The following is a 144,179-nucleotide window of genomic DNA, read 5'->3' on the forward strand; positions in this document are numbered from 1 at the left end:
TAGGCTATTAATGTTTATTATTAAAATCCTATAATTATTATGGTGGTATTATTTTCTAACCTGTTACCAAACAGTAAAAGACACAGATATGGATTTTGGATAAGCCTTATTTCACATGAGGCTGGGCAGATATAAATAACCCCCTAAGTTCCCTTGTTACCACCCAGCCCCACAGCCCATGCTTTAATCATTTCTATTTGGGTCACCTCCCAGACAAATAATATAAATACTTGCACGTGCTTTCCATCCGTGCTGCTCCTCTCCACACCACTCTCAGAGTTAACTCCTGGCCATGTGTTTCTCTCCATGCTAACCCACAGTGGTCCCCCTGTCTCCTCTCTCCTGTCCTCTGTCTTCCTCCTCTGTCTACTTCCTCCAAGCCTGAGGATCTTTGCTAAGCCTACCTAACCTCTGCCGGCCCAGATGTGTAGGCAACTTTATTTAGTCAATCAGGGATACTTTTGGAGGCAGGGCGACACAGTATCATTTGGAGTACTTGATAGTCTGTGAGAGAGAGCAAGCAGACCATGGGAAGCAAAATCATTAGCAATCAAACACAAAGCAGCAGATGTGCTGTTACATGTACTACTTTATTTTTTTTTTTGGTTTTTTGAGATAGGGTTTCTCTGTGTAGCCTTGGCTGTCCTAGACTCACTTTGTAGACCAGACTGGCCTTGAACTCACAGCGATCTGCCTGCCTCTGCCTCCCGAGTGCTGGGATTGAAGGGATTATTATTTTGAATACAAACTCCATGATATCACCACCACAACAAACAGGATACCACATTCAATGCCTCCTCCAAATAGTTGTGTCACCTGAATTGACTTGGGTCACCTTGCCACATATGTATTTTTTGTGCAACCAATATCACAACCACAGATTTTCCTGCCACCAGAGACCATTGAGTTCTTTTCCTTGTCCCCAACTCTCACACCCTGATTCTGTTCTAAATGGAATTTCACAGTACCAGTGTGACCTTTGGGGACTAGCGTTTTTGGTCAGTGTAACAGCCTATCCTCAAGGGCCATCCAAGAAATTGTGCAATAATTATTCTCTTTTTGATGTTCGGTTGTTTCTAGATTTGGGCAATGATAAGGTATCATATTCATATGTGATTTAAGCCATAGCCCTCCTTACTCTTGGGCAAAGAGAACAATTGCTGGGTCCTATGGTGAGAGTGTGTTTAAATCTTTATTAAAGAAACTGCCACGGCATTTTGCAGGCAGTTCTGCATTCGCTCTGCATTCTCAATAGAATGAGAGGCCTGTTTCCATGGCGTCCTTACAGTCTGTGGTAACCACTCGTCATCTGGTTAGTAGGAACCTATGTGTCCTACCTCCTCCATGGCCTTTTAGTCACTAAATATTTATTCAAATGCTATTTGGAGGCCCTTTTACTTAGTGCTGTTGCCAGTACATCAGTAAGCTTGAGGCTGGTAACATGCTTCAGTGGTAACATGTTTCAGAGGTAACATGCTTCAGTGGTAACATGCTTCAGTGGTAACATGCTTCAGTAGTAACATGCTTCAGTGGTAACATGCTTCAGTGGTAACATGCTTCCGAGGTGACATGCTTTAGTGGTAACATGCTTCAGTGGTAACATGCTTCAGTAGTAACATGCTTCAGAGGTAACATGCTTCAGAGGTAACATGCTTCAGAGGTAACATGCTTCAGTGGTAACATGCTTCAGTGGTAACATGCTTCAGTGGTAACATGCTTCAGTGGTAACATGCTTCAGAGGGAACATGCTTCAGAGGTAACATGCTTCAGAGGTAACATGCTTCAGTGGTAACATGCTCCAGTGGTAACATGCTTCAGAGGTGACATGCTTCAGTGGTAACATGCTTCAGTGGTAACATGCTTCAGTGGTAACATGCTTCAGAGGTAACATGCTTCAGTGGTAACATGCTTCAGTGGTAACATGCTTCAGTGGTAACATGCTTCAGAGGTAACATGCTTCAGTGGTAACATGCTTCAGTGGTAACATGCTTCAGTGGTAACATGCTTCAGAGGTAACATGCTTCAGAGGTAACATGCTTCAGTGGTAACATGCTTCAGAGGTAACATGCTTCAGTGGTAACATGCTTCAGTGGTAACATGCTTCAGTGGTAACATGCTTCAGAGGTGACATGCTTCAGAGGTGACATGCTTCAGTGGTAACATGCTTCAGAGGTAACATGCTTCAGAGGTAACATGCTTCAGTGGTGACATGCTTCAGAGGTGACATGCTTCTGTGGTAACATGCTTCAGAGGTAACATGCTTCAGTGGTAACATGCTTCAGTGGTAACATGCTTCAGAGGTAACATGCTTCAGTGGTAACATGCTTCAGTGGTAACATGCTTCAGAGGGAACATGCTTCAGAGGTAACATGCTTCAGTGGTAACATGCTTCAGTGGTAACATGCTTCAGTGGTAACATGCTTCAGAGGTAACATGCTTCAGAGGTAACATGCTTCAGTGGTAACATGCTTCAGAGGTAACATGCTTCAGTGGTAACATGCTTCAGAGGTAACATGCTTCAGAGGTGACATGCTTCAGTGGTAACATGCTTCAGAGGTAACATGCTTCAGAGGTAACATGCTTCAGAGGTAACATGCTTCAGAGGTGACATGCTTCAGTGGTAACATGCTTCAGTGGTAACATGCTTCAGTGGTAACATGCTTCAGAGGTAACATGCTTCAGTGGTAACATGCTTCAGAGGTAACATGCTTCAGTGGTAACATGCTTCAGTGGTAACATGCTTCAGTGGTAACATGCTTCAGTGGTAACATGCTTCAGAGGTGACATGCTTCAGAGGTGACATGCTTCAGTGGTAACATGCTTCAGAGGTAACATGCTTCAGAGGTAACATGCTTCAGTGGTGACATGCTTCAGAGGTGACATGCTTCTGTGGTAACATGCTTCAGAGGTAACATGCTTCAGTGGTAACATGCTTCAGTGGTAACATGCTTCAGAGGTAACATGCTTCAGTGGTAACATGCTTCAGTGGTAACATGCTTCAGAGGGAACATGCTTCAGAGGTAACATGCTTCAGTGGTAACATGCTTCAGTGGTAACATGCTTCAGTGGTAACATGCTTCAGAGGTAACATGCTTCAGAGGTAACATGCTTCAGTGGTAACATGCTTCAGAGGTAACATGCTTCAGTGGTAACATGCTTCAGAGGTAACATGCTTCAGAGGTGACATGCTTCAGTGGTAACATGCTTCAGAGGTAACATGCTTCAGAGGTAACATGCTTCAGAGGTAACATGCTTCAGTGGTAACATGCTTCAGTGGTAACATGCTTCAGTGGTAACATGCTTCAGTGGTAACATGCTTCAGAGGTAACATGCTTCAGAGGTAACATGCTTCAGTGGTAACATGCTTCAGAGGTAACATGCTTCAGTGGTAACATGCTTCAGTGGTAACATGCTTCAGTGGTAACATGCTTCAGAGGTAACATGCTTCAGAGGTGACATGCTTCAGTGGTAACATGCTTCAGAGGTAACATGCTTCAGAGGTGACATGCTTCAGTGGTGACATGCTTCAGAGGTGACATGCTTCTGTGGTAACATGCTTCAGAGGTAACATGCTTCAGTGGTAACATGCTTCAGTGGTAACATGCTTCAGAGGTAACATGCTTCAGTGGTAACATGCTTCAGTGGTAACATGCTTCAGTGGTAACATGCTTCAGAGGTAACATGCTTCAGAGGTAACATGCTTCAGTGGTAACATGCTTCAGTGGTAACATGCTTCAGTGGTAACATGCTTCAGAGGTAACATGCTTCAGAGGTAACATGCTTCAGTGGTAACATGCTTCAGAGGTAACATGCTTCAGTGGTAACATGCTTCAGTGGTAACATGCTTCAGTGGTAACATGCTTCAGAGGTAACATGCTTCAGAGGTGACATGCTTCAGTGGTAACATGCTTCAGAGGTAACATGCTTCAGAGGTAACATGCTTCAGAGGTGACATGCTTCAGTGGTGACATGCTTCAGTGGTAACATGCTTTAGTGGTAAAAATGCATGGCATCAAGCCTGATGACTTGAATCCACATGGTAGTAGTAATAGAGGGAAGACTCTTGCAAGTGGTCCTCGGGTGCGCGCGCGCACGCGCGCACACACACAGAGAGAGAGAGAGAGAGAGAGAGAGAGAGAGAGAGAGAGAGAGAGAGAGAGAGAGAGCTGTCAAAATGATTCAGCAGGTGAAAGGTAAGGTACTGGCTACTTAACTACCAAACCTGATAACTCAAGTTTGACTCCTGCACATCTTTAATTCCAATGCTTGGAGGCAGCGGACACAGGAACTCTGTGAGGTCCTGGCCAGTTAGGGCTGTACAGCGAGACCTTATTTCAAAACAAGGTGGAGACTGGCGGGGGTGGGGTGGGGACTGGAGAGATGGCTCAGCGGTTAAGCACACCGACTGCTCTTCCAGAGTACCCGGGTTCAATTTCCAGCACCCACATGGCAGTTCACAACAGTCTATAACTACAAGATATGACACCCTTACACAGACATACATGTAGGCAAAACACCAATGCATTAAAAATAAATTATTTAAAAAAAAAACCAAGGTGGAGACATGGCTCATCAGTTAAGAGTGCTTGTTGCAAAGGACCTGGGTTTGTCTCCCAGCACAGGAGATCCAATGCTCCCTTCTGGCACCAAGCGCACACACACACATGTGATGCACAGACACACATGCATGCAAAACATTCATACACGTAACATAAATAAAAATGTAATGTTCCTAATCATGTGCACATGGCATACACATGTATATGAGATATATTTATGTATGTATATATAAAATATATATTTGTCATTTATATACAATGCACATTATATAGGTGTATATAATATATATTTGTTATTTATACAGAACACACATTACATTTGTATGTACATAGAGCATGATATACACACTACACATGTATAGGACATATATGTAGATATATTTATGTCATGTATGCCGTGGTATATATTCATGCATTTGTATGTTTATCAAATTCTATATATATGCTTATTGTTTTATATTTATGTGTATTTGTATATTATATATACATGTGTACATGATATATATTTATGTTGCTTTGTATGACATATATGTATGTGTATATGGTGTAGATTCATCTATATTGCTTTGTGTATATGTATATGTAATAGTGTGTGATGTTTTTATACACGGGCATACATATATTAGACGTATATAAATGCAGGGATATATGTTAGGGTATATTTGTGTGTTCTGTATGTATCTATGATGCATTTATACATTTTACATGCATTTATGTATATTAGATATTCATATATATAGTTATTGACTTTCGTATGTTGGTGTGCATTTGAGTATTTGTACAGAACTAGGATATCTTAAACGTGTTTACGTTTGTATTAGCTATATATTCATACATATGTGGTGTGGTATAACTTTCGTGTGATTGTGTGCATTTGCGTATCTGTATGTGTATGGAGTACATTTATAAGTCAGGTGTGTGTTCAGGAATATCTCTGTATGTCATATATTACTCTGAGTCATGGTGCAGTTTCTGTTAATAACCTGTTCCCGCACCTAGGTGGAGGGGGGGGTGCGGCCTCCTGCGCCGGGCTTCCGGTCTCCTGTAGGGAGCGTGACCCCTTCGGAGTCGCGGGGACCGGGGTGGGGTCGGTTGGCCGCAGGACGCACGCGCGGAAGGGTGGTGGACCCCGCGGAGCCGCGCACGCAGGCAAGCCCAGAGGCTGCCGGGAGGAGCGCCGCGCTATCGATGGCAGGCGCCGGTGCTCGCGGGGACTGCCGGGAGGAGCGCCACGCCGTCGATGACCCGGCCGCGCACGTCCTCGGGGCCGCGCACGCAAGTGCGGGCTGTCACCATCTTGGTTCCGACGGCAGCGCGGTGCAGGCGCGAGTCGGGGCTCCTTTCTCTAGGCGGCGGCGCGCCGTGGATGAAAGCAGCGCGGGCAGGCGGGCCTCCAGCGTCGCCGCGCTCGCGCCCGTGTGCTGGGCGGAGAGCGCAGAGCCGCAGGCGGGGCGGCGCGGGACAGCGAGGCCCCGACCCTGCCGGGCCCCGCCCAGCCCGCCGGGCCCGCCCCCGGCCGCTCCGCCGCCCGCCGGGCCGCGCAGATGGGATAGGCGGCGAAAATGTTCAGCTTCGAAGGCGACTTCAAGACAAGGCCCAAGGTGTCCCTCGGTGGCGCGAGCAAGAAGGTGAGTCGGTGCGGCCCGAGGTGTTAACCGAACCCGAGCCCGAGGCGAACGCCGGCCTGTCAGCGCCCGGGCGGTGCTGCTAAGGCAGTCCGGTGCGGAGCGAGCTTCGGCCGGGCGCGGCTGGGGTGCAGCCCTGCCGGGTGTGCCGGGTCTGGTAGGAGGCTCCCGTGGAGCGCTGTCGAGAGTTGCGGAGTGAGCGGCTGGGTCATCCATCGCGACCTCGCCGCTCCTGCCCAAGGGCCGCAGTTTTGACCTGGAAACACACGTGCACCGGCAGTCTGTGGCTAGGGCGTTACACCGTTAGCTCTCCAGCTGTGCGAGAAGGGGGGGGGCCTCCCGCCTCCCGCCACCCCTACCCCGCGTCCTTTAAGAAAGAACTCTTTACAAGCTATAAACTTGATATACCCTCCCTTCACAAGCTTGGAGTGACCTGTCCCCCAGAACAGCTTAGGGCAGAGTCGTCCCCCCCCCCCGCCCCCCCGTGCCTGTGAAGTGGGAGCGGGGCAGGTAGGACAAGGTCTAAATAGCCGGCGTCTAGCCTGTACCACTCAGCATTACAGAGTTGTGCCTGTCTGACGCCTGGGCCAGGTTGCATGTAGACCTATCCCCTGCTGGAGGTTGAATGACACTGCCCGGCATCCTGCAGCAGGCTGAAGGAAGGAGGGCAGTTGGGATGCCCCAGGCCTAGTCCGGAATCGAGACAGGATCCCTAGAGTTAAGTTAAAAGAATTTTTTTTTTCCAAAACAAAAATTTAAAGTTTTAAACTAAATTATATGTATATGAGTGTTTGCCTGCATGTATGTATGTGCACCACATGCTTGCTTAGTTCTAGCAGAGGTCGGAAGAGGGCTTTGGATCTTCTGGAACTAGAGTTTAAGGACAATTGTTGGGCTCCTGTGTGGGTACTAGGAACCAAACCAAATTCCACGGCAAGAGCAGTAAGTGATCTTAACTGCTCAACAATCTCCTCAGCCCTTTAATGTAAATTCTTTTGCCCCCCCCCCCAATTTTGTTTTAATTATTGTGTGTGCAAGAGCAGTGCTGCTGGGCCATTGCTCTTGCCCCAGCTCAAAGGATTTTCATCTGGACACATTCATATGTAAATGATCACTTCTTGGTTTTTTGAGACAGGGTTTCTCTATGTAGCTTTGGCTGTCCTGGCCTCCCTTTGTAGAGCAGACTGATCTCGAACTCACAGAGATCCGCCTGCCTCTGCCTTCCTGAGTCCTGGGATTAACTCCTTACTTTTGATAAGGAGTGTTCCTGGCATTCCTGTCTGTAGTTGTTCTTCCTGAAGGTGACTGCTTTTCTGATCTTTTATCACAGGTCAGTTTTAACTATTGTTGAACTTCCTGCAAATGGCTGGGCGTGGTGGCACACGCCTGTAATCCCAGCGCTCTGGAGGCAGAGACAGGTGGATCTCTGAGTTAGTTCAAGGCCAGCCTGGTCTACAAAGGGAGTCCAGGACAGCCATGGCTACACACAGAAACTCTGTCTGGAAAACAAAACAGAACTTGGTGCTAATGAAGTCAGATGCAGGGGATGCAGCTTGATGAGCCTTCTGTCTTCCTTCTTCAGCTAGCCATTGTCTTAGATAGATTCTCCCATCACACTGTGTCCCTGTTGGTCCAGGACATGAGTACAACACAGTTATTAACCCATTCTGGTTTTGCTGGGTGCCTGTTGTATGTGTCTTGGTAGATGTTGCTGGTGCACATTGCCCGTTGCTTCCCAGCCCATCACCCTACAGCCCGCAGAGTCTGAGGGCGCCATTGACTCACATCATTGCCACCATGTGCTACTAATACTTTTTGGAAGTTTGACCATTCTAGTGGATGTACTTTCTTGGTGTCTTAAATTATAACTTGAAATCTTCTCCTTTTGAGCTTTTTTTTTTTTTTAATTGACTAGGTTTTTCCTTTTTAAAAGTTAAATGAATACTTTTATGCTTATTATCTGTAAAGGCTATATGCTGGAAAAGTCCAAGACTTAACACCTTGAAAAAAAGAATGGGCTACTAATGATGTTCTTCATTTCCCTCAGGCTAATACAGACACACAGATTGTTTGCTTTTGTCTAGAAAGATGGGAAGAAGTAGGATGGGTTTGAAGGGACAGTGTGTAAAGTTTGAGTTAAGTGTGAGCTGTGTCCCACTGCTTCAGTTCTGCCATCTTCTACTTGCATTTTGTTATATGTGAGACAGGCCTTATTCTGTCCCGAAGTCCAGCTCTGGGAAGAGGAAGAGGAAGTCTTGGTGGTTCCGAGGTAGGGAGAATTGAGCAGGCAGGGCACAGCTGGTTGAGGGAAACCTATTGTTGGTTGAACAACTAGCTAGAGGAACTAGATGTTGAGAGATTTAGGAACAGGAGAAAAGTGTTAGTCCAGGCATAAATGTGGTGCAAACTGAAAGATTTTCTAGTCCAGAACTTTTTCTTCTGCTTTTTCCTTGTCTCCTTGGGCCAACTCCCCCCTTCCCCCCCAGACAAGGTTTCTCTATGTAGCCTTGGTTGGTCTGGACTCTCTTTGTAGACCAGGCTGGCCTCCAGAGATCTGCCTACCTCTGCCTCCAAAGGTGTGCACCACCACACCCAACAACCCCAGTATTTAAAGTGAAATTCAGTTTTTTCATTACAGATTACATCATGATTTTCTCATCTTTTACAATCAATACAGCTTCTAGAAATCCAGCAGAACAAGAGAACAATCTAACAAAGAAATTCAAACAGTTCTGTATAACCTACAATAAAGCAATCAGCCAAAACCAATCAATTTCCAAGCAATGGTCAACATGACTTGATTATTATTTCTTAAACAATATTTGAGAAAATTTAATCATAATTTTCTCTGGGGCTAATGCCATTGTGTTTGCATGATTGTTATAGCAACATAGCTTGAAACTAAATGTCCTTAACACAGAAAAAACTTGACAGTCCCAAACCAGCAGGTGTGCTGTCTAAGCCTAGGCTAACTGCCAAGGGGTCCTTTATTGTACAATAAAGGTATAGCATCCCAAGCCCACCTTCTATTGCTCTCAAAACAGATTCTAAAGAAACAAGTTTACTTTTCTACAACTAGCAGTATCTAGCCAGGTACTGTTATGTCAAGGTCCTGACTTTCTTTCAGGCAGTTTGTGTCTGTCTGGGTTGCTCACAGTGGTCAGAGCTAAGGCTCTCATTGTCTCAAGCCTTTGGCTAGATGCCTTCTTACAGCATTCTCTGTGGGAAAAGTTTTCCAGTGTGAATTTTGTTATGGCTCATAATCAAAGTGAGAGATAGAGGGAAAGACAGTTTTAGGAGAAAAAGCAGATTTCAATCTAGTTTTTAGGCAAAATTACACCTGGACCATACATAATATTTAAGGGTAGTGGTGATCAGCCATAGATCTTTGGGACTTTGTCAAGCAAAGCCTCTATGTCTTGTCCTCATGTCTGTGACAGTTCTGTATTCCTGGCTGGCTTGGATCTCACTGTGTAGTCCAGGCTGGCCTCAAACTTATGTGCAACCCTGCCTCTGCCTTCCAAGTGCTGGAATCACAGACAAGAGTGTAACAACACGCCCCGCTGTGAGTCAGTTCTGAAACCAGGATACATCCTGATGGCACAATTTATTTGGCCCCTCCCCTCCCCCCCCCCCCCCCCCGTGTGTGTATGTGTGTGTGTGTGTAAACTGCCTTAGCAGTTATTTGATTACAGGTACAAAAGTCCACTGAAACTACCTGCAGAAAAGCAAGTAAACAAAAAGCCCAAGAGAGGCATGATGATATTTCATAGAATGTACAAGTCAAAATTGTCTAGTTTCCATGCTACCAGTACCAAGGTAGTTTAGCTCAGCTGTTCTCTTTAAACTGCAAATCTTTCTCTTTCTCGTTTTATTTTGGAGACAGAATTTCTCCTTTGTAGTCTTGGCTGTCCTGGAACTGTTCTGTAGACCAGGCCTCGAACTCAGAGATCTGCTTGCCTCTGTCTCCCAAGTGCTGAGATTAAAGGAATGTGCTACCACCATCCAGCTAAGCTGCATTCTTGACTTTCTTTCTGTATATAGGTCCAGCCCATTTATTTCATTCTAACCAAGCAGTGACCATGCATGATTTCCTGCTTGAGTGCCTTGATCTCCATTCCCGAGTCTCTGGAGAGGAATCTGATTGGGTCATAGTTTCCACCTTGAACTGAGTCCCAACCTCTGAGGGGTGAGGAGAGGGAGTTTTTGAGCACAGATCGTTCTAGGGTGTGCTTAAGTTAGGAGAAGACTCCAGGGAAATGGGGACTGATGTCTGGGGAATGAGTTTATAGAAGGAAGGAGTGGGCCAGACGTGTTGACTGCTGAATGGGTGCCTCCAGATAACACCATGATCTCGGCCTAGCCACTGCCCTCCCTCTCTTTACCCTGGCAGCTTCTTTTCTTGTCTAATAGTATTGCTTTTTCCAGAATGTCACTGTTGGAATCATATAAAACACAACTTTTCAGAATGACTTCTTTCACTTTTATATGTGTTTTAAGGTTCCCCCTTATCTTTTTGTTTGTTTGTTTGTTTTGTTTTTTGAGACAGGGTTTCTCTTTGTAGCCTTGGCTGTTCTGGATTCACTTTGTAGACCAGGATGGCCTCGAACTCAAAAAGATCCACTTGCCTCTGCCTCCTGAGTGCTTGGATTAAAGGCGTGCACTACCACTGTCCGGCCCCTCCTTATCTTTTCATGCTTTGCTATTTTAATTTTTAAATTATATTTATTTGTATAAGTGCATTTGTGTGGGCGTGTGAGTGCCACAGAACTCTTGTGGACTTTTGTGGAGGTCAGTTCTTTACACTGTGCAGGTCCCAGAGATCAAATTCAGGGTGTCAGATTTGGCAGCAAGTACCTTTACCCACTAAACCATTCCACCAGCCTGCATTTTATTTTGTATTAATAGTATTCTATATATATTAAGAGTGGTTTAAGGTTTATAGAAAAATGGGTAGGAACATAAAGTTCTCAAATATCCTTTCTCCCTTACTGTTTACTACAGGTTTGTTTTGTTTCTGTTATTGATGGTAACATTTTCTGTGGTTTGACATTTGCATTTTTATTTACCTTTTAAAATTAAGACAAGCTTTCCTGATGTTATCCAGGCTGGCCTAAAACTTGTAGCAATTCTCCTGCTTTATGCTTCTCATGTGAGCCACCACACCCTGAAAGTTGACTTCTTGCATTTAGCAGTCTGCTTGTTTTTTGTGGCTTGGTAGCACTTCTTCGTTTAATAATGATTTATGGTATGTGCCAGTTTCTCTTAAGCTATATTGAGAGATTCATGATTGCTTCCAAATTTGAAGCAATTATGAATAAAGCCACTATAAACATTTGTGTGTATATAAGTTTTCAATCTAGGTAAATACCAATGAGTATCCTTTTTATTCTTAATATTTTTTGCAATGTTGGAAACTGAAAGACCTAGTGCATGGTAGACTGTTCTCCGCAGTATCTTCAGTCCCTGATTTTTTAAAAACAGTTATAGCCCAGACTGGCCTTGAACTCCTGATTCTTCTGTGCTGGGATTACAAGCAAGTGCTAGGATTGTAAGTGTGCTAAGTATGCACCACCCCACGTAGCTGTATGTTTTTGATGAGTTGTCTGAGTTGTTTGGTTTCTTACTCGAACTCACAGCGATCTGCCTGCCTCTGCCTCCCGAGTGCTGGGATTAAAGGCGTGCGCCACCACGCCCGGCTCCCAGGTATTTCTTTTACTTCTGTGTGAAATGGCACATAATTGGAGGGTCAAAGGCAGTTTCTGGGCATCAGTTCTGCTCTTCTGCCATGTGGATTTCAAGGTTGGAACTCAGGCTCTGAGGCTTGGCAGCAAGTAATCTTAGCACCTGAGCCTTCTCACTGGCCCCTCATCATTTCCTTATATTTGGAGCCTGTGAGCCCTTATCTTCATGAAGTCTATCAGAGTTATAATTTATTGTCAATACTCACTATACTTTGGTGTACTAGGCTTGTTCTTTTACCTGTTTTCTCGTTCCCTCTCTCCCAACCTGTACTAATTATAACTATTCTTCTATATTCAGATTGACTTTTTGAAAATGGAAATATTTATTTGTTGGGTTGGAGAGATGGCTCAGGGTAAGAGCGCTTGTTCTTGCAATAGACCCAGGTATGATTCCCGGTGCCCACCTGGCAGCCTGCAACCATCCATAATTTGACACTTTCTGTGTGCACTTGTCATGTATGTGGTATACATACATACGTACATACATTAAAGCAAAACACCCATGCACATAAATACACCTAAATTTACATACTTATTTTCTCTGTGTTCACCTGAGTATATATGTGTATAATATAAGCTTGCAGGAGTCTGTGGAAGTCAAAAGAGGCCTCCCCTCCCTACACAAAGATAGTTGTGAGCCTCCATGTGGGTGCTGGGACTGGAACTATAAAGAGCAATAAGTCCTCATAACTTCAAAAACGCTTCTCTAGCCTGTACTCTGGACTTTAAAAAAATGTGTTTTTTTTTTTATGTATATGAGTACTCTATCAGCATGTATGCCTGCAGTCCAGAAGAGGGTATCAGATCCCTATATAAATGGTTGTGAGCCACCATGTGGTTGCTAGGAATTGAACTCAGGACTTTTGGAAGAGCAGACAGTACTCTTAACCACTGAGCCATCTTTCCAGCCCTCTCTGGACTTTTTAAAAAATATTAATATTTGTCTTTCTGTGTCTATTTCATTAACATGTCTTCTAGTTCCACCCATGATTTCATTGCTTTTGCTGGAATAATGCTCCTTGCGTATATGTACCACATTTTCTTCATCTGTTCACCTGGGATAGGCACCTAGATTGATTTCCTTCCTGGTCCTTGTGAATAATGCTGTAATAAGAGGACTTAAAGACCTTTTTTTGTTGTTGTTTTGTTTTTTCGAGACAGGATTTCTCTGTGTAGCCTTGGCTGCCCTGGACTCACTTTGTAGACCAGGCTAGCCTCGAACTCACAGAGATTGGCCTGCCTCTGCCTCCCGAGTGCTGGGATTGAAGGCATGCGCCACCACTGCCCGGCTAGACATTTTTAACATGCTGATTTCATTTCCTTTTGCAAAATGGGGTAGGTGGTAGTATGTCTTGTAGAGGGATTTTAATTCAGAATATGGCTGCTCTGGCAAGTGATCACATCCAAAGACCTTACAGGTTTGTGTGATCTGAATGCAATACAAACCAACCTTAATCCAAAAGACAGAGTTAAGCAGATCTGAATTCAAGGCCAACCTGGTATAGAGGAAGTTTCAGGTAAAGAAAAGCTTAGGCCCAGGTGCGGTGGTACATGCCTTTAATCCCAAACCATGGTCAAGTTTGTTTGAAAAAGGAAGTACCCATTTTTGAAAGTGATATTTAGTTGAGTGTCAGAAAAAGTAATGAATCAGAGAAAGATTTGACCAAATAGCATATGCCCAACTCTCACATGTGTTTTCTCTGCAGATGAAATAAGCCAATTAAAGCCAGATTAAGAGTATATAACATAAGGTTTATTGGGTGCAGCTCTGGGTCAGATTCATAGGAAGAGGTCGGGAAAGTCACCATGCAGTCAGGGAGACTGAAACCTTGGTGGGGGGTTGGGGGGTGGAGAAGAAAGGGCGCCAGAGAGAGGGGGCATGGCTCTGGGCTGGAAAGTTCAAGGTTGAAGGCAGAGTGTGCCCGCCATGCCCCATAACAGGTAGGGACTGAGGAATGCTGAAAGAACCTGGAGGCCAGGTCCACGCTGGTATGTTAAATAGGCACCTCACTTTGCTGAACCCCAGCAAGCTCTACTGGACTTAAGGCACAATAGAAAAGGTGCATTTGGCTCTAAATCTTTCCTTATGATGTAGCTTTAAAATTAATTCTTTTAGACATGCTAGTAAGTGCTAGTGTTCTAGTAAACAGCTTGGTCTGTATGTCACTTGTGTATTGTGAAACCATTTACTATAAAGGATGAAGCTGTCAAAAGCACCCTGGGAACTGAGTTTGGCTTTTGTTTTGTTTCTTTGTTTCTTTTTTTTTTTAGATTTATTTATTATTTATACAGTATTCTGCCTGCATGTGCATTGGATCTCATTACAGATGGCTGTGAGCCTCCATGTAGTTGCTGGGAATTGAACTCAGGACCTCTGGAAGAACAGACGGTGCTCTTAACCTCTGAGCCATCTCTCTAGCCCCTTGTTTGTTTCAAACCAGGGTTCACTATGTATCTCTGACTGATCTGGAACTTGATACATACCAGGCCTGCCTCTGTCTCCCAAATGCTGGATCTAAAGATATGAATCGCCGTTCATGGCATGAAGCTATACTTTTCACATCTTATTTTATTTTATTTTATATTTTATTTTATTTTATATGACTGCATGTTTTGCCTGCGTATGTTTGTTCATTTTGTGTGTGTCTGGTGCCAAGAAGAGACTGTCAGATTCCCTGAAACTGCAGTTATGGATTCTTGTGGGAGATGCCCTGGAAGAGCAGCCAGTGCTCTTAACCACTGAGTCTTTTCTCCAGTGCGTGAAACTATAATTCTTGATAATGAGGAAGCCATACTGTCATGAACCTAGCCAAATCAGGGCGCTCCTGGTTCTTCTGGGAGATCTTGAATATACAGAGGCAGATGGATAACTGTGAACTCAGGGTTATCCTTTTTTTAAAAATTTATTATTAATTCTTTCATACCACATCTCATTGTTATCCCATCCCTTCTATCCTCCCATTCCTCCCTCCCTCCCACTTTCACCCTATTTCCTTCCCCTATGACTGTGACTGAGGGGGACTTCCTCCTCCTGTATATGATCATAGGGTATAAAGTCTCTTCTTGGTAGCCTGCTATCCTTCCCCTGAGTGCCACCCGGCCTCCCCATCAAGGTCAGATATGGGGCACCAGAGTTCATGTGAAAGTCAGTCCCCACTCTCCACTCATCTGTGGAGAATGTCCTGTCCTGAAATCAGGACACACAGCCATAGTAGTGTGATCTGAGACCTAAGGTTATCCTTGATAGGTATTCTTCACCTACAAAATGAGCTAATTCAAGCCAAATTTAAGCATAAAGGCAGGTTTATTGGGGGCAGGTCATGGGTGGGTTCACTGGTCACAAGGAACAGGGCCAGGGACGTTGCCATGCAGAAGGAGACAGAAAAGTAAGGGCCAGAAAGAGAAAGTGCACACACAGAGAGAACCAAACTGGATTAAATAGAGCCCCTTGGAGAAAGGAAGCCCAGACCCTGAGCTTGAAAGTTCAGGTAGGGACTGAAGCACGCTGGAAGAACCTGGAGGACAGGTCCCCTTTGGTATGTTAAATAGGCACCTCAGCCACCTGTCCTGGATCTGAATTCCAATATCCCAGTCCCCCCCTCCCCACCCCTTTCTCCCCCAGTTTTCAAGACTGGGATTTTCTCTGTGTCGCTGGGATCACAGGGGCGCACCACTGCAGGGGGTGGGGAGGTGGGGGTGTGGGGGAGGGGGTGCTCCATTCCCAGCCTTTTGTTAATGTAGGTAGTAGCACCTGTAGGTAGTCACTTCAGAGCTGTCTTGGGTGCAGGTTTTGAGGAAACACCTGGACTTGGCAAGATACTGTAACACATTTATATGCTGGGACCAGAAGATAAGGAGTTTAGGGAGAACATTTTTTCTTGGTTATATATTTGAAACTTTAGGCACATGTCTTGGTCGTTCCAGTTAGACCAGCACCATTTGTTGAAGATGCTATTCTTTTTCCATTGTATAGATTTGGCTTCTTTGTCAAAAATCAAGTGTCCATAGGTGTGTGGATTTATTTCTGGGTCTTTGATTTATTCCATTGATCAATTAGCCTATTGCTGTGCCAGTACCATGCTGTTTTAATTACTGTTGCTCTGTAGTGCAGCTTGAGATCAGGGATAGAGATTCCTCTGGAGGGAGGATCTTTTATTATACAGGATTGTCTTAGCTATTCTGGGATTTTTGTTTTTCCATATGAAATTGAGAATTGATTTTTTTTTCAAGGTCTTCAAAAAATTGTGTGGGTATTTTGATGGGGTTTGCATTGAATCTGTAAATTGCTTTTGGTAAGATGGCCATTTTTACTATGTTAATTCTCCCTATCCACGAACAAGGGAAATCTATCTTCTGATGTCATTTTCAATTTCCTTCTTTTGAGACTTGAAATTTTTTACTTGAGTGGTTAGTTATACCTAGATACTTTTATATTACTTCTGGCTATTAGGAAGGGTGTAGTTTCCCTAATTTCTTTCTCAGCACGATTGTCATTTGTATACAGCAGGGCTACTGACTTTTTAAAGTTAGTTTTGTATCCAGTCAACTTTGCTGAAGGTGTCTATCAGCTGTAGGAGTTCTCTGGTGGAATTTTGGGGATCACTTATGTATACTATCATATCTGAATAGGGATAATTTGACTTCCTCCTTTCCCATTTGGATCCCCTTGATCTCCTTTTGTTGTCTTATTTCTCTAGGTACAACTTCAGGAACTATATTGTAGAGACACGGAGAGAATGAGCAGCCTTGTCTAGTCCCTGATTTTAGTGGAATTTCTTTGAGTTTCTCTCCATTTAATTTGATGGAGCCTATTTGGCTATAGGCTTGCTGTGTATTGCCTTTATTATGTTGAGGTGTGTGCCTTGTATCCCTGATCTCTCCAAGACTTTAAACATGAATGGGTTTGAGATTTTGTCAAATGCTTTTTCGGCATCTAAGGAGATCATCATGGGGTTTTTTCCTTCTGGTTTGTTTATATATATGGTGGGTTACATTGATGGATTTCTATACATTGCCCCATCCCTGCATGCCTGGAATGAAACCTACTTGCTCATGGTAAGTGGTATCTTTGATGTGTTCTTGGATACAGTTTGCAAATATTTTATTGAGTATTTTTGCATCAATGTTCATAAGAGATATTGGTCTGAAATTTTCTTTCTTTGTTGAGTCTTTGTGAAGTTTAGGTATCAAGGTGGCTGTTACCTCATGGAATGAGTTTGGTGATGTTCCATTTCTATTTTGTGGAGTAGTTTGAAGAGTATCGGTATTAGCTCTTCTTTGAAGGTCTGGTAGAATTCTGTGCTGAAACCATCTGGCCCTGGGCTTTTTATTTGGTTGGGAGACTTTTGATGACTGCTTCTGTTCAATCTTCTTGTATCTGTTGAGGCTTGCTTTGTGACCTACTATATGGTCAGTTTTGGAGAAGATTCCATAAGATGCTGAGAAGAAGGTATAGTCTTTTGTGTTTGGGTGGAAGGTTCTGTAGATATCGGTTAGATCCATTTGATTCATGACATTGGTTAGTGTCATTATTTTTCAGTTTAGCTTCTGTTTCATTGACCTATCCTTTGGTGAAAGTGGAGTGTTGATGTGTGGGAACTGATGTGTGGTTTAAGCTTTGTTAATATTTCTTTTACAAATGTGGGTGCCCTTTTATTGGGGACGTTGATGTTCAGAATTGTGATGTCATCTTGGTTGGATTTTCTTTTGATGAGCATGAAGTGTCCGTCCTCATCTCTTTTGATTAATTTTGATTGAAAGTCTATTTTACTAGACATTAGAATGGCTACACCAGCTTGCTTCTTGTGTCTGTTTGCTTGGAATACCTTTTTCCAGCCTTTTACCTTGAGGTAATGTCTATTATTGTGGCTGAGATGTGTTTCTTTCTTTCTTTCTTTTTTTTTTTAAGATTTATTTATTATGTATACAGTGTTTTGCCTGCATATATGCCTGCACATCAGAAGAGGGCACCAGATCACATTATAAGTGGTGTGAGCCACCATGTTGTTGCTGGGAATTGACCTCATAACTTGGAAGAGCAGACAATGCTCTTAATCGCTGAGCCATTGCTCCAGCCCGAGATGTGTTTCTTGAATGCAGAAGAATGTTGGGTCTTGTTTATGCATCCATTCTGTTAGTCTGTGTCTTTTTATTGGAGAATTGAGACCATTGATGTTGAGAGATATTAATAACCAGGGACTGTTAAGTGCCTTGATGTTGGTTGTGGTAGAGTGTTTGTGTGGTTATGTTTTGCTACAGTGAAGTTATCTATTTCCTGTGTTATCTTGGCTATAGTTTGTCACTTTAGATTGGAGTTTTCCTTTTAGTACCTTCTGTAGGGCCGGATTTGTGGATAGGTCTTGTATGAATTTGATTTTGTTGTGGAATATCTTATTTTCTCCATCAATGGTTATTGAAATTTTCACTGGTTATAGTATTCTGGACTGGCATCTGTGGTCTCTTAGGGTTTGCAGGACCTCTACCCAGGCCCTTCTGGCTTTTATGGTCTCTGCTGAGAAGTTGGGTGTAATTCTGATAGGTTTGCCACTATATGTTTTTCTTGCTGTCTTTAATACTTGTTCTTTGTTCTGTATATTTTGTGTTTTGATTATTATGTAGCAGGAGGATTTTCTTTTCTGGTCTATTCTACTTGGTGTTCTGTAGGTTTCTTGTATGTTTATATGCATCTCTTTCTTTAAATTGGGAAAATTTTCTCCTATGATTTTGTTGAAGATATTTTCTGGGCCTTGGAGACAAGCATCTTTTTTCCCCCTCGATTCCTATTATCCTTAGGTTTCATCTTTTCATGGTGTCCTTGATTTCTTGGATGTTTTGTGTCAGGAATTTTTCAGACTTAACATTTTCTTTGATGGATGCATCAAATTCTTCTATTGTACCTTCTACACCTGAGATTCTTTCCTCTATCTCTTGAATTATGTTAGTGAAGCTTACCTCTGCATTTCCTGTTTTCTTCTCTAACGTCTCGTTCCCGGCTTTCTTCTGTCTGTGCTTTTATCATTGTTTCTATTTTTATCTTCAGCTCTTGGACTGTTTTATTGATTTCATTCATCTGATTGTTTGCATTTTCCTTAATTTCTTTCAGTGATGTTTTCATTTCCTCTCTGTAGGCTTCTGTCATGGCCTTTCTGAGGTCCTCAATCTGGCTGCATTTTCCTGCATTTATTTACGGGTTTTATTCGTTTCCTTCTTTATCATTACCATGACTAAGGATTCAAGGTCATTTTCTTGTGCTTCAGTTGTGTTTGGGTTCCCAGAGTTGAATTCTTTGGGATAAATGGATTCTGCAGATGCCATATTGTTTTTGGCTTTTGTTGTTTGTGTTTTTATGCTGGTTTTTAGTCATCTTGCTGTTTTTGAGGTAGTTTCTGGTGTCCTTCACTGGTCGTTGTGAGTAGGTCGTTAGTGTCTATAAGTTGAGACCCCTCACCTGTGGAGATCAGGGAACCCTTCCCTAGATCAGTCAGGTGACCTGGTTTCAGCCCTGGGGGATTAGCTGCACACCCGGGGCTCCCCTCTGGGCCTGCGAAGGTTGGTGCTGGTGTTCTGCAGCCCAAGATTCAGTCCAAGATAGTGGAAGTATTATCTGCCTTTGGCTGGACTTTGAATACCCTGTCCTTGGCCACTATAGCCCTGAGACCTCGGATCAGTCTGCCAGAAAGTGCAGGAGCCACTTGCTGTCTTAGGCTTCAGCCCATTCTTGCTCGGGCAGTCGGATCTAGGTTGAGTCCGGCAGATAGTGAGGGAGCCTCCCGCTGGCTTAGGCTTCTGCAGCCTATTCTTGACTGTTCAGACAGACATAGCAGGGACCAGGCACCGCGCCGTAGTGGAGAACGTGTCCGCAGCCGCCTGCAAGCACCCCACCCTCACCCCGTGGGCCCTGGGTCCCTCTGTGGATTGGCAGGGTGATCTGATGTCAGATCTATTCCAGATCCACCCTCTGGGCTTCTTTCTGGGCCAGCAGACACTGAGGTTGGTAGTCTGTAACCCACAGTTCAGCCAGATAGAGTGCAGGAACTGCTTGATATGCTGCACTGGGCTTTGGAGACCCAGCCCTCGACCACAGCACCGTGGGGCTTTCTGTGGACTGGAGGGGGTGGTCTGGGTTCAGATCCACCCGTTCTTCTGGGTTTTCTCCTGGGCCAGCAGATCCAGATGCTGGCACTTCAGTGACCACAGTTCAGTCCCAGATCCAGAGCCTGAGATATAGAGCACAGGTGCAGCTCTCATGCAGTATGCAGCCAGTCTCTGGGGACTGGGTACCCGTCCTCTGTGGATTGGTTGGGTGGCTGAAGGACACACCCACCTGTTCTCTGCACTGTGTGGACTCCTCTCACCTAGGGCTCTCCAGGTCTTGTGGTCTGTAGCTCTCAGCCCAGTCCCTAGGCTCTGTCCTGCCACTCAGACACTGTGTATAGTTGGCGCTGCCATCTTGGATCCCCTAATTACATTAATTCTTAGCATGACTACAAATACATTTCTGAACACATTACAAGACATGATCATTTTTAATGTGGCTGACTACCAACTTGCATTTCTTTCTTTTTAAAGATTTATTTATTTATTTTATGTATATGAGTGCTCTACCAGCATGAACACCTGTATGGCAGAAGAGGGCATCAAATCTCAGTATAGATGAGCAGACAGTGCTCTTAACCACTGAGCCATCTCTCCAGTCCCAACTTGCATTTCTTAATTATTAACAGTTTCCAGTAATTTAGTAGCTTTCATGAGACTAAGACTTTAGGTTCTATCCCTGCTATGTTTGAACCTTTATGAATTTGAATTGAAGCTCTTCTAGTATCAAAATAAAACTTTTGTAGATACGGTTCATAGAGAGACTGGCAACTTTGCTGAACCTACTGTATTGCATCATTACAGGCCATTGTAGTTTTCTGGATGGTTTAGTTTATCCAAACAGCTAAAACTTAAAAGACAGAGAAGTTAGATAAAAATTATTTTAAAAAGCCAGGCATGGTGGCCCATGCCTTTAATCCCAGCGCTGGAGAGGCAAAGGTAGGTGGATCTATGTAAGTTCAATGCTAACCTGGTTCAAGACAGCCAGTGCTACACAGAGAAACCTGTGTCTTGGAAAAACAAAGAAAAACATTTTTTTTTTCTTTTAAGCCTTTAGCTTAATATAAGTTGGCATATTGGCATCCCTTACTTAAGATAGTGGTGAAACCATATCTATTTCCCATAAATGAGATGGCTGCCAGCCTTGGGCCTGCTCTTAATCAAGATGGCTGTGAAGCCCATCGTTAAGATGGCAGTCAGCCACATATTTGTATCCCAGAACAGAACCATACCACATGGTTTAAGATTATCTAAGCAGAGACTTTCAATTAGTAACCCTGTGTTACGAGTTTTAAGTTAGTCTTTTGTTACAAGTTTAAAGCCAGGGGGCTGAAGAGGTGGCTCAGTGGTTAAGAGCACTGACTGCTCTTCCAGAGGTTCTGAGTTCAATTCCCAGCAACCACATGGTGGCTCACAACCATCTATAATGTGATCTGATGCCCTCCAGGGGTACAAGCAGGCAGAGCAATGTATATGAAATAAATAAATAAATCTTTTAAAAAAAAAAGTTTAAAGCCAAATGTTGCAGATTTTAAGCCATACCTAATGAGCATCTTATAAGTCCTTACATAAGAGTTTAGAGCATAATTTTAAGATATGTGTATATATGTGTGTGTGTGTGTGTGTGTGTGTGTGTGTGTGTGTGTATAGATATGATCTACTTATATAAATATATTGAGTCAGAATGCAAAGAAATCAGAGATAAAGGATTAAGAGTGGAGCTGGGTGTGGTAGCACATGCCTTTAATCCCAGCAGAGAAAGGTGGATCTCTGTGGGTTCAAGGCCAGGCTGGTGTACAGAGTGAGTTCAGGACAGCCAAGGCTACACAGAGAAACCCTGTCTGGAAAAACAAAAACAAAAAAGATTAAGAGTGGAGAAGTAGAGCAGAGCAAGTTTAGATATAAGGTATTTTGGAACCATTTGTCCATGGTAGTAAGAATTTGGGATTCAGGTGTGTCAATTTGTAATAAAATCTGAGTCCATGAAAGAACAGAGAGAGTGCTTAGCTTAGTGCAGGCCAGCTGCAGATAGCTAGAGGGGGTAAGGGCCTGTGGTCACGTGGGCAGGCTGAGAGCCAGATCTAGTGTGGAGGACAGAACTGACTGAAGAATTAGACTTTAGAATTTGTAATTGAATTCACAGACTAATGATGCATACATACCTTAGGGCACTCAGATCAACAGTTTGGTTCAAGCAACCATTGAGCGATGAAGTAGGGGGAGGGGCTTTCCCCAAAAACCTGAGCTCATAGAGATTGAAGTTGTCAGAGAAAGGTCTGAGTCAAACCCAATGTGCCTGGCAATTGAGGTTTAGAACGAGCGGTTTTCATTTTCCTAGCCTTTGCCAGTAATCTGAAGACTCAGTGGGCAGTATTCTGCCCGAAAGTCTGAGGGGTCGTATAGTAAGTAGAGCGTCGGAGGGAATGAGGTAGCCTTGGGTCAAACATCTCTGAATCCAAAGATTCCTAGGCTGAAGAAGAACCTGGAGTCCAAAGTTGATGCTATCAGCCTGAGAGGAGAGGGGAAAGGAAAGGCCTCATGTGGCTGGGGCCCAACACCTCCCGAGTCTTGGCACCAGATAGGTATTCTTGTCTACAAAATGAGCCAATTCACGCCTAATTAAAATATAAAGGCAGGTTCATTGGGGGCAACTCTTGGGTAGGTTCACTACTTTCCAAGGAATGGGGGCAGGAAAGTTGCCATGAAGAGGGAGACAGAAAAGGGGCCGGGGGTGGGGGGGTGGGGAGGGTTGGGTGGACCGCATAGAGAGAATGAATGAGTCTGTGAGAGAACCAAAATGTCTGGAGAGCCTCTGGAGGAGAGGAAGCCCAGCCCCTGGGCTGCAAACTTCAGGTAGGGACTGAGGGGTGCTGGGAAAACCTAGAGGTCAGGTCTGCTTTGCTGTATTAAATAAACACCTCAGCTGCTTGACCTGGATCTGAATCCCAACAATTCTGATCTATATAATGAGACCCTGTCTCAAAACAAAAAACAAGCAAACAAAAAACTCAAGGTGGACAACTCGTGCAGAATGATACCTCATACAACCCTTATTTAAATTAAATTAAAAATTATTTTATTTTGCCAGGCGTGGTGGTGTGTACCTTTGATCCCAGCACTCAGGAGGCAGAGGCAGGCGGGTCACTGTGAGTTGGAGGCCAGCCTGGTCTACAAATCGAGTCCAGGAAAGCAAAAACTACACAAAGAAACCCTGTCTCGAACCCCCCCCCCCCAAAAAAAAAAAAACCAAAACAACAACAACAACAAAACCCAGACTGTCAGAAGAGTCTTATCAGAATTGTGTTCTGGGTTGTACTAAGCTGGAGGTGATAGCCCCTGAGGTTTTATTTTTGTAGTGTTTCTGCAATCCCTGAGTTGGTGTCCACAAGGTTTCTTCATTGTGATTTGCTATCTTTCAATTGGTAATTGATAATATCATGAGGAGATTGAGGCAAGGGAAATCCTTATTCTTAAACTTTGGGCCACTGGTATTAGCATGGTTCAGTGGGTCTTATCTGTAGCAATTACTGCCTGGTACTTAAAGACTGTTCTGTCTATTGACTAGTTGAAGTGAAGACCAGACCCCCCCTTTATTTATTCACTTATTTGTCTCAAATATGGCATCATGGAGATAGACTTGGCCTTATGGATTAAAATACAATAACTCTCGTTATTTTGTAATGTTACCTGAATCATGAGAGAGTGTGGAAACCAAAGCTGTAGACAAGGTCAAGACATAAATTCAAGACAGGAACTGTTATGGATGAGTGTTGGTGGGGGGACAGCTAAGTGCTGTGTGGGGTGCTGAGTGGGCCTTAGGAGTGGGTAAAGTCCACTAATAGAAAGCTTGTGTAATGTTGAACCTGTATTAGTTTCCTGTTGATAGTCTGGTTCTGTAGGAAAGTGGAGAGGATGTATTCAGATTAGGGAGCTCAATTTGAAAAAAGGACAGTTTTTGACAGATACTGTTTTTGTAGCTTTTCTTTGACTAAAGAGTTTAAAAAGCCAATTTCAAGAGCAATTTTTAGTATCAATGGGTAATTATTTAATACATTTAAAGCAAATTGTGTGGCCTTTGGACATGTGATAGATAAAGGCTTTAATTTGAAGTTTTCTATGATGAAATACAGTTTTATTTAGCTTTGTAAATTGCTGGAGAATCTTAGCTCTATATATTATGTGTTTGTATATCAACATATATGCTTATTTTACAGTGCTCATATGCATATGTGATTCTCATATGCCAGAAAAAAATAGGGGGTGTTAACCTTAAATAGATCTTTGGTAATCCTTTCTGGACCAGAACATTCCGTAATCTTTGTATGGTGATGGTTTTAGGCTTAAAAATGATAATCCTAATCTTATCTCTCTTTGGATTTAGGAAGAAAAGGCTTCTCTTTTACATCGTACTCAGGAAGAAAGACGGAAGAGAGAGGTAATGGTTTTGATTATTCTATATTATTCCTTCTAGGCCCTTTTCTGCAGTGGTTTTTAAAGCTTTGCTTTACATGTACATGTGTGTATGTTATATGTCTTTATCTTTTGCAACAGTTTTGGATGTGTTCAATTTTTCCTGTAAGTTTTTCATTCCAGAACTACTGTAGGAAAATAATGGGCTTAAGGCTGAGTTCTGATTAGAGATGAATGTGAGGTTTTGGTTGCCATTTTTGCTTATAAGAAGGTTTCCAGAAGATCGAGAAGGCTTAATATGCAGTGTTTATTTCTCCATATAAGGAGAAAACCCAACTTTAAGGTTCTTGTCTTAGCTATTTATAAAAAAGCTAAAAGGGGCTAATGACATTCTTTTCTTGTTGTTGTTGTTGTTGTTGTTGTTGTTTTTTCAGATGGGGCTTCTCTGTAGCCTTGGCTGTCCTGGAACTCTCTTTGTAGACCAGGCCGGCCTCAAACTCACAGTGATCTGCCTGCCTCTGCTTCCTGAGTGCTGGGATTAAAGGCACGTGCCAACACACCCAGCTAGAAATAAATCTAAAACTGTTTGGTTGGTTGTTGGGTTTTTTTTGTTTTTGTTTTCCAGGACAGGATTTCTTTGTGTAACAGTCCTGGCTGTCCTGGACATGCTTTTGTAGATCAGGGTGGCCTCTAACTCACAGGGATCTGCCTCCCGAACATTGAGATTAAAGGCGTGCACCACCGCACCACCAAAGCCTGGTATAGTTTGCTTGTTACTTATTAGTGCACGCCTTTAATCCCAGCACTTGGGAGGCAGAGACAGGTAAACCACTGTGAGTTCAAGGCCAGCCTGGTCTACACAGCAAGTGCAGGACAGCCCAAGGCTAAATAGAGAAACCCTGTCTTGAAAAAACAAACAAACAAACAAACAAACAACCCAGCTTATTTTTATTTTATGTACATTGATGTTTTGCCTGCATGTATGTCTGTGTGAGGTGTCAGATCCCTGGAACTGGAGTTATGGAGTTGGAAGCTGCCATTTAGGTGCTGGGAATTGAACCCAGGTCCTCTGGAAGAGCAGACAGTGCTCTTAACCACTGAGCCATCTCTTGAGGCCCCCCACCCCCCACCCCCGGCAAAAAGTTTGATTCTTTTCTGTTTTTTAATACTTTGTTTTTATTTTCTGTGCACTGGTGTTTTACCTGTATGTGTGTTTGTATAAGGATGGCCAACCCCCTTGGAGCTGGATGTATAGACAGTTGTGAGCTGCTATGTAGGTGCTAAGAATTGAACCTGGGTTCTCTGGAAGAACAGCCAGTGCTGAGTCATCTCTGAGTTAACTCTCCAGTTCCTGTCTCTTTAAAACCTGCTTCCTGCCCTTCCTGCTAGCCTACCCGTGTAACCTGTTTTCCTATTCCTGGATTGTTGGAATTGCAGTTGTGTGTCATTGTGTCCAACTTTGATGTTATATCTTTTGGGGATAGTTACTTCAAATAACTGTAATGGTTAACCATAACTTATATTGTAAGGCTTGCTTTTCTTTTCTTTTTTAATATGTATTTATTTATTATGTATACAGTGTTTTGATTGCATGTACCTCCGCATGCCAGAAGAGGGCACCAGATCTTATTATAGATGGTTGTGAGCCACTATGTGGTTGCTGGGAATTGAACTCAGGACCTTTGGAAGAACAAATAGTGCTTTTAACCACTGAGCCATCTCTCCAGCCCCCAAGGCTTACTTTTCTAGATAAGAGCTTTGGGCATTGTTATTTTACTCATTTGTTTGTTTATTATTTGGTTTTTTGAGGCATGATCTCTCTAGTCCTGGCATGGGATCTTGTTATTTCTGTGTAGCCCTGCCTGTCCTGGAACTGGCTCTGTGTACCAGGCGGACTTCTAACTCCTAGGTCTGCCTGCCTCTGTCACCACCCTAGGTCTTGTTATTTCAACAATTCATTCTTGCCTTTACTAGATGTCTGGGAGCCTGTGGTTTGTCTGGTACTGTTGTGCTTGCTGGAGATAAGACAGTGAACAAGACAGTTAAAGAACCTGCTCTGCAGTGCTCGCTTGTAGGTAACAGCCGAGGACTCTAATGCTATTGAAAGCAGTTAAGACAGTAGAGTCATGGCTGTTCACCAAGGAGGCTGAGACAGATGGGCACAGATGGTAGCGTCCTGAGAGAAGGCCAGAGTGGGTGACAATGAAGGCCTAAAGGTTACTGCTGTGCAAACTGAAGGAAGAACATTCCTAGTAAAGAGACATAATAGAAGAAACTAATTTCTAGCCTTATCCTTATCACTGGTGACATTTTTTGGATAGAACTTTCATCTGTGAGGACTGTCTTCACAGCAGCATTTCTTCCCTCCACTTAGACCAATCACCAGTTGTACAGGTAAAATTGCCCTCAGTTGAGATTCAAATGCTGTACCAGGAAAGGTATACATGTTGGTGTTTTCCACTATTTGAGGAAGTTCTGTAGTGTGTCTGGCATTCTTTTTGGTTTTTCAAGACAGGGCTTCTCTTGTAGTCCTGGCTTTCCTGGACTCACAAAGATCCACCTGCCTCTGCCTCCCAAGTCCTGAGATTAAAGGCGTACGCCAACATGCCCAGTCTGGGTCTGGCATTCTTGGCTTCTTACGTCCTTTTCTCTGTGTCTTTTTGTTTGTTTGTTTGTTTTATCTATGGTGGGATTGTAAAATGGCGGTAGCCATCTTGCAAAACATTGTTGTAGAAATGTTAATTCCATTCCTAGGTTTGTATTCAAGAAATGCAAGCCTATATCCTTCAAAAAATGGTGGACATAAGTGTTTATAGCATGGTTGTTCATAATAGCCCACAGCGGAAACAGGGCAATTGCCTACCAGTTGATGAACAGATAAACAGAATAGTGTGTGTGTGTGTGTGTGTGTGTGTGTGTGTGTGTGTGTGTGTATTATGAAATATGATTTGGCCATAAAAAGGAACGATGCTAAAGAGTGTATGAACACTGAAAGCACCATGCCAAGTGAAAAGAGCCAGAGAGAAGACTACAGATTGAGCGATCTATTGTATGAGGTACATAGGCTAGGAAATATGTATTTCCATTTCCACTGAGAAATGTATATGCACTGAGAAGTGGCTTGGAGGTTTGGGCAAGGAATGAGGGGTGATTGCTAAAATTGGTAAGGGGTCTCTTGGGGAATGATGAAATGCTCTGAAATAAATTGGTGGTGATATACCAAGAGATGGTGGCATATCCCTTTAATCACAGCACTTAGGAGGCAGTGGCAGGCAAATCTGAATTTAAGGCCAGCCTGATCTACAGAGTTTTAGAATAGCCAGGGCTACACAGAGAAACCCTTATCTTACAAAACAAAACAAACACGATGGTGGTAATTCTCAGCACATTAGAAACATGCTTAGTGATGGGATTGGAGAGATGGCTCAGTGTTAAAGAATGCATATTCCTTGTACTCACATTGGACACTTGTAACCATAGCTCCAGAGGATATAATGCTTCTGGCCTCCAAAGATCCCTGCATTCCCCTGTACATATCCATACACAGGCACAGACATGTAATTAAAAAAAAGCCAAAAACAAAGATGCTGGATGTAGTGACACATGGCCTTTTATCCCAACTCTTGGGAGGCAAAAGCAGGAGGATCTTTGTGAGTCTGAGGACAGCCAGGGCTATAGAGAGATACCCTATGTACAAACAAAGAACCATTAAAACATTGTTTAAGAGTGGTGCACTTAAAAGAATGAATTTTATGGTTTCTGGATCATATAGCTAATTACCCAAAAAAACCTTTGCTAAATGTCACTTTTACTGATTCTAACTAATTGTTCCTTCTTTCTTTCTTCCATTATTCAGGAAGAAAGGCGAAGATTGAAAAATGCAGTAATAATCCAGTCATTTATTCGAGGCTATAGAGACAGAAAACAACAAGTAAGTTTGTTCTTGAATGAGAGGTGGAGTCGTGCGTGGTGGTGCACACCTTTAATCCCAGCGCCCAGGAACACCGAGGCAGGCAGATCATTGTGAGTTTGAGGCCAGGACAGCCAACTGTAGTGGAATTTTAATTAAGAATATGGCTGCTCTGACAAGAGATCACATCCAAAGACCTATGCAAGCAGATCTAAGTTCAAGGCCAGCCTGGAATAGAGCAAGTTTCAGGTAAAAAAAAAAAAAAAAGCTTAGGTCCAGGCATGGTGGTACATGCCTTTAATCCTAAACAATGAAGGTCAAGTTAGTTTGAAGAAGGAAGCACCCATGTTTGTAAGTGATTTTTGAGTGGCAGAAAAAGTGATGAATCAGAGAAAGATTTGACAAACTAGGATATGCCCAACTTTCACAAGGAGAGGAAAGGGAAACTACTTAAAGAGGCAGATGGGGGGTGGGAATGGGAGAGAGGGAGAAAAGAGGAGAGGTAGTTTTACTGGGAGAGTTTTACAGAGACAGGTTGCAGAAAGAAAACTCAGGTGAAGATCAAATGAACCGGAGAATGAGAAGCCAGAAGATTAGAAAAGAATTCTGGAGTTAAGTTTGAGGCCAAGCAGAGCAATTCAGAGGCTGAGAGAAAAACCAGATAGAATAAGTCAGCTGCGAGAGGAGTTAGAGCCAGAACAACTGAGTTGAACCAGTCAGCCCAGAGCTCAGTAATAACAAGAAAAGGTGAGCTTATTAAGGAGTAAGTCCAAGAGGATGAATGCATTCTAGGCCTAGGTTAGATTGTATGGAGGCTAGAAGCTTCCAGGACTAGGTTTAGGTTAGCAGACAGGCAGTAAGCCTCTGAGACAAAAATTAAAACAGGCAGATAAAAGTTCCTTTTACAGCCAAGGCTACGCAGAGAAACCCTGTCTTGAAAAAATAAAAAACAAAACAAAAACCCCTGAGACGTGGCTCCTAGATAAAGGCACTTGTGACTAAGCTTGTTATCCTGAGTTAAGTCTCCATGACTCACATGGTAGAAGGAGACAATCAGCTCCTCCAGTGTCCACATAACATGTCATAAGAATAGTAAACCAGCATTGGGGAGGCAGAGACATGCAGATCTCTGTGAATTCAAGGCTAGTCTGGTATATATAGTGAGTTTCATGACAGCCAGGGCTATGTAGAGAGACCCAGTCTCAAAAACAACAAAACAAGGAGGAAGAGGAAAGAAAAATAAAAGAAGACTTATTTCAAAGGTGGAGGAGAAGAAACTGAGAGGGAATTAGAACTTATTTTAGATATAATATTATTTTATATAAATAGCACTATCTTATGAATTTCACATGCCTGCTTTATAAAACCTGGTGTTAAAAGTAGTATTTTTTCCTAATAAATAATCGTTTTTCTTTTCTTTCTTTCTTTCTTTCTTTCTTTCTTTTTTTTTTTTTTTTGGTTTTTTTGGTTTTTCAAGACAGGGTTTCTCTGTGTAGCCAATAATTATTTTTATTTCTTTCTTTCTTTCTTTCTTTTTAAAATATTTTATTTATTTATTTTATGCATGAGTGCTCCATTTGTATGTACACCTGCAGGCCAGAAGAGGGCATTAGATCACATATAGATGGTTGTGAGCCACCATGTGGTTGCTGGGAATTGAACTCAGGACTTCTGGAAGAACAGCCGGTACTTTTAACCTCTGAGCCACCTCTCCAGCCCATAATTGTTTTTTTTAATGATTTATGAATAGGTAAGTTTTAAGGAAATTTTAAATAAGACAACTAGTAATTACACAGAAGAAAGGAGTGACTGGTTCTTTTTTGGTTTTTCCAGACAGGGTCTCTCTGTGTAGCCTTGGCTGTTCTGGACTCTCTTTGTAGACCAGGCTGGCCTCAAACTCATATATCCGCCTGCCTCTGCCTCCCGAGTGCTGGGATTAAAGGTGTGCGCCACCATGCCAGGCCATGTGGCTGGTTCTGATATTAGACATTTTGGATATTTGTGGCATCTTAAATTAGGGTTTTTTGTTACTGGCTTGTTTTTTAATCTTTAACTAGTGAACCAGTAACTAATTCTTAGTTTTTGGTCATCATACCTGTAAAACACTCAGTGCTTATCCACCATGACAACTATGGATAGGTGAGTTTTTAGAAAACTATGGAACAGTATGTTGACAAATGGTTTCCTCTGATTCTAGTACTCCATCCAAAGAAGTGCATTTGACCAGTGTGCTGACTTAGCTCAACCTGGTGGCACCTTCTCCCTTGCTGATGGCTCCAACCTTACCCTCTTGGTAAGGCAGCTTTTGTTCTTTTACAAACAGAGTGAAGACTCCAAACGTTTGGTGAGTATAAACACATTTTCACTTAGTTTTATTTACCCATTTTCCATCTACTTGGAGTGGGGGGAGCAGTGGAAGTAGATCAGTAAGGCAGATAACCCTTTCCAGAGAGTAAGCATTTGTGAGTTTTTTAAACCAGCTGTAACAGGTGATCTCTGTGTTGATGTGTTTTACTTTTAAAAGTCAATGTACATTTTTAATTGATTTCTTTATTATTCAGCTTTTAAGTGTTATATGGGTATAATGTTATAAGGCACACTCTGTCAGTGTGCCCACTTTCTTTTATTTATTTAAGTAGTTTATTCAGATCACATCTTATTTGTTATCCCCTCACTTATTATTTCCATCCCCGCCCACCCTCTTTCATCCTATCCGCCTCCCCTAGGTCTGTGACAGAAAGGGACCTTGTCCCCCACTATAAGAGCACAGCCTACCAGGTGTCTTCCTGGTAGCCTGCTTATTCTTCCTCTGAGTGTCACCAGGTCTCCCCACCAAGGAGAAGTGGTCTAATAGGTGCTCCAGAGCTCACCTCTGAGTCAGCCCACTTTCTTTTGTACATCAAACTTTTTGTCTTTGTCCAGTTGTTGTGAGGTACACCCTCAGTATTGATTATGTGCACACATTTTTACTATCTATCTTTAAATATAGGCTCTCTTTTAAAACATTGTAACTCATTTCTTTAAAATATCTTAGGCTTTTGTTACTGCTAATGAGGGATAGGAGCATTGTGTTAGTGAACTGTGGTTTTTGTTTTTGTTTTAAACTGTGTTCTTATAAAGTAGAATTTGTAGTTAGGTGTGGTGGCTCATACCTCTAATCCCAACATTTGGGCCATGGAAACAGAAGGATCAGGGTCTTGAGGCTAGCCTGGACCACAACAACAGCAAAAAAAAAAAAAAGAGGAGGAGGAGAAGGGAGGAAAACCCCTTATGCTCCATGTGCCCTAGGAAATATTATGAGATTTACATATAATTGTTAGGTTAGACATTTTTGTTTGTCTGTAAGAACTGTGTGCTAAACAGAGTTCCTACATGGAGCAAGCACAATGCAAAAGATTGCTTTACGACAAATCTAGAGCTTGCCTCTAGACCTACCTCTGTTGTCTGAACTTGATCTAGGCTGGGCCTTGAAAGAATGTTGTATAACTGAAACTGATCAAGAAAGGAACAACGGGCTGGAGAGATGGCGTAGTGCTTGAGCGCACTGGATGCTCTCCAGAGAACCCAGATTCAATTCCCAACATCCACATGTTGACTCAAAAATGTCTGTAACCCTGGTCCCAGGAGATCCAAGGGCGGAGGTCACCCATCTCGTGCATAGATACACATGTAGACAGAAGCCCCATACACACCAGGCGTGGTGGTGCACGCCTTTAATCCTAGCGCTTGGGAGGTGGAGGTCAGCCTCTGTGAGTTTGAGGCTAGCCAGGTCTATAGCATGGGGCCAGGGCTAGGAGAAAAACCCTGTCTTGAAAAACTGTTTAAAAAAAATAAGGTGGGGGGGCATGCACTTTAAATAAATAAAATTTTAAAAATGTCTTTTTTAAACATATATTTGTATTATTGCACATAAATAAAACAAACTACATATAGCAGGAAGAACCACGAAACAATCAGGAATTTTGTGTGTGTGTGTTAGTGTACATTCACAGTGATTTGACTGTATTTGGCAAACTTGAAGTAAACATCTTTCCTATTTTGTTGAGTCTAAAATTCTGAATGAAAATAATCTATCATATCTCATCTCTATTAACTTAAAACATCTATCTAGATCTAAAAACATCTAATAAATACTTTTTTAAAAAGAGGGAGAGAGAAGTACAGCAATAATTAATCTACCCACTGTCTAGCCTTTGCTTCTGTGCAGCTCTCTGGACTCCTGAAGTCCCAGAAGCACAATAGCAGGCCATCTAACGTTCTCTCTGAGTAGACTGGCCTTGACCTTAGGGCTCTCTATTCCTGCGCATGGAAAGATTGCCAAGGAGCATAAAACAGGTAGGTGTTGGGAGTCTCTCCAGAGCACCTCAGTGTAGGAGAGCTCTTCTGGGATCTAGGTCTAAAGAGGCATGTGTAGACCTGTTTCAGAAGCTTGCAGTGAAATGGAGGCACAGGTAAAGTAAAAAGTTCATGTGCAGATTGTGAAATCCGAAATAGAGAAAAATGTTGTGAAACACAGTTCACATAAGAAAAGTGAGTTTAGGGCTGGAAGAGATGGCTCAGAGGTTAAGAGCACTGCCTGCTCTTCCAAAGGTTCTGAGTTCAATTCCCAGCAACCACATGGTGGCTCACAACCATCTGTAATGAGATCTGGTGCCCTCTTCTGGCCTGCAGGCATACATGCAGGCAGAGCACTGTAAAGAGTGAGTGAATAAAAGAAAGAAAAAGAAAGGAAAGGAAAGAAAGAAAAGTGAGTGTGTCAGGTGGTGGTGGTGCATGCCTTTAATCCTAGCACTCAGGAGGCAAAGGCAATTGGATCTCTGTGTTCGAGGCCAGGACAGCCAGGACTACACAGAAACCCTCTTTCAAGAAAAAAAAAGAAAGAAAAAAGAAAAGTGAGTTTAAGTCACATGTGATGGTGAAAGCCTATGATCTCAGCACCAGGGATTGTGGTAAGTTCCAACTAACTGAGCTACAAGTGAGCCCTGTTCTGAAATAAGTAAGGAAGATTAGAAGAGATTGTGAATATTTTCAATTTGCTAACAAATATGCAAGAAGAGTTTTCCTGTGGCAAAAGTCACCTAATTAGTTCCCCAGTTCCCACTTGGAAACAAGCAGATTGCCATTTTGTATATTTTTAGTGATAATAAATGCAGAGTTAAATGTTTATGTCTACCCTTGTCTCTCTCTCTCTCTCTCTCTCTCTCTCTCTCTCTCTCTCTCTCTCTCTCTCTCTCTCTCTCTCTCACACACACACACACACACACACACACACACACACACACACACACACACCTGTCTTATCTGTCATCAGTTTATTTGGTTTTTCGAGACAGGGTTTCTCTGCTTAGTCCTGGCTGTCCCTAGAATTAATGCTCTGCTTCCTGAGTGCTGGGATTAAAGGTGTGTGCCACCATGCCCGGCTCTTGGTTGACTCTTAAGAAATGTTAGAACTGTCTGGGGCTCTGGAGATAGAGCTTTATGGTAGGTAGAGTGTTCACCCCATGTGTGAGGCCATCTGGTCTGATAAAATATGAAGAATAACGTGGGAGGAAAGAGTTTATTTCAATTACACTTCTATATCACAGTTTATCATTAAAGGCAGTTAGGTCAGGCACTCAACCAGGGCAGAAACCTGGAGGCAGAAGCTGGGGTAGAGGCCCCGAAGGGATGCTGCTAATTGGTTTACTCTTTGTGGTTTGCTCAGCCTGCTTTCTTATTGAACCCAGGAGCACCAGCCCAGGGTGACCCCCAGTTTGTCTAGCTCCTGTCTACAGTAGAGGCAAGGGTAGTTCTTGTCCAATGGCTGGACACATATGAAGCTCATCTTCTTCAAAGTCGAAAGGGGGTGTTGCTAGGAGCTTACATGTCTCACTGTCAAAATTCTCAAATTAATGAAATGTCTTTAAATGTCATATTCTGTAGATCTCTGAGGTTTTGAAGACTGTCTCTAGTATATCTGAATTACTTGTTTCTAGCTATATACTGAGTGATTAATGAGAGACTGGGTTGCATTAAAATTAATAAAGATTCTATCCAAATAAGAGAAATTTCCAAAGCCAGGTGTGGTGGTGCATACCTTTAACCCAACACTCAGGGAGGCAGGGCAGGTAGATCTCTGTGAGTTCAAGGCCAGCTTGGTCTACAAAGCAAGTCCAGGATAACCAAGGTTACACAGAGAAACCTTCTCAAAAAAAAAAGAGAGAGAAGTTTCCAAATGAAAGTCACAACTCAAGAGATGCAGAAAGACAGCAATGCAGATGGTGCAGAAAGCAGAAACCTCTACATGGGGACAGCTTAGCAAACCAGCCGAAGAGGGACAGATAGTTCATCAGACTGGCAGGCTAAAAAACCTTGATGCTGAAATAAATTCGTGCTAAAGGACAGATGATGTGGACAGCAATTATGAAGGACTATCCCAAGAATGGATTTTCATAAGGACATTTGGACTGTTAAGTGTATGTGATTGATAATTGTTTTTATTGTAAAAGTTGAACTCTGTACAAATTGTAGCTTAAACAGAAACAGCAAAGATGCAGAGAAATCTTAATTTAGAACATGGCTGCTTTGGCAAGAGATCACATCCAAAGACTTTCTAAGTCTGTATGATCTGGCTGGAATATAAGCATACCTTTAATCTGGGAGGCAGAGGCAAGCAGATCTGAGTTCAAGGACAGCCTGGTATAGAACAAGTTTCAGGTAAAGAAAAGCTTAGGTCAAGACATGGTGGTGCATGCCTTTAATCCCAAACAAGGAAGGTAAAGATAGTCTGTAGAAGGAAGCAACCATGTTTGGAATGTGGTGTCTAATTGAGTAATAGTAAAATTAAGTAAATAGTAAAGGATCAGAGAAAGATTTGCCAGACTAGGACACGCCCAAGTCTCAGGAGAAGTGAGAGGAAAGGGAAGCTACTTAAGAGGCAATTGGGGGGGGGGGGAAGAGAGGAGGGGAGGAGAGAGAAAGGAGGCAGTTTTACAGGGCGAGTTTTACAGAGACAGGTTGAATGAGAGAACAAACTAGACCCAAGCTTGTGAAGACATAAGGAGCCAGAAGATTAGAGCAGATTGCTCAAGTTAGTTTGAGACCAAGCAAAGCAATTCAGGGGCCGAGAGAAAAGCCAGATTGTGTAAGTCAGCAGAGAGAGGAGTTTGAGCTACAACAGCTGAGTTGAACCAGCCAGCTATGAGCTCAGAAGGAGCAAGCACTAAGTCTCAGAGGCTGAAAATTTTCTCCTAGTCCTAGGTTAGATTGTATGGAGGCTGGAAGCTAGGCCTAGGTTAGCAGACACAGGCAGTAAGTATCCAAGACAACAATTACCTCAGGAGAGTAAATACTTTTACAATTTCCTATTATTTTCAGTGTTTTAAAAATATACTAAGGAAATGTTCATATCTAGGAGAAACTTCTTAAACATAATAGTCAAAGAAAAGCTCATTTGACACATAATCGCCTACATTTCAGAGTAACCTACTTTCACGAGGTAGAAGTAGGTCTTATGATGTGAAAACAATATAAATCTATCTTACAAAAATATAGTTGAGAAAATAGAAGAGAGTCCTTGTTAGATATTGACAGACTCTAACATTCTACTTTACCAAATTTCCAGACCAGTAATAGTGTCTAAAAAGAGTGGATATGTCTGACCAGCCCAGTTATGTGATTGCCCTTGGATTAAGGGCCATGTGATTGGTTGCCTTCCTATGGCAATTATGTGGGATAAATTTCCCTTTAGTAAATCTGTGTGTGTGAATAATATTAAAACAACAACAGACCTTTAAGTAAGGTATTGAGTTAGGGAAAGGAAACAGAAAGAAAGGATGTTGAGACTCTGCAAGCCTGCACACAGGGAGGGCAAAGAGTTCATGCAGCTTCAGGTTAGTCCTGGATTTCCCATGTATTCTTCTGGTGCAATCCTTCCTTTTGTATAGGAATTCCTGTTGTTTCAAGTAGAATAAGCTTTATGTATTCTTTGTTTAGAGACTAATGTAGTAATTTAATTTAACAATGGTATGCTAAGGGTATCCTGACATAGAGCCAGGTGTGGTGGCACACACCTGTTATCTCAGCACTCAGGAGGCAGAGGCAGGTGGATCCCTGCGAAGTCAAGGCCAGCCTGGTCTACAGAGCGAGTCCAGGACAGCCAAGGCTACACAGAGAAACTCTGTCTTGGGGGGGGGGGGGCGGAGAGAAAAGAAGAATATACTGACTTAGAGACCTTATTATTAAGTTTTGATTAGATTTAAGTGTGGAAATATGCAAAGACATTTTTAGTATTACCTAAATAAGTAAGCATATGTTTATGGGTTAAATATTGTATTTTTATGTTTTACTCTTACAGATATGGATGTATCAGAACTTAATTAAACACAGCTCTCTGTTTGTCAAACAATTGGATGGATCAGAGAGACTTACATGTTTATTTCAACTAAAGAGGTTGATGAGCCTCTGTTGCAGGTAACTTTTATCATAGTTGGAAACTTAGAGATTGTGTCAGGTGTCTTTAGGGTTTAAGAGCTTTGGAAAGCAGCTTTATTTTATTGTTTTGGTTTTTCTGATTTTTAAAAAAAAAATGTGTGTGTGTGTGTGTGTGTGTGTGTGTGTGTGTGTGTGTGTGTGTGTGTGTGTATTTTGCTGTCTATATGTCTGCACACCAAAGATATACACAGAAGAGGGCAGAGGCCAGAAAAGAATGTAAGCTCCCTTGGAACTAGACTTACAGAGCTGAGCCACTCTGTGTGTTCCTACTGCACCCCAGGTCTCTGGAAGAGCAGCCAGTGCCCTTAACCAGTGAGCCATCCCTCTATAGCCTGTGGTTTTCTGGTTTATTATTTATTTATTTTTGAGATAGCATCTAGTTTTTCAGCCCAGGCTGGCATTGAATCCAAAGCCATCTTTCTTGCCTTGACCTTTCAAGTACTGTAGTAAAATGTAGTTGCTTACTGTAGCTGACAGTTGTCTGCTTTTCTTCCTGAATGAAACCGTTGCTTTCTATAGCTTGTTTGGTGCTTGGTGGGAGCAGTGACACTGCTCTCAGGCATTTGCTTTCAGTAGCCTGTTTGGAGCTGTCTCAGTTATTTATTTTTCCCTCAGCAGCACTGATTATGGAGGGCAGGAACATTTACAGAGAGAAGTAGATGGGAACAGATTGAGGGTAGTAGTTGGAAAAAAAAGTTATACCTGACCTTATGAGGAGTTAGCCTTGATGGTACAAAAGGAAGAATTGCTGAGTTGAGGAGAAAGAATAAGATGTAGCTCCTGGGCTATGACATGTGGCCTTGGAAAGGTGAAAAGACAATTTCTCCATACTGTCAAGAGGAGGCAAACAGTGGGGACTGGAGAGATGGCTCAGTGGTTAAGAGCACTGTTTGCTCTTCCAGAGGTCTTGAGTTCAATTCCCAGCAACCACATGGTGGCTCACAACCATCTACAGTGAGATCTGATGCCCTCTTCTGGCATGCAGGTGTACATGCAGACAGCATTCACATACATTTTAAAATTTTTGATTAGTTTAAAAAAAAAAAAAGAGGCAGTGAGAAAATGGGCAACAGAAGCGAGCCCATTCTTGAAAACAAAACCTCTGAATTAGACCAGCAAACACTTGAAGAGACTGTATTAGTTAGAGAAGCAGAGATCTATGTTGTGGTAATAACATACTCATGGATTCTTCCTACCAAGGGCTATGATGTGGTGTGATGGGGACTCCCTCTCACAGTCTCTGTGGGAATCGGGTGACTTCATGGTCAAAAAGAAAGGTCTTTTGACTTTTCCAAAGGTGCTGCTGAGGGAAATATAATTAGGATCTAGTAGTTGAGTACATAGAAAATACCCCAAAGAGGTGAAGCTTGGTATGCACTGGGGATTGCCCTTGAGTGCTCGCTCCTACCAGCCTCCTCCCTTTGAGGCACGACTTCCCAACTCTAGATGTAACATTTTCACATGGGAGACCTGAGTTCAGAAGATTGAGATTTGCAGGCGTGTTATATGATGATCCTAAGAGGGACAGTGAACAGGACCAGTACACTGAGAACACTGAACAGCTTCTTCCATGTAAAAAGGCAAGAAGTAAACCTTCTCCGCAGCCATAGAGACAATTGGTAGAGTGAGACATGGTAGGAAGATTGACTAAAGACACCCAAGAACAGCTTCCTTTTTAAGGCTGTGCATGTCTTTTAAGTATTTGGTGTAGAACAATGTATAATGGTGCCTCTATCAAGCCAGTTCTAAGAATGGACATTGAGGAGCTGGAGAGGTGGCTTGGTGGTTAAGGGTGCTTGCTGCCTTTGCAGAGGCCAGGAATTCAGTTCCCAGTGCACAACTACCTGTAACTACAGCTCCAAGGGATCCGACACTCTGGCTTCTCACTGGCACCTGCACTTATGTGCACATACAGACACATACATGTTTAAATTTCGTTTTAAAGGAATAGACCTTATTTCTGTTTTTGGTTTGCTTTTTGAGACTAGGTCTCCATATATAGCCCCAACTAACCTGGAAAATCTATCTGTCTCAGCCTCTGCCTCCTGAATGCTAGGATTAAAAGCTTGTGCCACCACACCTGCACACCTGGCTGTAATCCACTTTAAAATCCATTTAAAATTTAAAATGCAAAAATCTAACAATTACAGTTAGGACTCCTTTTGCCTATAGTCCTCTTAGCAAGAGGGGAGGCTTCCGTCAAAATAATACATGACCAAAAAGAGAATGCTGTAGTCTGTACTTCTGGGCACCTGCAGGCCTAGACAGTCCTGATGTCACCATTGCAGATGTGCAGGCAATTTTCCCAGAAAGCCTTATAAAACAAAACAAAACATCTAAAACCAAAATACCGTAGCTCTCCCTCTCCTAGCAACTGTTAAATAACAGTGTCTATGGCAAGCTTCTCTTGCAACAACTCATGGATTATGATTGTTCTCTCACTGTTTGCGATCTTTGGTTGTCCTTTGCTGTCTCTCCCTCTGAGACTGTGTACTTTTCATGTCTACCCATTAGAAGGATAATGTTGATACGTAATAAAAGACTCAGAAGAAGGCTGGGTGGTGGTGGCACATGCCTTTAATCCCAGCACTTGGGAGGCAGAGACAGGCGGATCACTGTGAGTTTGAGGCCAGCCTGATCTACAAAGCGAGTCTAGGACAGCCAAGGCTACACAGAGAAACCCTGTCTGGAAAAAACAGCAACAACAAATCATAATAAAGGACTCAGAAAGTCTGAACATTGTTACTTGAGCCCTGCCTTTTTTAAAAAGAGACTCTGGCAGTGGTACAGTGGCTCGCATGTTCATCACAGGAACTGGAGGAGCCAGGGAAACTGGCAACCCTGGCTTTCTAGTAAGTGTGTGAATTTGTTTTTACAGATTGCTGCAAAACTGTAGTGATGACAGTTTGAATGTTGCACTTCCAATGCGAATGCTTGAGGTGTTTTCATCTGAGAATACATACTTGACTGTTTTACAAGATTCTAACTATGTGGTGTCAGTAATTGAACAAATTTTGCACTACATGGTTCAAAATGGTAAGTGCGGGGGGCAGACCTGTGGGAGGTGGACATCATTGTAGAGGTATGCCCAGGCTTGTGTGCTGTTGAGGAATGCTCCTGCTCTGAGTAAAAAGCACTGTGCTCTTCAGAACAGGAGTTGTGTGTGCCTCCTGGGAGAGTGATAGCAGCCACGGAGTCTAGCATTGGTCTGAGCCTCTGAGAATGCAAAAAGCCTTTCCACTGTCTGAACTTAATTATTCTTTATTTAGAAAAAATAAACAAGTTCATCTGGTTAATCATAAAAGGAGTTGGTTTTCTTGAAAGCCATCAGTTACTGTTAAAAAGTACAAATAACTTGTTTGTTTTGTTGAAGTACAAGCCTGTAATGATTAACTCCCCGATACAGATTAAAATTACAAAAATCAAGGTCTTATTTATTTTGACTGTTTGTAGGTGTAAAAATCCAAACTGGACTTGTTAAAAATTTCAAAATACTGATAAAATGAAGACCCACAGTGAAATTATGGAGTTTGATCTTCTAGAAAATAGACTCATGGTGGCAGTGAGCTTGAGTGAATGTGTGTGTTGTATATATCCAGCTGAGGTTAAGCATTTGATGAGAATTTCTCTTTTCCTGTTTTCTAAAACTGTTAGGAAGATAACCATGAGCTGTGCTTTCTTTGAAATGTTTCCAAAAATAAAATATGACTGAAAATCTTCCACCAAAATTGCTGCTTCTGTTGTGTGCAGTGGCATGGCTGTTTTTCAGTTGTTTTAATGAATTCTTTGTGACGTTACTCTTCTGTACGTTTTAGTTTTGTACTTAGTGTATACTTTGTACAGTTTAGTACAGAACTTTGCACTCTAGACATACTTGTGGTTACTGTTTTATATACACAAAATTTACTGTTTTCTTAAAAACTAGTCTGTCTTCTCAGTTTTATAATAAAACTTACTTCCCTCCCCAAGACAGTGTCTACCAGACAGAATTGGAGTGGTTCTGAACTCTAATGCTCTTTTTCGGGTTTAATTTTTTTAGACAGAGTCACCCTGTCTGGCCTTAAGACTCCTGCCTCTGCTTGCAAAAGCTTGGATGAAAGACAAGCCCCCTGCCTAGCCGCAACACACTGATAAAAGAGCACTGGATCATTTGACAGTGATAGCTCAGATACAAGGCTTTGTAGGCTTGTTGTCAAAAAGTACTCTTAAGTTGGGATGGAGAAATGGCTCGGGGATTAAAAGCACTTGCTGTTCTTGCAGAGTGTCTGGGTTCAATCCTAGCACCCACCTACATGGCAGCCTTACAACAATCTGGAACTTCAGTCCCAGCAAATCCGATGCCATCTTCTGAACTCTATGCACCAACCATGCATATGGTACACATACATAGATGTTGTCAATACATATAAAATAACCACAAATGTCAAATGAAAAAAAAAATTTTTTTTTTTACAAAAAGGGGTAAATATTTCTAAAAGAAACTTAAGAAAAGCAGCAAAAGTTGTGTGTATAAACCTACCTCTAAGTCACTGAGTTCAGGTTGTGGGTTTTAAGTACACTGTTTCCTCTAAAAGGAACTTGAAAGCTCCTATAGACAAACAGGTCATAGTCGGGCCAGCAAGGTGAGATAGGCATTCAGTCCATCAGAACAAACTGCCACCAGCAGCCAGGTGGTAGCATGGGAGTCTTGAGGGTAACAGCACTGTAGACTGAAGCATATTAGTGTGTTTGGACCCACGAATTCATTGTAACACCAAGGGTGCCCCTAACATTATTAGTTCCATACTCAAGTGCTTAGGAGAGAGATCAAAAGGTCACAATATGGACCCTACTAGAATCACGGGGTTAGGAATCAAGCCTGTTGATTAAATAAAATTAATAACACCAGATAGTTGGCAAATTGATCACTTAGTAGCTATTTATAATATTAAGAAGTACAGTTAATTCACTTTTAGCTATGATAATGATCCCCTTAAAATATTTACTCTCTATCTTTTCATGGTATACTGAAGTAATTATGTCTTTGATTTGTTTCTAAATGAGTGGGTAACAGTGGGTCAAAGCTGGCATTGTACATTGTTGATTTAACTAACCAGTGGACATGGGAGCCTATGAGCCATTCATGTCTTAGCAAAACGAGTGTCGCTGGATGTGGTGGCTCATTCTTGTTACCATAGCACTTGGGAAGCTGAGGAAGGAGGATTGCTGTGAATTTGATGCCAGACTGAACTATAAATTGAGACCTTCTTCCTCCTCTTTCTACCCATGTAGCTTTAAAAATTGATGGTTAGCAGTTGAAATGGCTCAGTGAATAAAGGTACTTTCTGCCCAAAACTTGATGATCTGAATACAATTCCTAGGTTCAATAAGGTGGAAGAATAGACTCCTCCATGTTGCCCTCTGAACCTCCCCAAAATGAGTGTATTTAAATTTTTTAAAGTATTTCTCCATTGTAATAAAACAGGTACTTAATATAAATGTGTTGTCTCCTTTCTTTTAGGATATTATAGATCTCTCTACTTGTTGATTAATAGCAAGCTTCCATCAAGTATTGAATATTCTGATTTGTCTCGAGTTCCTATAGCAAAAATTTTGCTGGAGAATGTCCTAAAACCATTGCACTTTACATACAGCTCCTGTCCTGAAGGTGCAAGGTGGGTAAGCAGAGACTGGGCAGTCACTTTTTTAGTAGTATGTCATGATTGACAGAATGCAGTGCACTTTTCTTTCTTGCTTATGCCTAGCATAATAAATTTGTAATTCTGGTCATCTGATTTATTTCCTATTCTTTAGTACCCATCATGAGGGGAGGGATTGTCTTAATAGAAAAGCTATAAGATCAAATTCTAGTCTCCACTGGATGATTAGTTTTATCAATATATAGTATAGATTATTTGCTTAGACATTTGGGGAAATGATTTGAATTCATGATTTGATGGGTAGGATGTTTTGATTCTTTTGAAATCCCTTTTTCTTTCAGGCATCAAGTTTTCTCAGCCTTCACAGAGGAGTTTCTTGCAGCACCTTTTACCGATCAAATTTTTCATTTCGTCATTCCGGCATTAGCAGATGCACAAACTGTGTTCCCTTATGAGCCCTTTCTGAATGCATTATTGTTACTAGAGAGTCAAAGTTCAAAACGGAGTATTGGAGTGCCATGGCTCTTCTATTTTGTTTTAACTGTTGGCGAGAATTATTTGGGTATGAAATATAAGATGAATCTTTCCTAACTCCTATATAGGTAGCTGAGCAGATAAGTCAGAAGACTGCGGTGACATTTTAGCATCAATTTCACAAATTGTTAGAAATCTTAAAAATCCAGGTTGTTTTCCTATAACCAGGATGCAAGATGTGGTCTTTTTCCTCAACCGTCAGCGCTTTAGTTCTTACATAGGCTACTTGGAGAAAGGGACAGATTCCATAAGTTGGCTCAGTCCCATGAAACTGCCTATACTTCAGACCCTGTTGCACAAAATGGGTTGCCACCTGTGCTTCTGACCAAGCAATAAAAATTGTGATTTCTACAACCCCTTTCTTCAACTAATAGTTTACTAGAGTCTAAGGAACTTGTTGACTATTATATTGTGAAGGTTACAGCTGATAGCCAGCGGGGGTGATATACTAGTCAAGGTCTGTGGGGAGGGTTTAGGACTTGAACACTTAAGTGCAAGGACTCAGAACCTTGTTCTGTTTTCAGTAACCCTGACCACTACTCCATAGAAGCTGGAGTTCAGCTTAAAATTAAAACTCTAGCCTGCTCATCACTTTAACTGTCTAGGTAGTAGCCCCACCTTTGTTTGTTGAAGCCTTTAGTATTGCCTAGCAAGGACTCCAGAAGGTATTTGCAGGAGTGACTAGAGATCCTGCTGGTGCTCTGGTCTTAGGTTTCTAGAGACAAAGATAAAATATATTGTATAGTGTGCAGCAGTTTGAATATAATTAAAGTAGTAAGGCCCATAAAGAAGGACCTCTGGATAAAGTGATGCCCATCTGTCTGAAGTAACTCATGTGCTGATTGTCTTTGAAAGGAGCACTCTCTGAAGATGGCCTGCTGGTTTATCTGCGAGTGCTACAGACCTTCCTCTCTCAGCTACCTGCTTCACCCACTGGTACAGGCTGCCCTGATTCCACCAGTGACTCTGAGGACGATAATGAGGAGACTGACCAGCCCACCGGCCCCGTAAGCTGTCACACCAGAAGTAGCTAGCTTCTCAGCCTTAGCTTTACAGCCAGGGATGCAGCTCTGTTAAGCTAGACCCTTTTATACCCATATTTCTCAATCTAATCCCAATCTCAAAATCAGTTGAGTGGCTCAGATTTCCAACAAAAGTAAGAAGTAAATGCTGTGCTTGCAGCGCAAGTAGCTTCCTCAGCATTATTTATTGCATGACCACCATCAGCTCCCTCAGAGAGGCTGAGGAAGTAACATTGTATTGTTTACAGTCTGTTTTCCTATCTATGCTAAGATGTGGGTATAGACATTATTGCAGGAAGCGCTTCCTCCCTGTGGGTAGAAGCTACAACTTGCTAACAGACACATTTATAAATTTCCTGCCTGACTACTCTTTAATACTTGTAACTTGGGATTTGTTTAATACTTGTAACTTTGAGATAACACAGTACTATACTCCACTTTAGGTCTTCCTTTCCCCCATAGCACACAATAGCTTTAGGGGATCTCTTACACAGTTTTATGCTTTGATTCCTCTTCTTTCTCCTGGAGATTATTATTTCTTCTGTTATACATTTAGGTTGAGAACTAATTGCTCAGTTATAAATAAACCAAGAGCCACTCATTTCTGGACCAGATCTTTTAGCCTGCTTCATTTTCTTTTTTAAACAATTTTTTGCTTTATTTTGTTTTGAGATTTTATTTTTCTTTTATCTACATGGATTGTTTTGACTGCATGTTTGTCTGTGTTCCATGTGTATTCAGTGCCATAAGAGATTAGAAGAGGATATTCCATCCCTTGGGGACTGGAGTTACAGATATTTGTGAACCACCATGTGGATGCTGGGAATCGAACCCAGGTCCTCTGAAAGAGCAGCCTGTGCTCTTAACAACTGAGTTCTCTCTTCAGCCACCCTTTTCAGATTTTTTAATGACAGGATCTCATTGTGAAGCTCTAGTTCACCTAGAACTCACTATATAGCCCAGGCTGACCTTGCTCTTACAGACATCCTCATGTCTCTGCCTCCTAAGTGTTGGGATGACAGGTAGGGGCAAGGCTCATGGTCTCACTGTGTAGCCTTGGTTGTCTCCAAACCTCAGAAATCTTCCTGACTCTGCTTCTCTTGAGTGCTGGGATTAAAGGTATATACTATCATAAGCATGCTGAAGCTAGATTTTGTTTTCTGTTTGAGACAGGGTTTCTCTGTGTAGCTTTAGCTGTCCTGGACTTGCTTTGTAGGCCAGGCTGGCCTTGAACTCACAGAGATCCAAAAAGAAGGTTTTAAAATGTATTCATTTGTTTATTTGTTTTGTAGGGTTAGGGATTAACTTTATGGCTCCGAGTATGCTTGGTAAGTGCTCTTCCTCTGAGCTACATCCCTAGCCAACCTGACTCCTTTTTAACTCTAAAGAATATAAATATAGGGCTGGAGAGATGTCTCAGAAGTTAAGAGCATTGGCTGCTCTTCCAGAGGTCTTGAGTTCAATTCCTAGCAGCCACATGGTAGCTCATAACCATCTATAATGAGACCTGCTGCCCTCTTCTGGTGGGCAGGCACACGTGTAGGCAGGACATTGTGAATACATCTTTAAAAAAAAAAAAAAAAAGAATTTAAATATAGAGCTGGAGAGATGGTTTAGTGGTTAAGAGCGCTGGCTGCTCTTCAGAGGTCCTGAGTTCAATTTTCAGCAACCACATGGTGGCTCACAACCATCTGTAATGAGATATGATGCCTTCTTCTGGCGTGCAGGTGTACATGCAGACAGAGCGCTCATACATAAAAAGAATTTAAAAAAAAAAAAAAAGAATTTAAGTGTATTTTGTTACCTCTTAAAAATTACATGCCTGGGCTGGAGAGATGGCTCAGAGGTTAAGAGCACTGTCTGCTTTTCCAGATTTCCTGAGTTTAATTCCCAGCAACCACATGGTGGCTCACAACCATTTATACTGGGATCTGATGTCCTCTATACATAATCTTAAAAAAAAAAAAAAGAAAAAAGAAAAGAAAAGAATTACATGGCCAGATGGCGGTGGCCCACACCTTTAATCCCAGCACAAGGGAGGCAGAGGTAGGTGGATCTCTGATGTAGAGGCCAGCCTGGTCTACAGAGTGAGTTTCAGGACAGCAGAGCTACATAGAGAAACCCTGTATTGGGTGTGGGGAACTGGGGGAAGAAGTACGTTATGGGTCGGGCCTGGTAGCCAACACCTTTAAGCCTTGCTCTTGGGAGGCAAAGGTAGGCAGATCTCTGAGTTTGAGACTAACCTGGTTTATAAGAATGAGATTCAGGACAGTCAGAGGTACATAGAGAAATCTTGTGTTGAAAAACAAACAAAACAAAAAGATTTACATGATGGCAGTGGTAGTCTATTCTATTGTCTAACATGCTTCAGGTTCTGGGTTTCATTCCTAGCAATGTTCTCTCTTGGGGAAAAAACAAAAGAACTACCTTGGCATAGGATAGATACACTTATCATCATTTTTATGAGTTGATAATTTAGGACAATTTGTCAGTAATTTTGTTGGACCAGAACCTTTATGTTCATGTGTATGTTACTGCCTTTTCTCTTCTTTTGATAATTAATTAGGTAGAACATAATTTGATTGTAGGAGACCTTTCCAAGGTCAAAGTTGGTTTATATGCTGGGCATAGTAGCTCGCTACTATAATCGTGGGAAGCTGAGGTAGGAGAATCTCCAATTTAATACCACCCTGAGCTACCAAGTGGGTTGAAGACAGCGTGAACTGTGTATGTAGCAAGACCATGTCTCACTACGCACCTTCTTCCAAAAGAGTTTACCCTCAACTCTTGACTTTTAGGTTTTAATACAGCCTGTTCACTTTACCCTAAAGGAGTGTTGGAATTGGCAAATGACTATAAATTGAACATTCAAGCTTTCAAACAGTCTAGTTAGCAGTACTGTCAGGTGTTCTTATATATATATATGTCATGCACGTAAATCGGAAAAAAGCACATATCTTTAGTTAATACTAAGTTAGTAAACCACATGGCATAGGTTTTATCCAGTAAATCAGCCCTAGAGAGATTAAGATCAGATACCAAATTTATTAAGTATTATGTACATCCTTTGAATTTTTTATTAACTGTCTCATGCTAAAATAGAAGTATCATCAGATGGTAATTTCACTGGGTTTTCTGTCAGTACAACTCAGATCTATGGTATATGGAATGAATTTTTCTTAAGATGTAAATGCTTTTTTAAAAAAGCTGAATTTTCGGCAAAAACTTGAGCGTTCATAGTTGCTGTATTATGTGGTGGGCAGAGTTGATGCCTGATGGTGACTGTATCTCTAGAGGAGTTAGGTGACCACAGTGGGCAGTTAGGAACTATGTTGGGAGGTCAATGGAATTATTAGGTAAGGCTTTGTGTTTTCTCTTCAGAAAGATGTGTGGTGACAGGTGACTGCTGGGTGGGCAAGTTCCAGCAACATTCCACTTACTCAGACTCATTTCTCTGTTCCATTTAGGAGGATGGCAGGGTCTCAGCCCCATACATTGCCGAAGAGTGTCTGAGAAAGCTAGATACGAAGCAGCAGACCAACACCCTGTTGAACCTGGTGTGGAGGGACTCCGCCAGTGAGGAGGTCTTCACAAGGATGGCTTCTATCTGCCACACGCTGATGGTGCAGCACCGTATGATGGTGCCCAAAGTCAGGCAGGTCTCTTGGGGTTGGTGTGCACAGGTGGGGGAGCTTGCAATTTCTCTGTGATTCACAGTGTGAACTGTGACCTGTTGGTCTATTTTCTTATAGAAGAGGACACAGGATACTGGACTTGCCAAGCCCTTCATGAAAATGAAACTCTGTTTTCCTTTTTGGAACCATTTATGATCCTTCCCAGCCCTGAATGTGATTTACTAGCAGATTAGTTCAGCTATTTTTACGTGCAATAGTGTCTTGCATATGAGTGTTAGACCTCAACATCCACTTTAAAATTTAGACTCATACCTATGCACCAGCATGCTGAATTTCTTTTTAGGTTTTTTTTGTTGTTGTTGTTTTCATAGCGCCTTTTAGTTGTGATACCCTGACAAATAACTGTAGTCAGCTTTAAAAAAAAAAAACAAACAGAAAAACTATGAAGAAGCTTTTAGCCGGCAGTGTTGATGGTAGTAGCACATGCCTTTAATCCCAGCACTTGGGAGACAGGAGTAGGTGGATCTCTGTGAGTTTGAGGCCAGCCTGGTCTACACAGAGAAATCCTGTCTCAAAAAACAAAAGAAAGACAGACAGACAGACTAACTTTTGGTTACGATTAAAAAAAAATGTTGTTGTTGGTGGTTTTTAAATGTAGACTCTCATCTGAGCTCTCTGCTATAATTCACTCCTTGTAGTCAATTGCAGTAAAGCAAGTGTGAGGCCCAAAGGCTGCTAACCTTGTCTAGGACACATGCTGTAGAGCAAGGAGTCCTTGCTTTGGTTAGTAATTGTTGAATATATGCCTTAGTTGTGTTTAATTCCAAAGGTATTTAAAGAATAAAGCAACTTTCTGTGCTGGCTCAATTTCATAAGTACAGCCCTGTTCCTTTGAGCAACTGTTCCAAGACGTTTTCTGTGTTAAGTATAGTAGGTTTTTAAAGTTATACTGCTTTTTCAGAGCTGGGATTGATAGGTTTAATTTTGTTTAGCATGTGTCATCAGAATTATAAAGGGCATGGTTTTTGTTTGTTTGTTTGTTTGTTTGTTTGTTTGTTTTACACTGAGACAAATGGATATGAAGAAAAGAGACAGAGAACTGTATGTAAGGGCTTAGCTGCATAAAATTGGAGAAAAGGATGACAGTGTATTACTCAGGGTTTGTATAGAGATTGGCTGCCCTACAAAAACTCAGGAAAGTGATGGCTGGCTAGAATGTCCTGGACTCACTTTGTAGACCAGACTGGCCTGGAACTCACAAAGATCCATCTACCTCTGCCTCTCGAAGTGCTGGGATTCCAGGTGTGTGCCCCCATGCCTGGGTAGATGCTTATGAGCCACCCTGTAGTTGCTGGGAATTGAACTTAGGACCTCCAGAAGAGCAGCCAGTGCTCTTAACCTCTGAGCCATCTTTCCGGCCCCCAATTTTTTTTAAACTAGTAAGTTTGTTACAAACGTCTTCTTTTTTTTTTTTTTTTTTAATTTTATTTTGGCTTTTTGAGACAGGATTTCTTTGTGTGGTCTTGGCTGCCCTGGACTAGCTTTGTAGACCAGGCTGGCTTTGAACTCACAGAGATCCGACTGCCTCTACTAAATACCATCTAAGCACCATTCTATCCAGGCATCTGAAGTTACTGAGGGAGTATCAGCAGAAATGTGAGGTGCTCCAGCCTTCCACTTCTAACTGCACTGAGATGAGCACAGTTGGCCTTTGTTTGACTATCACTGCCTAACCAGTCTGCACAGCTGCTTTTCTTGACATAACCAGATGGCCAGCCAGGGACCCCTCAGCTCACTCAGGTTTGCCTGCTTCACTCAACAAACTATACAGTTTTTTATAGGCTTAGTGTGTATTTCTTGAGGAGACATATAGGAAGGAAGTATCTATTTCTTAGTCTGGCTGGTGCCCATATACTAGAAAATGACTCCAGCCAGGCCATTTTGATGAGTAAATGAGCTGGTTGGGGTGGGGGGGGGGGAGCTCTACAGCTTTGGATAGCTTTCTGGAAGCTATTTTCACTAGTTAGCAGCCCAACCTATGCTCCTTTATAGAGCCTGACATTTATTCAGCACCCATCAGAGGGCAGAAGCAAACCAGAAGAGCTGCAAACTGTTACGCAGTTATCCTTGTCCTTAGTAAGCTCACAAAGGTCTCAGTGAGTGCTGTCTGGCACTGAGAGGTTTGCTTTTGTTCTGCTGCAGTCTGGCTCAGAGTCTCAGTGTATGGAACAACTGCAAAACAGCATTGCTTTGATTTCAACTCACAAGACTGTTCCTCCTACATTGTCCTGACCTCTTTTATGTGCTCCCCTTTATAGATACTATTATTTTCATTCTTTTTGGTGCTGGGTTGGTGGTAGTTTGTTTTTTAAATACCCATGGGCTTCTCTTGCTTAGTTTTCCTTATGGGTTCTTTTTCTATTTTTACTAAACTTTTTTTATTTTTGTTTACTTTTATAGTTCTCTCTCAGCTGGTACTTTGGCTCTTAAATTTTTGTCTTTCATTTAATAACTTTCTGGAGCTCCAGAATCTTGTTGAACTGTAGAGCCATGTCATGTGGGACTTCCCATGTTGTCCACTAGGAACCCCACATCTCCCAGAAACTTGCTTTCTTCTCATCCCAGTAAAAATAGGCTCATCATTTACTTATGTGTGCCCTAACATTGAAATATTATAATACATAATACTATATTACGTAAGTAAACTCAAATCCTCATTCATACTAGTCAGTGTGGTTAGGGATCACTGCACAGATTAGAACAAGCCCTTCTTGTAGGAAGTCCATTGGACACACTATCATAAGGTTAAAGCTGGTTATGTCTTCCTCAGTGAGCCCTATTCTGGTTGAGTTAACATACTTAGTCAGACCATCATACTTTAGGTCATGTTTTGCCAGAGAGGTGCGTTATCAAAAACCAGAAATAGTTTCATACTCTAATGAAGGCTCACCTGTGGATCTCTTTGCTTTGATGACAGTTTCACATTCTTTGCATTGTTGTCTTACAGGGTCACCTTTTCTTTAGCCATTATCAGTTACCAGTAAGGTTGCCTGTAGTTTTAACATGTAAAGTGTCCATGTAGTTAAAATATTTAAGGTGTCCATGAGGCATCTGAGTCAGTTCTGTCTCAATATAAGCTTGATTTTTTTCCCTCTAAAATCTAATACAATGAGTCAATTTTATTGTATCTTTCATTTATTAATCATTGTATTTCAGACAGCGATGTGCCCTGTGTCTTCTCAGCACTGTTAACATGCAATAGTAATGACTACTCTTTAGCTCTTGAGTTACAGATTACCTTGTCATTTTATAATTCAGGGTAGATAATTATCCTGCTAATACATTTTGTGTTTTGTTGTATATATACCATTAATTATTATATACTGCATATGTGGTTTATAAGTATTTCTATAATGCTTTAAAGAAAAAGTAAGGATGTAACTGGAGACATTTTATTTTTTCAACTATGAATTTGTCTTTTAATATATGTTGTCAGAATAACTAGTAGATTTAGTAAGCTCTCTATTCTGTAAATTTTGCATTCTATTTCATGAGTAAAGATCATATAAAACCAATAAACTTTTAAGCATTGTAACAGCTATTTTGGATTCATATAGTGTTTAAGCTAATTTCACATTTATGAGAATTCTAAAGACATAGTTTACTGCCTGTGTGGTAGCCCATGCATGTAGTGCTAGCACTGATGAGGTAGAAGCAGGAGGATCAAGAATTAAAGACCATTGTTGCCTGTATGAGTCCCTACAGTCAATATAAAAAGAATGGGGGAAAACTTGGAAGTAAACTTGGAAGACATGTGCACCAGAGTCATTTTAGATTCCTTCCTTCCAAGGATGCACCAGCCGTTTAGCTTCTTGCTTCTGCCTCCTGACGCTGAGTGCTGGGATAAAGGCATGTGCCACTACAGCCTGGCTCCTTCCTTTTTTTCTCAAGATATATTTATTGGAACTGGAGAGATGGCTCAGCAGTTAAGAGCACTATCTGCTCTTCCAGAGGTTCTGAGTTCAATTCCCAGCAACTGCATGGGGACTCACAACCATCTATACTGGGATCTTATGCTCTCTTCTGCCCTGTAAGTGTATCTGAAGATAGAGCACTCATAGACGTGAAATCAATCTTCTCAAAAGCAAGTGTGAGTGCCTGTATGAATGTGTGTGCACCACATGTGTGCCTGGTGCGTGTGAAGGGAAGAAAGTATTGGATCACCTGGAACTGGAGTTATAGGTGGTTGTGAGCTGCAGTGTGGAATGGGTTTGTTTTGTTTTGTTTTGTTTTTTAAAGATTTATTATTTATTATTTATACAGTATTCTGCCCGCATGTACACCTGCACACCAGAAGAGGGCACCAGATCTCATTATAGATGGTTGTGAGCCACCATGTGGTTGCTAGCAATTGAACTCAGGACCTTTGGAAGAACACACAGTGCCCTTAACCTCTGAGCCATCTCTCCAGCCCCAGTCAAATGCTGACCAGCTCTCCAGCCCCTCTTAGGGCCATTTTTTCATAGCAAAATATACCTAGTATTCATAGTTCTGATTGTGTATTCAGAAAACATAAATGTGGAATAGTATGTATGAAATACTGGATTAAATGCAGGAAATTAGCTGATATAATTGAGATTTTTAGGTTGAGGTGCCTTGTATATCCAAGCCTTACTATTTATCTTCTCCTATGAGCTTTTTTTAAAAAAAAAGCTTTATTTATTTTATGTATATGGATGTTTTCTCTGCATGTACATCTATCTGCACATAAGAGGTCATCTGATCCCATGAAGCTGTAGTTATAAATGGTTGTGAGTCATCGTGTGAATGCTTGGAATTGAACTCAGGACCTCTGAGAGAGCAGCCAGTGCTCTTAACTGTTGAGCCATCTCTCTAGCCTTCATATGGCCTTTTAAATTAACACTCTTCTTGCAAAATTTAGCCAATTAAATATAATCAATTAAAACATCTTTCTGCTTTCAGTAACATAAATTGTGGAATACACTACCTAGCTATCTATCTACTTATTTATTTATTTTGGTTTTTCGAGATAGAATTTCTCTGTGTAACAGCCCTGGCTGTCCTGGATTCGCTTTGTAGACCAGGCTGGCCTCGACCTCGGAGATCTGCCTGCGTCAGCCTCCAGAGTGCTGGGATTAAAGGCATGTGCCACCACGCCCAGCTCTGCCTAGCTTTTTAAAACACCCTCACAGCTATTTCCATAGGAGGAACAAGAGGCATCTGAAAAGTCTGTAGGCAGGTGATTTGGTTCTGAGACATTCCAAGCAGAATTAACTCGGGGCTTGCTCTGCCAGAAGCTGACTTGTGGTGCTAGTTATTTGGACTGCCTCTTGTTTTTTATGTTAGGCTCAGTGTATGATAGGAACAGAGAGGTCATAAAAAGGGCATGAGATTACTGTGTTGATATTTAAAATATAGTCTTTTCTTGTGATGGAACTGCTTTAAAATGTTTTATCTTCTGATATTTCCTACTTTGTTCTTTTTAAAAAATATATTTATTTATTCATTTATGTGTATGAGTGCTCTGTCTTCATGCACACCAGAAGAGGGCACCAGATCACATTATAGATGGTTGTGAGCCACCATGTGGTTGGTGGGAATTGAACTCAGGACTTCTGTAAGAGCAGTCAGTGCCCCTAATTGCTGAGCCATCTCTCCAGCCCCCTACTTGGTCCTAAAATGCTTATAGTAAATCACATTTCTGTTTTACAGACATGTTTTTCTTACCATCTTAAGTCTGTGTTTTTGTTTGTTTGTTTCTGAGACAAAGTCTGATGTAGCTTAGACTGGCCTTGAACATCTGGTCTTTCTTCTTCCATCTCCCAACTGCTGGGATTAAAATTATATGCCACTGCACAAAGCAAATTTGAATTATTGTTATTATTATTGTTTTCAGTAAGCCATATAGTGGAGAGGGCAGCCTAAGCTTGAGTGAAGCAGCCCTGAGTCCTCAGGGCTGCTGGATCGCGACTCATCTCAGGACAGTGACAGTAGATGAGAGCCAGGCCTGCCTACCTGCAGCTGTGGTACATGGCTCTTTTCAGTTTCCTTACCAAGGGGCCTGTGTCAGATGTGAGCTTTTGTGGTATTAATGTGAGTTCTTTAAGTTGTATACTGTTTTCACTGTATAGTTGTATAGCTTTGTTTTTAAGTAATGATTCAAGTAAATAATAGCTTACTTCTCCCGTTTTTCTGTTTTCAGGCTTCTCTACAGTTTAGCCTTCAACGCCAGGTTTTTGAGGCACCTTTGGTTTCTCATCTCTTCCATGACAACACAGATGATCACAGGGTATGTGCTATACAGGCTTACAGATTGAGCCTAAGGGCATGGAAAGTGGCAGCTTAAAGGAAGTGTTATAAGGGCATTTTTAATTATTGCTTAAACTTGTTCTGTCATGTTAGGAGATTGTATTCCAAATGGCCTTAATTTCACACGTACACTCCCCCCTCCCCCGCCAAAAAAAGAAAAATTAGTGCCTAGTTTTACATTTAACTTACCTATAAACTTGGTTAGAATGTGGCTTTTATCTGAAGGGACATTTGTTTTTAAAATTTGAGGCATTGGGGTTTTTTTCTTTTTGAAAAATTTACTTCATTTTATGTGTATAGGTGGTTTTGCTTTTGTTTGTTGTTGTTGTTTTGTTTTTTGTTTTTCGAGACAGGGTTTCTCTTTGTAACCTTGGCTGCCCTGGACTGGCTTTGTAGACCAGGCTGGCCTCGAACTCACAGTGATCTGCCTGCCTCTGCCTCCTTGAGTGCTGGGATTAAAGGCGTGCGCCACCACACCAGGCACGTGCAGGTGCTTTTACCTACATGTATGTTTGTGTACCACATGTATGGATTGTATTTATAGAGGTCAGAAGCTGGAGCTGCTGGTGGTTGTGAGAGTCAAGCGCCAGTGCTCTTCACTGCTGAACTGTCTCTCCAGTTCTTGTTCCCCTGCTCTTGGTTTTAGTTTTGTTGTTGTTTTGGTTATTGTTTGTTTCTTTGTTTTTAATAAAGCAAAAACCACAGTTTCACTTTGCAGCCAGTGGCTTGGAAGTCCTGCCTCAGCTTCTGGAGTAGTAGCACCCGTCATATCCGAAAATCTAATGCGAAGGGAGTTTTTCTGAATTACTTTTATGTTTCTCATTGAATCTTACTGATTCTTACTTGAATTAGAGTTTTTCTCAGCCCACTGTGTCTAGCAGAGAGATTAGAGACACCTAGATTAGATTCATACTTAGAAATTTTAAAATAAAAGGTTTTGGTGCATTTAAATCCTTCTGACATGACCTTGACTTTCATGAACAACAGTTTACTTAGGGCAAGAGGAGATTGGAGATCATTAGAACAGGAAATTATCATCGACCTATGCGTACCTCAGCTTAGCAACAGAGATACTAGTATGCTCAACTTGATAATTGCCTGTTTGTTTACGACATTTGTCTTTTGGTGAGGAAATGGAGTCATGATGTGTGAAAGAAAAATGACACTGTTAATTATATTAAATTATTAATGCTGTTTTACAATGGGTAAAGTTATATAGGCTTTTAAAGGTACTTGAGAATTTTGAGTTTCTTGTTACTTATTTAGTTTATTAAATTCCTTCCAGGAACATAAACAATGTAATAATATATTCCTAGTTAGCATCTCATCATACCACTTTTGGGAGTAAAATTAAAAACAAAACACCTGATTTTCTGAAAATGACAGTGAATTTAGTCAGAGGATAGTTTCACAGCAAGACTAGTTTAGCTGGGAGACCTGGATGAGACCTGGGAGGCTGCCTCGTTGTCTTATCAGGTAGCCAGGAGGTGCCAGGCCCAACTGAAATGCAGCCTGTTCCTCACCCTAGGCCTTTCAAGTGCTGAGATTAAAAGCACCACTGACTGTGCCCACGGACAGATGTTTTGCAAGACCTATTTTTATTCAAGTGTGTTATTTCCAATATTTCCTGTTGAAATAAGACAGATTTACTGAAGCTGAAGCTACTGACAGCCAGCAAACAGGCAACTCTTTACCAAAGGTAGCAACAGGCTACTCTGCTTGTTGTCACTGTACTGTCTGCAGAGGGGCCCCCTCAGGATGTCTGTAAACAAGAGTCCATTCAGCAGGAAAAACTAAAAACCCTTCAGTAGGGGGAGGGAGTAGTCACCACACACAGGTACAAATCCTTATTCTGAGGGTGGATTCATGTGATGGCTCATTGTTATCTGTAATTCACCTGGTTTTTGGTGTCTTGCCTATCACATTAAATTGTAGATGTTTTATTTGCTTCCAAGTTTGTTGAGATTGACCTGATTTCAGAAGGATGTTTGAGTTGGTGGTTTTAACAGGAAGAATGGCCTTTGTTTCATTTGTCCCTGGCTGTAGAGTCCACTAGTGCACTGGTGACTCTTCTTCCAAGTTCCATTTTCCATCATTCAAGTGAGAATGATTAACTTCTTTTGCCCACCTCCTGGAATTAAAAGAACAAGTAAATTAATGTTGGTTAACAGCCTTATTTGCCTGCCTGCGCGATTCTGCCATGGCTTATGGTAGTGTAAGGAACATGATTCACAGCAGGAGCGATCCTTAAGTGCTGATTCAGCACTGCTTACTGTAGAAAACACTGGCCACCCAACAAGTGTGTAACACCTGTTCCCTTAACTAGTATATGCTCCTTGGTTTTATGTGATCTTTGTGGGCGGCCTGGTGGCACAGTGAAGACTCATTCAGGAAATATATGCAGCATCCTGTTATGGCAGTACACCAGTGAAGAAACAACTGTGCATTCTGTCAGCTCTCAGCTTTCCTGGCTTTGGTAATAAAATTGGACAGTATGTATGTCTGCATGGATGCAGTACCCAAGGAGGCTAGAAGAGGCCATCAGATCCTCTGAGACTAGAGTTACAGACTGTTGTGAGCGGCACAGAGCTCTTGTTCTCATTCTAGAGATTTCCTCGGAGGCAGCACCATGCATATTCAAAGTCCCATCTGCATCTACCTCACTCAGCAACCCAACCCCCAGCCCTCCTGAGTCCTCCTCCTCCCACCACCCAACCCCCAGCCCTCCTGAGTCCTCCTCCTCCCACCACCCAACCCCCAGCCCTCCTGAGTCCTCCTCCCCCCACCACTTACAAACATGGACAGGAGAAACAAGTTTCTCCCCACAAGAAGTAAAAGCTGAAGGTTCTAACTTGGCTTCAATGTAGAACTGTTACAGACCTTCCTGAAAGCAAGGGGCTAGGTAAAATGTTCTGCCTGCCATAGATGTTGGCCTTTTTAAAAATGTAAGTCCAGGAAGAGGGGATAATTTTCCATGCAGGAACCAAGTCTTCATCTAAAACTCTGCAGGGCTTTGGCATGGGACTATGTCCACTCTCAGTAGCTGCCCATTGCTGCAGGGGGCAGGAACAGGAACACACCAAAAAGGTTGATCTGGTAGGCTCTCTTGTCTTTTCTGGTGCCAGTTACTAACATGTCTTTTCTTGAGGGAAACGTTTCCTTCCTTTAAGTTAATTTTATTTTTAATGTAAATTTGTTCTTTACTAAATATATTTATCTGATGTCTTAATTCCTAAGCTAAAACTCCTTTACTCCCTACTTTAGGTCTATGGTGCCATTGCTTCAGGTGATATCAAGGGGTTCACCCATGTCTTTTGAAGATTCTAGTCGAATCATCCCACTCTTTTACCTCTTCAGCTCCTTGTTCAGTCATTCGTTGATTTCCATACATGACAATGAATTTTTTGGTGATCCTATAGAAGGTGAGAATTTTGAAAAATGGGTTTGAAAGGCTGGCACTCAGGTGTGCGCGCTCTCTCCTCTCTCTCCCTCTCTCCCTCTCTCTCCCAGCCCCCGCCCCCTCCTTACCTCTCCTTCTCTAAGTTTTCATGTGTATATTGGAAAAAAAAACTGGTGGAAAATTGGGTTGTTTTAGTTGTAGGTCAGAGACAATCATCCATGATGCCTTTCACTCTGGAGGAGTTAATCCTGCTGTCTCGCTGCCTTCGAGATGCCTGCTTGGGGATTATCAAGCTAGCATACCCAGAAACAAAGCCAGAAGTTCGAGAGGAATATGTTACTGCTTTTCAGAGTATTGGGGTCACTACTAATTCTGAGATGCAACAGTGCATACAAATGGAACAGAAGCGATGGGTTCAGTTGTTCAAGGTATGTGGCATGTTGGAGAATGAATCAAGCTCATGTTTCTGCTTAGTTCCTTTCAGAAAAATAGGAATGTGATGGTTGATTTCAGACATAACTTTTAATTTGAAAAACTTTTAAAGCCTTGTTTTTATTTTATATCTGCTTTCATTTTAAATCATTGCTTTTGTGTTGATGAAATGGGTCAGTATAGGTAAAGGTTCTTTCTACCAAGCCTGGAGACATGTATCACACACAGTGAAAGGAGAGAACTGACTCCCAAACACTGTCTTCTTTCACATAAATGTTACTGCACAAAAGGAAAAATAAAAATCTTGCTTTCACATTTAATACATATGTAAAATGTCCTTGACCAGCTGAAGTAATATAAAACGTGTTAAATATTTTCATTTTTAAGTCAGAGATCTTTTCTTGGTAGTAAAAATCATTTTTTAATCTTTTATAGGGTGGAATTATAGAGGTAAAATTAGTCATAGTTTTTGATTCGTGCTGTATATAAATTACTCCAGAATGTGTTTATTTCTAACCATAGAGAAAAAGAAGTTATGGGGTACCATGCCTGGAGTGCTGGCAGGAGTGGGGTGACTTGGGGTGGGAAAAAAAAGAGCAGGGAAATGGTGCTTGACTCTGACCCCCATGCAATTTCTGCTGCAAACACATCTAGTCAGCTAAAATTGCTCATTAAAGGAGTGAGTGCAGAAGAAATGCATCTTCCAAATTGGATGCTAGATTTACAGGCCGTTTAGTACCAGCGACCTCTCGAACACTAATGTTCCATGAGAGTCATCAGCTGTCCCTTCAGGTCTTTTATCACTGCTTTTGTCAAGCTATCTATTTAATTGAAAGAAGTTAATTGAATGAAAATGATCAACTAAGCTTGTATTAATATTGCTAATGGAACTTTCTTCTTGGCCATGTTTGGAGAAAGATGTCAAACTAGACTTTAGGAAAGACCCATTAATGCTTGCACTTAACCTGATGGGCTAATTAAGGACTGCTTATTCATCCTACAAGTCTATGAGAGTCTCTCTGCAGCCCATTCTGCCTGATGTTACAACACATTTCACTTAGAAGCATGAGCATTAGCAGCAGTGAAAGTAACTGATAATGTTTTGATTGTGTGAATACAGGACTAATGCATCATTGAATTCATAATTTGTGCAGATTGATGTAATACATGTTTGCACAATTTCTTTTAATCACCTCTCTGCATTTCTAAGTAAACCTTAAAAGTTGCCTATTGAGCTCTTCCTTGAAGATGGGCTATTTTGCACCTTTTCTAGGTTACAAATAAGCTGTCTCACCTATTTCAGACTTGGAGTGCTTGTGTAGACATTCATGGACTTGGGCCATATGGTAGCGTGTATATTTTCTTGTCTGTGTGTAATTAAGCTCTGGGAGCTTTTCTAGTAGCATTCCCCTTCTGTGGGACACCAGGTTTTGTGTAACTTCACTGTTTCACAGTTCCTACTAGATATTTTATAATTTCATATGGCAGTCTTATCTTTGGGGCTTAGGAATGAATATCTGAATTTAATAATGCCACATGAGAGATTTTTTTTCACCCTGACACTATTCTGTTTTGCTTAAACATTAAATAAAAATTTTGTGGAACCAAGGGCAGTGATGCATGCTAGTAATTCCAGCTCTTGGGTTGCTGAGTCAGAGTGATTACAAGCATGGGCTATAGTGACTTCAAGGTGAATTAATCAAGACCCTGTCTCAAACACCCTCCCCATGAAGAGGCAGTAAATCCTTCTTGATATGTCTTTGTATCTGGCTACCACATTTAATAGGCCTTATCAAGAGAGAGATTGAACCCAGGGCTTTGACCATGCTAGGTAAACATTCTACCACTGAGCTACATCCAAAATCCCAATTTTTTTTTTAAAAAATGGGATTGACTTATATTTGAAATTGTGTTTTAACAAAGACTTCGTCCTTAGAATAGAATCGTTTAAAGGATGCCTCCTATTTTATACCACCTGCTATGAGTTAGACTCTTAAAAATAATACAAAGTAGTATGACCCATGAGTGATCAACTGCTACTAGCTTTTCTTATAGGAAAAAATGACTTTTATATAAAATACCGCAAATAGTAGGGAGTTGTCCCTTTTTCCTAAAAGCAAGCATTACCTGTCTGTTCATATGTTAATGATTCTATGTGGGAGATGTTGACTGTTGCACAAAGCCATCCATGTACCGTTTATGTGTATTACAGTACCAAATTAAAGTTGAACAGTCACAGTAAAACTAACCAAAAGATGTGAAAGCATTTGCCTTTAATTTCTGGCTTTCTGTTGAGTGACAGAATTGTAAACACTAAGTCTTAACTTCAGTGCAGACCATTTTCATTTTTCAGTCAGAGATGATCTTCTTGAATTAATTTGTGTGAGTGGCTGTTGGCTGGTCACAGGACACAGAATTTAAGTGCTTAAAGTCATTTTACTTGTCACTGTAAGAAGTAAGGTTGGTTCCTAAGTTCTGCATCAACGTTGTTGAAACAGATCATGCATTTATCAACTTTATAAACTTCTTTTTGAAGTGTAATTTATGGCTATAATTGCTTTAACCCAATGCAGAGGCAGTAAATCCTGCTTGATATGTCTTTGTATCTGGCTACCACATTTAATAGGCGTTATCAAAGGCAGTGTGTCAGGGGCAGGCACATGGATGTGCATTGCCACATAGAGAGCAGAGTGTGCCATGGTAGATGAGTCTTGTCTTGATTGTTGGTTTGTACTTCCTATTTGGGAAAAGAAAATGTGGTGGACCTGTGTATCCCAGACCTCAGGAGTCTAAAGCAGTTTGGTCATGGGACATAGAAAAACAAAGTTAAGATTTGCCTATTAGCTTCCTCTGCTAACTATCCCTCATACTGTAGGCCTAGTCAAAAGTTCATGTCTAAAGAGGTCCTGTGCCACAGTGGGGAAGCTGCGGTTCATTGCTAACTGAACATAATGTTCAGTTACTTCTAAATATACGCCTATACAATACTGCTGCTGTTACCTTTAGTCAGAAAAGCTGCTCTTTGCAGTGATAAGCAATTACTTCAGAGACTCATAACTGGCCAAATTACTGAGAATAAATGACCCATAAACGGGACATTCATATCTGTCCTAGGGTTTCTTTTTTGTTGTTGGTTGGTTGGTTTCTGGGTTTTGAGTGTTTTTAGTTTAGTTTTGTTTTTTTGAGACAGGGTCTCTCTGTGTAGCCTTGGCTGTCCTAGACTCTCTTTGTAAACCAGGCTGGCTTTGAACTCACAGTGGTGTACCTGCCTCTACCTCTCTGAGTGCTGGGATTAAAGGCATGTGCCACCATGCTAGGCTTTAGTTAGGGTTTCTATTGCTGTGAAGAGACACTATGACGACAGCAGCTCTTATAAAGGAAAACATTTAGTATGGAGCTGACTTACAGTTTATCAGCATGATGGGAAACATGGCAGCATGCAGGCACACATGGTCCTGGAGAAGTAGGTGGAAGTTCTACACCTACATACAAAGGCAGCAGGAAGAGAGAGTAATACTGAGGTTGGCTTGAGCATCTGAAACCACTACGCAAGTTAGTGGCCACCTGAGCTTGATAAAGAGAGTTAAGGCCAAGACTGGCTTAAGATAAACCAGAAACATCCGCTTCACAAAGGACACACATAGATGTGATGTTGCAATTGGGCAGCATGGCCACCTTGAGAATTGATCAGCTCCAAAAGCACAGACAGGCAAGGTGAGTGGAGAAAACAGATGTAGTAGAGTGTGGTATTTCTCAGAATAACTAGAAAAAATATTCGCATAGTGACCGAATGAGCATCATTATAGCCCAGGTAAACTATTGTACTGCTAGAGATCTATCTTGAAAATCTAGCCAAGGGGCTGGAGAGATGGCTCAGTGATTACGAACATTTGTTCCTCTTGCAAAGGACCCAGGTTCAACTCCCAGGAACCACACGGTAGCTCCTTTATAAGAGAAGAGAGTCATTCTTAACCATTGAGCTCTCTCTCCAGTCTCCTGACCTCTTCCCCACCCCACCTCCCATTTTGTCTTTTAATTTTATTACAGGAAAAATTTTTACTATCTTTTTTATTAGTAAATATTTAATTTTTACATTTACATTTATATTATTACACACACGTATAATAAACTACTTACAGCAAGAAGAACCATGAAACAATCAGGAATTAAATAAATGTTACACTCTTAGTGTTTTGGCTATTTGTATTTGGCAGCCTTGAAGAAAACTATCTTTCTTGGTGTGTCTAAAATTCTGAATGTAAAGCAATATCTATCGTATCTCATCATTATCAACTTAAAACATCTGTCTAGACCTAAAAACATCTTAACCCTTAAACAGCTAAGGTTAATTGTAAAACTAAACTATCTGATCTTCAACCCCATCAGAGACTTGAGAAGGATAAAAATTAATTACTCGAATATACAAAGGGTGCAGGTTAGCAGCTTCCCAAATGAGAAGAACCCATTTTGTTTCTTGACACAGAGTTTCTCTGTGTAGCCCTGGCTGTCCTGGAACTAGCTCTGTACACCAGGCTAGCCTTGAACTCACAAGTATACGAGCCTCTGCTTCCCGAGTGCTGGGATTAAAGGCATATGCCACCACCATCTGATGAATCATAGGCTCCTTCGTGGTAGAAGGCACAAAATGACTCTCCCCGCTCCCCCAAGTTAGGGTCACATGACTTCATTTTAAAAAGAGCACTTTGTATATGCACCCGTGTTGTTGCTTTTCTGTTTCTCTTGGCAGACAACTGGTTTGTTCCTCCAGCATGTTCTTGTGGTCCTTGAAGGAAGATGTTTTTAAGCTGGAAAAGGTCACATCCCAGTGGTGAAGCACTTACGCCAGTGTCTTCTGGTTAGTGGTGCTGCCTACTCTGTGAGGTGTTAGTCACTGAGTTGTTTGTATGACACAGCCCTGTCGTTCCTTTTCAGGTTATCACCAACCTAGTGAAAATGCTGAAGTCTAGAGACACAAGGAGAAATTTCTGTCCTCCAAACCATTGGCTGTCAGAACAAGAGGATATCAAAGCAGATAAAGTTAGTGGAATATCTCCCTAATAATATGTTTCATTAAAGATGATTTCTTAGCTTTTTGTTTTTCTGGGGAGAGTAAGCCTGTTTAAATAATTTTGACTCTGCAGTTAATTTAGGTATCAATGTTGTCTGTAGTGCTAACTCTTGGTCAAAGGGCAAGATATGTAGCAACAGCATTGGCCTCGAGTTTGTCCTGATAATCACTATTTTGATTGCACTATTTTTTTGTCTTAGGTTGGATTGAAGCCCAATAATTGTCTATTTGAGTTGAAAAAATTATTTTTAGTAATACTACAATAAAAGTATGTTCATTAGTTAAAATAGATGGGCTTTATCCTAGGCTGTCTGAAGGGGCAGGAACAATTGACTATTACTAAGATTTGAACCTAAAGCAGACTGAATCTTCCAGACCATCAGAATAAGGGTGCATCAGATGCTCTCAAACAGTCATCACTGATGCATTTTAGAACCCTTGAGAGTGGAAGACAGTGCAGAGATACAGGAGAAACAGGGACACCGGTGCTGCAAGGAACAAAAATAGTGTGGCAGGACATTGGAGACATGACTGGTGTTCCCAGGGACAAACTATCTTCAAGTTGAGCCTGGGGCCTCCATCTCTGCCCATTGGCAGAGTCTGCAAATGGGCAGATCTTGCAAAGTGAACAGCTCTGGGACCCGGGCAGGGACTCTAAAGGAAATTTCCCACTAACACAAAAGAGCTTTTGCATGGTGGTAGTTCTAGGTCTGAAGAGTGGTGATCTGTCACAGTAGAGGCTGCTGGGGTATGAGGAAAGGTCAGGGACTCCTGAGAAGCCCCTCTTCCCAGATATGAACACTGCCCTAGAAAATCTGAGTAAATCTGAAAATAGCTGCATGGACTGGCCTTATAGAGTAAGTCCACAAATTCACAATGGTATTACAGAGAAAAAGACCTTCATCCATCAATTTTAGAGAGTGTGAAGGAACCATGTCATTCTGAAGACTGTTCTAGAAAGAAAGAATAAACATTTGACTTGCCTCTCCAAGGCTATCTATCTAGATAGCATTGATGTCTTCCTATTAAGCATTTCTTCCACATAATGGGTGCCCTACTTCATAGGTTCAGGGGAGGATGTAACATGCACCACACACATTGGCCCTACTACTGCTCTAAGCCTCTTCGGGTACCTCTGCAAGTATTGAGTATGACCCAGACTATAAGCCAAAGTTTGTATGTTCATGAAAAAAAAAATTTACAAAGGCCAAAACTAAGAGGTTAGAAGAAATTACAGATTTAAAAGCTTAAGAGAAAATCCTTTATGCTTATATTACTTGAATACTCATTCAGCCAAATTAATTGGAAATAAAAAGCTTTAGAGGAGATAGGTAAATATAATATTTGTTACTTTTTCCATGAGATATGCTCTTTTCATAATTATATCATTATGTTAATTTACTCTGTCCAGACACTCAACAGTTCACTTTGAAGTAGTTAAGGCTAACATGAGAGTTAGCTTGGACTGGACAGGGATAGACAGACATCTCTTTAAAAGAGTGTAGGTTTTAGTCTGCTTAGTTGCCACCAAGCAGTACTGGGGCAGAAGGAAATGCTGACAGCAGCAATTGATTCCCACAGGTCACCCAGCTCTATGTACCTGCATCTAGACATGTGTGGCGGTTCAGGAGGATGGGCAGGATTGGCCCACTGCAGTCCACCCTGGAGGGTAAGTTCTCCTCGGTTGTCACTTTTCTTTCTTTCTTTCTTTCTTTCTTTCTTCTTTTTTCTTTCTTTTCTTTTTCTTTTTTTTTTTTTTAGACAGGGTTTCTCTTGTAGTCTTGGCTGGCCCGGACTTGCTGGCCTTAGTGCTGGGATTAAAGGTGTGTGTCACCACACCTGGCTGGTACTTCTTTTCACAAGGGTGAATACTCAGCAGCATTCACCGCTTTTACTGTTGCTCTGTGATTTTTTTTTTTAATTTATTATGTATACAGTGTTCAGCCTGCACGTACACCTGCAGGCCAGAAGAGGGCATCAGATCACATAGATGATTGTGAGCCGCCATATGTGTTTGTAGGGAATTGAACTCGGGACCTCTGGATGCATAGTCAGTGCTCTTAACCTTTGAGTCATCTCTCTAGCCCAGCTCTGATTTTTACTGAACACCATACACACAGAATATTCATCATTCCAATAAAAATCAGCTTGTGTTTCCTGGTGGACAGATAGAAAATAATTATTATCCACCTTTTCTGAAAGGTGGAACTGCAGGATAAGCAGCATAAATAAGGCAGTGGTGTTCTGTGGATCATAGCTGTTTCTTTTGATTGTTCTATAGAATTCCATTGAGCCGCCATAGCATATGAAGGACATTGGGTTATGTCAGTCTTTGGTGATTATAAATGTTGCTGCAGTCATTTTCTTCAGTACCATAACCCCTGATAGGTTTTTCATGCTTCAGTAAATAACTCCCTTCCCATGTTCTTAATAAGCAACTCTGGTTAAACAGGTAAAATGAGACATGAAAGTGAAGAGGGAGACTAGTTGTGAGGAAAGTGGTCAGTGAGAGTGGAAAGATAAAAGAGGATGATGGGTTATGAATATGATCACCATAGATTGTATACATGGTAAAATTGTCAACTTTTTTAAAAATAAAAATGTGACCTTTTAAGAAGGTACATGGTAGACTGGGGATGTAGCACAGTGGTAGAACTTAACCTGGAACAAACTTTGCGTTTCATTCCTGGATCTACAATGACGATAACTCAATGTGATTTTATTGTTTGGTTTGGTTTGGTTTGGTTTTTCGAGACAGGGTTTCTCTGTTATCTTGGCTGTTCTGGACTTGCTTTGTAGACCAGGCTGGCCTCGTACTCACAGTGGTCCACCTGCCTCTGCCTCCCAAGTGCTGGGATTAAAGGTGTGCGCCACCACGCCTGGCTCTCATTGTGATTTTAATCTGCGTTTCCCAGCTGACTAATGGTATTTTGGGGGCTTGTTTTTAAATTACTGCATTTGGAGAATTTTTAATGTTACAGATATAGTTTCTTTATCTGTTATAAAATTTGCCACTATTTGCCCCCCACCCCACCCCTGACACCCAGTCTCTCAATAGGGTCTCTCTCGATGTAGTCCTGACAGTCCTGGAACTCACTCTGTAGACAAAGCTGGTCTCCAACTTACAGAGATCCCTCTGCCTCTCAAGTGTGGGGATAAAGGGTGTGTGCCACCACCACCCAACTATAAGGGAATCTTAAACTGTTAAAAATTATTCAGATTTTGTGGTTTTGTTTTTCATTCAAATGAGTTTGAAAGAGTTAACTGTGACTCGTTGTGCCAGGCTGTTTTCTTAGTGTTGGGAGAGAACAGGGCCTAATGTTACTAGTTAAGTACTAGGCCTGTAAGATACGGATTAATAAAGCAACAGTTTTCTTTAATTCTGCTAGCTTCAAAAATAATTGACACAGAGATACTATGATTTATTTTACAAGCTTAAAGAATTGGAGCTGGGCAGATGTACGTGAGAATGTACTCATCTGGATGAGATCCAGATCTTGGGGGCCAGTAATTAGCATTAGAATACATAACACCAGACTAGTCCCTAGCAATTCCCTCTTTTTGTCAAAATAAAAAGACTTTCTCTTACAATAATAAACTCCATATAGTAAGCAAATATGAAACAATTATGAAAACTATCATGTAATAATTACATTTACAATGTCCAGTCTTTGGTACCCTACAATCAATCCTACCTTGATGAGTTCAGAGTTCTGTATCCAAATTATTTTTATCACAGTGTGAATTTAACAACCTAAAAATTCTATTTAGACCTATAAATATCCTTTTAAAACATTTTCTAAATGCTAAACAACTTAAGCCTAATTGTGAGACTAAACTGTTTAGTTTTCAACCCCATCTAAGACTTGAGAGGGAAATAATGTTACCTAAGTGTGTAGGAAGTGCAGGCAAAGCTTCTAATACAAAGAAATAAGAGTCAGTTGACTGCCTGGTAGGTCACCCAAAATCTCTCTATCATATTGGAGTACATACATCCTCAGCCTTTTGGCCCAGTATATCTGGCAGACTTAATTGTGAAGCCGGGGATATTGACAGACTTGCTTACCTTGTCTTGGCACTTGCCCCCGCCCCATACCCCCACAGCATGTTATCTGCAGTTGAGTAGGGGTGGTTTTACCCAGTGGCTAGCTTGACATTTTGGAAGCAACTCCACTTGGAGGTCTTTTGATGCTCATAGCTTCTTTGAGGTAGTGTAGGGTTGCTGCTAGAAGCTGACTTAAGTAAAAAAAAGGTTTTAAATTAAAAAACCATTTTAAAATGCCATATTTTGCAGGTCTTTGAGATTTTTGAAGACCTCTGTCTGTCTGTCTGTCTGTCTGTCTGTTTATCTATCGTAAATCTGATCACGTAAACATTGCTTCTTTCTAGCTAGTTACTATGCGTTAAGCCTAAGATACATACGTAAAAAATAGACGAGTATCTGACATGACCACGAGCTAGATTGATTAATCATTAATTTGTATTACTTAATTATTCTAAACAGTGTGTAATAGCAGCTTATAAAAGTCTTGGAAGTAAAACTTGTATTTACAAATGAGTTATATAGGGGCTGGAGAGATGCCTCAAAGGTTAGGAGCACTCACTGCCTGCTCTTTACCAAAAGTTCTGAGTTAATTCCCAGCAACCATGTAGTGGCTCACAACCATCTATAAATGAGATCTGATGCCCCCTTCTGGCGTATAGGCACACACGTAGGCAGAACACTGTATAATAAATAAATAAATAAATAAATAAATAAATCTTTTTAAAATAAATAAATAAAACACATTCTATAGGCCCAATACCTCATATCAGACTAGAATGTATGTATGTGTATCAAAATTAACCTTAAATTTTGCATTAATATACAAAATTCTATATCAATATTTTAAAAATAACCTTATTGGAGAATAACAGTTAAAGCTCTAATTGAAGAATAGATTTAATAATTACTTTTTTTAAAATTTCCTTTTATCTTATTATCCCTATATGATATTCCTATATTCCCCATTCTTCTCCTCAACTCCTATCCCTTTACCTAAGCAAAAGAGAGAAATCCTTGAGTCTAAATTTCGATGCCTTGTTTTTTCTCTGTTTAACACCATTAATAACTTTAACCAACCCATTGCATTTCAAAGGTGTAACTCCCTTAAGAGAAGCCATGTTCAGATACTAATTAATAAAGCAACAGTTTTCTTCCTTCCCTTCTTCCTTCCTCCCTACCTTCCTTCCTTTCTGGTTTTTTTTGTTGTTGTTTTGGTTTGGTTTGGTTTGTTTTTTTGTTTGTTTTGTTTTGGTTTGGTTTTGGTTTTTTGAGATAAGGTTTCTCTGTGAAGCAGAGCCCTTGCTGTCCTGGCTTTGTAGACCAGTCTAGTCTCGAACTCACAGAGATCTGCCTGCCTCTGTCTCTGGAGTGGTGGGATCAAAGGGTACCACCACGCCCAGCACAACAGTTTTTTTTTAACCCTGCTAGCTTCCAAAATAATTGACATAGAAGGACTATGATTTATTTTACAAGCGTAAAGAACTGGAGCCGGGCAGATACCAACTCTCTAAGCTATTTAGCTATCTCTCAGCTACATAACACAAATTACTTGCCAATAAGTCATCCTTTCTGAGCTACATCTGCTCCGTCAGGCCACACCCTCTTCTCCATCTTCTGCTCCTTCTGCTACATCGTCCTCCTGTCTTGCTCCCTGCCCAAACCCATGAACCTAACTTTTGCCTACCTCTCTTCTGCCAAGCCACAGGCTTCAGCATTTTTACTAATCAATCAACTTTAAATTAGTTACAGCAAGGTTTACACAACAAAGACAGTTATATATGAGAATGTGCACATCTGGGTGGCAACCAGATCTTGGGGCCAGCATTAGAATACATAGTACCAAGCCAGGCCTGATGGTGTATTCCTTTAATCCAGCACAGGTAGAGGCAGGCTGATCTTTGTGAGTTCAAGGCTAGCCTGGTCTACAAAGTCTAGGACAGCCATGGCTGTCAACACAGAAAAGCGCTGTCTGAGAAAACACTTAAAAAATAGGGTAGTAGGGGAGAAAAGAATAATACATAGTACCTGACCAGCCCCCAGCATAGGCCCACTGGACACACAGCCTTCTAGGCACCTTGCCGTGCATGCTACCCACCCCAGAGGAAAGGGAGAGTACAGGGACCTCCCACTTTAGCTCTCACATCTTGGGCCTCACCCTGTGAGTGCTAGCTGGGTTTGTGAGATGAGCAGACAACGGAAGATGATCACCCTTACCCAATCTGCATGTGTATCACTCACCTGGCTGGAATGACCTCAGAGATTTCAGATTGGGCCTAAAGGGTGTGTTCATGGAAGTAGAGAAAGGTAGAATCACTAGGATAGTTCAGATTCTTAGAATGATTTTATACACCCTTATTTTAGTAGCTGGCAGGGAATGGAAAGGAAAATACAGATGGACTCATGAGTTTTACTTAACATGTGTTTCAGTGGGTCTGGAGTCCCCACCCCTGTCTGTGTCTGAGGAACGACAGCTTGCCATCCTGACAGAACTGCCCTTTGTGGTTCCATTTGAAGAGCGAGTGAAGGTATGCCATTTAGACCCTGTGATGCTAACTGAACACAGATAAAACACAAGACTTTTAAAAATCGCCAATTACAGTGGCACAGACCTTTAATTCCAACACTCAGGAGGCAGAAGCAGGTGGGTCTCTGTAAGTTTGAGGCCAGCCTGGTCTACAAAGCAAGTCCAGGCCAAGCAAGGCTACACAGAAAAACCAAAAAGAAAAAAAAAAAAACCTAAAAATTCCAATTTCATCCTTAAAATGTAGCCAGATATTTCTCTGTATAAGCTAAAGCTATGCTTTCCCTTGTAACTAGTGTGGCAGCCTGTTAGACTAGAGATTTCTGATAGCGGGGCCTAATGAAGGTTGTTTAAACTATCAAAGTTTGCATTGTTACTAAAAAGGCCAATTTTTTGGTAAAGATACTTTTTGTACATTCATAAGAAAGTTACTATAACCATCACTGCTTTGAAAATGGGCAAGTACCTTAGCTTCTTGCCAGATGATTTTGAAAAAATGTTTAAAAGTTTGAATATATCTGTTTCCAGTTTAATTTAGACTGTTCTGTTTTACAAGAAACAGCTAAATTCTTTCAGGCATGAGCCTCAATATTTTTTAGGCCTTCATTCTTTGTTCAGGGCAAAAAAAAAAAAAAAAGACTGACCTAGGTCAGTGGTTCTCAACCTTCGAAATGTAGTTAGTTCCTCATATTGTGGTGACCCAACCATAAAATTGTTTTTGTTGCTACTTTGTTAACTGTAGTTTTGCTACTATTACGAATTGTAATATAAATATTTTTGGAGATAGAGGGTTGCCACCCATAGTTTGAGAACTGCTGCTCTAGATGTTCCAAAAAAAAAAAAATGCCAGCCCCCTCAGTACATGGTGATGCATGCCTTTAATCTTAGCATTGGAAGAAGCAGAGGCAGAGGCAGGTGGATTTCTGTGAGTTTAAAGTGAGTTCCAGGAGAACCAGGGACGTTACACAAAAAAAAACTCTGTCTCAGAAAAATACCAAACCAAGCAAACAAAAAATGCCAAAAGCCATAGTGCCCAACTCCTGAGCCCCCTCTACTGGTATTTCAACAATTACAGACATGAATTTTATTCTTGGGGGAAACATTCCCTCTAAGATAGCATACTGCTTTAAGACTTCACTACCCTCCTAAATAATATTTTTGACGTGCTTGTGTGTTTGCATGTGTATTCTGGAGTCCATGCAGAATTGGAGAAGAGTTTTTAGGAGTCTCTTCTCTCCTGTCATGCAGATCCCAGCTTGAACTCAGATCATAACTCTTGGCTGAAAGTGCCTTACCCCCTGGGTCATTTCAATATCAGAGGAAACAGCTTTAGAAATACTTAAATACTCATTTCTTGAAAAAGTTATTATTTGCTACCTTGTATATAAAAATTTATGCCGTAATTTATAGGGATACAAAGTTAAAGAATATTTAACAGTTTTGTTTACATTGCTTGTGTTTATACTAACAAGTCTTTTGGTTCTAGTAACCTTATAACTTTACCTTTTTGTTAGATCTTTCAAAGGTTGATTTATGCAGATAAGCAAGAAGTTCAAGGAGATGGTCCATTTCTGGATGGAATCAATGTCACAATAAGAAGAAATTATATTTATGAAGATGCTTATGACAAACTTTCTCCAGAAAATGGTACATAAATATATATGTAGTGTTCTTTGTGTGCCTGCATATGTCAGTGGGAACTTGGGAATTATTGTAGAAAATGATCATTGTTGCTGGCCATAGTGATGCATGCTTTTAATCTCAGTACTTGGGAAGCAGAGCCAAGTGGATTTCTGTGACTTTGAGGCCACCCTGTTCTACATATCAAGAAAGGAAAAAATAAAGCCAGTTGATGGTGGCACACACCTTTGATCCCAACACTCAAGAGGCAGAGGCAGGTGGATTTTTGTGAGTTCCAGGCCAGCCTAGTCTACCAAGTGATGTTTCGAAAAACCAGAAAAAAAGAAAATAGTTTTTTTTTAAAAAGTCCATTGAGCAGCTGCTGGGTGTGATGGTACATGCCTCTAATCTATTAGCACTAGGAGCCAGGGCTACATAAGGCTGTGTTTGTGTGTGTGTGTGTGTGTGTGTGTGTGTGTGTGTGTGTGTGTGTGTGTGTGTGTGTATAAAACAGTAGATGGAGTACTTGACTAACAGACTAGCATGGGCAAGGAACTAGTTTCAATTCCTTGGGAGGAAAAAAATTTTTTTTACCTGTTCATAATTTGTTCTATTGTTTGCTTGTTCTTTTTGTACTAAGGAGGAAACCCAGGTAAGTGTTTTACCACTGAGCTGAGCTTCCAGCCTTTTGTATGACTTTTTAAAAGTGAAATGTAATAGATAACATTTAGTAAATGTGAACTACCAACCAGTATTCCTAAAGTTGGTAGGTATCACAACAAGCATTTTATATTACCAATTTTTACTTTTAAAGGCAACCCGTTGTCCCTGTTCCTGTGTTGTGTCTTATTCCTTTGGCTGCCTATAGTTCCAAAAATGCAGGTGACGGCCATTTCATTCTGAGTTTTGTTCTTTCTGATAGATGGGGTCTCTCTAGTCCAGTCTGACTTAGGATCCATAATCCTCCTCTTAGCTTCCTGAGCACTGTGATAGTGGTTTTTAGTTTATATTTTTCATATAAATGTGTGACCAATTTTTAGTCACATTATATTAAAATAAGTGCTGTTGATTTTGTTGTGGTTTTTTTTCGAGACAGGGTCTCTCTGTGTGGCCTTAGCTGTCCTGTACTGGTTTTGTAGTCCAGGCTGACCTTGAACTCACAGAGGTCAATCTGCTTCTGCCTCCCAGAGTGCCAGGATTATAGGGTTGTGCCACTGCACCTGGCTCAATAAGTGCTGTTGAAATCTGTATTTCTTTCTTAAAAAAAAAAAATAGTTCTTCAGTAACTGTACTGTAAAGAAAATTGCACTTCAACCATCTGAAAGCCAGTGACACATGCTTTATATTGTTCTAATACTTGACACTCAAGAGTTAAATGCTGTATAGGAATAGTGTAAACTGAAGTATATCATACCCATGGTCTTACATACAGTCAGTGTTTGATCAGTACAGAGTATTCAGAATAAAAGCTCTGTCATCTTAGGTCCATGGTAGATGGGAAATCATAGTTGCTTCTCTTTGAGGGAACCACTTAATTTTCTCTAAGGAAAACTAAGCCTCAGGTTGTAATAATTTTCACTTCCCAACTGAAGAACAGATGTCAGTATGGTGACAATAGAAGAAAACTGGTGGCAGCAGTTCCCTGCTGTACTCAGGAGATGTGGTTTTACATAATGCATATTTGTCCTTTGAGCAGCTCAGTGCTCTCTCAAGCCCTGTGTGGTGAACTGTTTCAGTTTGGGTCTAAAGTCAGACTGAAATCCCCACTAGGACAGATTTCTCTTGCCCCAGGATTTGTTTCCAAATATTATGGATAAGAGAGATGAACATGGACTGGAGAGGTAGGTCAGAGGTTAAGAGCACTGGCTGCTCTTCCAAAGGTCCTGAGTTCAATTCCCAGAAACCACATGGTGGCTCACAGCCATCTATAATGAGACCTGGTGCCCTCTTCTGGCCTGCAGGCATACATGCAGCCAGAGCACTATATAATAATAAATAACATCTTGAGAGACCGGTTGGGTAGAGGGCGGGAGATGAACACGGGTACCTGGGGACTCGAGGGGGAAGCATGTTCTTGAAAACCTAAGAGTCTCTTTGGAATCCTTATAGCAGCTCATAAGTCAGCCCTCATTCATGCTTTATTATCCAATTTTGTGCTCTTGGTTACCTTATTAAATTTACCCTTGGCTAAGTGCACTCAGCAAATAGGTAGGCAGTGCCTTTTGAAATTGTAACTGAGCCTAGGAAGAAGTATAATTAGATAGGACAACATGAAAGGGTAAGTGAGTGTCATGACAGGAAGACTGGAGGAAGGGCTCTTTGAAGAGGTAGGCTGGAGCCAAGATGTTTGGGGGAGTTGATGCATAGGGCATGGGGCCTATTCAACTGCACACCTCTCTCCGAGGCCTCTGTAATTTTGGAGTGTATGTAAACTTTTGAGCCAAAGAGAGACTGTGTACTTGTACACGATTTTAATTGAACTCTGAAAGTTTTTCAGGTAGGCTTATTTTCTTAGGAATGAGCATTTTTAAACCATGAATAAAGGTTATTTGATATTTTGCTAGACAGATAATCTCAGAACATTTATTTTGCTTATAAGAAAAGGTTTGAACTGCTGTTTATTTACATACAATCAACTGATATGATTATTTCATTTATCATTTAGTCATTAAAGTCAATCAATCCTTTATTGGTGTTCATGATCTCATTTCATCTCAGAAACTTTCTGAACAATTTGAGTTAGCCCTTCACAAAGTTGATCAAGTGGAGCGTGGAGAAGCTGGTAGCAGATATTTACAGACTTAGCCTCACCCCTGGAAACCATGTGCTCTTTGTAGTTCTGTGTGGCAGTGTTACAGGACTCTACTATTTCTGTAGGAGTGCTTTGAGTACTGCGGGGTTGTCTTGCCGTAACTCTTGGTACACGTGTTCCACCAGTGCTCAGAGCAGCCTGCAGCCAGGGAGTCGTGCTGGGACACCTTGATGTCATTCCTAAGACTGCTTTCTTCAGGAAGTTGGTTTTAGTTCATTTAATTGGCAGAATTAATTAACTTTAAGTAAGGATAAAATCAAATTGATGTTTTTCTTAGGGTTCCCCCCCCCCCAAAACTTTAAAATAAAACCAAATGTTCCTAATTTGTTCTTAGAAATAAGTAGTGTCAAGATCCCTAACAGGCTAGATCTTATGCTGAAAGTGTTCGCATTCAATTATATATTGTGATTTTCATAAGTAAGCTTTCAGGAAATACAGAATCCTTGAGAAGCTATAGTCTGAGGATGGTCCTCAAAACCCTCAGTGTCAGAGCCCTTCTGCATTGGTGCTGAAGTTTAAGGAAGAGAGGCAGTAATGGCTTAGGGCAGCAATTTCTCATTCACAGTGTTTCCACATTTAAAACTTGGAAAAGTCCTTAATACTAGGTGTCAGATCACCTTCAAGGTAGAGTTATAAATACTTGTAAGCCACCTGACCTAGTTGTTGGGTCTCAAACTCAGGTCCTCTGTGAGAGTAGTTTGTGCTCTGTTTTGTTTTAAGACAGGATTTCTCTGTGTCACCCTGGCTGTTCTGAAACTCGTTCTGTAAACCAGACTGGCCTCAAATTCAGAGATCTACCTGAGTGCTGGTAGTATGTGCTGTTAACCACTGAGCCACCTCTCCTGTTCCTCCTCTGGAACTTGTGTTGAACATATTAACCAAAATAGATAGAAGCATCATGTTTGTGGATGATCAGTGAAAAGCTTGTTCTTCTCATGAGTGTAGTGAAGACCACAGAGAAACCTGTCTGAATGGATAACAGCCAGGGCTTTATAGACAGCTAGAGTATTTTAAATAATGTGGGACCCATTTTAGTATTAATCATGTGGATTAGAATAAGTCATTCTCGGCCTTATGATGGAACCTAGTACCTTTGTACACCTAAAAGGTTATGCAAACTTCCCAGCACACCTTCTAGAGGTAAATGGACAATGATAGCTTCTGTTACCCCTAGACAAGACGAAGAGCCACCTGCAGTCCTGCTGAGGTGGTTTGTTTGCCAGATTCCCATGGGAGATATGGATGTGTCCGTGCTGTTGGTCCAGGGAGTACCCTCTCTCTTGCCTGCTCATATTTAACTCTTTTCTAAACATAGTTTTTTTTCTCTAAGCTCAATCCTGTTTGGGGGGTAGGGTTTTTGTCTCTCTGCCCTCTACCCCTATTTAATTTTTCAGACTCAATTGGTTAAAAAAGTAATTTTTCCAACTTTGATTTATAGTTGATATTAATAAATGGCATTAAAAAGATCAATGTCCTTTTTAAATGACATTTAAATTTTTAGTTATTCTTTTTTAAAGACAGTATCTCTCTGCATAGTCTTGGCTGTCCTGGAACTCACTGTGTAAAGCAGGCTGGCTTCAAAAACCACAGAGATCCACCTGCTTCTGCCGCCTAAGTGCTGGGATTAAAGGCATGTACCACCATGCCTAGCCCAATTTTTAGACATTTTGATCTGGAAAAAAATGAAGTTTCCTGCAACTTAACAAATAATTTTTTGTTTGTTTTCTGTTTTTTGAGACAGGGTCTCTTCTCTAGGTAGCCCTGACTGTCTTGGAACTCTGTAAAACAGGCTGGCCTTGAACTCACTGAGAGCTTCCTATCTCTGCCTCTTGAGTTCTAGGATTAAAGACGTGCCTAACAATAAATAATATTTTTCAAAGATGTATTTATTTATTATTATGTATACAGTGCTCCTCATATGCACCGGCAGGCCAGAAGAGGGCATCAGATCTCATTATAGATGGTTGTGAGCTACGATGTGGTTTCTGGGAACTGAACTCAGGACCTCTGGGAGAGCAGTCAGTGCTCTTAACCTCTGAGCCATTTCTCCAGCCCAATAAATAATGTTTTTAAAAAAACAAAAACCTTCAACACAGAAGCAATGAAATGAAACAGATCTTTTGAAAAGAAAGGAGATACTTGTTATCTTTAAAGTATTAAATCCTGTTGTATGACAGAAGCATCCTTATAAAAACTTAAAGTTTCCTGTATCACAAACTAATTTACTTCTTAAATCATCTTGCAAGCTTTTGTTGCCTACAACCTCATGACGTGCATGTTTCAATTGTCAGAGTCATAAGCACACTCGGATTTCACATATTAAATAAAACTGCCCAATGTTCACCATGTCCTTGTAGTCACTAAAACTCAGCAAAGGTGGCCAGTGAAAGGCTCAACTACTTCTCAGGTTGAAGGCATGATAGTAAAAGTCTCTCCATTTTTCACTTACATATCCAGAATTAGAACATTGCTGTAGAAAATAAACAGCTGTTGGACCTGGAGAGATGGCTCAGTGGTTAAGAGCACTGCCTGCTCTTCCAAAGGACCCAGGTTCAATTCCCAGCACCCATATGGCAGCTCACAACTGTCTGTAATTCCAAGATAGTAAACTTTCACACCAATGCACATAGATTAAAACTAAATAAAATATTTTTTAAAAAAAGAAAAGAAAAAGAGAAACAGCTGCGTATATATTTCCAGATGATGAAACAGGATTGTCTTAGGGTTTCCATTGCTATGAAGAGACAACCATGACCACTGCAACTCTTATAAAGGACATTTAATTGGGGCTGGCTTACAGTTCAGAGGTTAAGTCTGTTATCATCATGATGGGAAGCATGGCAGCATCCATGCAGACATGGTGCTGGAGGAGCCAAGAATTCTACATCTAATCCAAAGTCAGCTTGGAGGAGACTGGCAGAAAGAGTCCCTCAGTCCACACTGGGTAGAGCACAGCATAGAAGACCTCAAAGCCCACTCCCGCAGTGACTCCACACTCCTCCAACAAGGCCACAACACCTGCCTAATAAGTGCCACTCCCTGTGGGCAAGCATTCAAACATAGGAGTCTATAGAGGCCAAACCTACTCAAACCATCACAAGGGTGGTTCAAAAGATACCAGTAGTTTGCTTCTTTCATGGATGCTAGCCTACTGTGAGTCTTCATACTAAATTTTTAGCTCTAGAAAACTGGCTTGGGCCAGGCGGTGGTGGTGCACACCTTTAATCCCAGCACTTGGGAGGCAGATGCAGGTGGATCGCTGTGAGTTCAAGGCTGGCCTGGTCTACTGAGCCAGTCCAGGACAGCCAAGGCTACAGAGAGAAATCCTGTCTCAAAAAAAAAAAAAAAAAAAAAAAAAAAAGAAAGAAAGAAAGAAGAGAAAACTGGCTTTTGCGTCCTTCAAATAAAAAACACAGTGTCTTCAGCTTATACTCTGGCTTGTCTTGTGAATCATTTTAGTGATGAGCTTTATAACAAAGTTGTTAGGACTCTTCTCTATCGCCTATTACTCTTATTGCCCCAAACCTGTGTCTCTTTAGAAAGAGTCTCTTTTTCCCTGTGTACCATGGGCACCTTGCCCTGTTGCCTAATTTTCCTCTTCAGAGATGGTGCATTGTTCTTACTCAGAATCTCTCTCCCACTAGTCCACTAACCAACCATCTCCTGTGTGATATATACATGGAAAAGGCCTTCGATGTAGGCCCTGGGGAAAATTCCTGTAAGTTTTATTGGTTACTAGTATTTTAATGGGAACGTCTACATAAAAGTTGACATTTCTGGGTTATTTGTATTTTAAGTAACTGGTGTCATTGTCTCTTTACTATTACTGCTTTGTTGAAATGTAAATGTTAAATGTCCCTGGTTGATAGTCTCAGTGCCTTTCCGTAGTACTTTCTGTAATACTTTCTATTTTATTACTCTCTTTTTAATAGAACCTGACTTAAAAAAGCGGATCCGTGTGCACTTGCTTAATGCCCATGGCTTGGATGAAGCTGGCATCGATGGTGGTGGTATTTTCAGAGAGTTTTTAAATGAACTACTGAAATCTGGATTTAACCCCAACCAAGGCTTCTTTAAGACTACTAATGAAGGGCTTCTGTACCCCAACCCAGCTGCTCAGATGCTTGTGGGAGATTCTTTTGCAAGGCATTACTACTTCCTAGGCAGAATGCTTGGAAAGGTAATCCTTATATAAAAATAAGGCTTAAAACAAAAGATGTCATTTCATTGTTTTTCTATAGTTATAGTCTAAATTTCATTGTATTGTGTGTGTGCATAGCTATGGTTTGACATTTGGTGTCTTTCTCAGTTGCTTCCTACTTAACTATATTCTTTTGTTTGTTTGTTTGTTTTGTTTTTGTTTTTCGAGACAGGGTCTCTCTGTGTTAGCCTTGGCTGTCCTGGACTCACTTTGTAGCAGGCTGGCCTCGAACTCACAGCGATCCACCTGCCTCTGCCTCCTGCCTCTGCCTCCCAAGTGCTGGGATTAAAGGCGTGCGCCACCACGCCCGGCTGCTTAACTATATTCTTTGAGACAGGTTTTCTCACTGAACCTAGAGCTAGTCAATTCCGTAGATTGACTGACCATCAAGCCCCAGCTTTCCCTACTTTCCCAGCACTGGAAATATAGGAGCATGCTGACATGCTTGGTTAGCTGTTTCTGGTTTTGCTTTGTTAATGTAGGTGCTAGGAATGGAACTCCTCCTACTTTACCCATGTAGCCATTACCCCAGCCCCAAAAGTGACTGTTTTAAAGTTATTCAATGTGGTTTAAACTTGTTACATGAAAGGGGAATGTATAACTGAATGCAGACTTCAAGTTTACTGGTGAAATGTGCAATGTGTTCCCTCTAATTCAAGTCAGAAACAAGACAAGAGCACACTTGGTCCTGGGGGATCTGCATTGCAATTGCTTTTCATAAGTAACCCTGAATCCCAACAAAATGTAATTGTTATTTTTACTGGTTACTCATTTTTAAATTTGGAGTTTTTATATACAAGTATATATGTCTAGATTATTTTTTACTTTGCTTACTTGCATGTTAAGTCAAAATATTGGTTACTGTTAATTGTGGTTACTGTTCCAGTAAAATCAGGATCTGAAACTCGTGCCTAATCTGTCTTAAATGACTGTGTATTTGAACTCTGACTTGATCCCATGGGACAGATAGAGTCATGTGGTGGAAGGCACGGTGCATCTGAGTAAGATCTATCCAGTGGATCTCTGCTGTCAGGGTCAGTTTTTTTCAAGGTTAGTTTTTATTTGTAACTATGTGTATGTAAGTGCAGGTGCCCTGGTAATCCAGAAGCACTAGATCCTCTGAAGCTGGAGTTCCGGGTGATTGTGAACTGAACTCGGCCCTCTGGAGAAACAGAATCTTGCTCTTTATTACTGAGCCACCTCTCCAGTCCTGTGTTCAGGCTCTTAACTATCCAGTTCTTATTAATATGACACAGAAAAAGATTTTATTCCAAACTCAGTGACTCATGAACACATTAGGAGTCCTTGTAGCTTGAAGAACAGAGTACCCAGCCAGTTGTAGTAGGGCAGCTGAGGAGTCAACACAGCTAAGGGAGGAGGTGGCTCATCTGCCCTGCCTTCTTCACGTGGCACACTTTGAGTTTAAGTTATGCCCCCTGCCTTTTTACTGTTTTGGAGACAGGGTCTCTCTACACAGCTCAGTGTCCTGGAGCTCACTATATACATCAGGCTTGTCCTCAAACTCAGAGATCACCTGCTTCTGTCTCCTGAATGCTAGAATTAAAGGCATGGGCCAACATGCCCAGCTTGAGTTATGGGTCTTAAAATATAGAAGAAAGATGTACCATATTTGGGGATATAAAGTAACATTATAGCATATACACAACAAATTCACAACTGATTCTCATTGCCAAGAAAGATGATCTGAATTTGATCTTTATATTCAACATGGTAAAAGAAGAAAACCAGCTTTCACAAATTGGCCCCTGGCATGCATATGGAAACTAAGTAAGTGTAATAAAGGGTCTGTGAGAAAAACTCCAGTATCTTTAGTTGTCAGACAAATGTAAACATAACTACACTGAGATGCTGTTCTATCTAGAATAGAAGCTATCTAGAATAGCTACTATTGGAAGACATGGCCAGGCATGGTGGCTCATGCCTATAATCCCAATATGTGGAATGGAGGATGATTATTTTAAGTTCCATACCAGCCTGGACTATGGGTGGAGGAAATGCTTATGAGAAAAGGGGGGAAAGAACTTCGATGCACAATTAGTGAGGATGTGTATATGAACTCTAGAACAGAAGTTCCTTGAAGACCAAGTAGAGCCCTCAGCTAATTCTTACAAGACCTAATATATCCCAGAGAAAATGAAGTCAGCATGTCCTTGTGACCCACATTTATTGCTACACTAATCATAATAGCTAATATATGAAATTAACCTAGGTGTTCAACAGTGGAGCAAATAAAGAAATTATAGTATACATACATGATGGAATAATATTCAGCTGTAAAGAGTGAGGTCCTGCCATTTGCAGCAAAATAAATGGGACTCAATGATATTGTATTGAATGAAGTAGTTCAGGCACAGAAAGACAAGTACCACATGTGCACTCTGGTATGTGGAAGCTAAAACCTAGTTGTCCTCAATATAAAATAGTGATAAACAGGAATTGGGGGAAAATGAGAGGAGAGAAGGGAAGCTGGATTTGATCAGGGAACACTGTAGTCATGTGTCGAAATGTTTACTCTCTGAGCCCCATTCATATGTACAGTAAATATATGTTAGCCAAAGGTAAAATTAGAGTGTGATGGCACATGCTTTTTTTTTGTTTTGTTTTGTTTATTTTGGTTTGGTTTTGGTTTTTCAAGACAAGGTTTCTCTGTGTAGCCTTGGCTGTCCTGAACTTACTTTGTAGACCACACTAGCTTTGAACTCACAGCAATCCGCCCGCCTCTGCCTCCCGAGTGCTAGGATTAAAAGGATGCGCCACTACGCCTGGCAATGGCACATGCTTTAATTCCAACATGTAGGAGGCTAAGACAAGAGGATTGTGAGTTCAAGACCAGCCTGAACTGTTTTAAAAACCGACTTGGCACATAGCTCAGTGATCGAGTGTTTGTTCACTTTGTTGGACCCCCAATACTGCAGGATAAAAATAGAAGTGATTTAGTTAAATTACTATTTATCTTTGATTTACTCAGTTTTTTACATGGGATTTCCTAAGGGGTTTCTAAAATATCTGTTTACCATCTGGTTGTAAGTGGTTAACTTTGCATCAGAATATCTGCATCCAAATGAATGCACCCATACAGCACTAATAACTGTGGCACCTGAACATTAAATCTGCAAGAGAAGAAAACTATCTATTGATTGATTATGGTATTTATTGGGTCATAATATATTTAAATTTTCTTAATGCATATGTTAGTGATTGTTTACTGTGATAAAGTGCACAAAGGTCTTCAGAGCAGCTTTGCACAGGAAGAATTACCTCCCGTCACTGGTCACTTCTCAGTTAAAAGTTCCATTAGCAGATGGTTCCTGCCTGGGCTGTGGGTCATGGCTGCACTTTGTTGCCTGTAAATCAGGCTTTAGACAGGGATAAGTAAACATCCTGGGATGTGGTCATGTCACGTTGGACTTTTTTACAGACAGAAGCACCTTAGTCCATTTAAGCCAATTAAGTTCAGAATATTTATTGGAACACATCCTTTATCGTATTTGAGTTCCATTTGAAAATTTTCCCCTTGATTCAGAATATTGATTTAATTGGAACAGAATGCCTATAAATCAGATTATTTGGTAATACTGTGGTAATATATTTGAAAATTTTAATTAGCAGATTGTGTAACTTCAGCATGCTTTATAATTGTTTATTTCCGTAGAGTAAGTATGCAGTTAATGTATCATAAAGTGTGATGTTGACAGTTAGCAGTTGATCTTGACCTTTCTGGAAGCTGAAAGAATTTATTCTTGTATGTCATTAGTGTCCTTTAGAAAATGCTCTCTGAGTTCTGAGGTTTAAATCTGTAAAGCTTGAGGTGAACACATGGACCCTTGCTTGCCTCATCCTTCCTATGACACACAGCTGCCCACCTCTGCCGTCGTCATTGAGCTCCAAGCTTAGTGCTGGCGTCCCCTGCCTCACCCACTATTATCAGACCAAGGCTTTCCTTAGACTTGGGATCTTGACAGTAGTACAGGCTTCCTAAAACTGAGGCAGAGCCTTTTACACAATTTAAATTTAGTTACCATGCCAAACATGGTTAGGCACACCTTTAACCCCAGCACTAGGGAGGCAGAGACAGGAAGATCTCCGAGTTTAAGGCCAGTCTGATTTACATAAGCAAGTTCCAGTACTAAATAGTGAGGCCCTGTCTCACAAAACAACAAAAATTTAGTGGCCATGATGAGATGCATTTCTGCTTTGCACACGATCAGCTTAGAAAGGCAGCAATAAGTAGTTGAGCCCAATCTCTAGGGTAACCTAAACTATTAGAAAGGCAGCAATAAGTAGTTGAGCCCAATCTCTACAGTAACCTAAACTGTAAGGAACTCCAGATCTTGGCTGCATGACCTGAAGTGTATTTAACTTTGATGCTATAAATCGGTAGAGCAAGCACTCAAATGGGAACGCTAGGTAGAGAGTGGTGGTGATGGAATCTCGGCCTTAGTAGTGTAGAGCTGAAAGGAAGTCGTGTGGGAGGACATTTGTTGATGAATCAGGAGTGAAAGGAAGATGATAGGGAACAAGAAGAGAAGAATAGAGGTTGGTTTGGCTAAACTGGGGAAGGTTGGATAAGGCTGAAGTTACTCAGCTCAGCTCCCTGAGGCATGCCTATGAACCTTAGACAGACACTGTATTTAAGAACAAGGTCCAGACTGAGCTGCAGGCTTGAATGAGTGCGCACAGAGTGGAGTTTGGGAGCCAAGTCCGATGGAACAGCAAAGTTCCACAAAGGAAAGAGAAAACAAGGAGAGTGCAATGTTTCAGAAGCCTGATAAAGACTGTCTCAAGGGAAAAGGATAGTTACTATGTAATGTTACTGATGGGCCAAAGAACATTAGAACAGAGAGGTGGCCTTGTCATTTATCAGTGTGAGCAATCTTTACATAGAGTAAAGGCAAAGTCTCAGCAGATGGTCATCGACCATAGATAGCATCATTGCAGCTAAGACACACTCTGTGCTCTGCACCTAGGACTGCTATCTGGGAACTGCTATGGCCATTCAGACTAATAAGCACTAAAATGAAGGACATTTTCATGAGCAATAGACAAGCAAGCTGTTCTTTCACCCTCTGCATGAAGCACAGACCTCACTCGTGCTTTAAGGAAAAAGTGTTTGTATTTTAATTTTATCATCATTGCTTTTGCAGGTCAGAGGCCAACTGTGAAAATCAGTTCCTTCTGCTATGAGTTTGGGATCTTGGATTCTCAGGCTTGCATGGCATTCACTTTTACCTGCTGAGCCATGGAGTGAAAATCTTGAACTAAAGAGGGCCTGGCCCATGTAGGCATCACAAAGAGAATGTGTGCTTTGCAGGCAGCAATGTCAAAGGGACCTCCTCAGCTCTGACCCCAAAGGCTTAGATGTGAAAAAGGCTCAGACACCGGGTATCTTTTTGGCAGGCACCAAACAGTGTGGCCCATGCTGTTCACTGCTAAGGCGGCCAGCAATGGATGTTCATTGGAGTCCCCAGTGATCCCTGAATCTTACATGTGAAACGAGAACAGTCACAAAAGAAAAACATCAGGCCTGGAGAGGTGGGGCAGTGGTCAGTAATCGTTTGAGATTCTTTGACCCCCCCCCCCAAGGCTGTTCCTGTCCTTCAAATAACACAGCAGCAAGGCATGTTCAGTTTGCTTCCTGGTTACACATCCACTAGTGAGCAGTTGCACTCATTGAAGCTGACATTCACACAGGCAACAAAACAGGGCTCAGTATCTTGTGGATTAGGCATGGTTGGGAATCCAACCCCAGCTCTAATTAGTATCAGGTAGCTGTGTGGGCCTAAATGCTACAGGAGTTGACTGTGACTAAAATCCAAAGATTCTAAATGAGTCTAGGTGGCATGCATAATGGTAGTGTCCTGAAAGAGTCAAGAAAGGATAAGTGGTTTTATAAACTCATATAAGTAGAGTAAAATATTGCCTGGCATAGTTTATAACTAATTAAGTGTTTCAGTGGTACTATTGCTCTACTTGGACCCCTATGTGTCCTGCAGAGTAGGACCAGTCCAGTTCCTGTTTCCAAAGCTCAAAATTGGAGTATGTGGGCTTAGAGCTTTGTTTTGTTTTGTTTTGTTTTTCAAGCTATGTGGTTATCATGATTGGAAATAATTAAAATTATTATGTGCTTGCTCATTTCGGATGACTTTAAAGCACGACATCATTTCCTATAGTTTTTAGATTAAGTTATAAATGTTCACTTTAGGACTACCTGAAGATTGATAGAAATGCATTTGAAAAGCATTATTTTTTTTTATTGATTCTTAATGTAGTAAATTACCGAAGTTACTTGGCAGCAAACAGAAGTGGCCTGTGCTGTGGCTCACATTTTTTTTCTCCTGATAGAGCCACAATTTGCATTAATTACATTGAGACTGCACTCACTTATATTAAAAGGCTTCTACTATAATTAATCCTTTTCATTTCAAGCCATTTTGGCACAATTTCTGGCTATAAACATTCATAAAGGACATAGCTGGAAAATACAGCACAGGCTTTTTTGTATACCTATCTTTTTTGTGTGTGACAGGTAGTTATTGATACGTTTCTAGAAACAAGTGTGGTGCAATGGGCTGGAAAATGCTAAGTGGATTATTTTACATAAAAATTAGACAGTTTTAGAGTTGTCTAACTAACCTGTATTTAGAAAATACCTTGATTTACGCTTAACATTTGTATCTCAGTTGCATACATTATGGAAATTTAATTTATAATCCATTTAGCTGATGCAATCATAGTTTTCAGTGCCACCATTTATTAGTGCTTGTATATTAAATGCTCTAAAGGTTTAAACCTGCCCTGTGTAAAAAATTATACCTATGCATTTACATTTTATGAGTCACGGTGGGATTTCTGCTTAAAATTCAGGTAGCCCTGATATATTTAACAAATTTATCTGGCTTATTGTTACTAATGCAGGAGTGGCAAACAATGACCTTCCATATTGAATGCCCAGTGATTTACACTCAGCTTACTTTCAAAGTCCACTGTGTAAAGAGGGCTTTTTCTCAATACATGGGGATCAATCATGTAGCTTTGTGCAAAATGTCTTCCTTGACTTTGAACTTATCCTTCATTTAGAAGTAATGGTGTTTACAACTATTCAAGGTTAATAGTAGTAGCTGGTTTTGTTTGTTGTTGTTTTGGGGGTCTTGTTTGTGTGTTTTGAGAATAATTGCCCACGGAGGAGATTGTGTCTTATGTAGACATTGCCTGGAAATGTAACTGGCCTTAGAGGTTGGGAGGGAGCAGAGAGTCACCGTGAATACTGAACTTTGAGTTAGACATTATCCTGAAAGGGGGAGGGAAAAAGAAAAAAACACTTATGAAGGAACTCAGACTTCTGTGGCTCCATAGGAATTGGTTTCTTAGCATATTCGATCTAAGGAAAATGAGTCAGTCATGGCCTGCTCAGTATGATGCTTGTGTTTTTTTTTAAAGTGTTCAAGAGTATCAGCCAAACTGTTAGCTAAGAAACTTGACAAAGATTGATTATAGCTTTCAATTTTGCCTGTCAGAATAAGACACTAAGAATGTAAGGTTGATGTTTGTTTATGTGCTTTTGTGTGTGCTCATCTGCTATGATGCACATGTGATGGTAAAGGTAAAGTTCTTTCATTCCACCATGTGGTCCCAAAGATCAGGCTTGGCAGTAAGAGCCTTCACTGTCTGAGTGACTTCACCACAGCTTTTATAGACAGAGTTTCTCTGTATGTAGCTCTGGCTATCCTGGAAGATTTGTAGACCAGACTGGCCTTGAACTTAGAGAGATCCACCTGCCTCTGCATCCCAAGTGCTGGGATTAAAGGCGTGAGCCACCACACTCAGCTTTTTTTTTTTTAATCTCACCAGACATTTCTGAGTCTATCTTGCATTTTACAACCGTGGGCTGTTGGCATATTTACCGTGTGGCATGAATCTCTGGCCTGATGTTGGAAACCTTACATAATTTTACTTTCCATCTTTGCTAGGGAATCTCTGGAGATCTCCATAGTAACTCACTAATACTAATTAATTCAGTGGGTGTCAGGAAGCGCAGTTTCCAGCCACAGTGAGATGCTCCATTGCTTCAACCACCAGGGCCAAGATTAAAAAGCGGCAGTCCTGACAGGTGGGAGTGTGAGGGCCAGCGGTAGGGACTGGTACATCACTGGTAGGAAAAAGAAGTGCTAGCATTTTAGAAACTATTTGAACAGTGTCTTCCTTGTGAGAGTCACCGCTATGCTCTGTTTTCTGCTTTTAAGTATTATGTTCATGGAAGTCAGAAGTAGAGACACCACACATACCTATTTCCAGGTAAATAGGTGAATCCATCACACCACAGTAAATGAAAGCATCTCCAAAACCTGGTGTGTGCTAGAAGTCTTAGGAGTGATGTAGCATACTGTCCAAGAGAGCAGGCTAAGAGAGATCTGTGGAGGGGTTCCCTGAAGTCATTCGAGTATAACCAAGTAAGAATTTCATTCAAGGGGCTGGAGAGATGGCTCAGAGGTTAAGAGCACTGGCTTCTCGTCCAGAAGACCTGGGGTTCAATTTCCAGTAACCGCAAGGCAACTCACAATTGTCTGTAACTCCATTTTTCAGGAGACTCGACACCCTCACACAGACATACATGCAGGCAAAACACCAATGCACATAAAATAAAAATACATTATTTTTTTTAATTCATCAAATGGCCCACAAAGGTTTGTCAATACTACAATGCAAATGATTGCAAAAGTGTTGGAGATAAAGGTAGGAATGACTTGTAGTGAGGACATATTTCTTATTTCTCATTTTTTGTTTTTTAGGTTGTGTGTGTGTGCCAGTTAGAAGAGGTCCCAAAACCAAATGGCAGTGTCTTTTTTTATGTTAAAGGAAAGATGTGGCACAAAATAGACCCACAGTGAAGGCAGCAGGTGCAGAGGCAGGAAGTGGAGGGATGCAGCTGAAGCGATGGGTGCCAAAGGTGTGCAGAGCTGTTAGGAGCTTGTACGGGAGTAAAGGATCCATCTGTAGAACTGTGAAACAGTACTCTGTGTTTGAGTTCCTGTTTGTGGTCTTTTGGTACCTAACATACTACAGCCCTAGAGCACTCATATCTGACTGTTTATGGAAAACATTTGCTGACCTACTATAGCATAAAGGACTTGGCTCTTTAAAATCCCATTTGGAATTATCACTGTGTGTTTCAGCCCTGGCCTGGCACATGGTACATGCATGGCCTCACATTAACATGGAGACAAAGTCTGCCTCTCAGGACTCTGTCACTGCTGAATCAGCTTGTGTTCTGGTTATAGGAAGCATGTGGATAATATTGAATGTTAATCCCTGTCTGCCATCTGGTCTGTCTGAAGGCTCTGTATGAAAACATGCTGGTGGAGCTACCTTTTGCCGGCTTTTTCCTGTCCAAGCTGCTGGGAACCAGTGCTGATGTGGACATCCACCATCTGGCCTCACTGGACCCTGAAGTCTACAGGAACCTGCTTTTCCTTAAGAGCTATGAGGAAGATGTGGAGGAGCTGGGACTGAACTTCACGGTAGTGAACAATGACCTAGGGGAAGCCCAGGTAAGCCAGAGCGGTTCACCCTCTCAGTGTGAAGTTGCTCTTCCTGCCACTGTCACCATGGCATTGTCCTCAATTGAAATAGACTTGGCTGGGGTGTGGCTGCCACAGCAGCTGAGGCCTTCCAACTCCCTCCTGTTCTCAGCCTCTTTTCAGGGATGGCATCTCCTGCCTAGCTGTCCCTCCCTCTGCAAATGATGCCCCTAGTTGTGCTGAAGCTGGAGCTCTTCTCTCATTTCCATACTGGAGAGTAACTACCAGACCTTCCCTCCCTCACATCTTCCTGGCTGCTCCTGCTGCTTTCATCCTATTTGCAAAAAGAAAGGCCTGTATTAGATTAGAGTCAGACTAGGTTTCGTTGTTACTTTTGATTTGTTGTTTGGAGAGAAAAAGAGAGAGAGTGTGTGTATGTGTGTGTTTTGTGAGACAGTTTCACTATATAGATGAAGCTGGCTGGTTCTCAAGCACCCAGGTCTGCCTACTTCTGTCTCCTAAGTGCTGGGATTAAAAGCTTCCACCTTGTGTCTGGTCAAACTTTTTTTCTTTTTTCTTTTTCTTTTCTTTTTTTTTTTTTTTTTTTTTTTTTTTTTTTTTTTGTGGTAGTGAGACAGGGTATCACTGTGTAGCTCTGGGTGTCCTAGAAATCATTATGTAGACCAGGCTGGCCCTAATTACTGCCACCACTCAGCATCCAAATTAGTTTTCTTGATACCAGCTTTTTTTTTTTTCCAAGACAGGGTTTCTCTGTGTAGCCTTGGCCATCCTGACTCACTTTGTAGACCAGGCTGGCCTCGAACTCACAGCAATCCGCCTGCCTCTGCCTCCCGAGTGCTGGGATTAAAGGCGTGCGCCACCACGCCTGGCTCAGCTTTATTATTATAGAAGTCACATTTCATGAAATTCACTCTCCTGGAGTAAGTATATTCATAGTTGTTAGGAATCACTGTAGCCAATTGTACAATATTATGTTTGTCCTAGGAAGAAATACAGTTGTTCTCTGCCTGACTGTAGTATATGTTTCCAAAATTTAGAAAACTCTTTATAATATTTACAAAGCTCTATGTACTCATGAATACTGTAATCCAAGCACCAGAGAGGCCAAGGAAGCAAAATTGCAAATTCTAAATCAGATTGGGCTATATTCAGAATTTGTCTCAACAAGGAAGAAAACCTACCTCAATCTTATTACTAGTATTAGGTCAAGAAGTATGATTATAACATGATTATGATGTGTGAAGTATTATCAAACATGACTTAAAAGTTGTAGGTGGGAACCTTTCTGTGTTATTAACAGTTCATGCTAGAGTTGACGTCCAGGGCCCTGCGTGTGTTAGGCAGGCACTTGCCTCCAACACCATTGGTAGCCCTTGATATAGAGCACTAATTTTTTTTCTGACTTTAGTAATTGGGTTAGTAGCTGTTTTAAATTCTGGTTTTCATTTTGGGCTTGTTTGTTTTCTCTAGACAGGGTCTCACTATATAGCTTTAGAACTCACAGTGCAGACTAGGCTAGCCTCAAACTCACAAAGATTCACCTGCCTCTGCCTCCCAAATACATGAGGTTAAAGGCCTGGGCCACTGCATGGGCAAGTTCTGTTCTTTTAATTTTCCATTGTTAGCCTGGCATGGTAGTGCATGCCTGTAATCCCAGCATTCTGAGAGGCAGAGACAGGCAGATCTTTGTGAGTTTGAGGCCAACCTGGTCCACAAAGAGTCCAGGACTGCCAAGGCTACACAGAGAAACCCTATCCAAAAAAAAAGAAAGAAAGAAAGAAAGAAATGATAGATGGTAATGTAGAAATTGCTATACCAAAGTTCTGACTAGAAGAATAAAGAAGCATAGTGATAAGGCAAATTGAAGGGACTGCTGCAGAAGTAGATACAAGTGGGTAGCCCTGTGTGCCCTGAACCGCTGCCCTTCTCTGTAAAGTAGCAGCTCTGTTCCCGGGCTATTTCCTTTACTGTGAGCAATATGCCTTTTTTGTTAGTCCAGTAATGAACTTAATTTTTTTAGATGCTGATTTATGCATGTTTACGGGTCAAAAAAGCCAAGGGTATAACCAGACCAGAAGTAATCACGAACAGTTGGGCTGGAGTCATAAGACCTTGATTTGAGTTGTTGGGTTTCTTGTTGGCTGTGTGGCCTTAGCCATAGGGCCTTACCTATTGCAGGAGGAGCTGTGGTGTTGTCACAGCTGACCCTCAAAAGTGCTGGAGGAAGACACCTACAAGGAGAACTTCCCTATTCTATTTTCTTCACTGCATTGCTCAGGGTAGAACCCAGGGTCATTTTCTTTACCACTAAGATATGTCCATGACCCTCAAAGGGTGTCTAAATGTACTCATCAAACCTAGAATTGGGAAACATTTGAGTGGCTTTTGTTGCTGTTGTTTTGTTGTTTTTCCAGACAGAGTTTCTCTGTGTAGACCAGGCTGGCCTCAAACTCACAGTGATCCACCTGCCTCTGCCTCCTGAGTCCTGGGATTACAGGCGTGCGCCACCACTCCTGGCTCTATTTGGACGACTTTTAAATAAACATAGGTTAAGCATAGATGTTTAGATTTAGCCTGAGAGAGGATTTTAAATAAAAGATAGTATCACTATTTTATTAAATTATTAGAAATTCAACTGTTGTCTTATTGGGCAGAATAATTGGTGGTGTTGGAAGTCCCTTTAACTGAAAACTTGATTATTTCTTTGTCTTCACTTCATACAATCACATCATCATCTATTATGTACCTTAATCCATTTAAAGGAGGCGGTGTTTTTATATATGGATATATAATAGCCAGCCTCAGGAGGCTTGGTTAACAGATGAATTGTCAGCTGAATACCAGCAGAGGAATTAAGGTAATGAGCAGTCCTCACTCAGCGTGGAGACAATGGCTTGAAAGCCCATTGTGAGATTTGATGGGTCCCAAACTGAAAAGCAAATTAGTTAAAAAAGATTGAATGTCTAAAATGTAAAATGCTGCAGGAAGGGAATCAGCCAAGTTTAGCATTCAAGTTTAAAACTACATAACTTATAAAGTGGTAATCTTACCATACCCTCCAGTACCAGGTGCAGGTTGAGTAAAGTTCTTCACCTCACATTGAAATTTCCTTTATGTAAAGTGCTTAAATTGGGGTTATAAAAGCCACAACTCTGATTGATAGTATGTTCTTTTTGGTTTTTCAAGACAAGATCTCTCTGTGTTAGCCTCAGCTGTCCTGAACAGCTGGCCTCGAACTCACAGTGATCCACCTGCCTCTGCCTCCCGAGTGCTGGGATTAAAGGCATGTGCCACACTATCATGCCCGGCCTTGATAGCATGTTCTTGTTATTCTGGAGATATAAAAGAGCCGTGTAAAAAAAGTAGAGCTGGGTGGTGTCAATAGTGATCTGCACTGTAAGCACCTATAACCCAAAGCTTATTGCCTCTTGCTTCCCCAGACACAGAACCCATTTCAGGCCGTTCTTAGTTCACTAGCAGTAGTGCCATTGTTGTGTTGTGAATACCCAAAAATGTCTTTGCTCATGTGTTTGTTTATTTGTTTGTTTGTTTTAAAAGGAGCTCTGGGGTTGTAGAGATGGCTCAGAGGTTAAGAATGCTGTCTGCTCTTCTGAAGGTCCTGAGTTCAATTTCCAGCAACCACATGGTGGCTCACAACCATCTGTAAAGTGATCTGATGCCCTCTTCTGGCCTGCAGGTGTACATGTAGGCAGAACACTGTATACATAATAATAAATAAATAAATCTCTTTTTTTAAACATAAATAAATAAATAAAAATAAAAAGGAGCTCTGGCAAAGTTTTATTAAAGGACAACTTTCCTGGTATACTTTTCACCAGTCTGTTCTGGCATCTTCTAATAATGTCAGAATCTCCTGGGTCACTGGTAGCCAGTGTGCATACTCTGTAGTATTTTCTACACACTGTGCCCAACTCAGTATTATTGCCACTGTAGTGATAGATGCCAGTTTTAGTCAGCATGGCATAGTATTCTATTTCAGATTTCCTCAAAGCTGGCCTGTTATTGGTGAAGACAACCAGTTTTGCTTTGCCTTGTCTGATCATCTTCAGAGTCTGTATCCTGGTGCATACTTTCCACTTTTCATAACAAGCTGGAGCCTAGAATTGATCAACTTTAGAGACCTTTTCATCCTCTTTGCGGCCACCTGCCGTAGATGGGGGACAATCCCCAACCAAGATCAGCCGCCAAGATGGCCAGGGAGCAAGAGACGAAGAAGGTCCCACAGTGCAAAACTCTTCTAGGCAGCTGCTCCTTTATTTTGAGCCCCCAGCCCTATGCCAACATTATGTGGCCCAGGATGGCCTTGAATTAGCTGTCTGTCTTTGCTTTATAAGTGGGAAGCCCTACACTTGCTTATTGTATATTTTTTATCCTTGGAATAGGTATCCTCCACTAATCCCAGAAATACATTTTTAAAAGATTTATTTAAGGCCAGGCTGGTGTATAGGGCAAGTTTAGGATAGCCAGGGCTATACACAAAGAAACCTTGTCTTGGGGAAGGGGGGAGCAGTATTGGGAGAGTACATTTTTTTTGTTTTGTCTTTTTCTTTATGTTCTGGTTTGTTTTGAATTTTGTTTTTAACAGTTTTCACTGTGTAACTCAGGATAGAATAGAAGTCTTTCTGCTTTCGCCTTCCAAGTGATAGAATTAATAGGCATGCCAATACTTAAAATATTCAAAGCATTTACCACCATCTTTTTTTTTTAAGATTTATTATTTATTGTGTATACAACATTCTGTCTGCATGTACAGAGGGCACCAGATCTCATTACAGATGGTTGTGAGCCATCATGTGGTTGCTAGGAATTGAACTCAGGACCTTTGGAAGAGCAGCCAGTGCTCTTACCCACTGAGCCATCTCTCCAGCCCTTACCACCATCCTTTAAATCAAACATTTTACAGTAGAAACAACTTTCTAAAAATATTAAGGGAAAACTGGACAGTGGTGGCACATGCCTTTAATCCGAGCACTTGGGAGGCAGAGGCAGGTGGATCGCTGTGAGTTTGAGGTCAGCCTGGGCTATAAAGCAAGTCCAGGACAGTCAAGGCTACAGAGAGAAACCCTGTCTCGAAAAACCAAAATAAAGAAAAAAAAAATTAAGGGAAATATGCTGAGTGTTTATTTTCCAGAATACCTTATTCTCTCTGGGACTAAAATGTTCCTCTGATACTTAACTTTGCCTTTAATGACTCTGCTTTGTTTGGTTTTGGGTTTTTTTGGTTTTTCAAGACAGGGTTTCTCTGTGTAGCCTTAGCTGTCCTGAACGCCCTGTGTAGACCAAGCTGGCCTCGAACTCACAGCAATCCACCTGCCTCTGCCTCCCGAGTGCTGGGATTAAAGGCATGACTCTGCTTGTAAAATGAGGTTGTCACTGTTCCATTACTTCATGATTCCTTAGTGCTGGGAGAGCATTAAGGATGCTTAATGATAAGAAAGACAAAAGCTGTGTTGCCGTGGCTATCCTGTGTGCCTATGCTGCTGTTAAATGTTGGATTCTTGTTTTCTGAAACTTTTATTTCTCTATTTTCATACTCTAGAACTCTGTTCTTTATGTTTACAGGTGGTTGAACTAAAATTTGGTGGGAAAGACATCCCTGTAACTGGAGCCAACCGAATTGCCTACATCCACCTGGTGGCTGACTACCGGCTGAACAAGCAGATCCGACCGCACTGCCTAGCTTTCCGCCAGGGCTTAGCCAACGTTGTGAGCCTGGAGTGGCTCCGAATGTTTGACCAGCAGGAAATTCAGGTGTTATGGCTACTGCTCTCAAAGACACAGTTGTCTCAGGAAATAAAACACTTTTTGAAAATCTCCCTTAAGGTTTAACAATTTAACCTTTCTTCTCTTCCCCCCGCCAATCCCCCCAGGTATTAATTTCTGGTGCACAAGTTCCTGTAAGTCTGGAGGACTTAAAATCCTTTACAAACTATTCAGGTATGTGACACCACATTTGGGAGTGCCTTTCCCATAGGCCAGTTGTCACTATAACCTTATATCCCTTTCTTCTCTCCACCTTACTGTGGACCACTATTCTCAGTGACTTGCAGGACTAGTAACAATTACAAGTGTAATTAATCCTTTTCTGGTTTTTATGGTGTTCTGGATCTTGTGTATTTTCTTCTTTACAACTTAGCTTTTTTTATTTCTACTTACAGACATTTGGTTGTTTCCAGTCTTGGTTTTTTTAAGATTTATTTATTTATTTAGTGTGTGTGCGTGAGTGTTATATCTGCATGTACACCTGCGTGCCAGAAGAGGGCATAAGATCATATTTTGGATGGTTTGTGAGCACCATGTCGTTGCCCAGAATTGAACTCAGGACCTCTGGAAGAGCAGACAGTGCTCTTAACCACTGAGCCATCTCCCCAGCCCTCCAGTCTTGCTTTTAAAGAGGGTGATAGGCTGGGCATGTTGGTACACTCCTTTAATCTCAGCACTTGGGAAATGTAAGAGGTGGATCCCCAGGGCTATATAGAGGGCCTTTGTCTCAAACAACAATAACAAAAATAAAAGGGGCAATAGGCTAGCATACCAGTCTGTAGTTAATTTGATTAGCATATGTGAGTCTCTGTCTTCAAGGCCTAGCACATGAATCATTAACTGAATTAATAAGTAAAACAGTTTTAGCCACTCTGTTACCAAAAGAGAAACACTAGTAAAAGACTGAAAATTTAGATTAAGGGAATAAAGCAAAGAATTTAGAATAGGACACTGAATACCTTCCTCGTGCACACGGGTTTATATAAAGGTCTATGCCAACATTGCCTGGCTTTCCTTTTTTTTTTTCTAATTTATTTATTGGGTGTGGTGATGCATTCCTTTAATGCCAGAAGTCGTAGGTGGGGGTGGGGGTGGGGCGACTCTGAGTTTGAGGCCAGCCTAGAGTACATAATGAGTTTTCTGCCAACTAGAGCTGTACACTAGGATCCTGTCTCAGAAACGGAAGTTAATATTGCACAGGTGCTCAGGAATCCCAGAAGATGGAAAGTTCAAACCCAACCTGGGTAAATTAGCAAGATCCTGTCTCAACATAAAGAAAGTAACAAGAAGCTGTTATCTTGGTTGCCTGAGACTCTGGTTCAACCTCCAGATTGAAGAGTGGGGAGGAGACTGTTTTTGAGAAACCCATCTGATTTATAAACCTAGAATATACGTGGCTCATCAAACAGTTCTATATATACAACCCAAGAATTGGTCATTCCACTGACAGCATCAGAAAGAATAGAATACAATTGAATCCAGTAATACAAGCACAGGACATATGTAATGAAAACCGCAAAAAGAACTGTGAGAAATTTAAGGAGCTCTAGCAGGGCCATGGAGACGCAAGCCTTTAATCCCAGCACTTGTTTTGAGCCCAGCCTGGTCTATAGTGAGTTCCAGGACAGCCAGAGTGATTAGACAGAAAACCCCTGTCTCAAAAAAAGAAGAGAAAAGAAAAGAAATAGAAAGCCGGGCAGTGGTGGCAGATGCCTTTAATCCCAACACTTGGGAGGGGAGGCAGAGGCAGGCAGATCACTGTGAATTCAAGGCTAGCCTGGTCTACAAAGCAAGTCCAGGACAGTCAAGGCTACACAGAGAAACCCTGTATCAAGAAAACAAAAAACAACCTAAAAGAAAAAGAGCCTGGTGGTAGTGGTGGCGGCAGCTGTGCATATATACTTTTAAGCCCAGCACTTGGGAAGGCAGGTAGATCTCTTGAGTTTGAGGCCAACCTGGTCTGCATAGTTGCAGGACAGTCAGGGCTATATAGGGAGAACCTTTATTTAAAACACACACAGCACAAAATAAATTCTTAGAATAGAGCAGTGGCCCTTTTCAAAAACAAAGATTTTACTGGGTGGGAAGGAGCAAAACATTTGCATAAAGTCTTGTTTTGTTTTTCTAGACAGGGTTTCTCTGTTTAACAGCCCTGGCTGTCCTGCACTCACTTTGTAGACCAGGCTGGCCTTGAACTCATAGAGATCTGCCTGTCTCTGCCTCTTGAGTGCTGGGATTAAAGGCGTACACCACTACGACTGACACTACCAGTACTCTTAATTGCTATATTATCTTCCAAGCCTCCTCTTTTAAAACCTTTACGACTTTATTTGTGTGCACATACTCATGCACAACAGAATTTTTGTGGTCATCAGAGAACAACTTGTGGCAATCAGTTCTTTCCTTCTAATATGTGAGACCCAAAAATTAAGCTAAGATTAGGTTTGATAGCAAATGCCTAGACCACTGAGCTAATTGGTACACAGGCCTAAGCATAAATGAATCTTGTGCTAAGTGAAAGAGATCAGACCAAAAGGACAGATACTACATGATTCAGTTTATATGAGGCTCCTGAAAGAGGCTCACATACTCATGACTCATGAAGGAGACTCAATTTTCGATTATTCTAATGAGGAGAAAGGCAGGGCTAGGGATCCTGTTAGAGTTGAGAGTAATACAGCATGCGAAAATGAATGTGATCAATACTCTTAAATTGTCACATAAAAGTGGTGTAAATGGTGAATTTTGTTAAATGTTTTGCCACAAAATGAAAAGGGAAATATAGGGCTAGAAAGATACTTGGTAGGTAAAATGATTCTGCTGTTAGGCTTGAGGACCTGATTGTGATTCCAGAGACCCATGTGATAGAAAAAGAGCCACAGACACACACTAAATAAGTGAGCAAATGTAGTTTTGGGGTTTTGTTTGTTTTGGTTTTTTGTTATTGTTTTTTAGTTTTTTGAGACAGGGTTTCTCTGTGTAATAGCCCTGGCTGTTCTGGAACTCTCTTTGTAGATCTGCCTGCCTCTGCTAGGATTAAAGGAATGTGCTACCATGCCCAGCACCAAATGCAATTTTGTTTTTGTATTTGTTTCTTTAGGTTTTCCAAGACAGGGTTTCTCTGTGTAACAGCCCAGGCTATCTTAGACTTAGTTTGTAGACCAGTCTGGCCTGAACTCACAGAGACCCACTTACCTCTGCCTCCCAAGAGCTGGGGTTAAAAGCATGTGCCACCATGCCTGGCTTCAAATGTAATTTTAAATTAATAATGATTTTAAAAATCCAAATTAGGCATAGGTCTCAGGAGGCTGAGGCAAGATTTCTGTGTTCAAGGCAAATCTGGGTTACAACAGGAGACCAGAAGGAGACAGGTGGAAAGGGAAGAGAAGGAAAAGGAGAGAGAAGAAAACAAATGGAACCAGGGTTCCTGTGTTCCGTTGAAGGGCATTTATTGCACTGTTTGTCAAGTTAGAGACAGTGGGTCAAAAGTGCCTGTCTGATCTTTGTGAGAAAAGTGGAAATGTTCTAAATCTGGATATGTCGGTGATTCTAAATTTACTAAAAGTCACTTAAATTTGCATGTATGTATATTTATATGTGTGCTTTTTTTTTCTTCTGTGCTTCCTATTGTAAAAACAAATAATGCCAAAGGTCATAGTGTCTGCACTCTCCAGTTGTATGTTTAAGAAAATGCCATCATTCTGACCTTTCTTTGCCAAGAAATTGCCCTGGGTTGTTTGCCTTCCCTGTCTGCACTGAGAGTTTAATACCTTTAAGGATTCCAGCAATTCCAGTAAATAGATTTAAAATATTACCATAATCATTTTGGTGCCAATTAATGCACTTAAGATATCTTATTGATGTTATTTCTGTAGTGTGATAACAATGAGGGAACAATATATAGCAATTATTTTAGTTTTAGGAAGCACTTAATGAGATTAAAAGCTATAAGTAGCAGATAGTACATTTTAGAATTGTGTCTAATCACAGGCAGGGTGGTTGTCAGCCATATTCTGAACCTAATTATCAGTAAGAGAGGCATTAAAATTATCAAGACATGAGGTCAAATTGGCCAAATGCCTAGCTCCCTGAAGAATAAGATGTCAGTGTCTACTGTTTTTTAGATGTATAGCCAGATTGTCAGATCCTGCTCAAGAAGGGTCTACTGCATGTCTGTTGGTTTCTTTTTCTTTCTACAGCTTTTATTAGTAGACATGCATTCCTAGAAAATTATCATAAGCTCATAAAGCATGTTTTGCTCCCTCATGCTGTTGGTTTCTAGTGTATGCTAGACATCATTTTATGCCCTCATCTTGTTATTCTGGCTTGTTCCACCCTTATCATACCTGCCCTCTACCAAGGACCAGAGGCAGGTATCTTCCAGTTGGGCTCTTAGAAAACCTACTTCCCTCTCTGATAGGCCTCTCAAAACATTGGTGTCACAGTCCCAAGTTTGTCACTCCTACTTCTGTGTTGATTTGGGGGTTTGTTTGTTAGTGGGGTTGGTGTTTTTTGTTTGGTTGCTTGTTTTGGTTTGGTTTGGGTGTACTAGAATTTGCTCTGTAAACTAGACTGGCCTCAAACGCACAGAAATCCACTGGCTTCTGCCTCTTAAATGCTAAGATAAAAGGTATATGCCACAAATGCCTGGCTTGATTTTATTCTTAATGCATCGTGTGTTCGTTTTGTCATAGGGGGCTATTCTGCCGATCATCCAGTCATTAAAATCTTTTGGAGAGTTGTAGAAGGTTTCACTGATGAAGAAAAGCGCAAGTTGCTCAAGTTTGTAACAAGTTGTTCTCGGCCCCCTCTCCTGGGGTTCAAGGTATGCACCTTTCATGCCATTTTCCTTTAAAACCATACAGGACTGGCCACACATGGTCCCATTCTAAGTACTAAGTGTGTAATAATTGTACTTAGGCGTGTGTTATCTAGAGAGCTTGTGTTCAGATAGGCTGCCTGGGATTGAGATCATCAGCCTTGTCAGGCCATGGTAAAAACTTTTCTACTCTGAACTGAAGACTACATGACTTAAAATGTTGGTGTAGTGGAGATGAGCAGTAGATTTTTGGTCATTGTTGTTATTACTACTTGCTTTACATTATCCTAGCATTGTTTGATTACTTCTGAAAATTAGTGTTAAGCTCAAATAACTTGGCCTATTGTTTTCAGTAATTAAAGTTATTTGGGGTTTGGAGAAATAGTTCAATTAAGTAGTAAATACTTGCCATGCAAGCAGGAGGATCTAAATTCAATACTTAGAATTTACCAGACAAGGCAGTGTATGCCTTTAATCTTAGCACTCAAGTGGCTAAGACTCTTATCTTTGGGTTATAGGCTAGCCTGGTCTACAAAGTGAGTTCCAAGCCAGTCAGAGCTAAATAATGAGATCTGCTGTCTCCAAAACAAAATAAACAAGTAGATACCATTACTAGATTGAAGTAGACTGGGCCTCTAATCCCAGCACTAGAGAATTGGAGACAGGAGAATCCTTGGAGCCTACTGAACAGCCAGTCAAGCTGAATTAGCAAGCTTGAAGATCAGTGAAGACCCTATCTCAAAGCATGAGTAGAGGGCCAGCAAGACAGCTCAGCAGGCAACGTCACTTGCCCTGCCAACATGACTACTTGAATCTGATCCTGCTTCAGTACTGGGCATTTGTAATGTCAGCACCCCTACAGTGCTTTGAGATTTGGAAACTAGACATGCCAGGTAATTAGCCTGAATCACACAATGCAGCAAAAGTTCTGTTTTGAAAGAAAGTGGCAGGAGAGAACATACTCCTAAAAAGTTGCCCTGTAATCTCAATATATATTTTACACACGCGCACATACACTTTTTGTTTTGTTTTGTTTTCCGATACAGGATTTCTCTATACACCAGGCTGGCCTCAAACTCAGAGATCCACCTGCCTCTGCCTTCCAAGTGCTAGATCAGAATTTTGTTTTGTTTTGTTTTGTTTCAAGATAGGGTTTCTCCATGTAACCTAGACTGCCCTGGATTTGCTTTGTAGACCGGGTTGGCCTCTGCCTCTGCCTCGCAAAGGCTGGAATGAAAGGCATACGCCACCACTCGAAAGCAACTGAGGAAGTCACCCAACCTCTTGCTTCCACATGCACACCAATACCCACCCACACAAACATGCCACACACAAAACAAGTTGCTTGAGAGACATTTAATGATATTTTCTATATTCATTGTAAAATAAGATAAAGAAGCATTCACATTTAAGAAATACATAATAGAATCAGCAAGATGGCCCAGCTGGGGCTGTTGAGGTAGCTCACTGGGAAAAGGCACTTGCTGCCAAAAATCACAACCTGAGTTTAACCCCCAAAACCTGTGTGATGGATGGAAAAGAACAGGAAGCAGCTATCCATAATGCTGGGTTTGGAGACAGTGAGTAATAAGAAAGGTCTGTTCATGAAACAAGTAGGGCAGAAACAGTGGGACTCTTTCAAGTTACTGGAGCAAGGTAAATAGCCAGGTTTATTGGCCATGAATAGAGAGCAAAGATATATCAAGTACTCTGGAGGGATAGACCAGCCATTAAAAGTAATGGCCACTCGTAGGACCCAGCAGCATGACAGCTCACAGCTGCCTGTGTGACTTCAGTTCCAGAGCATCATCTTCTACTCTCTGTGGGCACCAGGCAATGTGGTACACAGACATGATGCAGGCAAGACACCCACACACGTAAAATTAAAATATATCATTTAAAATGTCAAGATTAGAGGCTAACATGGTGTACAGAGTAAGTTCTAGAACAGCCTGGGTTACACATAGAAACCCTGTTTCAAAACACAACTATAAGAAAGTTGTCAAGAATCATGAAATAGAAAATTTAAAAACAAGATAAACATGAACTGTTAAATAAGGAGTAAACCAAGACTGAACTCACTTAGGAAAGGAAAAGCTATATAGTAATACTTGCCTGTAATCCAGCACTTTGTAAAGCTGAGGCAGGAGGAATAGTCGTTCTAAGCTGTCTCATAATACATAGAAAGACCCTGTCTTCCAAGAAAGAAAAGAGTTCTATAAGCCTGGCTTGGTGGCTCATGCCTCTAATCTCAGCACTTGGGAGGCAGAGGCAGGTGGATCACTGTGAATGGGCCAGCCTGGTCTACAAAGTGAATCCAGGGCAGTCAAGGTTACACGGGGAATCCCTGTCTTGGGGGGGTGGGGGGGAGGAAGGAAGGAAGAAAAAGAAGAAAAAATTCTGATCCAGCACTTGGATGGCAGAGGCAGGTGATCTCGGAGTTTCAGGCCAGCCTGGTGTACAGAGTGATTCCTAGACAGCCAAGCCTCACATAGAAAAACCCGAAGAGTTCTATAACAGTTTTTACAATTATTATGTTAGATTTCAGAGTCAGAAAAGCAAGTTGACCTTGAGGCTTGAGTGCTCCAGAGCAGATAGACACAGAGAGAGGAAGAAGAAACTCACTCTCTACAGATGTGGGGAAGAACAGCATCTCCTAAAAGCTAGTTAGCTGCTATGTTTAAGAAATGGGATTGGTTTTGTATTTTTGTTTTGTTTTTTGAGACAAGGTCTCTCTTTGTATCCTTGGCTGTCCTGGACTCGCTTTGTAGACCAAGCTGGCCTCGAACTCACAGCGATCTGCCTGTCTCTGCCTCCCGAGTGCTGGGATTAAAGGCTTGCGCCACCACGCCCAGCTAAGAAATGGGATTGTTGCAGACAAAAATTGTTAAGTGCTATAGAAAAAATTGTAAAGTTACCATCAGACCACACAGTAAATTGATGATTTTTTTCATTCTGAATTAATGCAAATCTCCATTGTATTGCATTTAATTACATATAAAATGGTGCCATTGACTCAGATTTCAATAAAGAACTTCATCTTTTCACTTTTAAAACTCCAAGTAAGAAAAGTAAAGTAAAAATACTCGAAGTAGGAAACTCAACTAACATTATGAAAGAGATAATAAAACATGATGTATTGGTGGCTGGAGAGATGGCTCAGTGGTTAAGAGCACTGACTGCTCTTCCAGAGGTCATGAGTTCAATTCCTGGCAACCACATGGTGGCTCACAACCATCTATAATGAGATCTGGTGCCCTCTTCTGGCATGCAGGTGTACATGCAGGCAGAACACTGTGTATGTAATAATAACTCTTTAAAAAAACAAAAAAAACATGGTGTATCTCTGTGAGTGTATCCAGAACTTTGCATTTACAAAAAAACCTCAGACCCTGCCATCAAATCTTTTCTGTCTTAAGTTTGTCGTGCTTTTATTTTTGTTTCTTGAAGTGGAGATTCATTGTGGCACATCAAGCTGTAATTAGAGATAAAAAAAGAATGCTTTACTCTCATTTGTGCTTGGGTGTGAGACAGGGTGTTGTTACTATATTTCAGCCACCTTCTCTGTCTATCTGAAACAGAACTTCACTGGCCTGGGGGTCACAGCAGACCTCCTAATTGCTGGAGTTTGCAGGTGTGCAACCTCACACTTAGACGCCCCATAACGGTTTAAGCATTTTAGCCACACATAGTTGTGGGGGTTTTTGTTTTTGTTTCCTCCAGGCAGGGTTTCTCTGTGTAGTCATGGCTGTCCTAGACTCATCCAGGCTGGCCTTGAACTCACAGCGATCCACCTGCCTTTGCCACCCCTAGTGCTGGGATTAAAGGTGTATGCCACCACACCCAGCCCACACATAGTTCTTAAAGTTCCTTTTTGACAGAGTGATAAAGAAAGATCTAGGTCTTTTGTTTATTTGAGACAGGGCCTCTATTATGTAGCTCAGCCTCCCAAGTGCTTGGACTAAAGGCATGTCCAACCATGTTTGGCACATCCAGGATTTTATAAGGCCCTTCCCAGGTTGTGTTCTTACTCAGTGCAGAATCATAATATACATTCTGAGTTCAAGAGGCACATGTAGCAGTCTACTGAAGTGGCAGTTCCAAACAGCTGAGTGTGTCCTGCCTTGTGCCAGCTTCCTGCAGAATCTATTATCACGATATGAGTATTGTTTAAATTTTGTTGTCTGTTCTCCTGTAATAGCTGCAAGATAACTACTGTTCTTTATGTTGTTAGATTTGTTTTTCCTTCTAACAAAAATCTATGTTTTTAGCATAGCAAATGGGAAGCAGTAGTTTGGCAGGAAGAAAAGGATCTGTTCTTTCCCGTTCAAGCCACTGTTAAGTTTTGTTTCATTCATAAGCTGCTGCTTTTATTCAGCATTATCTTGGCCTGGAGAAACAGCTTACAAGTAAAGCACTTGTAAGCATGTGCAAACCCTGACTTAGATCCCAAGTACCACCTCCAAAAAAACTCAGGACCTTTTTTTTTAATGTGTTAAATACTCTTTTAATTTGGAGCGGGGAAGGTGCCTTAGTCAGGGTTACTGTTGCTTCAATAAACACCATGACCAAAAGTAACCTGGAGAGGAAAGAGTTTTTTTGGCTTACACTTCCACATCACAGTTCCTCACTGAAGGAAGTCAAGACTAGAACTCAAGCTGGGCAGGAGTCTGAAGGCAGGAGCTGATGCAGAGGCTATGGTGGAGTGTTGCTTGCTGACTCTAAAGAGACAAGAGCTATAGCCCAGCGTTGGCCCCACCTACACTGGGTTGGACCCTCCTCCATCAATCACCGATCAAGAAAATTCCCTACAGCGATGGCTCAGAGGTTAAGAGCACTGGCTGCAGCCTGGGCTGGTGGCACAAGCCTTTAATCCCAGGTGTGAGTTCGAGGCCAGCCTGATCTACAAAGCAAGTCCAGGACAGCCAAGGCTACACAGAGAAACCCTGTCTCACAAAAACAAAAAACAAAACAAAACAAAAAGAGCACTGGCTGCTCTTCCTGAGGTCCTAAGTTCAATTCCCAGGAACCACATGGTGGCTCACAACTGTCTATAATGAAATCAGGTACCCTCTTCTGGCATGCAGGTAAAATACTCATCTATATAAAATAAGTGAATCTTTAAGAAAGAAAAAGAAAATGCCGTACAGCAGTGTTTCTCAACCTTTCTAATGCTGTAACCCTTTAATATAGTTCCTCATATTGTGGTAAGCTCCAACCATAAAAAAGTTCTTTTTACTACTTTTAACTATAATTTTTGTACTGTAAATACCTGTTTCACAATGGTCTGAGGTAACCACTGCTCTGCAGGCTTCCCTACAGCCCGTTTTCTCAACTGAGGCCCCCTCCCCTTTAATGACTCGAGCTTTGTGGCAGTTGACAAAGAACTAGCCAGTACAGTGAGCTTGATTCCTGTCCCACATACTTGAAAATAGGAACTAACTCCTGCAAGTTGTCTTCTGACCTCCATATGTGTTTCATGGTGTGTGGTTTAATTTTATTGTTTGTTTTCTTTTCCAGATAGGGTTTCTCTGTGTCATCTTGGCTGTCTTGGAATTTACTTTGTAGACAAGATGGGCCTTGACCTCACATAGATCCACTGCCTCTGACTCCTAAGTACTGGGATTAAAGGCCTGCACCACCACTCCCTGGTTTAAATTTTTTTTGATAACTTGAAACCATGCTGGCTATGTGGGGCAGCACCCAGTGCACAGGTCCCTCAAGTTACTTGCTTTCTGTATAGCGGTTGTGCTTTGTTCCCATTTCTATCATGTGTGTGTGTGTGAGTTATTGACACATCTACAGGGCTTCTAAATTCAAGATGCATAACTGCACTTAATTTGAAGTGTCTAGCTGACCCTTGTGTGTGTGTTTTCTCTCTCTGCTCCCGCTTCCCTCTTTTTTGAGATGGAGCTCTTACTCGGTAATATGGCCTGGCCTCAAGCTCACAATCCAATCCTAGTCCCGCCTCAGCTTCCTGGGTGCTGTGATAAGAGAGGGGGATCAGGAGCTGGAGAGATGGCTGGGTGGTGGTGGTTGTCGTTGTTTGGTTTTCAAGACAGGGTTTCTCTTTGCTGTCGTGGAACTCTCTTTGTAGACCAGCTGGCCTCAAACCCCCATTGATCCTCTGCCTCTTCCTCATGATGGCTGGGATTAAAGAGTGTGCCACTGTGCCTGGCACTACAGCTGTCCCTACAGAATGCCTACATGTGCCTCACAACTAGATGCAACTGCAGTTCTGGTGATCTGGTGCCCGTTTCTGGCCTCTTTTTGCACCAGACATAATATGTGGTTTACACACATACATGCAGGCAAAACTCTCATACACATAAAACAAAAATAAATTAATCTTTTTTTTAAGGCGGGGTGATGGATAGCCAGGCGTGGTGGCACATACCTTTAATCCCAGCACTTGGGAGACAGAAGCAAACAGATCTCTTGGGTTTGAGGAACTCTGAGTTTAATGCCAGCCTGGTCTACGTAGAGTTCTAGGACAGCCCGGGATGTTACACCAATACCCATGTCTAGTAGATTACAGCCGCGTGTAACCTCAGCTTCAGGGCTATACTGACACCTCCAGCTTCTGGGGCCTTCCCTCACATGCACAGACACACAGACATGTTCACATACATAATTTAAAATAAATGTTTTTGTGTTTTGCTTTTTTTCATTTTGTTTGCTTTTTATTTTTCAAGACAGGGTTTCTCTGGGTAGCCTTGGCTGTCCTGGACTCACAGCGATCCGCCAGCCTCTGCCTCCCAAGTGCTGGGATTAAAGGTGTACATAAAAACATTTTTTTAGGGCTGGAGAGATGGCTCAGCAGATAAGAGCACTGACTGCTCTTCCAGAGGTCCTGAGTTCAATTCCCAGCAACCACATGGTGCCTCACAACCATCTGTAATGTGATCTGATGCTCTTCTCTGGCCTGCAGGGTGGTACATGCAGGCAGAGCACTATGTACGTAATAGTAAAAAAAAAAAATCTTAAAAAAAAAAACACTTTTTTTTTTTTGAAAGAAAGAAAATACCCTGGGCGGTGGTGTCCCAGCACTCAGGAGACAGAGGCTGGTGGATCACTGTGTGTTCGAGAACAGCCTAGTCTATAAAGCAAGTCCAGAATAGCCAGGGTGACACAGACAAACCCTGTCTCGAAGAGGAAGGAAAGAAAGGAAAGAAAGAAAAAATTTTTTTTTGAGAAAAGCAGCTGCCAGAGCCCTCTAACCATACTTTGTTCCCCGTCTTTTAGGAGCTGTACCCTGCATTTTGCATTCACAATGGAGGCTCTGACCTTGAGCGGCTACCTACAGCCAGCACCTGCATGAACCTGCTGAAGCTCCCGGAGTTTTATGACGAAGCCCTGCTGCGAAGCAAGCTGCTGTACGCCATAGAGTGTGCTGCTGGCTTTGAGCTGAGTTGAGCCCAGGAAACTGATTTGACCCAAAGGCAGCCAGCACCTGCCAGACCCATGAGAGCACTCAGGCGGGACCCTCAGCTCTCCTCAAGCCTTCTATCTGGCATTCCTCCTTCTCTGATTTTTTTTTTTTAGATGATTTTTTTTGTGACACGGTCACTTACATAGATGGACATTGCTTTTCACATAACCTAACCATTGTTATGTGCCATGTGGCTGGTTTAGTAATTTTGCCAAGAAGAGCAAGATTTTAGAATAGTGGCAACTCAGTGAAATTAACCAAAGATGAAGCTTTGGCCTTGCTGACCCAGTTTATATCCCCTCCTGGGTCAGGCACCTGTATCTGCAGGCGGAATCTGGGGCTGATATGTAGAGCTCCAAGCCACTGCTTCTCATGTGGTTGATTGTTTACAAGCCTAATTGTAAAAACTGAAGGCATTTTTCCTGCTGCCTTTTCCCAAGGTGGATAGGTTTGGAAAATGGATAACGCTAGTATTATTTTATTTGTGCTTTTTAAGCCATGTCCCCCAGGTGGGACTCGCATGCTTGTCTTTAGACTCCTACTGACCTGCATCATGAGGTTTGGACATGGCTCTGTGGGTGTGAGGTGGCTGCTGCCCTCATTGCTCTTTGCCTGTCTCCGTTTTGTGCCTGGACATTTTTCCAGGTAGGCAGAGGAGGAAGGTCCCCACACTTCCTGAGGTACTGTGTCAACCTGAAGTGAGTTGACAGCTGGGGGATGTGGGCACTGCAGCTTTTATTAAAGTCATTTGAACCAAAGTGACAGGCTGCGTCTATCCGTGATCCACACGCCCTCCTGGCCTTGCAATACTGCCCATCATCTTGGTCATGGGGTGGGGGGCGACTTAGCAGTCCTCAGCACCTCTGCTTCCTATGCTGTTTGGATAAGAAGACAGCATCCTTGACACATGACAGGGAAAAGCATCGGGCCAGGTGATTCTCACTTAGGCACTTTATCAGGGTCCAACTTGTTGCATGGTGACTACAGCCTCTGCAAACAGGAAGCAGGAAAGCATCCAGGATCAACATGGAGCTGGTGAGGACTCCAGATCCTGTGCCTCTCCCAAGTCCAGCATCTTTGTGCCTGAAGGCTTTTTGTGCTGTTGGGGTTAGGTGACCAGAATTAGCAATATACTTTTAAATGTGGGAAAATGGAATGACACTTTTAAGACAATGACCATTATCAGATAAAATGTGTAATTTCTTAATTTGAATAATAAAGTGTTTAAATGCTATTTGTAGTCTTGATACATAGGAAGAAATAGCATTTATCTTGATTTGATTCTATCTTTTGTTTGGGCAATGTTTATATTGGATGTCCTACATCCTTGGTTAATTTGTGTAGTAGTATTTTAGAATTGAAGTATCTGAGACTGGAGATTGGCAGTTTACATATTTGTGGGTTGTTTTTTTTTTCTGTTGGCTCTTCTGAGCTTAGTTATTTATTTGTACATCCTAATGGATAAGTATTTACATTAAATCTTTTCCCCAAGAGCGTGTTGGAGTGCTGCCCCAGGTCACTGGTCAGTTGTGTTCTGCTGTAGTAAACTTCCTCGTCCAGGTCACATGTATGCAGTATAGGAAGCTATGCAGCCTTTGGTCTCTTGAATTTGGGGCCATCATTATTCTGGGACTACCCACCAGGGGTGAGGGTCTCAGGGACTAACTCTCAATGGATCTTATATTAAATTACTGAGAGAGGAAAAAACTCTTAAAGGAAAATTCTCATTTCCTCAATGTTCTAGGTGCATTTGTGTTTGGTTCTATTTGCTTACTTTGGGTAACTTTTTTTCTAAGACTTAAACATTGGGTTGGTGGTTGATTATTACAGGTGTTTCTCATGGGCTGTTACATACTTACAGAGCTTTGCTTTGGTGTCCGTGGGCTCACCACATAAGTGTTCTCTGATCACATCATAAGCACCAGTTGTATACTGTCACTTAAGTGGGCTCAGTGTGAGCTGTAGTGTACTGAGCTGCTGGCACCTTGTGAACATGCTTAGGAATGTGTGTGGTAAAGCTGAAAACAGCATTAATTTAAAACTTTATAATTACTCAAATGGAAATTAAGAGCCCACTACTCTTCACTTATATTCACAGACTGTCATCACAGTCTATTGTACAGTAGTGTCATTGTCTCCAGGCCATAAAGCTTCCCTAAACAGCACTGCACTTGAGCAGGCCCAGCTGGCCTTAAATTCTGGGCTTAGGTAGTGACCTAAACAGACGCGGGGCCCAGAGGTCCAGTGCAGAAGTTCACTGAACACATAGAAGCCTCTGTTCTAGAAACATAAGGGTTGGGTGACTACAGGCACAAGTATACTTCAACGGAGTGCAGTTCACAGGTGCTACACTTCTTTCTACAGGCTGCACATAGCAAGTCCATAAATGTGAGCTCTTAGTGTCTTTGTGACAGGTTTAGCGGTTGTCACATTTCAAACTTATTGTACCACTGTTACATTGTAATGGTTGTCTGTGATCATCAGTCTTTGTTATTTCTGTAAGAAATTGTTTTGACACTGTGAGTTCGAGGCTCGCCTGGTCTACAGAGCAAGTCCAAGGCAGCCAAGTCTACACAGAGAAACCCTGTCTCAAAAACAAAACAAAAAAGAAATAAAGAAATTGTTTTGAGCCAGGTGGTGGTGGCGCACACCTTTAATGCCAGTGCTCAAGAGACAGAGGCAGGCATATTTCCGGGTTCAAGGCCAGCCTGATCTACGGAGTGAGTTCCAGGACAGCCAAGGCTACACAGAGAAACCCTGTCTCGAAAAGCCGAAGAAGAAGAAAAGAGTTTTGGGCCAGGCCAGTGGTGGCACACCCCCTTAATCCAGCATTTGGGAGGCAGGGGCAAGTGCATCTCTGAATTCAAGGCCACTCTGGTTTGCAGAGTAAGTTCTCGGACAGGGCTACACAGAGAAACCTTGTCTTAAGAAAAGATAAATAAATTGATTATTTTGGGATACCATAGGCTAAAACCAGATAAGATAATGAACTTAATGTATAAATATGTTCTGACTACTAAAAGTATTCTCCCCCTGTGTTCCTCCTATTAAGTGTCTCTGTTCCCACAATTAGAAACATTTTGATGTCAAAACAGTAACTGCACAGTAACCTCTGCATGTGAAGTACAAGGAGTTGCTCGTCTCTGAACCAAGAGGGAGAGCTAGAGGTAGAGAGAGGTTGAGGTAGGTCGAGGTAGGCCACCATGGAAGAGCACATGTCTTACATGAGTGAGAGCCTGGGTTTGTACCTAAGCACATTAAAAACAGCAAAACTACAAACGATTAGGTTTAGTGAAGGCATGTTGAAAAGTACAGTGAGGGCTAACTGTGGAACACACACCTAGAGCAAAATGCTACAAGTTCTAGACCAGTGTGGGCTGTGTAGTTATCAATCTGTCTAGGGCTACCAACCCAGATCGTGTCTCAAAGAAAGTCAAAAAAAGAAACTTCAGGCTGAAAGCCTGTGCCTTAACCAAGCTGTGACTACAGAGGAAAAGCTCTGGAACTCAAGTGCTGCTCTAGGGTGTGCAAGTTAAGAGAAGGCAGCAGTGCCTTGCTATGGAGAAAGTCTAACTGAGCTAGGTGGATCACACCAGCCACATCATGGACAGGAATGAGGTGGCCAGTGAAAATGGATGCTTTATTCTGGAGTCATTTCCAGTGACCATGGCCCTGGGAACCCAGCTTCAAGTTGCCCCAGATTTCATGTTCCAATGCAGAAAGTTTCATGAAGTTTCATAGTTTTACAAAACAGGAAATATAAGTCAGGGCAAGTTTAAAACACATTTCTGGGTACATCAGAGAGGCAAGATGAGGGAAACTCTTCTATAGGCCCAAGATGCTCTTTGATGACAGTCTTATCTTTGGGATTGGTGGGATTAAAGGCATGAATCGCCATGCCCAACTGAGAAGCCCTGTCCTGAAAAAAAAAAAAAAAGGATCCTCAGAGGAATCTAATCTGAAGCCTCCACTGCCGCCTTGTGATGAAAGTGCAGAATGGCTGCCAGTAGAATGTTAGATAAAAAAGCTTCGGCTATAAGCCAGCATAGACTAGATGTATTTATATAGTCAAAGATTAGTTGCTAGATAAAGGACAGTATGCTGAGTTAGGAATACAGATCCTGGCTGGGCAGTGGTGGCACACACCTTTAATTGCAGCACAGGCAGGCAGATCACTGTGAGTTTGATGCCAGCCTGGTCTACAAAGCAAGTCTAGAACAGCCAAGGCTACACAGAGAAACCCTGTCTTGAAAAAATACAGATTCTGTTTAATGGTGCCACCTTAGGGCAGTGTCATACAATAGCTTATGTGTTTCATTTTGTAGAATTTGGAAAGTTAAAGTATGTGGGCCATACCATCAAATTCCAATGGGCCTTAAATTCTGAGATTGTACATTTATTAGAGGTGATGGCTATCTTGGAGATGCCTTTGCAGACTTAAGCTAAGAATGCTCTAGCATATATATATCCAATAAAGTACAATACTTTTTTTTAGACATTATGGCATGAGAAATGTTACAAATGTATCTTGCAATCCTACAGGACAAGCAATATAGATCTATCAGGACTTAATAGGAAATGCTCATTAAACAGAAGGGGAATATGAAATCTCCCAGAAATAGATTAAATACTGCTTTATTGACTTTAAATTTTTTAAATGTAAATGAAACAGGTAGCACAGCTATTGGAAAAATTAGAAAAGACTGCTGAATTAGATCAGCCTATATATGTTAAGGGTGTCGTAAGAATGGAAGTCAGGAAATGTGTTGTCTTAGGGGAGGAGTTACGCCTTTGTTTCTACAGAAAGTGAAAAGCTGTCATTTCTTCAAAATTAATAAAGATTAGATTTGATGAGGGTAGACCTGACAATCCTGGCTGCAGACGTGAAGGGGAAAAAACCAAGAACAACAACAAAACAGGTGTTTTATATGCTGATCTGTCTACTTGGGAACAGCACTGAGACATGAATGTCTCTAGAGTCCAAATGGACTTATAAATGTAAGCCTTTCACCGGTTCAAAGAGCAAAGAATTATCTTAACTGGTTTGTGTACACCGCACATTCTGTGCATGTGTTAATACAGAAATGTATAATGCCTTTAAAAGTTTGTGGGTTGTGGTGGCGCACGCCTTTAATCCCAGCACTCAGGAGGCAGAGATGGGTAGATGTCTGTGAGTTGGAGGCCAGCCTGGTCTACAGAGAAATCCTATCTCAAAAAAACAAAACAAAAAAAAAAACAAAGCTGGGTGGTGGTGGCACACATCTTTAATCCCAGCACTTGGGAAGCAAGTTTGAGGCCAGCCTGTCTGCAAAGAGAGTCCAGAACAGCCAGGGCTCTGTTACACAGAGAAAACCTGTCTTGATAAAACAAAAAACAAACACAAACAACAACAAAAATTTGTTTTCAGAACAAAAGGACCAGTGAAGACAAGTATTCCAGATGATCCAGCCTCACAGGTTGCCTCAGTAGCTGTTTCCTCAAAAAGTTACATCCAGAACAACTTCAAAATGGCTGGTTAATATGGTCTAGCCTCAGCCTGGAGAGATGGCTCAGAGGTTAAGAGCACTGGCTGTACTACCAAAGGTCCTGAGTTTAGTTCCCAGCAACCACATGGTGGCTCACAACCATCTAGAGTGAGATCGGGTGCCCTCTTCTGGCATGCAGGTGTACATTATATACATAATAATTTTATTTTATTTTATTTTATTTTATTTTATTTTATTTTTGGTTTTTCGAGGCAGGGTCTCTCTGTGTTAGCCTTGGCTGTCCTGGACTCACTTTGTAGTTAAGCCCTACACTTTCCCATCACACAGAGACTGGACAACAAATGACAGGTAGCTCTCCCAAGATTTAGCCAATATCTCAATTTTCTTAGAGCCCCCAAAAGATGCCATCACCCCCAAACAATAGGAAGCAATTTTAAGAGAATGACACCACATTCCCAAGAGATGGGATGGATGCTTGTCATTTCCAACGGGGGGGGGGGGGGGGAGTTGAATGCAAGTTGCTAATGGTCAGGGAGGAAACAAAGTAAACAGGTTAGATTCAGTAATTTCTTTTTCTTTTATACTTTCTTTCTTATCATTAGGGGAAAGGGGGTAGAGGGGATGAGAGGCGGGGAAGGTGATGTAAAAATGATAGAATAGTTGGGCATTGTAGTGCACACCTTTAATCCCAGCACTTGAGAGGCAGAGGCAGGTGGATCACTGAGTTTGGGGCTAGCCTGGTCTATAAAGCAAGTCCAGGACAGCCAAGGCTACACAGAGAAACTCCATCTCAAAAAGCAAAACAAAACAAAGCAAGAAATTCAAGTTAGTAGTCAGTCAAACTTATGGTCATGTTATGCACTAGTTTAGTTAATCATAAAAATAAACTTTATTTAGCCTCCTGTAGTTTTCAAAGTTAACCAGATAGTAAATAGCTAAAAACAACATTTTCCTATTCAGATATACTATAGATAGGTGGTCTTCAAACATTTCAGAGATCTATAGAATATGGCATTTAAGATATATTAATAATAATAAGCTTTTTTTGACAGTGAGATGTCTGCTCCTGGCAGCATCCCCATTCTGCTTCATAGAAGATGATGAGCATTGAAGAACTTCCCTGTAGAGTTTGCTTCAAATGTGGCAAAGCCAGCCTCAGCAGGGGGGGGGGGGAGGACTGCCTTGCCTCAGCTGCAGATAGCATGGTGTCCAAAGCTGTGGACAAGCAGGACACGGGGGAAGTCGACTGCTGAACTTTGGCAGGACAAGGTAGGCCAGTCCTTCATAATTCCTGCTTCACAGAAAAATCTGTGGGCCAGCAGGGCAAAGATGGATGCTCCAGTGTTGCAGAGAAACCTTGGGTGATTGTCTAGGCAGGCAGCAGTCTCTGTCATTTCTATAGTTTCATACGTTCCTTGCTCTGTTTATTCAGGTAATATTTAACTCTCTCAGGTCTCTGATGGGGTTGAAGACTAGACAGTTACAGAGTTACAGTTTTCTTTGTTACCAAGTTCAGAAAAGAAACTCATAAAAGTGATGTAAAGTTTATGAAGGTTGAGAAACATAAAAGCTTAAGTCATGAAGGATCTAAGAAAATATTTTAAGGTCTAAAAAGATGCTTTCGGGTTATATGCAAGTTATAATAGAAAATGATTGACATAGAGAACTTTGGACTCACCAAAATAGGATAGATAATGGAATACTTTCTCCAAGGTTGCCAAATACAAATGGATTAAACACTGAATATAACTCTGTGGTCTGTCATTCTTTTTCTTTTCTTTCTTTCTTTCTTTCTTTCTTTCTTTCTTTCTTTCTTTCTTTCTTTCTTTCTTTCTGTTTTTAGAGATTCTCTATGTAGCCTTGGCTGCCCTGGACTGGCTTTGTAAACTAGGCTAGCCTTGAACTCAGAGACACCCTGCCTCTGCCTCCCTGAATACTGGGATAACAGGCATGCACTACTGTGCCCAACATGACTGTAATTCCTCCCTGATAGCTCTCATAATTGTTCTTATAGTGTATAGTTTATTGATGTTAGAGAAAGTCTTATTGGACTAAAGAAGGGAGATATTGGGGTGACCTGTGCACTGTGTTGGGGTTATCTTTGTATTATTCAAATGCTGACTTCTGTACCAGCAGAGAGCTGAGTACAGGCTGGACTGATACTGTTGTTATTTTGTTGCACCATATTTTGTAAACACTCCCTCCAATACCTTCTGATTGGTTTATAAAGAGCTGAACAGCCAATAGCAAAGGCAGGAAAGGAAGGTGGGCTGAGGTAGGAACTCTGGGAAAGATTCTGAGGTGGAGGGAGTCACCAGCCATGGAGGAAGAAGGGAGGAAGAAGCCACATGGCAGAACGTAGATGAGCATAAATGGGTTAAGTTAAGAGCTGGTTGGGAACAAGCCTTATGCAAGGCCAACCATTAATAGGTAATAAAAGGTCTCTGTGTCATTATTGGGAGCTGGCAGTCCAAGAAGGCTTGGTTATGATTGGCACCCAGTGGCTATAAGGCTGGCCTGGAACTTCCTATATCTACCAGGCTAGAACTCAGACCCCCACCCCACCCCACCCCCACCCCCCGCCTCTGCCTCCAGAGAACTGGGATTAAAGGTTAAACAATGAAACATCTTTTCTAGAAGTTGCAGCCAGGATCACCAATAACAGTGACTGTGCTCAACAGCAGGGTTTTGAGATTTAATTTTGGTTTTTGCTTTCATTTGTTTTTTTAGTTTTATGGGGGCTTTTGTTTGGGTTTTTTGTTTGTTTTCATTGTTTTGTTTTGTGTTTTTGAGACAGGGTTTCTCTGTAGACCAGGTTGGCCTCAAACTCAGAGAGATCCACCTGCCTCTACTGCCCAAGTGCTGAGATTTAAAGGCATGCACCACCACCGCCCGGCTTGGGTTTTTTGTTTGATTATTGTCGTTATATGAAGTAATCCGTTTTATTACTTTTTTACACGTGTGTCAGGTACTTTGACTACATCACATTTTGCACATATATCATGTTCTTTGATTCTTCTTTTGTCCTTATACCTATCTGACCTGTCCCTTTCCCCAAATACTACCTTTACATTCACCACATTAAAAAAACATGCAGTTATCTGCCCTTCAGTGTCTAGCGGGCAGCCAGGGCTCCGAGTTCTGTGGGCTGGTCTAGGCGCAGCTACGTGCCAGGCCAGGTTCCAGGCCTTACCAGGGAGCGTGGAAAGGAAAATGAGTTTCTACCAGTGTTACAGTTTAGTTCTTTTAGAATGAGAGTGCTGGTATCAGAATGCAGTGAGACTAGGGAGCTCCATAAGCCCATGGTGACACCAAAAGTGTTGCCGCTCCTTATTTGAGCTGCTGTGCTAAGTACAGCAGAGGAAACAGGCAGATGTCTGACACTGGCAGGCTGGCAGGACCAGCGAGACACAGGCCTAGTAGTCAGCAGTGACCTAGCGGTGATGGGGCATCTACCTGACCGCTGGGAGCCCAGTGGTGGTCGCGCCTAAGGCCACTAAATGGAGTCTTAGACAGTCAGACAGTCGTGGTGGAGGAATGGCAGGCAAGAGAGGGAGCTAGCCAACCAGCCTTTACTTATAAACCTTGGACAATGGGGAGGGGGTTGAGGGTGAATGTGTCTGATTTGCTGAAGCCAGGGGTGCCAGGATGCTTAATTTACATACAGTGGGGGGCTCATTTATACACAGTAACACAGGGTCCTATCACAAGGAGGAGAAAACAGTACCTAATTATCCTATGTGTGAGGGGATGAGTTTTAGGTACTGTTAAAGGTCATTTGCTGGAGGCTAGGATCTCCTCAACATAGGGTGAGGTACTTCCAGGAATTCCCTGTGCTTGTTGAAACAGTTCCTTATCAGGAAAGGGTCAGGCCTATAATCTCCCTTGAAGACTATGATGCTCCTTATAAGATCTGGGGTTACCAGATCAGGTGTAGTGAGGACCCTGCTGAGAAAAGGGAGTCCACCAACATAGACTGAAGGCAAAACTGGCTTTCTGGAGACATCAGACCTTATCCTGCAGAGTCCTACAGTTACCTGTCATCCTGAATCTGTCTTATTTCATTTAAGGCAACCTTGAATTCCACCTACCCTTGTGCAAATATTGTAATTTTATTTTTACTTATTTAATTGGTATTTTGAGATAGGGTTTCTCTGTGTAGCCTCCTGTGGTGCAACAACAAATGGGAACAAATCGCGTAGCTTAGAGCACACATTTTTAACCCCAGCTCTGAGGAGGCAGAGGCAGGTGGAGCCCTGTGAGTTTGAGGCCAGCCTGGTCTACAAAGTGAGTTCTTCCAGGACTGCCAGGGCTACATAGAAAGGCCCTGTCTCAAACAACAATGACAAAAATAGTGTTGATTAGTTGATAGAGAGAGCACTTGTCTAGCACGCATGATGCCCAGCACTACATAAACTTCAGCTCTTCCGAGGTGAAGAGGCACAGGAGTTCAAGGTCATCCACTGCCACATAGTGAGTTCAAAGTTAGCCTATGCTACATGAGACTGTCTCAGAAGAAAGTTATTCTCTCACGCTCATATACTGAGAAAATCCCCTGCCTTGTCTGTTTGGCTCCTTTGCCTTGCCCCAGGCCAAACTGACAATTCCAAGCTTAGAATCAAGTTTTCAGACCCCAGGAGAGACCTGCTTTGGGTTTCAGATGTAGTATAGCACCACCTACTGGATGCCCACTTCCTAAGCCCTGTGAAGGAGGCTTATTGGGCAGAAGGACCTTTGGGTATGTAATTGAAGATCTTGAGATGAGATCCTTCTGAATTATAATGTGGGTAAGTGGTTGGGAAAGCTAATTCTAGTAGATGCCTGTCTTCCTAAGAGAGAGAGACCAGGCCTTACCCCTTGCAGCGATGGAGAGCTGGCCCCAGTGGTATGAGCTTGGGAAAGCGGTCAGGCTGCCCAAGCCACTGTCACCCAGGGCTTTTGAGTTGGCCCACTCCAACATCTACCCCATCTATGAGCTGCTGCAGCATAAGGGCTGGCTGTCCTCCAGAACCAAAGCTGCGACATCTCCCTGACACAGGGCAACAACAGGAACGACGGTGCGGCAGAAGCCAGAAGCCTCAATGACTCACAGCAATAAACATTTTTCAAGAAAAGTGTCTGAGCAAAAGGGTATACTGTGTGACACACTGCCGCTTCCACAACTAGAAGTTTGTTTGTCACCTGTTGGTGAGGAGATTGCAAGGTTGGAGGTCAGATATGGAGGGATGAGGTACATGTGAAATTCACTCACACAAATCAATAAAATGTTGGGGGGCCAGGCATGGAGGTGTCTGTCATAGTTTATGGAAAGACAGGCAGAAGAGCGCTCTCTCTCTCTCTCTCTCTCTCTCTCTCTCTCTCTCTCTCTCTCACTCTCTCACTCTCTCTCTCACACACACACACATACACACACTCACACACTCACACTCAGGCAATAGGGCCAGGTATTGGGGATACAGTAGCCAGTAGAAGCTGACAAACTGTGAACTTTTCCCAGGGGGAAATGTAGCCCACAGACACCTAAGCTTCCAATGTCCTGTCTCTAAAACTGTAAGAGAATGGCTGTCTTGAGAAACAACACCAGCAAACAGAAGCACAGGAGGATGAACCTGCCAGAGACAGAAAAACAAAACCTGGGGGGTTTTATGTTTGTTTTTCGGCTGGAGGAGCCACCAAAACTGCCACAGCAGAGGGTAAAGGCTAATTAAGACCTTGTTTGCCAGATGTGGTGCTGCACGCCTTTAATCTCAATGTTCGGGAGACAGAGGCAGGCGGATCTCTGCGAGTTCGAGTCCAGCCTGGTCTACAAAGTGAGTCCAGGACAGCCAACAATACACACAGGAACTCTGTCTTATAAAAACAAAAATAAAAAAAGGCCGGGTGGGTTGGCACACACCTTTAATCTCAGCACTCAGGAGGCAGAGGTAGGCGGATCACTGTGAGTTCAAGGCCAGCCTGGTCTACAAAGCGAGTGCAGGACAGACAAGGCTACACACAGAAACTCTGTTTCAAAAACACAAAAACAAACAAAAAGATGCGGGGCTCTGACCCATGAATAAATTAATTCTTGGCCGGGCTCCTAACACTATGGAGAGTGAGGGAAAGGAGGTGCAGTCCAGTTCAAGGAAGTGGTCACTTGAAACATATCCTCGGAGGCAGTCCTGTCCTGGCCACTTGCTGGCTCTCCTGAGACAAGGTCTTCATGGCTGCAGTCTACAATGATGCTCCTTCAACCTGCACAAGGCAAGTGACCACGCATTGAACTCTTTAAAATTAGGAGCCAAAACAAATCCTTCTTCCCTTTGATTCTGGCAGGGATTTGGTCACAGTAATGAGAAACAGAACTTACATGAAGGCCAAGGATGGCCCAGTGTACAAGTCAGCCTGTGGCTGAGCAGGCACCTGTGTGCTTGCTGCCTAAGGGGAAGCGGAGTCTGTGACATGAGAGACTGCGCCTGCCAACTTTCCAGGGACCCTGGAGGGCATCTGACCTGGTAGGGACTGGCCCAGTGAGTGATGGCAGCAATAATACCAGAAATCTATGCAGCTCTGCCTTAGAAGGTATTAGTATTGGGGGAAAAAATGGTTTTCTTTCTTTTTTTTTTTACTTTTTGAAATGGGATCTTGCCATGTTTCCCAGGTTGGGTTCAATCTTTTAGACTAAATAACCATCTACTTCAGCCTCCCCAGAGTCTGGAATAATACGTAGGTACTTCCACGTCCAGTTTAAAAAGAAATTTCTGTTTTCCAGAAATTATCTGGGTAGGATTGTCTAGGATTTACTATTACTCTCTTTTACTGTGGTGGGCGTGCCTTTAATCTCAGCACTCGGGAGGCAGAGACAGGCGGATCTCTGTGAGTTTCACTGTGGAGCCCTAGCTGTCCTGAAACTCAGTCTGTACACAAGCTGACCTAGAACTCACAGAGCTGCCTGCCTCTACTTTCTGAGTCCTGGGGTTAAAGGCATGCACCACCACCCAGCTTCCTTCTCTAGAAAAACTTATCTGGCACGTTATGCCATGCTGCTCATCTTTTTCTTCCTCTTCCTGTAGGCTCAATTTTCTTAACCAATATATTTTATTAACAACTTATTAAATGAGCGTACGTCACTTATAACCCAACTAACCAAAACAATAGGAAATGAGGATTAATGGACACAATAACAAAAACGTAAGGATATCAGTTCTGAGGAGCGATTCTCCTGGTGTAATCAGCAGGATTTCTTCTGCTGGAACCTGGAGTAACCAGAACCCAGAACCTCAGCAGGAGCCGGAGCCCTGAAGTCTTCCTTCCCTCGAGTGGTTTTCTCTAGGAGCTTCTCGAAGTGCAGCGATGAACAGCTGAAACTATCCGAAGTCTCCAAAAAGCCCCGCCTCCAGTTTGGGGTTCATTTATACATCTCCTCCCAGAGTCTGTTCGCAGGATCTTTTCAGCTGTTGACAATCAAGCTCCCGCACAAGGTGGTTGGTCCTCTAGTGGGTTAACCTCACCTGTTCTCTCACAAGACTTTACCATCCCATACTTGGGATCCTAAAAAACAGGTTTATCTCTCCTTCCTCTTCCCACTAGTGTAAGTTCATGACTGAGTCTGTTTAATACATCGTTGGGTTCTCAACACCTAGAATGATGCCTTAGTGCACGGCCAGTGCTCAGGAATATTAGGTCAGGCACGGATCTGCTCACAGAAGAAAGGCATTGCTGGGCCCGCTAGATGGCTCAGGTGCTGGTATGCAGGACTTCCCACCTCAGTTGAATCCCTGGATCCCACAAGGTGGCCAGAGAGAATCTGCTAAGAATGTTCTCTGACCTCCATGTGCAGGTTGTGGCAAGTGCACACCTGTATACAAATTTAGAGGAATGCTTCCCTGAATTCAGGTTAAGACCTACATGTGTTCATGTTCTCACTGATGGTGCTGGGGTTTTGTTTGTTTGTTTGTTTGTTTTTGTTTTTGTTTGTTTTTTAATCCAGCCCGAAGAGCGTGCCTACAGTTCTGGCCTGGCATTGAAGAGTGCAGGGAGTGGGTGCACACCACAAGGGTCCTTCCTAAACCACAGGCGGCTTGCAAACTGTCTGAACGGCGAGATTGTGCCACCTAGTGGCCAAAGTCAGCCAGGCTCAGTCTGAACGGGGAACATGCACCACCTAGTGGTCAATTAAGAGTCTGCAGCTCAAGAGGTCCCTGCAGCCCCCTGCCAGATACTGCCAGCAGCACCTGACAAATCACGGCATTTTAATCTATTTGTAAATAGGCTGAGCAAGCTTGTCCTTGTGTCTCTCCACCAGGTGATGACCCAGATGCTCCAATTTGTGGGGGCATGGAGAGGTGTGCACATGTGGAGGTCAGAGGACAATTTTTGGGAAAGTGGGGTCCAGGGATCAAACTAAGGTTGTCAGTCTGTATGGCCAGAATCTTTAACAGTGAGCCATCCTACCAGCCCCTTAATTTTTTTTTGACTTAATTATGAGCCAGGCATAGTGGCACGCCTTTAATCCCAGCACTCAGGAGGCAGAGGCAGGCAGATTGCTGTGAGTTCGAGGCCAGCCTGGTCTACAAAGTGAGTCCAAGACTACACAGAGAAACCTTGTCTCAAATTTTTTTATATTTATTTATTTATTTATTTATTTACAGTGCTCTGCCTGCATGTACACCTGCAGACCAGAAGAAAGCATCAGATCATGTTACAGATGGTTGTGAACCACCGTGTGATTGCTGGGAATTGAACTCAGGACCTTTGGAAGAGCAGGCGGCACTCTTAACCACTGAGCCGTCTCTTCAGCTCTTTTTCTTTCCTTTCTTTCTTTTTTTTTTAGATTGAATCTTATCTGGGCATGCCATTAATCCCAGCATTCAGGAGGCAGGGGCAGGCATATCTCTGTGAGTTCAAGACCAGCCTGGTCTATAGAGTGAGTTCCAGGACAGAAAAACCCATTCTTGGAAAGCAAACAAACAAACAAGACAGGATCTCATTTTGTAGCTCTGGCTGTTCTGGAACTTATTATTAGACCAGGCTGGCCTTGAACCCACAGATATGCCTGCCTCTGCTTCTGAAGTACTGAGATCAAAAAGTGTGTGACACCACGCCTGGAAGCCCTTTCATTCTTCTAAAATTACATGTATTCGCTATTTGGTGAGCATGTGATATGTGTGATCTTCTACCCTTGTGGAAGTCAAGGGACAACTTTGAGGAGTTGGGGTTCTCTCCTTCCAGCTTGAATTCAGGTTGCCAGGCTTGGTAGCAAGATCCATCTTGCCATCACTAGACATGTTTGTTTGTTTGTTTGTTTGTTTTGTTTTTTTTGAGACAGGGTCTCTCTGTGTAGTCTTGACTGTCCTGGACTCACTTTGTAGACCAGGCTGGCCTCGAACTCACAGAGATCTGCCTGCCTCTGCCTCCCAAGTGCTGGGATTAAAGGCATGTGCCACCACTGCCCAGCATGTTTATTTTTATTTTGTATATGCATGGATGTTTTGTCTGCATGTGTGTCTGTTCTGGATGTGTATGTAGTGCTCATAGAGGCCAGAAGAAGGCATTGGACCCTGCAGGATTGGAGTTCAGATGGTTGTTAGCTGCCATGTAGGTACCAGGAACCGAACTCAGGTCCTTTGAAAAAGCAATGAGTGCCCTTAATCGCCGAACCATCTCCAGATTCTAAGTTTTGAAGAAAAATACTTACTTTTGCTAAGTATGGTGATATATGCCTTTAATCCCAGCACTTGGGAGACATAGATAGGTAGATAGATCTCTGTAAGTTCGAGGCCAGCATGGTGTCTACCTAGTGAGTTACCCAGGCAGCCAGGGCTACACAGTGAGGCCCTGCTCTGTGTGTGTGTGTGTGTGTGTGTGTGTGTGTGTGTGTGTGTGTGTGTGCCTGCGGGTGTGTTCCAGTCTTCCTCTCCCTCTTTTTCTCTCCCTCTCTGCCTTCATGGCTTCCTTTCTGCCTCTACCCTTTCCCAGGCCCTCACGCCTCTCCCTTCCCCCAATGCAGTTTGGTTGCATGGTGTGATTTCTCGGGGCACACCTTGGCATGGGCCTGCACTGTACCCCCTCACTGCATTATAGTCCAAAACACCAACAGTCTGTAACTCCAGTCCCAGGGGATCCAATACTCTCTTCTGCTCTACTAGGCACACGTGTGTGCACAGACATACGAGCAGACTATCTTAGGGTCTCTGTTATTGCAAAGAAACCCCAAGACTGGAGCAGTGGCCAAGATGGCTGAGGTAGAGTAGAAGCAGCAGCAGACCTTCCATAAGTTTACCTACCACAGCCACTTTGGGGTAAAGACAGAGCTTGAGATTTTCAGGGGTGAGGGCAGGGATGCCCACACTGCCACACATCCAGCTAGAGCGATGGGAACCCCCCTCCCCCTCCCCCCCTCATGCCTTGGATGGACTTATTCTGCTAAGCAGAAGCCACTAAGGTTGCACAGTCTCTTTTCCCATGTGTGAAGTCTCTGGTGACAGCCTTAGGGACTTGCAGGTTGGCAGCTGGAAGAGAGAAAGGACTAGAACAGTTGTTAACTGTGCTGGAGTCTTTGCTTAGCCTTTGGTGATGGGTTTTGCTTCTTCTTAGATAGCAGGCTGGGCTATCTGAGACTCAGGCTAAGAGCTGGACATGAGGACAGGGTCACCATGTAGGATAGTGAGAGTGACATGCAGAAAGTGGGAGGCTACTCCAGCCTTCAGTTCTCTCCTTCTACCACGTTGGTTCTGTCAGGGCCAAAGGACACTCCAGTTCCCCCAAATCCTCAAAGGCAGTCCAAATACCCGGAAGTGAGCTCTAGGAGGGCTTTTGATAGTTAGATAAAAGCCAGCGTTCAGGAACTTGTGAAACTGCTTCCTTATGCCAAAAGGAGTAGTCTCCCTCACTTCTGACAGAGGAGACGCATAGCGACCTACGGTGTCTCTCAGCAATCAAAGCACAGTCTGGTATTACGAGGACCTCTCACACATCTCAAAGCCCACGAAGATCTAGCCCCTGGGTCTTCTCATCTCCTCCCCTCCCCTGAACTCCCTCCAGCTCACAGGATTCCCAGTCCCCAGCCTCTCGCTCTCCTTACAGCCCTGCCGCTCTCACTGTGTTCTCTCTCTGCTGTGTCTCTGCTTCTCTCGCTCTTTCCTCTGCTCTCTATTCCCCGCTGGTTTCCCTCTCACAGACAGTGCCGGCCAGCTGGAGTGCTGACCAACCTACTTCTGTCGCTCCCTGCTTTGGACTCTTCCAGGGTTTTTTGGGTTTTTTGTTTGTTTGTTTGTTTGTTTGTTTTGTTTTGTTTTGCCTGTTTTCTATTTCACATCTACAATAAACACCTTCTCCTTTGGGCTGTGGAGAGCACTGGCTGACCTTGCAGAGGGCCCAAGATCAGTTCCCAGCACCCACATAGTGGTTCACAAGCACCCATTACTCCAGTTGCAGGTATCTGATGCCCTCTTCTTACCTTCATGGGCTCTTGTGCACCCAACACATAGACATACACAGAGAGAAGAGAGGGAGGGAGGGAATGAGGGAGGGAACAAAGCCTTTAACCATTCCATGGAGTGCTCATGTCATCAGTTTATACAGTTTCCAAAGATAAAATCCAGGTTATCAGTCCTGGCATCAGGTGTCTTTTCTCCCTGAGTCACCTTGTCTGCCCAAAAATACTCTTTTCATAAAGTTAAGAACAACTGAAAATTTAGTGCCTGGCGTGGTGGCGCACACCTTTAATCCCAGCACTCGGGAGGCAGAGGCAGGTGGACCACTGTGAGTCTGAGACCAGCCTGGACAAAGTGAGTCCAGGACAGCCAAGACTACACAGAGAAACCCTGTCTCGAAAAACAAAACAAAAAACAAACAAACAAACAAAACAAGAACAACTGAAAATTTAAAAGATTTAAAAAGATCGCAGGCTCAGGATTAAGGCTGTGGTTCAAGCTGGGTGGGAAGACCATCTTACTCAAGTGGGGCATTAGTGAAGCAAGGTTCAGGAAGCAACTAAAACAGGCTTTAAGGCAGGTAATCTCTGTGAGTTCGAGGCTAGCCTGGTCTACAAAGCACTCCAGGACAGCCAATGTTGGAGGTTGGTCTGATCTGCCCAAATAAGGAGACTCATATAACCCAAAATGTTTGTAATCTTGCCTGAAACCTTGTTCCTGTTTGGCCAATAAAAAGCCATCACACCCGAGCAGGGCAAATGAGGTGGGTGTGGCTAAAGTTCTTGGGCTTTTGGGAAATTGGAAGGGAGACCTGAAGAGGAAGAGGAGGAAGAAGGAAGGCTGGCACCATGGGTTAGGTGGAGGAAGAAGCACATGGCCGGCATGGATGGGGATTTGGCCCACATGATGATAATTAGCAAGTATTTGGGATTATGAATAGGAGAAAGCCCAATAGAAATTATTAGAAGCAGATGGCATGGGACTAGGGCAGCGTATGGGATACCTGCCCCAGTGTGGGAGGTAGCTTAGGGGATTAATATCTGCCCTGCCCCAGGTTAACTAAGGCTGTTTTAAAATATAACAGGTGTCATTGATTTCGAGCAGGTTAGAAAATAGCACTGTAGCTGGGTGGTGGTGGCGCACGCCTTTAATCCCAGCACTTGGGAGGCAGAGGCAGGTGGATCTCCGTGAGTTCGAGACCAGCCTGGTCTACAGAGTAAGTTCCAGGAAAGCCAGAGATGTTACACAGAGAAACCCTGTCTCAAAAAAAAAAAAAAGAAAGAAAGAAAGAAAGAAAAGAAAGAAAGAAAGAAAGAAAGAAAATAGCACTGTAGCTGGGCGTGGTGGCACACATCTTTAATCCCAGCACTCAGGAGGCAGAAGGATTGATCGCTGTGAGTTTGAGGCCAGCCTGGTCTACAAAGTGAGTCCAGGACAGCCAGGACTACACAGAGAAACACTGTCTAAAAAATAAATAAATAAATAAATAAATAAATAAATAAAAAGAAAAGAAAATAGCACCATAATAATAATTATAGGACTATAACAAGCATTTACTAGGCCATACTTCTAAATTAACCCCAACAGCCAAGGCTACACAGAGAAGCCCTGTCTCAAAAAGAACCAGAGATAGACATGTGGTGGTGGTACACACCTTTAATCTCAGCACTCCTGAGGCAGAGGCAGGCAGATCTCTCTGAGGTAGAGGACAGCCTAGTCTACGGAGGGAGTCCCAGGACAGCCAAAGCTACAGACAGACAGACAGACAGACAGACAGACAGACACACACACACACACACACACACACACACCTGTCTCAAAAAGATCAAAAACAAAACCAACCAAACAAAAAGAATCAGAGATAAAACAGGCATAGTGGCACACACCTTTAATCCCAGCACTCCTGAGGCAGAGGCAGGCAGATCATGCCTATAATCCAACACTCAGAGAGGCAGAGGCAGAGGCAGAGGCAGACAGATCTCTGTGAGTTCGAGGCCAGCCTGGTCAACAAAGTGAGTCCAGGACAGCCCAGGCTACACAGAGAAATCCTGTTTCAAAAGCAAAACAAAACAAGCAAAAAAACAAAACAAAGAAAAGAAAAACAGAGAGAGAGAGAGAGAGAGAGAGAGAGAGAGAGAGAGAGAGAGAGGTAAGAGGAAATGGAGAGAGGCCAGAGGGCGATGGGAAGTCCAGCAGCAGTCCCACCTTGCATTTCTTCACCTTGATTCGAGCCAAGAAGTACAAGGAAGCTGTGCCTGGCAGTGTTCCTGGACGTCCACACGGCAGGGTTCTGAGGAAAGAGGAAGGAGGATGCCGGGAACCCATTCAACAGCGCTGAGCCGCCGGACGCCAGACCTGCTTGTCTTGTTTTGCTGGTGAGTCTCCACACCAAGTCTCCTCAGAAAACCTGGGGCTGGCATGCTTGGCCTTCCTGTGTCTCCATATTGGAGCATTCTCCCTTCCTTCCTGAGGCTGCTCACCTGTCTCCTGCTGGAGGCGATGGGACGGGAGGGAGCCAACCCCACAATCCCAGGGCAAGGGCCTCCCAGCTTCTTACCACAACCACCAACCTTGCTATTGATCGTCCTTGGAGGCCACCACAGGCAGCACTGGGAACACTCGCTCCTGCCTAGGCCCGAACTTCAGATGGATAGGGAGGACTCTAAAGTACAAAACACACCCCCATGTGAGTGTGAATATAAACTACATGTCCCTTGATCCCTTGAGCGTAGAGTGTCACTAGTTACCCTGTACATGGCAACCGCCTCAGGCTGCCTGCTTCCTTATCAGCTTTGCGATCCCGTCAGGCACAGGGCTTGCTCTGAAACTCACAAAGGTGTTCATGGCTTGCCTTTCAGATCACACCAGGGTCGGCGACCACAGACACTACAGACTACACTAGCTGTTTACATTGGCCATTTGAGTATAAGCCTTGACCAGCCTAATGGGTTGATGTTATTTCTGAATTCGTGTCATACTAAGCCTAAGTCCTGTAAAAGGCCATGTTCTAGCACTGGGCTTCTTCACAAACTCAGAATTCCATCAGGGGACCACTAGTGCAGCTGGACCTCAGTGGAGGAGACTAAATGGGCCCCCAAAGGCAAGAAATTGGCAAGCACTGGGCTGGCCATGTGAGGCAAGAGGAAGGTGGAGGGGAAGGTGGCCTTGCAAAGGCCTCTGGGAGTCCAGAGAGCTAGTGAAGCTGGGAAGAGAGAAGAGCTTCGGGATCAGGTGTGTGTTTACAGTGTGGACTGGGAGAGATGAGAGATGCCAAGTGCCACTCAGGAGGCACACATGCCGGGCCATGGAGGTCCTAAGCTAAGCTCTGGGTGTAACAGGAATGACTCAGGGAGCCTCGCCCCATGAGGCAGGAACCATTTGACTCAGTGTGGACAGATGAGCAGAACTAAGTAGCTGGCCAGGCTACTCCTACCGTCAAGGAATCCTAAGAAGCCAGCAGTGGGAACTGCTTCCGCAGCACCACGCAGCGCTGGCTCAGCTGCCAGCTCCTCCCAGGCCAAGTGGCAACAAGCAGCCCAGTCAGTGAGTGTTGTTGTAAAGAAGGGACCAAGAGCTGTAAGTAGCAAAGGTCCTTCACTCTGAGGTAGATCTGCTCACCTGGGGGACGGATGAGTATCTGTGGTTCCCTGCCTAAGGCACTACAATCAACCACTGCTCACTCTTGTCTCTCCAGGGGATACTGGCCATTGTTCCAGACATGAGGACAAGCCGTAGAGGCTTTGCTTGACAACGTTCCAGAGACCTCAGACTGCTCAGCATGATCTCTAGACATCCAGAACAACTGTTGAAACTTTGTGTGACAAAGTCCCAAAGATCTCAGGCTGATCACCACTGCCCCTAAATATTATGTATGGCCCAGGTGTAATTTTGCCTTAAAATTACTTTGAAATCTGCTTTTTCTCCTAAAACTGTCTTTCCCTCTATCTCTCACTTTGATTATGAGCCCTAACGAAATTCACACTGGAAAACTTTTCCCACAGAGAATGCTGAAAGAAGGCATCTGGCCAAAGGCTTCAGACAATGAGAGCCTTAGCTCTGACCACTGTGAGCAGCCCAGAGAGACAGAAACTGCCTGAAAGAAAGTTAGGACCTTGACATAACAGTACCTGGCTAGATACTGCTAGTTGTAGAAAAGTAAACTTGTTTCTTTAGAATCTGTTTTGAGAGCAATGGAAGGTGGGCTTGGAATGTAATGCTTTACAGATATTTTACAGTACAGGACCACTTGGCAGTTAGCCTAGGATTAGATGGCACACCTGCTGGTTTGGGACTGGGATTAAATCAAGTTTTTTCTTAATTAGAGAACATTTGCCTCAAGCTATGTTGCTATGACAATCATGTAAACACAATGGCTTTAGCACGGGGAAAATTATGATTAAATTTTCCTGAATATTGTTTAAGAAATAATAATCAGGTCATGCTGACCATTGCTTGGAAATTGATAGGTTTTTGCTGAATGCGTTATTGTAGGTTATACAGAACTGTTTGGATTTCCTTGTTTGACTGTTCTCCTGCTCTGTTGATTTTTGAATGCCCTATTGATTGTAAAAGATGAGAAAAATCATGATGTAATCTGTAATGAAAAAAATTGAACTTCACTTACTGGGGTTGGCCCAAGGAGTAACAGAGACAGACAGACAGTAAGCATGTGAGAGAGACAGAAATATAAAGTTCTCCTGGGCTTTACGACCTTCAGTTTGGCTGGACAGTGGTGGCAAATGCCTTTAATCCTAGCACTTGGGAGGCAGAGGCAAGTGGATCTCTAAGAGTTCGAGGTCAGCCTGGTCCACAAAGTGAGTCCAGGACAGCCAAGACTACAGAGAGAAACCCTGTCTTGAAAAACAAAAACAAGACCTTGAGTTTGTGTTGCTCAACAGCTGGTTCCTATAGCTAGTCAGTCTCCAGTAGTTGGTTTCCCTTAACCAGCTGTTCACTGCCTGCTCAATTCTCCCTACCTCGGATCCACCAAGACTTTCTTTTCTCTCTTCTTCACGGTTCCTGGAGCCGGTCTTCGGGGGACCATGTCTGAAGACAGCTGGGTAAGGGTGTACACTGGGGTAGAGCATCTAATGAGGAGAGGCCAGGTAGCTGTCAACAGCCCAAGACAGAGAGCTGTCGGCTTCAAGTCCCATAGCACGGCTGAGAGAGGATATGCTAGCCTCAGCATGCCCTAGGCGCTTCTGCTGCAGGGCACAGGGTGGAGAATGGTGGACTTAGGATATAGGAAAAAAGATGGAGGATAAAGGATCCAGCATCCAGGATGAAGGATACAGGATACATGATGCAAGAGCAGGGAAGATGGAAGATGAACACAGAACAGGGGTTGCAGGATGAAGGACCTAGGGGCTGAATGGAAGATGAAGAATACAGGACACAAGATGGAGAGCACAAGAGAAGATGAAAGGAGGGCACGGGGAAGCAACAGGTAGCCCTACTCGCTGCCATCCGACAGCCTTGGGATAAGAAATGAACAAAATTTCCCAACCCTGAAAAGAGCAGTTTGCAGACAATAATGCGTCAGTCCGGGGAGCAGGACTTCCTGTGGATGGCTATGTGCCTGAGGGCACCAGCCCCTGAAGGCACTGCCCTAGAAAACTTCAGGATTCCCATCTGGGTGCCCTGCCCAGACACGCTTTCCTGGAAACACCCAGAGCTTCCCTGCACCACGAACTTAACCTTTCCCCTGAAAGGGCCTCTGTGTCTGAGATGGCAGAGTCAGCTTATTCTGGCTATCAGGTAAATGACTAAATGACTAGGCTCCTAGCCCAGAGCAGAGGCGGACCCAGGGAGCCCACGGCAGCAGGAGCATCATGAGGACTTTCTCAGGGTTATTTGAGGGCTGTTTCCTAAGGGTGGCACTGAGTGGAGGCTGCTGCCCAGTCCCAGCTTGTCCCAGAGAAGTGGACGGGAAGAATTAGGGGCTCCCCAGCCATGTAAGTGTGGGTGGGAATGAGTCATAGGTGGGTAGAGCAGACAGGTCTGCCTGGCTATGCTGGGAGGCCGATCCAGGGAACAGGTGGTTGAGTGGCCTTAGAGGTCAGATCTGACTACCTCCCTGAAAGGGCTGCTGTCTAGCTACTTCCTCTTATGTCAGTCAGTGTTTGAAAAGATGCACTCAGAGCACTGCATTCAGTATCCAAGATCTTGGGGCCATGGACCCCAGTGGGTGCACAAGCTATGTGGCTCACCTGGAACACCAGAGAAGATCTGCACAGAGGCCCCATGCCAGAAGGCCAGGAGGGTGAGGAGAGAGGAGATAGCACCCAGTATAGCAGGGGCAGAGCTGGGATAAGACGGGATAAGAGATGACGTGACTACTATGGCCCCTGGGAAGCCAATAGCAAGGTGGTGATGAGGTCTCCCAATCTTCAGGACTGCCCTCTTGGTGGCTGGTATATGACGTCATCAGATGGCCAATCCCTGCTCCTCACAGCCCAGAGGTGACAGCCCAGAAAAATGACTGGGGAGAATGGAATGGCAACAGACCCCCAGGTCACCTCGCCTCACCGAGGAAGGATGTTCTGAGCAGGCTACAGGCAGATTGTCAGGTACAAAGAAAACTCCAATTCACAAGCCCTAAAAGGCAATCCAAACATCCAGAAATGGGTCCAACCTGGACTATAGGAGGCTTTCTGGCAGTTCGATAAAAGCCAGCATTCCTCAGGAATCGTGAAGCCTGTTTGTCCGCTCCACCAAAAGGAGTCATTTCCCTCACCTCTGGTGAAAGGACATGTGGCTGCCTCTCATGCCGGTTGGCATTTCAAAGCTCACGCTGGCCTCCAGGCTCCCTCAGAATCACAAGTACCTGTTACATATTTCCAAGTCCACACTAGCACCCAGCCCTTCCCACCTCCCCCACCCTAAACACGCCCTCCTGCTCATCCGATTCCCTCCCCTCAGTCTCCTTACAACCCTGCTATCCTATTTTCTCTCTCTCCTCTCTCCTCTCTCCTCTCTTTCGGCTCCTGTTTCTCTCACTATCTTATCTAGTCTTTTTGGAGGCAGGGTGGAGGGTGTTGAGGCAAGCAGGGTTTCTCTGTGTAACCCTGGCTGTTCTGGAACTCACTTCGTAGACAAGGCTGACCTTGAATTCTGAGCTCCATCTGCCTCTGCCTCTGGAGTGCTGGAACAAAAGGCATGTGCCACCACCGCGCCTGGATTTGTATGTTTGGTGGGTTTTGGTTTTGGGGTTGTTTTTTGTTTTGTTTTGGTTTTGGTTTTGGTTTTTTGAGACAGGGTTTCTCTGTGTAGTCTTGGTTGTCCTGGACTCGCTTTGTAGACCAGGCTGTCCTCGAACTCACAGTGATCCGCCTGCCTCTGCCTCCCAAGTACTGGGATTACAGGCGTGCGCCACCACACCTGGCTGTGGTTGTTTTGTTTGTTTGTTTGTTTTATTCATTAATGTATTTGCTTAATCACTTTCCAGCCTGATCTACATACTGAGGGACCCAAGTGGGCAACTCCCCCCTTCCTTTCCTCCCAGCTCTGCCCTCACACAGCCTCGCTCCATCCTCCCCTCCCATGGGTACCAATTTACCCTGGCACAACAAGCCTTACTTAGCAGGACCAAGGGCATCCTTTCCTACTGAAGCCAGGCAAGGCAGCCCAGCTATGGGAAAGGATCCAAAGGCAGGCAACAGAGTCAGAGACAGCCCTGCTCCAATTGTTAGGGGACCCACATAAAGAACAAGCTGCAGATCTGCTACATATGTGTAGGAGGTCCAGGCCATACCTGCTCTTTGGTTGGTGGTTCAGTCTCTGTGAGCCCCCATGGGCCGAGTTTAGATATTCTCAAGTCTTCTTGTGTCCTTGACCTCTCCCTCAATCCTTCCTCCTACCCTTCCACAAGACTCCTGAAGCTCTGCCTATTGTTTTTCCTGTGGGTCTCTTCATTTGTTTCCGTCAGCTGCTGGGTGGAGCCTCTCAGAGGACAGTTATGCTAGGTCCCGTCTGCAATCACAACAGAGTATCATTAACAGTGTCAAGGGCTGGCTCTCTCCCATGGTGTGGGTCTCAAGTTGGACCAGTCATTGGTTGGCCATTCCCTCAATCTCTGCTACTTTTTTTTTGTTTGTTTGTTTTGTTTTGTTTTTGTTTGTTCGTTCTTTTTTGTTTTTGTTTTTGTTTTTGTTTGGGGGGGGTTTCGAGACAAGGTCTCTCTGTGTTAGCCTTGGCTGTCCTGGACTCACTTTGTAGACCAGGCTGGCCTTGAACTCACAGTGATCCGCCTGCCTCTGCCTCCCGAGTGCTGGGATTACAGGCGTGCGCCACCACGCCCGGCTTTGTTTGTTTTTTGACACAGGGTTTCTCTGTGTCACCCTAGCTGCCCTGGACTTACTTTGTAGACCAGGCTGGCCTAGAACTCACAGCAATCCATCTGTCTCTGCCTCCCAACTGTTTGGATTACAGGCATGGGCCATCGTACCTAGTGGGTTGAAGGTTTTATGGGTGTGTTAGTGTGCCCTCCCTCCACTGGAAGTGCCCCCCTGCTTAAAGAAAGTGGCGGACTTCAGGCTCCGTATCCTCCGCTCCTAAGAGTCTCAACTAGTGCAAAGCATGGTGGCCCGTGCCTGTAATCCCAGCACTCAAGAGGCAGAGGCAGGTGGATTTCTGTGAGTTCAAAGCGAGTCCCTGTCTCGAGAAAAAGAAGAGTCTCAACTAGGGTCACCCCATATACTCCCAGGAGCCTCCCCTGACCCAGAGATGTCCCCCAAGGATTTCCATTTTCTCTCCCCCATTCCTCCTCCATTCCTCCCTTCTTCTCCCCCGAGTTTTCTCCCTCCATCTCCTTCAAATGTCTCTTTTATTTCCACATCTGCGATTCAAGCCTTATCCTGCCTTATTACTTAGCTTGTTTGGATCTGTGGCATATATATCATGTAATATGTCTGTATGTGTATATGTGTGTGTGTGTGTGTGTGTGTAATATATATACAAGTGAGTAAATATTATGTGTGTCTTTTGTTTGTTTGTTTATTTGCTGTTTTTGTAGACAGGGTTTCTCTGTGTAGCCTTGGCTGTCCTGGACTTGCTTTGTAGACCAGGCTGTCCTCGAACTCACAGAGATCCACCTGCTTCCCAAGTGCTGGGATTAAAGTCATGAGCCACCACTACCGGCCTCAATATCTTTGTTTTTAATAGCTCAATAATATTCCTTTGTGTAAATTTATTACATTTTCTTTATCCATTCTTTGGTTGAGGGACATCTAGATTGTTTCCAGTTCCTGGTTATTACTGTTAGGGTCCAGAGGAAACCTCACAGCCATTCAGACATCACAGTTAGATATGGATGGCTTATTGAGCAGGCACACACCCAAGACTGATCCATCGGGGATGCAGTTCAGACTTGGGAGCTGAACTATGACTTTTAGTATTTCCAAAGGTCAGTTTATAAAGCCAAAAACCTCAATTAGCTCATACAGAGGGGTGGATGATGGAACAAGGGGGTCTGCTCTGATTCAAGTTATTTCTGCTAACTCAACAAGCTCTTTTAACTGACCTTTAACTGGATTGGTCCTAAGTAAAGCTGGTGGTTAGGGCCAGCTGCTCTTATGGTTGGAGAATTTTCAGGAACAAAAGGCTATAGAGTTTCTTTCTTTCTTTCTTTTTAAAGATTTGTTGGGCTGGAGAGATGGCTCAGTGAGTAAGAGCACTGCCTGCTCTTCCAAAGGTCCTGAGTTCAATTCCCAGCAACCACATGGTGGCTCACAACCATCTATAATGTGATCTGATGCGTTTTGCTGGCCTGCAGGTGTACATGCAGACAGAACATTGTATACATAATAAATAAATAAATTATTTAAAAAATGATTTGTTTATTTATTATGTATACAGTGCAAAAGATGGTTGTGAGCCTGGGAATTGAACTCAAGACCTCGAAAAGAGCAGTTGGTGCTCTTAACTGCTGAGCCATCTCTCCAGCCCCTAGAGTTTCTTATTGAGCATTAACACAGTTTTCTGTCAACCTGACCTTGCTTAGAGATGCTTTGTAGACGAGGCTGGCTTAGAACTCACAGAGACCCACCTGCCTCTGCCTCCCCAAGTGCTGGGATTAAAGACATGTGCCACCACCACCCAATATGAATAGAGATGCTTTTTTTTTTTTGGTTTTTTGAGACAGGGTCTCTCTGTGTGTAGCCTTGGCTGTCCTGGACCCGCTTTGTAGACCAGGCTGGCCTCAAACTCACAGCGATCCACCTGCCTCTGCCTCCCGAGTGCTGGGATTATAGGTTGGTTTTGGTTTTTTAAGACAGGGTTTCTCTGTGTAGCTTTGACTGTCCTGGACTCGCTGGCCTCGAACTCACAGAGATCCATCTGCCTCTGCCTTCCAAGTGCTGGGATTACAAGCGTGCACCCCCACTGCCCAGCTTAGCTGAGTCTTTAGGTAGCACTATTTCCAATTTTCTGAGAAAGTGCCAGGTTGGTTTCCACAGTGGCTGTACAAGTTTGCACTCTCACCAGCAGTGGAGGAGAGCTCCCCTTTCTCTGCATCTCCAAAGTTCCCAAGAAGCTCCATTCTCCCTATGTGCATGCTACAGACCCCTCTAAAGGGCCCCACTACCACAGCCTGCTGTCCGTCTCCTGGTCTATCTCGTTGTCTGTCTCTCTCCCCTTCACCCTGTATACCACCCACACCCTAATAGATCTGTTGCATGGTGTGACTTTGTGGCATACCTTAGACTGGACCACCAAGGTACCCCTACCGCATACACCCTAGGAGATGCTCCTGGAGCCTAAGGGCCACGTATGGGATGAATAAGGACAGAAATGGTTAGAGCAGGTGAAGAAGCAGTCGAGGAGTCAGACTCTAGAATGTGGAGTCATTTGGCGGGTAGCAAAAGCCAGCAGAAACACATGCCCAGTACCTACCTTAGGAGAGTCAACCAGCAGATTGGTTCTGAGTTCCTTTATGCCACTTCCACCAGATGAATAAAAGATGAGGAAGTGACAGCACTGTGAGCTGCCAGGGCACGGCTGGCGAGAGGTTTCTCCTCATATTGTAGCTATGAGGGAGAAAGCAGCCAGAGGTGTCTGGAGGGGTCCAGAGTGAACATGCCATGAGAGGAGGTAGGAGGGAAAGTGAAAGAGAGAAAGGAAGATAGGAGAGGAGATTAGGAAGTAAGAGGCCATGAGCCCAGGAGAGTGATGCAGCCAAAATGGGTGAGTTATATCTGGAGGAGAAACTGGCAGAAGGGGACTGATCCCTGGGCTGGATTGTTTAGGGTAAGAGTAGGGTATGCCAGCCAGGGTGACTTTGTAACAGGTACTGAGAGATGCTGGGAGAACCTGGAGGCCAGCGTCCACTTTGATATGTTAAATAGCTACCCCAGTTAGTCATCTGTCCTGAGTTTGGGACCTAATACTAGGAAGTTGAGGCAGGAAGAGTTTGAGGCCAGTCTGGGCTACACGGTGAAATCCTACCTTCCCCCCTTCCCCCCCCCCCCCCCAAGACAGGGCTTCTCTGTGTCACCCTGTCCTGGACTCACTTTGTAGACCTGCTGGCCTCAAACTCACAGCGATCCACCTGCCTCTGCCTCCTGAGTGCTGAGATTAAAGGCGTGCAACCATTGCACCCAGATCAAAATGTTTTTAATTAAATTTTTTGTTGTTACTGTTGTTTTCATTTTTTCCCCTTTTTTCTTTTTTTCTTTTTTCTTTTTTGGTGTTTTGAGACAGGATTTCTCTATTGTAGCCTTGGCTGTCCTGGACTCACTTTGTAGACCAGGCTGGCCTCGAACTCTCAGCATTAAAGGTGTTAAATTAAAGATTAAAGGTGTGTGCCACCATGCCCAGCAATTACCGTTTTTTGTTTTGTTTTTTTATTATACATACCAAATGGAAACAACACCAATCCTTAGAGATGGTAGTGAGACCTGGAAGGACCCGGTCAGTCGTTCTTGCAAATTTGTTGTAGCACAAAGAGGACAGGTTGGGAGGGTCCCTGAGCCTGCAGCATGTGCTAAGGAAAGAATAAAGACCTCTGGACCAGTGCCCACCTTATCCTGTAGAAACAGCTGGAATGGAGCCCATACTCAAAAGGGGCACATTTGCCTCAAAAACACTTCTTTTTTGTTTTTGGTTTTTTTGACACAGGGTTTCTCTTGTAGTCCTGGCTGTCCTGGCCCTGCTTTGGAGACCAGGTTGACCTTGAACTCTGAGCAATCTGCTTGCCTCTGCCTCTGGAATGCTATGACTAAAGGCGTGAGCCACCACACCCAGCCAGTTCCAAAGACATTTAAACTAAGCTGCAGTTCTGTCTCAAGAACCCATTTCCATGAGCTTGCCCACCATGTCCACACTGGCACTGGGACACGGGTTCCAGTGTTCTGGGGCAGCTGTGAGGGAAGCAATGGCTCCATCACCATCTACTTTAGGCAGGATGAGATGAACCATCACCTTCCACACAGGAGGCAAAAAGGTGTAACACCAAATAGCAGCAGCAGCAGCAGCAGCAGCAGCAGGAGCAGTCTGGTACACTTCAGATCCTGTGTGTGTGGAGAGCATTTCTGACAGATGAGGCATTGTTATGATTTATAATGATTCAGCCAGGGGGTAGCATGGAGGGCCCAGGCCAAGAGGTGCGCCCTCTGAGAAACTATGACACAATGGAAAGTTTATTGGAGGAAGGGAAAGGAGCGCCTAGGGAAGGGGTAAGACAGCAAGTGAGCCATGAGGGAGAAGAGAGAGCAGACAGGTAGGGAGAGAACAGAGAAAGAACTGAAAGGGGAGAAGGGGAGGGGGGAGGGGAGGGAGGAGGGGGAAAGGGGAGGGGAGGAGGGAGGGGAGAAAGGGAGAGGGAGGAGAAGGGAGACAGGGAGAGGGAGCAAGGGGAGGGGGGAGAAGAGGGAGGGGAAAAGGGGGAGGGAGGAAGGAGAGAGGGGAGAGGGAGAGAGGGGAGAGAAGAGCCACCCACCAACTAATCAATGAGCAAACGAGCCATGCACTAACTAACCAATAAACAAATGAGAAACCCACTAACCAACCAATGAACAAATGAACCACCTACTAACTAACCAATGAACAAATGAGACACCCACCAACTAACCAATGAAAAAATGAGCTACTCACTAACTAACCAATGAAAAAAAATGAGAGAGAACTGGAACACAGTGGCTGCCTGTATGAGTGCGCCATGCTTTCCTGGCCTCAGGAGCAGACCCTGTTTGCTATGAAGCCAGATGGGTGCAGCAGAAGCTAGCGAGGGATGTGATACAATGCTTTGAGAGGCGGGGCTTCAAGCTGGTGGGGGATGAAGACGTTGCAGGCCCCAGGGAGCATCCTTGATGAACACTATCGGGCCCTACAGAAAAAACCATTCTAGCCAGCCCTTATCAGCTACGTGAGCTCTAGGCCTGTGCTGGCCATGATCTGGGAAGGGCACAATGTGGTCCTCAATCTCAGGGGCCATGATAGAACACACTGACTCAACAGTGGCATCCCCTGAGAGAACTAGGGGAGATTTTAGTGTTAACATCAGAAGGAACGTCATCCACGCTAGCGATTCTGTGGAGGGGGCCCAGAGGGAAATCCAGCTATGGTTTCTGAGCAGCGAACTACTGAACTGGGTAGATAATGGTCACTATGGCAGCTGCTACCCAGCCTGAGGGTTTGAACTGCCTTTTGTACTTCAAGGTACACCCATGACCAACTACCTCTGTCAACAAGAACTTATGCCCACACCCTTTCCATCTTCCCAAACCGCTCTGTTTTCACTTTCTGCAAGGGAATCTAAGCATCAACTTTACGTGTCTTTTTGTATCCTAAGACAACACAATATTGGCCTTTCCATACCAAAGTGCCAGACAATCTTTGGGGCATTATCAAAGGTGATTTCACCTGCCTCAAAAGAAAGATACTAAAGGGCTGGAGAGAAGGCTCCGTTGTCAAGAGCATTAACTGTTCTCCCAGAGGTCCTGAGTTCAATTCCCAACAACTATATGGTGGCTCACAACCATCTATAATGTGATCTGATGTTCTCTTCTGGCCTGGAGGGGTACAAGCAGGCAGAGCACTGTATACATAATAAATAAATCTTTTTAAAAAAGAAAGAAAGAAAGAAAGAAAGAAAGAAAGAAACTAAAATCTTATGAAAAAAGGAAAAAAAAAAAGAGCTGGGTGTGGTGGCACATGCCTTTAATCCTAGCACTCTGGAGGCAGAGGCAAGTGGGTCTCTGTGAGTTTGAGACCAGCCTGGTCTACATAGTGAGTCTAGGACAGCCAGGGCTGTTACACAGAGAAATCCTATTTTGAAAAACAGAAAATGGGCTGGAGAGATGGCTCAGAGATTAAGAGCACTGGCTGGCTGCTCTGTCAAAGGTTCAATTCCCAGCAACCATATGATGGCTCACAACCATCTATAATGAGATCTAGTACCCTCTTCTGGCCTGCAGGCACACAAGAAGGCAGTATACATAAAACAAAACAAAACAAAACAAAAAACCCATCTTGGAAAAAACAAAAAATGAGAGAGAGAGACATAAGGGAACAGAGAGAGTGAGCTTGGGTATGTGTGTGTGTGTGTGTGTGTGTGTGTGAGAGAGAGAGAGAGAGAGAGAGAGAGAGAGAGAGAGAGAGAGAGAGAGAGAGAGAAATAATGTAAGCAATTAAGCAATTGCTGGAGCCTGAAGGCAGGCCCGCAGAATAGCCTATACACTAACAAGCATAGCCAGCGCCTTCCCTGGGGCGCATAGCTTGTTTGTGTTTTTGAACTGTGGGTTTATTTTATTTTATTTTACAATTTTTTTAAAGATGTATTTATTTATTATGTATAGAGCATTCTGTCTGCAGGCCAGAAGAGATGGTTGTGAGCCACCATGTGGTTGCTGGGAATTGAACTCATGACCTTTGGAAGAGCAGTCAGTGCTCTTAACCTCTGAGCCATCTTTCCAGCCCCTGAACTGTGGGTTTATTATTGGAACAATGAGAAACTTTTTTTTTTTTGAGATTGCCCTTATTGGCCTAGAACTCACTATGTAGACCAAACTGGTCTCAGTCTCACAGAGCTCCACCTTCCTCTGCCTCCTCAGTGCTGGGATTGAAGGCATGCCTAGTGTAGCGAGTACTTTGGGAGAATCACTGTGAATGTGTACATAGCACATATGTATCTGTCTATGTCTCTGTGTGTCAGAAATAAGTCCAGAGTCCCAGGAAAAGAAACCACCACTGCAATTGGATGTCTGGACAAGGCAAAAAATGTCATTCTTGACCAGTCAAAAGGGTATGCTTGGGAGAGAAACTCAGAGACAGGAAGTGCATGTGTCCTTTCTTTATTGACTGGAGTCCTAACTCAGCCTCATTCAACTGGCTAATCTGAAAAGAATTTGTGCACAGGAAATAAAGGAGGAAGGGGGAAAGGGCTCACTGCTCCAAGGAAAAAAAGATCTTTGCTCCAAGCAAACAAATTCCTGAGATACAGCAGGGAGCTTTTTGGTAAACAAAGGTGTTATTGGGGAGGGGGTTATAAAATGTTTGCACAAAAGTCTTACAAAGTAGAAGAGATTTAAAAAACAAACAAAGCCGGGCGTGGTGGCGCAGGCCTTTAATCCCAGCACTTGGGAGGCAGAGGCAGGAGGATCGCTGTGAGTTCGAGGCCAGGACAGCCAAGGCTACACAGCGAAACCCTGTCTCAAAAAACCAAAAAAATAAAAAATAAATAAAAAATAAAAATAAAAAACAAACAAACTGATTCCTCCTCCTAAACATGAATTTTACACTATTTGGTATAAAAGACTCATATTTGACATTTTCTTTTTTGTCTTGTTTTGTTTTGTTTGTTGAGTGTTTCCCATTACTAGGAGGCTTCACTAGGTCACTCTCATAGACTCCAGGGAGTTTCCACTGTACTGGGTTTCTTTTTCTTCTTTCTTTCTTTGGGTTTTTTTTTTTGGGGGGGGGGGAGGGTTTCGAGACAGGGTCTCTCTGTGTAGTCTTTGGCTGTCCTGGCCCCATTTGTAGACCAGGCTGGCCTCGAACTTACAGTGATCCACCTGCCTCTGCCTCCCGAGTGCTGGGATCAAAAGTGTGCGTTACCATGGCCGGCTACTGGGTTTCTTTCTCTCCTTTTTCTTTCTTTCTTTCTTTCTTTCCTTCTTTCTTTCTTTTTTGAGACAAGGTTTCTCTGTGTAGCCCTGGCTGTCTTAGACCAGGCTGGCCTCGAACTCTTGGAGATCCACCTGCTTCTGCCTCCTGAGTACTGTCATTAAAGGCATGCATCACCATGCCCGGCTATACTAGCTTTCTACACACACCCCTGCAAGTGCTTCCAATTTCAATCCATTCTCCCAGTACTCTCTGTCCATCTCCCCCACAACACCTGATCCCTCTTGCTCCTAGCCCCATCCCCCCCAAGTCCACCTGAAAAATCTGCTTCCCCTTCCCTGGGAAAGCCCTGTGTTCCCCCTCAAACACACCTGTTATTTAGTGTCTCTGGGTCTGTGGATTTCAGCTTGGTTATCCTTTAACCTAACAGCTACTGTCCACTTATGAGTGAGTCCACAGCATGTTTGTCTGGGTCTGGGTTTGTTAGCCCTGGGCTGCATTCAGCTACTCAGCGTCAGCAGCCATGTTATCACCTGTAGCCAAATGTGACAGGCTTACCCTTTAAAGGGGGACAAACTGCTCTCTTCCTTTGTCTGTCTCTCTCTGTCTCTTATGTCTCCAGTCTGATATGGTCTTTCACTCACCCGTCCACCCAACAAATCACTTCTGTGAGATCCATTTCATGGTGTGGTCTTTGCTGCACACCAAGGTACTCTGCCAAAAAAAACCCTAACAGGATTACTTCATTCAGGATGACTTTTATTTATTTTTTTCTAGTTCCATCAATTTGCCTGAAAATTTCATGGTGTCATTGTTTTTATATTTGATGTTTCTTTTTATAAACTTCCTTTTTAAAATATTTATTTATTATTATGTATACAGTGCTCTGCCTGCATGTACACCTGCAGGCCAGAAGAAGGCACCAGATCACATTATAGATGGTTGTGAGCCACCATGTGATTGCTGGGAATTGAACTCAGGACCTCTGGAGGAGCAGTCAGTGCTCTTAAACTCTGAGGCACCTCTCCAGCCCATGTTTGATATTTCTTACATGTGAGTGAGTGGGTATGCACAGGCATGAGTGTGGGGTTGTAAGTGCATAAGTTTTTGTGTGTGTGTGTGCGTGTGTGTGCCCGTGTGTGCCCGTGTGTGTGTGTGTGTGTGTGTGTGTGTGTGTGTGTGTGTGTGTGTTTGCAGGCATGATAATATATGTGCATGCATATATGCGTCCTGCTATGGGTTCACAGGGCTCTACAGCTGACTAGTCTATACCTGAGGCAGCGATTTGCGGGTCCCAGAGGGAGCACGAGGCTCCCAAGTCTACACTGGTGATAGTATTCCTCCACTTAGCCCTTAGGTCAGTCAACTGTCTTTCCAGGTGTCCTCTGAAGAGCCTGTGACAGCATTGACAGCAACGTCATGAGGAAGTGCTAGAGAGCTGTAGGTCACTGGGGCTGTGAAAGTTTAAGAGGTGCTTTGCCTTGCCTAGTACAGATGTGAGGTTGGGGTGGGCTGGAGGCTGTACAGGCTTCTCTTCTGACTCAGCCTTCACAGCCAGGCTGACTGAGGTGCCTCAGGGTATTTACTTACTCTGACATCAGCCAAGATGACTATAAAGAGTGGCTCATCTCTTCCAGGAAGGCCAACGTCCTCAAGGTTGGCTTTCATTTCTCATGTTCATGGGTTGTGGGTCCTAAAGCCTGCTAGCCCTGATCAACCTTGGGCACAGAAGGGTGCCCCCCACCCCCACCCCCACCCTATCTGAATGTTTGAGTGGACTGCACTTACAGCAGAGCGAGTTGTGGGAGAAGTGGCTGCTGAGCAAAAGAGCAAATATCCCTTTCTGCCTAGCAATCTATCTGCAGCTCACGCTCCATGGTTGTAGTCAATACCTCCTTACATAAGAAGCATTGGCCCTGGTGGCGCACGCCTTTAATCCCAGCACTCAGGAGGCAGAGGCAGGCGAATCACTGTGAGCTCAAGGCCTTCCTGGTCTATGACGTGAGTCCAGGACAGCTAAGGCTACACAGAGAAACCCTGTCTCCAAAAAGCCAAAACAAACAAACAAAATAGATACTTTTTTCAAAGTATGATTTGGGGCAAGGCAGTGGTGGCACACATCTTTAATCCTAGCACTTTAATCTCAGAACAAAACAAAACAAACAAAAAACAAGCCAATGGGCTGGAGAGGTGGTGGCTGAGCAGGTAAGAGCACCAGCTGCTCTTATAGAGGACCCAGGTTCAGTTCGCAGCACCCACATGCGATCTGACACCTTTTTCTGACCACCTTGAGCTTTGCATGCATGTGGTATACAGAACTACAGGCAGGTAAAATATCCATAAACATTAAGTAAAAATAAACAATAAAAAGTAAAATAGGAGCTAGAGAGATGGCTGCGCAGTTAAGAGTCCTGGCTGCTCTGCTACAGAATCTGGTATGATTCCCAGCACACACATGCCAGCCTACAGTCATTGCTAACTCCAATTCCAGAGGTTCTGATGCCTTCTTCTGGGCTCCATAAACACTGCATGGACATTCATAGCATTTCCTGGGACTGGAGCTACAGGTGGATAGAGTGCTTGCCTGGCATACATGAACTCTGGCGTCAATCTCCAGGACTGTCTAAATCAGGTATAGTGGCTCAGATCTGTAATGTGCTGTAGACCCTACCTCAGGAAAGAAAGGATTAAAAAGAAAGAAAAGTCAGGTCAGGTGGCACACACCTTTAATCCCATCACTAGAGAGGCAGAAGCAGGTGGATCGCTGTGAGTTCAAGGCCAGCCTGGTCAACAAAGTGAGTCTAGGACAGTCAGGCTACACAGAGAAACCCTGTGTTTAAAAAAAAACAAAAACAAGTAAGAGTGTTGGAGAGATGGCTCAGAGGCTAAGAGCACCGCCTGCTCTTCCAAAGGTCTTGAGTTCAATTCCCAGCAATCATATGGTGGCTCATAACTATGTATAATGAAATCTGGTGCCCTCTTCTCGTGTGCAGGTGCACATGCAGGCAGATCACTGTATACTTAATAAATAAATCTTTTAAAAAGAAAGAAAAAACAAACAAATAAAAAAGAAAAGAAGGTGGCGCCTGCCTTTAATCCCAGCACTCGGGAGGCAGAGGCAGGTGGATCTCTGTGAGTTCAAGGCCAGGCTGGTCTACAGAGTGAGTCCAGGACAGCCAGGGCTATACAGAGAAACCCTTTCTGGAAAAAAGAAAAGAAAAAAAGGAAAGTGAAGCCCAGTTTTGCACTACAATTACTATCTGCCCAAGCCTAGCTCCAGGCAGATCTCACCACATGGCCATGGGCTGGAGATCCACCTCCCAGACTTACAACGGCAGAGACTCATGAGACAGGAGCCTCTCACCTGGACAAGGTCAGCCAGGACTTGTGAGAGATCCTGCCTTCAGGGCTGACAGCTAAAACTAGGGCACCTCTCTATCTCCGAAGGCCAGGGTGGGTATTCACTCCTTAGCTCTCCTGTATGCTGAGGAACCCTTGGCAGGAGCCTTCCCCAGGCCTGATCGTAGGCTGAGTCACGGGACGAGTCACCCTGGAGGCTGATGTCACCCTCAGTGCTTGTGAAGAACAATGGATGCTATACACGAAGCACTCAGAGCTGAAGGTCCTAGGGGAGCGGCCAGCTTGTATAGTGCTGGCTCCATGCTAGGATAAAGTCCAGGGTCTTCTGTATACTAGAGCTGCTCACAGTGTCATCCTGACATTGCTGATGGTGACACGAGAATGTCCTCAGGCCTCATTCACCCTTGGAAGAACCCTGGAGATGGGAGATTCTTTCAATCGAGTAAGTTATCATCAGACTACACTCTGGAGGGAGCCATGACAGCCCACCCCATCTCCAGCCTCCATTCTGGTAACAAGGCTCAGCACCAGGGGCCAGCTCCAGGCTCTGTGGAGATTTCAGAGAAAATTTGTCTAGCTGAAATCGGAGGTGCCAGTTCCTGCAGAAAACCGGAACGGTTCGGCTGATGGAACTCTTCCCGGTGGTCCCACTGGAGTAACAAGAAGCCAGACCCATTTCTCCATCCTGCTAAGGTTTCCTTCAGATCCCAGGGCAAGGATGGGTTGCCGTTAGGAGATACCTAGCCAGTAGAGGCTACATGGCAAGGTGGTCCAGGTGGCCTGGCTGGGGCACGAATTCTATGTAAACCTCCCAACATTTGAGTGTGAAAACTACGTTTAACATCTGTCCTAGTTAGCCCTGTCAGCTAGACACAGCCTCAAGTCCCGGGAGAGAAGCCTCAGCTTTAGATCAGATTGGCCTGTGGCCATGTATGTGAGACTGTCCTGATTATAACGGATGTAGGAGGGCCCAGCCCGTTGTGGGAGGGTACCAAGCCTAGGCAAGAGGCCCTGTGCCATGTAAGACAGTTAGCTAACCCAGGTGGCGCACACCTTTAATGCCAGCATTTGGGAGGCAGAGGCAGGTGGATCAGTGTGAGTATAAGGCCAGCCTGGTCTACTAGGTGAGTTCAGGGCTCCAAGGCTACACAGAGAAACCCTGTCTCGAAAAAACAAAACAAAACAAAAATTAACTAGGCAGGAGCCTATGAGTAAACCATGATTAAGCCACACAGTGGTTCCGCTTGGTTTCTTTCTTGGGGGGGGAGGGGGAGTCGAGACAGGGTTTCTCTGTGTAGACTTAGCAGCCCTGGATTCACCTAGTAGACCAGGCTGGCCTTATATTCACATTGATCCGCCTGCCTCTGCCTCCCCAGTGCTGGGACTACAGGCATGTCCCACCACGGCCGGCTCCCTTCACGGTTTCTACTTCGCGTTTCTGCCCTGAGTTCCTGCCCTGACTTCCCTCAATGACGGGCTATGCCTGGACCTGTAAACCAGATACACTCCTCAGCGTGTTTTATTACAGTAACAGAGATGAAACTAGAACAATGGTATAAATTATTTAAAGGGGCTGGAGAGATGTCTCAGCTGTTGAGAGCACTGGCTGCTCTTTCTGAGGATCTGGGCTCAGTTCTCGACAACCGCAGGGCAGCTCACCATGTGTAACTCCAGTTTCAGGGGATCAGATGACCTTGTCTGAACTCTGTGGGTACTAGGTACACATGTGGTACACAGACATACATACAAGTAAAACACCCATACATAGCAAATAAAAATAAATAAATCAGCCTGGCGTGGTAGCGCACACCTTTAATCCCAGCACATGGGAGGCAGAGGCAGGAGGATCACCAGGAGGCCAGCCTGGTCTACAAAGCGAGTCCAGGACAGTCAAGGCTACACAGAGAAACCCTATCTTGAAAAACATAGATAAAGCCGGGCGTGGTGGCGCATGCCTGTAATCCCAGCACTCGGGAGGCAAAGGCAGGCGGATTGCTGTGAGTTCGAGGCCAGCCTGGTCTGCAAAGTGAGTCCAGGACAGCCAAGGCTAACACAGAGAGACTTACCAAAAAAAAAAAAAAAGAAAGAAAAGAAAAGAAAAACATAGATAAATAAATAAATCAGGCTGGAGAAATGGCTCAGAGGTTAAGAACACTGACTGCTCCTCCAGAGGTCCTGAGTTCAATTCCCAGCAA

General features: G+C 42.9%; 1 protein-coding gene, 2 long non-coding RNA genes and 2 pseudogenes across 5 annotated transcripts; 3 read left to right on the plus strand and 2 right to left on the minus strand.

The window, feature by feature from the left end:
* The first annotated feature begins 5,828 nt into the window (after window positions 1-5,828).
* Window positions 5,829-106,423, plus strand: UBE3C (ubiquitin protein ligase E3C). Its single transcript, XM_084786954.1, has 23 exons — window positions 5,829-6,187; window positions 24,404-24,457; window positions 28,289-28,363; window positions 30,540-30,686; window positions 36,678-36,793; window positions 39,693-39,850; window positions 42,315-42,468; window positions 42,795-43,015; window positions 43,843-43,994; window positions 47,477-47,664; window positions 53,868-53,954; window positions 57,239-57,396; window positions 57,570-57,802; window positions 62,739-62,843; window positions 64,456-64,543; window positions 69,347-69,444; window positions 70,955-71,087; window positions 77,805-78,052; window positions 87,427-87,639; window positions 93,214-93,402; window positions 93,522-93,588; window positions 98,109-98,239; window positions 105,479-106,423. Exons 1-23 carry the CDS (start codon window positions 6,122-6,124, stop codon window positions 105,647-105,649), a joined length of 3,252 nt encoding a protein of 1,083 aa, XP_084643080.1. The 5' UTR covers window positions 5,829-6,121; the 3' UTR covers window positions 105,650-106,423.
* LOC311600381 lies at window positions 78,202-82,351 on the minus strand. The gene is made up of 2 exons (XR_014780231.1): window positions 81,431-82,351; window positions 78,202-78,532 (listed from the first exon to the last, which is right to left on the minus strand). It is a non-coding gene; the product is annotated as an uncharacterized lncRNA (long non-coding RNA).
* LOC311599038 (large ribosomal subunit protein eL30-like) lies at window positions 87,646-91,819 on the minus strand (annotated as a pseudogene). The gene has a single exon. The product of its transcript is annotated as a large ribosomal subunit protein eL30-like (transcript).
* Window positions 106,424-124,716: 18,293 nt separating the features above from the next.
* LOC311599469 lies at window positions 124,717-127,281 on the plus strand. Its single transcript, XR_014779907.1, has 2 exons — window positions 124,717-124,940; window positions 126,260-127,281. It is a non-coding gene; the product is annotated as an uncharacterized lncRNA (long non-coding RNA).
* Window positions 127,282-135,718: 8,437 nt separating this feature from the next.
* Window positions 135,719-136,190, plus strand: LOC311599629 (nucleoside diphosphate kinase, mitochondrial-like; annotated as a pseudogene). Its single transcript has one exon. The product of its transcript is annotated as a nucleoside diphosphate kinase, mitochondrial-like (transcript).
* The last annotated feature ends 7,989 nt before the right edge of the window (window positions 136,191-144,179 follow it).

The sequence above is a fragment of the Acomys minous genome (assembly GCF_964271855.1).
Source record: "Acomys minous genome assembly, chromosome: 6".
Taxonomy (NCBI): domain Eukaryota; kingdom Metazoa; phylum Chordata; class Mammalia; order Rodentia; family Muridae; genus Acomys; species Acomys minous.

What these genes read in the sequence shown, in the direction of transcription:
- UBE3C (XM_084786954.1), top strand. Translation starts at nt 6,122, where the DNA reads ATGTTCAGCTTCGAAGGCGACTTCAAGACAAGGCCCAAGGTGTCCCTC. An exon ending in GCACTACATGGTTCAAAATG is followed by an intron (nt 39,851 to 42,314) that starts GTAAGTGCGGGG and finishes CCTTTCTTTTAG; the next exon opens with GATATTATAGATCTCTCTAC. An exon ending in ACTGCAGTCCACCCTGGAGG is followed by an intron (nt 64,544 to 69,346) that starts GTAAGTTCTCCT and finishes CATGTGTTTCAG; the next exon opens with TGGGTCTGGAGTCCCCACCC.